This window comes from Opisthocomus hoazin, chromosome 8 (assembly GCF_030867145.1).
Source record: "Opisthocomus hoazin isolate bOpiHoa1 chromosome 8, bOpiHoa1.hap1, whole genome shotgun sequence".
Classification (NCBI taxonomy): domain Eukaryota; kingdom Metazoa; phylum Chordata; class Aves; order Opisthocomiformes; family Opisthocomidae; genus Opisthocomus; species Opisthocomus hoazin.
Window position 1 is genome coordinate 34,355,940 of NC_134421.1, and position 144,179 is coordinate 34,500,118.

The 144,179-nt window shown below is 44.4% G+C and overlaps 1 protein-coding gene and 1 long non-coding RNA gene across 4 annotated transcripts; both read right to left on the reverse strand.

Annotated features, from left to right (window-relative positions):
* Positions 1-36,934: 36,934 nt before the first annotated feature.
* Positions 36,935-72,128, reverse strand: LOC142362147 (uncharacterized). 2 transcript variants are annotated; one of them, XR_012764713.1, is made up of 4 exons: positions 71,930-72,128; positions 46,939-47,042; positions 40,529-40,765; positions 36,935-40,166 (listed from the first exon to the last, which is right to left on the reverse strand). It is a non-coding gene; the product is annotated as an uncharacterized LOC142362147 (long non-coding RNA). The 2 variants fall into 2 exon arrangements; XR_012764714.1 differs by lacking the exons at positions 46,939-47,042; positions 71,930-72,128 and adding an exon at positions 43,317-43,419.
* Positions 72,129-103,052: 30,924 nt separating this feature from the next.
* On the reverse strand, positions 103,053-116,776 carry DYRK2 (dual specificity tyrosine phosphorylation regulated kinase 2). 2 transcript variants are annotated; one of them, XM_075427857.1, is made up of 3 exons: positions 116,499-116,776; positions 115,635-115,771; positions 103,053-107,311 (listed from the first exon to the last, which is right to left on the reverse strand). In XM_075427857.1, the coding sequence occupies exons 1-3, from the start codon at positions 116,551-116,553 to the stop codon at positions 105,710-105,712; spliced, it is 1,794 nt and encodes a 597-aa protein (XP_075283972.1). In that variant the 5' UTR covers positions 116,554-116,776; the 3' UTR covers positions 103,053-105,709. The 2 variants fall into 2 exon arrangements, with proteins under 2 accessions (XP_075283972.1, XP_075283973.1); XM_075427858.1 differs by lacking the exon at positions 115,635-115,771.
* Positions 116,777-144,179: the final 27,403 nt, after the last annotated feature.

A 144,179-nucleotide genomic window follows, 5' to 3' on the forward strand; every position in this document is an offset into this window, starting at 1 on the left:
AAGAGAGGACTATAATAGAAGGTTTGATCCTGCCAAACCTTCAAGTGAGCCTGCTCCTTTTCAAAGGTGCAACATTCCCGCTGGCTTAACATTTTTTGGTGCTGGTTCTTTGGAGACAGACAACCCTACTGCCTCTGAATACCTGCCATTGACATGCAAAGCCATTCAGCATGAAATTAAACCTCCCTCCTTGCCTTTTTTTACACAGCAGGGAAGCACAATGAGAGAAACTTGGAGAAAATACAAAATTGTAGTTGAGGCATTTGTTTCTTATAACATTCGCTCTTCCCAGAAATGCAAGTGGCAGCTTGCCATGAATTAGGCCTGCTCAATAATTCAGCCCCTTCGTAATCAGAAGACAGCAGTCGGAACCGTGATGGATAACGACCTCATGTCAGATGTCAATGAGAGGTCTCCCCAGCCTATCACCAGGCGTTGTGATCATCGATCATGACATTCTGCTTACCTGCCTAACACCACTGACAAGCCATGAGGGGTTTACGTTAAAGTGACTGTTAATTTCCTGGACGTAGGTCCTTCATCAGCAGAGTCCTGCAGAGATACGCATTTTGCTTGTCTTATGCAAGAGTTGACCAAAGGCAACATAGCAGTGCTGGGTCAAACTTTGTCACCTCCACTGCAGAAAATGCAACTCCCTTCCAAACGCAGAGAAATTCAGCTAAAGCTTAACAAAGCTCTGTAGTTTTGATAATGGACAAAGCCACTGCATTTCCTGAAAATATCACTGTGTGTGTAAGGGTCAGACTTGTTCTCCAGTGCTCTTCAAGAGTCAAAATCACCACAGTCACAGCATTTATTCAGTCAGGATTCCCAGCCTGGGAAAAGAGATTTGTCAGGTCATGAAACTACAAGTAACTGGCATAAATATTATAGAGGTCTATGCTATCTTAAACCTCCCATTTTTGTTTGTGCTTTTTTGTTTTATTTCTTTAGGAAGACAGAATACAGGCAGCACATCCTACAAAGCTCACCAGGGAACATGCAGAGACAAGTTGTTTTGATTTGGCCTGGATAAATGCCAGGTGCCCACCAAAAACACTCTATCACTCCCCCTCCTCAACTGGACAGGGGAGAGGAAACTTGATGAAAGGCTCGAGGGTCGAGACAAGGACAGGGAGAGATCACTCACCAATTACTGTCACGGACAAAACAGACTGAACTTGGGGAGAAAAGGGAGTTTAATTCATCACCAATCAAATGAGAGTAGGATAGTGAGAAATAAATCCAGATCTTAAAAATCTTCCCCCACCCCTCCCTTCTTCCCGGGCTCAGCTTCACTCCCTTTTCTCCACCTCCACCCTCGAGCAGCACAGGGGGATGAGGAATGGGGGCTGTGGTCAGTTCATCACACATTTTCTCTGCCACTCCTTCCTCCTCAGGGGCAGGACTCCTCACACTCTGCCCCTGCTCCAGCGTGAGGTCCCTCTCACGGGAGACGGTTCTCCACAAACTTCTCCAATGTGAGTCCTTCCCACGGGCTGCAGCTCTTCACAAACTGCCCCAATGTGGGTCCCTTCCCACAGGGTGCAGTCCTTCAGGAACAGGCTGCTCCAGCGTGGGTCCCCCACAGGATCACAAGCCCTGCCAGCAAACCTGCTCTGGCGTGGGCTCCTCTCTCCATGGGTCCACAGATCCTGGCAGGAGCCTGCTCCAGTGTGGGCTCCCCACAGGGTCACAGCTTCCTTCAGGCATCCACCTGCTCCTGTGTGGGGTCCTTTCCATGGGCTGCAGGTGGATATCTGCTCCACCGTGGACCTCATGGACTGCAGGGGAACAACCTGCATCACCATGGACCTTCATCACGAGCTGCAAGGGAAGAGTCTCTGCTCTGACATTTTGAGCACCTCCTCCCCCTCCTTCTTCACTGACCTTGGTGTCTGCAGAGTTGTTTCTCTCACATCGTCTTACTCCTCTCTCCTCACTGCCACTTGCCCCAGAGTTTTTTTCTTCCCTTTCTTAAATATGTTATCACAGAGGTGCTACAAGAGTTGCTGATGGGCTGGGCCTTGGGCAACAGCAGGTCCATCTTAGAGCCAGCTAGCACTGTGTTTATCAGTCGTGAGGGAAGCTTCTTGCAGCTTCTCACAGAAGCCACCCCTATAGCTCCCCCCCTGCCGCTACCAAAGCCTTGCCACGCAAACCCATAACACAAGTGCAACCCCGAACACTTTTAAAATGAATGCAGTGGTGGTGGGATGGCTGTCACTACTGAGGGCCCTAGGCTCTGGTGACTGGGTGTGGAATACTCAGCTGCCGTTAATGATGCTGCTTTCTTGGGCTCAGGAATATGCCCCTGAATTTGCTTGCTAACAACTAGTGTGCTACAGTGGCTTCTTTCTGGCTCCCAAGTCTGGTATACTTCACCCTTGAATGCCCTGAAGAGATTGCCTTGGATTGCATGCCCAAAACCAGACATTAGGTATCTACTTGACAAAGGTCCATTCTGGGCATTTCTGAAAATGAAGGACAACAGTGTTTAAGCCACTCTTTGAGTCACACAGACCTGTTCCAAGAACTTATATCTGATGTTCCCTGTGGAAATTTCACTGGTTTATGCTTTTATTTTGATCTTTCATAGGCTTAAAGCTTTCTGGAACTGGAGTTGAACAGGTGTCCCAAGAAGACTCATGCATTTGGCTGTTAGTTGGGCTAGCTAGAAATGAGAACTCTTGCTTGCAAAACTTTTAGAGGTTTGAACAGTTATTTTAGTTACACCAACCATCAAAAGGCTGTTGAAATTTGTCAGAAAAATGAATGAGGGAAAAGAGAGAAAGTGTTTGGTGAGGCAGTGATTCATTCACTCATCTGGCAAGAGGATTCAAACTCAGGCGATGCTTAATGGTCTTGTGCATTAAGATTATCTGTTTGATTGTCTCTTTTTCCTTTTAATCAGAAATATCATGCTGAACCCCAAAACCTTTTTAACAAAAGTTTCAACTACAGAAATAGATTTCCTTGAAAAGTTTTGGTTTCAATGAGACAGCATTTACTGGTGAAAAACATTTAATTGAGAAGTTCCCATGCAGATCTTGTTTTGACATCTTCTTCAAGCACTGCAGGTTTGAGGCAGTGAATCAGAAAGAAAAAATTAAACAGGCATTTTATTTTGTCTTTCATTTTATTCAGGTTACAAAAAACAGTTACATATGACAGTAATTATATATTTTATATGTTTGGCATCATTTTGAATGACAAGCCACAGCTTGGTTATTTAATTTTTTTTTTTTTAACTTGCTTCATCTGGACTGTTGCTGAGCAAAAATCTACTTTGCTTTTCTTTCTCTGCATCTTAAATCAATGAAAATAAAACCAAACAAATTATTCTGAGGAGCTCTTTGAGGAAATAAAAGGGAAGAAGGTGCTGTTAATGCAAGGTAATTTTGTGCATCAGTGGAGGAGGTATTTCTGCCTGTGTTGCTTCATGCAGAGGGTGTAAGTGCCAGTGTGAGGTGACTCACACAGGTGCAACACCTGCCTGGGCATTTTTGTGTGCCACCAGGCATTTGCCTGCCTTGGCAGAGTGGAGAGAGGAGTGACACTGCCCCACAACTTCACTCTTCCCAGTGTGGGCAGTGAGAAGTGCTCACCTCCTGTACCAGCACCGTGGATTACTTCAGCCCAGCACAGATTGTGGGTGCTGAGACATCCTCACTTCAGACACTGACAGGGACTGAGCCTGCTGGCATCACTGGCTTTCGAGTCGTGGTCCACCCACTGCCTGTGAAACTACAGCAGGTGGGTGGCAGCATGTCCTCGGAAGTCAGTTTAAACATACCTTTCAACAAGGTTTTCAGAAAAAGAAAAAAAGGTGTCTTGGTGAGTCTACATGGTCGTTGGAAAAAAAATGGGGATTTGATGGTTGTCCAGCAATCCCTCATTTTAATAAATATATTAAAAAGATTGTAACTTGAATCAAACTCATCAATCCCATTCATGTCTATACCTTGTCTCTGGTGCTAACAGTTAGCTGACAATTAGCTGCAATCTTTCAGAAATGTTGTTATTCAACAGCTTCCTTATTCAGAATGGGTCATATCTTTATATCCTTGGACAGTTTTTGCTTTTTTTTCTTAGAAAAATTTTGATTGGGACATATTTTTCCTGAAATTTCATTGAATGACACTGTGCCCAATGATGTGAATCAGTAAAATTAGGGAAGAGGTGATCCCAAGAATTATACCTACTATCTTCTGACCAGCCCTGGGCAGATCCTCCTACTGTGGTTTCCCCTTTGTCTCAGGAAATGCCCCTTTTGGAGGGATGCCGGGTGCAGATGTTTTCAGAAAATACTGTCAGCACAACTCCTGCATAGCTGCAGGAGGAAGGGAGGGGGCTGGAGGAACATGGTAGGGGCCCAGAGAACTTGTGGTTAAACCATCACAGCATAGAGTTGCAATATCAGCAGTGAGACCGTTGTCAGCTATGGTAAAAATGGTTCCATTTCCTACTGAAGATCACAACTCTGAATAGCATCACTGACACGAACACTGCTAAAGACCAAATCAGCCCAATATGCAAGGCTAGTTTGGGACAATCTACAACAAACTTCACTCATCAAAAGCAACAGAAAGGCCCAGAAGCCCGTAGACAAGGTTCTTGCATGGACCAAAGAAGCAAGAAATTCCCTATTAAGCAGAAGGGATGCAGGGACAAAAACGCCAAGCTGCAGGCTGAGCATGATGCTGCGGGACCTGGCTTTCGCACCACACACAAGTATGGGGAAGTGTAGCAAAACCTTGTTGTACAGGCTGGCTGTGTTAGCTGCCACACAGTTGCGTTAGACAAGATTTAGCTCAAGGCAGGAGTCTCTACACCAAAGTGTTTGCATAGAGATGTTGACACATGAGCTCAGAGGATGATACTATTGCCTCCGCAGAGACTTCTCGTGTTGCCTGAGATGCTACACGGAATCTGAAACATCAACAAGCAGGTGGCAGACACCACATATTACCTCCCAGTGCAGCACATGGAAGGCTGGAAGCATGCCCTGAAGCACCTAGTCTGGCACTCAGCACCTTTCAGCAGCCTGGCCATGTCCAAGGGATTTTTAACTTCCCAATACAGTCATAAGATTCTAGAAAATAATTTGGTTTCCTGACAACTTGAGTTTTAATGGCATGGACAGGCACTGACTGCATCGACAAGCTCTCCATCTTGGGGTCCTTAGACACCCAGCTCACATGAAGATGACTAAATGTAGATATTTTAGTCTTCCAGTCCTCACACAATCAAGAAAAGTGAAAAACCAAAATCGTTGCACTTCAGAAGTACTCTTCCACCTTGAGCCAAGCTGGTGCCAGAAGCCTTTTCTACAGCAGCAAGACCAAAAACATCCTGAAGTTAACTAGAATTGCTATTGACTCCATTGTTCCTCATAGGCAGATTCTTACCAGAGAATTTTAAATTCAATCCAAGGGAATAAATCCAGCAAAATTAACTCCCCACATACATTAGGTCTAGGATGGTCTTCTTGACCTAGTGCCATCAGTGTATCCTGAACCAACCTTTTCTCAGTATGCACCAACCACTGCAACAAGGAATTTGAAAAAACAGATTCATTTGGAGTGGCCGTAGTCCTCCTCTGGCAGGACCCAGTCCCAGTGAGCCATCTCAAGTGTGTTACAGAAGGGCTCGGCACTGCTGCTAATCCGCTTCTTCTGCTTATGTTAAGAAAGCACCTGATAGTCTGCACAACTGGTCTGGGACTGTCTCGGCACCTTGTTGACAGAAGCATGTCTCCTTCCAGGTGCCTTTTGTGCACACCAACACAAACACCACTGCCAGGATTTCTCTGGGACCAGCAACTTTTTTTCCAAAATGGGCAATTATTGGCAAACACTAAAGTATGGAGATATATAGCTCGATGGTGTCCCTCTTCTACCCCCATTTTTGCTTAGCTGTTTCACATCTTTTCTCCTCTGTCAGCTGCTTGCCCTTGCTAGTGGTGCAGTCTGAACTAGCACAGTGTTTATTAAAACAAGTCTCTGTTTTGGAAGTAGAAGAGTGGATGGAGTCCAAACAGTTCCAGGAAGCATAGGCTTGTTATGAGTCTCCAATGGCAAAAAACTAATACCCTGTGAAGTAATAAAAGGGTATTTTAAAGAGGTTCATCTCGGCTGGACTGTAAGCTGATTTATGAAGGCAGACGCCAAGTGACTGTGTAGTTGTTGGGGCCATGGCAAAGCAAATTTTCAATATTTATTGTTGGTTTTGTGTTTTGTTTTGTTTTGTTTTTTTTTAAAACTAGTCTAAGCAGAAGTGCTATGCTAATAGGGGGTTTAAATGGATTTGAGAGGGAGTTCAGAATTCCTGTACAATTCAAAGGCGTGCCAAGCCAGAAGACTTGCCAGTGCTCTGAGAGCCAGTGTAAAGTTCAGCAAATAGTGAATACACTCAGAAAAGGAGAAGAAAAATCCATTGTGAAGCAGATGTTGCACCTGCTGCAGTGGCAACTTTTTGTTATAATGTTCTTCTGCAGGTGATGAGGGGTCATGGTGCCTGTTTCTGAACATTTGCACGGGGTGAGGGTTTCTGTGATTCAGGCAGTGAAAAACGACTGTGTTACCTTTCCAAATGATAGCTGAGCTCCCCTATGCCAAGGTGGAAACAGCTCTGAAACAAACCAGGCAACGCAGCAACCAGCCTTAATTTCAGCAATGCCACCTTGTTTATTTATTGTACGCGGAAGTTGTTTACTACATTTAGTGTTACTGTAACAAACAGCAATCCCAGGCTCGGACCATTTCTTTCCTGTAGGTGCCTTGCGTATATTGGACAAAAATATGATGCTCTTGCCATAAAGCTTGCAGTCATGGATGTGTTGGTTACGGACACATCTGGGCCCTTCTCCAGGCAGGCCAGATGTGGGAGCCAGTTGCAGGCAAGAAGCTGTAAAGCTGCTTTAGCACACATCAGGGCTGTGTTTGCTGTGGGGCACTGTGTCATGCCAATGGGGAGTCCAGTCCTGCTCCGGCAGGCAGAGATGCTCTGGTTGGGTTTGCACCCACCCGTAGAACATAACCCTGGGTGAAAAGCAATCTGGACACACGTGCTATCCTTTCTTTACAAACTGCTGCCATTGTTTCAAAGTGTTCCCAAACCAGTACAAAAATGCCAAATCTAAGGCACATTTTGAGAATGGAGGTGAGCTGACAAGCACCCTGCCTTTGCTCTACACATGTGGAGTGGAAAGAGGGGTCTGCAAGGAGACGCTGTGCATCTGAGCACATCTGCCTAGGCAGATCAGCCTGCCAGCTAGCAGGAGCAGAGCTCCCCAAGCAATGCCTTACCCACTGCTTGCTGTTATTTTTCCACTTACATTTAGGGGGAAAGAGGTAAGCTGAGCTGGCTTGCTGAAAGAAGACATTTCTCCAGCCTTGGAGCAGCCTCCATGATCAGAAGAGGCCACCCCAGCCACCCTTGTAGTCCTTACCTAAAACACCCCAGCACAGAGCTGAACAGAGGTCGTAGCTTCTCGTCTCTCCGCCCTACACAGTTGCTTCTAGGCCCCGAAGAGTGATATCTCATCTCCCTTTTGCTTCCATCAGCCTTCCTCACCTCACGCGGGGCTCACACTCCCTGTGGCAGGGCTGTGCGGGTGCTGGGGCCATCGCTGGCGTCACTGCCCAGCCTGCCTGCCATCCTGCAGCACGGTTACGGCTTCTACCCATGGCTGCTTTCGAAGGTAAAACTGGTGACTCGCGGCTTTGCAGCGGTATTTCTTACAGAGGATAGTTGCTTCTCCTTCAGCAAAATGCATCCCACCATTCCCACTGGTCTTTCCAAAAGACGATCAGGAAGACAAGGCTATCAACGACATAAACTGCTGGACTGCTTGCAAAAAAAACCCACCCACTTTATCCTCAGTGCAAGCATAATCTTCTCCTGCATTCTCACCCTGCCCTGCAAACTGTCAGACAGCTCTGCCTTTTTTCATCAGGTCTGCAGCCTGGTTTTAGATCTGTGCAAGATTAGCATCATTGGCATAAACATCCAAAAGTGAATCAGGCAGGTACTCAGTTTATGACAATCTCAGCTGCAGAATTTCTGGCCCTGCGGCAGTGGAACGACCTCCATCTTCACTATGTTCTGTTTGTGATATTAAACATACTCTTTTTTTGCAATGAGGTCTTTTCCAAAGGAATGATTCCATAATAAATAATAAATATATCAATTAAAATATTGCATGCATGCCTGAAAACCATACCACAGAGCATGGAGAGGAAATATTCTGGGTTAGAAAATCTTTTGCAGCACGAGTCAGCTATCCAGATAATGGATCCTTATAAGTATGTAGGACAAATAGCTATATGAACCATCTGGGACTCGCTCAGCAGTAGGAAAAAGACTATTAAACTTGCAAGATCAGCACGCAAGAGTGACTGCTGATCAGTCACTGCTGCTTTGCAGAGAAAACAAAGGCTTTAGCATTTAAGCTATTAATAGTTTTCACCTAGTCCAAGTGTTGCAAAATGTACTTATTGTCCCAAACCATAAATTCAAAATTTGTTAGATATTTTTCCAGATTGCAGTTTCTTGACAGATTTAAGCTGATCCGTGTTCACTTGCTTCCATGTCTTTCATGTGCCAGCATTAGAATCTGTGAAGTCCTTGGCTGAGCCACCTCTGGCTGAGAGCTAACCAGGTATAAATGCCAGCAAAACTTTTCAGCTGATAATTCCCTGACTTGGTTCATCCTGCAGCTGCAGGGACACTGCTGCTGGAACAAGAGGGCACAAGCAGATGCAATCAGGTCGTTTGGAGTCAGCCTCCACTTAGGCAAATTTATGCTGATTATGAGAGCTTAATCTAACTGTGCTGGATGTTTTATTCACCTTAGTATTAAAACTGGATGAAGCAATCATTAAAAGCAGCAACTATTTTAATCAATTACCAAATGTGCTATTTCAGTATAAATCTAATTTGTGATATATTCTAACTGGAAGCATGCCTGACTGTTACTTCCTGAAAAAGAAAGATGGCAAAGAACAATAAAATAGTTAACGATTCTATAGTCAGGCAGGTGAGATTTTGTACATTGTCCCCATAAGGCTGCAATTTTCAGTTACGTACGGATACATTAAAAAATGGATAAATAAAAGCCTGGCTATCTAAAGTCACAGCTCCTTAGCAGAACCTCTGTGTCCCATGCTAAAATGTCTCAATGTGAGAAGCAGACCAAAGGTATTACTGTTTGGAAACACTTAGTATATCCTGCCTCTGGAAAACCAGGATGGAGATTCGACTCCAGACAGAGAAATCTGCATGTGGGTGTCAGTACATAGGAGCCTGCCTGAGCACTGTGTGTCCAGGCTGGCTTTTCAGCTAGGGGAGAAGGATGGTTTGGTTTAGTTGCCTGCAGGAAGGAGTTGCCTTCTAGGACACCCAGGGTGCAGTGACCTCCTGATGAGTCCAACGGCTGTGACAGAGGACCTTCAGGGTCCGTGCCACCCTCCCCATGTGGGGATCGGGGCTTGTACAGCAGAACTGGAAACCTGTGCTCACGTAGTTGGATCCTTCCACTAGCCCACAGCCAGCCTCGTTCAGCTGGCTGCCCACCAGAAGCAGGTTCAGCTGCCCACACATCAGTACCTAGTGCCATTCAAGAGGATTTCAAGCACTGAGGATGCCTGCATGGGTTTAGCAGATGTGACACAGGACTTCTAGGAAATCTCTCTCTACTGCTGGAGCAGCAATGCGAGGGTAGGTGAGATTTCAGGCTGCGCTGGATGCCTGTGCTGAGGCAGTGGCAGGGACTCCCAGAGCTGGCTTTCCCTCCATTCACAAATTGCCATGAGAATATCATTCATTAGCACTGGGTTTTGGCATTGCAGCTTATATTCAGAGACCCCTCGCATTGCATTTGTGGTATAACGTGCTTCTTGGTGGCAGCCAGGGCATCACAACCTGTTTGCTAGGAAATGGCAATCAGCAGGTGTTTTTAATCACACAATAATGATCAGCACATAAATCTATTGTTGCTTTGCCACGGTTGAAATTATCAGGCCTTGCTAGGCTGCGATTCTGCTGTCCTGCACTCCAGGGTAATACCTGGACTTGAGCGAGGCCATTAGATAGAATAATGAGGTCCAATTAGGGATGTCACAGAACTGGCCTCCTAGCAGACTTTTGGCCGGAAAGGCCGGTCTGTGAGCCAAACCACCTTCTTCCTGCAAAGGTCAGTGCGTATCCCCAGTGATCTGTAATTTTATCTTGACTGATGGGCCTTCCAAAAATGTTTCAACAACTGGAAAAACTGAACATCTGGCCATGAAAACATCCCTGAGAGCGTTGCCTTCTGGAAGCAATAAAGATCGACCAAAAGCAATGCAAGTGCTCTGCTCTGTTTAACAAATTGCTCTTTCCAAATGATTGAGCCTGTAACTTGCTGTCTTCGGTTTGGAATGAGGTGGTTCCCACTAAGGCCTATTTACATAAGGCACTGAAACGTTCAGAAAATGTTACTGGTTTCTAATTCATGAATATGAAGGAACGGAACTAATCCAGTGATGAAAATGACGAGCAGTGTTATCCACTGTGCTCTGAGCTGCTCTCTCCGAGGCAGGCCAGTGCGACACACAAATTCAGGTCACTTATGGCAGGAGATGTAATTAGAAGTATAAAGCGTTGAAAAATAGGAGGGCAGAGTAGTTACCAGAAGTACATCTTTACCAGTGAAGGCTAATGATTAGCCCACAAATTAATCAAAACAGGTGTAAGTAAACCAATAAACTGAGATGAAAGCACCAAGGAGAGAAATTGGCTGAGCAGAATTGACTGGTTTGTAGGATTCACATGTGCTTACAAGCCTAGGAAATCTCTAATAAAGCAAAGCCCAAAGCTACCAAAACTTAGTTAGCAGAGTCTTTTGATGCTTTCTGCCCTTTGCAAAGTGCCATAAAGGACAGTCGTGGAACATTCACTTCACCTTAAACTAAGAGAGAAATGCTGATTATATTTCTGACAGTTTATTGATCACTTTCTTCAGACTCTCTTTTCACAGTGATGAAGCAGAGCGAGGGGGAAGGCATTTTACCTGTGCACAAAACACGAGCAGGGAGAGGAACTGGGAGGTCCTGTGCAATGATGCTCCGCGTAGGAGCGTTCCACCTGAGCATCACTCACCTACTTGGCACTAATGCAAGGGAGCATTTAAGCAGCCTTGTATGGCAGCAGAGGAACTTGAAAATCAGTATTTACCCCAGCCACAGCTCTAAAGGACCAGAACTACTCATTTTGAAAGCACCCTCAATTATTACATGAACCTTTAAAGCTCCAGTCACAAAAGCCATTTGAGTATATCATTATTTACATGGCATGGGAAGTTCCAGCCAAGGGCAGGGGACTGGACTGCCCAATGTCAACTGCAGCATGAGCTATGCCTTGCCTTCCTTCATTCTCAGTTGCTTGGGATGGTAATTGATGGCAATGAATTGGGTTCACTTTTAATTACAGGTTTCCTTTTTGAGTAGCAGAACTAACAATAATTCCAACACTGCAATTAAATCCTGAATCATTCATTCCTGCTGTTGTTTATTTCTCATTCAACAAATGAATATACTTTTTCTCCAAACTTCGGGACTTTGAAATTCAGGGCTTTTTTTTTTTTCCTTATGAACCTTTTTTTACACCTCTCTTTGGCCCTTTTTGGCTATACTAGCCTGAGTCTATACTAGACACACATGCACTCTTTGCTCAGCAGAATCCAGGAAGATTATTTTATGCTGTGGGGAAAAAAAGGTAAGTTCAGTGTATCAGATAAACAAAATGTCCTTCATACCAAATGTTCTAGGACTTGGAGGTCAGCAGCAGCAACGATTATCAGCAGGCACTGCTTCAGTGTTGTTAATAGTGGGATCCCCGCTAGATAAAAGAGGACATGATTAGGACTGAAAATGAAGGCTGAAAGATATGGAGAAAATCTGTTAGGACAACGAGTGAAAATGTTAAGAAAGGTGTAGAGGAAATCACAACTGATCTGAAGATTTTCTGTAGGAATTGATTGTCTTACGCTGATGACACTTACGCTTATGAGTTTAGCTGAGCAAGTTCATGTTATAAACACAGATTTCCCAACTGCTCCAATTTGACAGCTGCAGACTGACCTCTACTTTGCACTTGTTCTCGTAGTGATGTAGTTGGTCGGTAATGTGATATGTTACACAGGACACTGCGAATCCAGATTTCTGAATCCTCTAATGATAAAGGGACACTGTCAGTGTCAGATGCGCTGAATTGAAAAGCACAGGGAGATAGGTACCACCTCAAGTACTTTTTGATGGAAAATAGTGCTGGAGCGCTGTTGGGGAACACAAAGACCTGATTGCGGTGCTCTGTTTTAGTCCATCCTAGCACACACTTGATCTTGATCATGCCCATCTGGATCCTTGTTAAAGTGCCTGATTCAGTTTTCATTTCTGATTTTGAAATTCCTGCTGTTTGTGTGGTGCTGGGTGGAAGACATAAGCCATCACCAACGGCACCGAACAAGCCAAGGGAAGAACAGGCATGGGGAAATGCAGGCAGAAGAGCCTGAAGTCCATGTCCCAAGCCCTGCTCCAGCCTGGTCAGAGAGATGCTGCATGATGTTTAATCCTGCCACCAGCTCCGATAATCTCAGTGGCGGAGCTGAGGTACTGTCTCAGAAGAGCTGAGCTGTGCTGAGTTGGGGATGATATTGTTTCTCTGGTGGAGTGCAAAAGGAATGAAGAGGACTTAATGTCTAGTATTACCTTGGACTGATATAGTTCATGTCCAAAACTGGCTGAATACTTCTTGCTACTACTCACTATATGTGCTGTGTGGGGAGCTGTGTAGACACTCTGTGCTTTCCCTCTTGTGGCTGGGTAACAAACATTTATGAAAAGAGAATAATAAATGGTGAAGCATTTCAATTCAGGCATGAATTCTTAGATCAATGATCATTCATGCTAAAATTAGCAGTGCTCACAAGGACAAAACAAATGTTTGGGGATTGTCGAAATAGCTTCCAAGAAGAAATGTCATGAACTGGAATCAGCCAAACTCTGCACTTTTATTTGTTAAAAATTTATATAAAATAATTTTTTTTCTGCTGCACAACCTTGCTACCCTAAAATGATATATGTACTAAGTGATCAATACTTGTCTCTTTCTTACAAAAATGGTTTACGGTTTGTGTAGCAACAGCAGTACTATTCCAGGTATTAAAATATGGGGCTCAGCCTACATGTGCTTTTGATTTAGAATTCATAAACAGAATTTATTCCATCTAGGATAGCAGAATTACATTGCTTTGGAAACATTAGAGCATTGTATCAGACAGAGGACAGTCTGGTAGTTCCTGGAGGCAGACTTGCCCTCCAGGCTGCCTCTGTTATGCATGCTCATTATTTTCAGTGGAGTGGCAGCAAAAGGAGACCATGCAGCGTGTCCCAAGGCCACGTGAGGGTCATCACTTCACAGCACTAAAGCAGTTAAGTATTCATCTATAGCCCACTTAAACCTTAAGTATTCCCAGATCAGACATATAACATTTTTAGCAGGATACTGTATTCCTCTCCATAGATTATGCTCTTTGCTTTTAAATACCTTAGACTGCATTTCCAGACAGCGCCAAGTTGTCCTGTAGAACTGTAAGGAGTGGAGTACATTTACGTACACCTCATTGCACACTCACAGAAACACATTTTTCCTTGTGTAAATAGCATGGTTTTGCAAATGGGATCCAAATCAGCCTCTGGTGGGTCTGCTCTCAGCACTTGCTGCAGCGGAAGCCCAAGGTGGATGTTGCTGCTGCCTCAGGTGCCTCAACTGACTGCCTGAAGTTACACACCAAGAGTTTAGGCTTTAAAGCACATCAAAGTAACCTACACATGCAGTGCAGTGAGTCTGAAACCTTGTAGAACGAGTGCTCAGGAACACATTTGCAGGCTGCTGCACAGAGCAGATAGAAGGGCAAGCTGCAGATTTTTATTATTTGGAATTTTGCTCCTTAATGTTTGTGCCCCATGGAAACTATGCCAGGTTCATCCAGAGGGTCTACGATTGATAGGGGAGAGTGCCTTGGCACCCACTGCTGTTTAAAGATAAAAACGCTGTCCTGGATTTGGAAATGTATATGTGTGCTGATCATGCTGCAGTAGCACCAAGGAACCGAAGCCACAGCAGCATCTGCAACCCAGCTCCTCTTGGCAAGGGGCCTGACAGATTTTTGTAGTTTGAGAAGAACATATATTCAGCAGTGATATTTTAAGTGTCAGTCTTTCCTAAGGACGGCTCTGACATTAACCTCTTGCCTGCAGACGACTCACCCAATCCTGTAGCTCAATTTAGCCCTGATGAGTGGTGGTCTGCTCACTCTGACATTATTGTCTCAATATTAACATTAGGAACCAGCCTGTGTTAAAATATACCTGCTTCTGTATGACAGCCCTTTTAATTAAGGTGGCCCACAAAAGACACCTTACGGAGGAAGATCTGGTCAAAGCATGTGTGAGAGAGGCAGCACTCTCTGCTTCAGCTGAACTTTTCTACCTCTTTGCCGTGATGTGATACAGCTAGCTCAACCTTACAGCACAGCTGCATTCTTATCTCTTTAAATCCCTAATTTCACAGATTAAATCCAGCACAAATTATTTGGCCTCAGGTTCTAGGCACAGGGCTTGAAGACTTCTTTGCAAACTCTTGCGCAATGTAACCAAATCCCTTCACTTGTGTGGTAGTGCCTGCAGCTACAGAGCTCTCGAATCCCTTGGGCAAAGCGTGGGTAGAGCTGCTAGGTTCTGCAGGGTTTGAAGCGATGTCCCAGTGCCCCAGAGGTTCAGGTCTCTGCTAAGCTCCCCTGCAGAGGACACATTGCTGCCCTGGGCCCAGTGGAAGTGGGGCACTGAAGTTGGTGGACAAATGGGAGAAAATGATGGCAAAAGTAAACGCAGTAATGCAAAAAACTGTGGTTCATTTGGCTAAAAGCATGTTTTGTCTGACACTGATGGTGACTTTTCTCTGGATTAGACAGTGTTTAAGGGATGGGATTACAGCCTAGACAAAACTGAAACATCCCAACTTGAATTTCGAGCCTACAGAACAGATATTAACACTTTGGGTGCCTGCTCCACCATGATGCCTCACCTCAGGGAAAACATCAAGGGCATATGCTTGTGGCCAGTCTTCTTCTGGTCTTCTTGGTACAAGATGGTCCCTTTAAATCATCATTTAGCTTAATGTATTCTTCAGTATGTTTTATGTTTGTTTAGCTGGATTCTAGTGAAGAGCAGAGACAGGCAGAAAATAAACTGTAAGAGACTGGACAGGGCGCCTCTTCTGGTGGCCATTTTCCTCAGATAACCCTGCTGAATCATTTGCTCAGGATTTTTTCGAAGCGGCAGAGACTACTTAAAATAAATTAGACCTCATAAGCCCTTTTGCCCTTCATATCTTTGCAAAGCTTTAACGTTACTTGTTTTGATTTTTCTGCTTTCGGTTTCAGTGTAATTTGTGATCACAAGGAATATACAAAAAGGTTCACAGTGGTCAGCAGGTTAATGGGTGTTACGGTACTGTGCTACTGTGTGTTAAGAACCTCAGATGAAGAGGCAGAGCATACAAAATCTCATGTTTCATCTAAGGTAGAATAGTGAGTTTAAACTCAGAAAAATCCATCAGGTTACAGTAGAGCGAGCAGTCACAACGATATTGCTGTAGTAGGTATGGCTTCAACCTTTTATGAAAGCTTTTACCTGCAGATAGTCTCTCTCTGGAAAAGCTGTTTGGAAGATAGATGTCCTACAGTTCGAGATTTTGTTCATTTATTTTTGAAGTTGGGAAATATTCTCCTCCTTGTTCTCCCAAGAATAAATGTGAATAAAATGTCTCCTTGATGAGTTTAATTTTGAACATAAAGCAACAGTCGTGGGATATTTCGGATGTTAAAAGTGAGTAGATGAAGTCGAAGAAGGAAGTTCATCAGGGCCACAGGAAGCTCAACAAGACTAGCTGGAGCTGCTGGTGATGGAGAGGTGACAGCAGACCACGCGGAGCAGAGGCTGTACCCCTCTCCTCTCCCATCGCTGGTACGCTTCCTTACACAGCCCTTACTGGCCACTACGGGACTCAGTGTTGGAGCTTTTGGCCTGCGCTGATACGCCATTCCCATGGGCTTTAGTTGGGGTACAGGCAGAGCAAAAAGGAGGTATGAAGCAAAACTGGAGTGACGAGAAGACGATTTTCCCCAGAAGAGCTCCATGTTTCTGCACGGGCAGAACTGGTGCTTGTTACTTGGAGACATGAGACAAGACGAAGTTGTCATCCCAGGAATACATACAAGTGAACCTATAGCTCTTATTCCCTTGCAGATTTTCCAGGTTTTTCACAATATACCTTTCTGTAAGACTGCTAATAACTACCAAGGAATAGAGAGAATTATACAACAGTGGAAGTGACAGCCAGATCCCTGTCTGATGAGGAAAACACACCTGAATTAGTGGCCTTTTGATTAAATCTTGGGTGCGCACAATAAATTTAATTTGAATCGTACGGTCAAAAATATGTAAAAAATCAGCCTGTTTCCAGCTATCCTCCTAATTCTATATTTAAACCATGAATTCTTCATCAGCACACAAAATCACTGGTTGATTAGCTAATTCATAGAAACTTGAAACATATTTTGTTAAAATACGTCTTCATCTTTGACTTTCCTGAAGTTTGCAGCTGTCCTTAAAACATTTGATGCCTCGCAAACAATACAACCTTGCTGATATTTTCTCCTTTCTCTTTCATATAACAAGAAATTTTGCTACATAATTTATCTTCCCTTTTCTTGCCTGTTTCCTAGAGTGTGATTCCTTGATGAGCTGAAAGGCGTGATTCCTGACCTAGCATTGCTTCAAGCCTTCCTTAAAGTGACCTGCGCTGTGGAGTGTTCTGAACTCAGCTTCATGACCAACTTGGTTTTCCCCTTTCTCATTTGTTATGTTACTTAGGTCTGACCCAGATTGTTTAGGTTTATATATTCACGGGGTTTTGTGCACAAAACATAATAAACCTGGTGAGTCATGTGTTCACTTCTTCTACCTTTATGCTGAAGCCATATAAACAAGCACACGCTTGTACATGCACATGTAAGTCCAGTGTTGAGCCAAAATAATATCATCCTTTATTATGGCTGTAAGTGAAGTTCGCAAATATGGCCACTGTATTTTTCCCAAGTTAATTATTAAACAGTTCAATTTTGAAGAAAAGGGATCACATTTGAATATTACCTTTCTGAACTGACTCAATAAATTTTTCATCAGATATAGATTTGATAAGAAAGTAGACTTCCAAAGATGAGTGTGAATTGCATTCATGTTTTATGTTGGGTCTGTTTTTCCTGCCCAGAGCAGGTGTCCACCATTCACTTTCTATTTCATCTTCATCTGCATTTTGTTGTTATTGTCAAAATACATCTGAGAGCTTTGCCAAACTCTTTTAAATCCCCATCCCTTGGATGTATCTGCCGAGCTCTCCCTGATCTCCAAGTTAGCTTTTTATAGTGGCCTTCAGCTTGAAATGCAAGTAAATAAAGTCTGGGAACTGATCCTATTTGGCATGAGGACAGATCCAGAGGCTAAACGCACCCTGGAAATCTCACAGCCACGGCAAGCTGGGGCTTGCTGAGGAGGCGAGGAGCAGCTCCAGCAAGCTGGGGGTGCCTGGGGAACAGGGGCCAGCAGCCACCTTGGTGGCAGGAACACCTCCGCCCTGCTGCCCGTTGGCCACCCACGGACTGCGAGGACAGCGCAGCAAAGGCTTTACAACAGCAACTTGCACCTTCTGGTACTCAGCTCAAAATGGCTCATCCGTGGCCTGTGGAGGTGCTGAGGCCCCTGGAGCCAAGCTGCACAAGTACAAAGCTACCAGCAAGGATCCCCTTCATCCCATGGACACACTCACTGCCAGGGGGTTTGTGCCGTTCGTAGTTCTCCATCAATGCTTTCTGCCCACAAGGTCGCGCGTGGGCACGTTCAGAACCCCAAAGCTTGGCATCACAGGGAGCCCTGGATTCTTACCTCTGGGTATATTCTGCATTGGAGTAACTGGATAATTTGCAAAGTACCCCTGAAACTGAAAGCCTTAAAAATAGCCCGCTCAGTGTAAGGTGAGTCTCAGTAAAACTTGAAATTATTTCAAGCTGAAATTTTACTTTTGTAAAACACCTAAATAGACATATACACTTGTTACCTTCTAACGAAATTTTCAATGTTCTATAACATGGAGATGGTCTACTAACGTGCAAGACGTTTTCTTTTTTTTTTTTTTGTTGAAGTCATTATGGACATCTTCTGTTTTGTTCTAAGTGGAACATTTTATTTTATTTTATATATTAAATGTTTCATGCTTGTTGTAGCCAAACTACCTTTTAAAGAAAGAATGAAAAGAAGACGTTCTTATTTTGTTAGTCACATTGTCATAGATTTTCCAAGTTGTCTTTATGTGTTAGAAAATGCTACGTTATGGAAAATAAATTGTTTTAATACACATAAAGCAGCAGCTGATTATAATGATTTTTAAATAACTGAAGTCAGCAGTAAATTACCCAGGTATTTCTACTTAGTTATTATGTCATAACAGAAAGTTGAATTATACACTAGTAATTCTGATATCACAAAATAATACAGAAATAGCAAAAAAATAATATACCAAGCCTTATGTTTGAATGGAATGTGAGATGCCACAACAGCATACAAATGGCTTAATTTTTTTCTTTAAATACATTCTTATTCATTTAAAAAAAAAATGTGTTTGTGGGAAATATTTTCAAGATTGCTATGATATTGTGAATAAAACAATAAACAATGCTTTCGTCAAAGTGGCCTTTGCCCAGCAGGCAGCAATGCTGGCAGAACCAGTCAGCCTGGTTTCCCTTGCAGGTGCCCAGGAGAGCTCAAGCACCACCCGGCTCAGGCAAAGGTCCCGGCTGGTGGGAGCTGCAGGCAGAGCAGCCCCGTTACCCACTACACTCCATCAGAGCCCATACCTGCCCTGCAAGGAATGGAAGTGCTCCCTGAGGCGGGACTTTGTTTTTGTGAAGATGGTTACAGGCAATGGGTGGAAAGCCCAGAAGATATAAGAATGTCATAAATTTAGGAAGAGGAGTGGAAGGTGAAAAGAGATTTGTGGGTTTCAGACACAATAAAAGCAAGACATTACATCAGTGATATTGAAAGCTGACGTAGGAAAATAGTCCCTCTCTGCCAGAGATTGGCAAAATTGAGTCATTTGTCGGTGCATGGATTAAAGGCAAGGAACATATTTCAGGTGGGCACGCTTCCACCTGTCCTGAGCACCTGGTACTGAGATCGTACAAATGCACACCACTGTGCCCAGTGATACTTGATGGGCTGGTACTGGCCAGGCAGATGCACTCTGCGACAATGCAGCTGATGCACCATAGACCCTACTTAAAATCTGTCCTTCAATGCACACCTTCAGAAAACATGCAAGGAGCAGAGCAGCCGAAAACTGACAGGTCAGGTTTATATGAGCCATGTTTAGTTTTACTGATCTCACTGTGATGGCCGTGTTTGTATTACTAACTGTTGAAAACCCTAACATTTTCCAGACTTCAGACTGCTGTCATGGCCAACATTGAGAGTGTGCCATGGGGAAGAAGGGTTTTGTCTCCAGCCCCGCTGACGCACTCGAAGCCCTCCTTCCAAAACAGGCCCTTGAGATGGCAGGCACAAGCTGGAGATGGCCACACGTTATTTTTAAGACAAGGATCAGATCAGCCTGAGTTCTGGGAACGTGAAGGAAGCTGAGAGCCTCCTTCTCCTATCTGTGGCCTTGCATGAACTGCAGCTCAGCAAAACCCATACCCCAGGAGCATAACTGACAGGGTGCACCGGTGACTGATACCTACAGATGCACATTCCTTCTCAGTACAAACAGCTTTTAAAGTGTTTTTGCTAGCTATGTAAATACAGGCACTTAGCACACTGGGATATTAAAGTCTGCTGAAGAGCATGATAGCAGCACAGGGTTTGTTCCATGTTTCTGTCTCCAACACACCCACATTGTAAAGCCACATAAAGCTCCTTTCCACAGAGATTCATCTCTGTCGCTAGCTAAGAGCTCTTCACAAGTTATGCCAACTTTCATTTTAATCAGTAATCCAGTTCACTGAAAAAAAAGTATGTTTCACCCATATTGTTCCTTATCTTTTACTTCTTCAAATTACAAGATTGTAGAGCTAATATCCTGGTCTCATTACATTTCTAACTTGGTAAACACTGGGAAAGTGAAGGCCATAGATCCCATCCCTGTCACGGAATTGTTTCGAATTCAGAAGAACTGTGGAATAACAGCCCGGTAATGCCATTTCTCTTGTAAAGGCACATATGTGCAGCAAGCTCCACATTTAATCTTAGGGTGTCATTTGTTTCCTCCACAGCAAGCCATGGTATAAAAGTAGCTGCAGAGAAGATGAGGTATATACTCCTCACCTTGAAGGTAGAGGAGCTGTGTAATGGTTGTCCATCAGAAGTGGAAAGTCCATTCTCAGGGCTGTGTGAGATATAGTTTGATCCGTGCTCCACCTGGACATCTTCCCAGCCAGCTCTCCTGGTGGTGCTGACCCAGTGGCAAGGAGAAGGACAGCAGCACCAGCAGCTGTCCTGGCTCCTGCCTCCAAACATCACCAGGAGAAGGAAGCAGCACAGACAGCTACTATAACTGGGCCCTGAGAAATAAATCCATTTTGAAAGCACTGATAGCCACCAGTAATCAGGAGAGGAGCAGATATCTAGCAGGCAGAACAGTCCACTGAAGGCAGCCAGCAATTCCAGCCCCATGAGCATTTGTAGCCAGGCTGTATTTTTCTTTTATATTGCAATCAGCAGTGAAGGAAAATACAAAACACTTATATTCCTCTACAAGTCATGTGTGCGATTCCTTTCTCAGTTCAATGAGAAGAGTAATGCAGCACCTGTGTGCATTCGTGGCTGCAGGGGACTAATTAACCCCAGTGATTAACCGGTCTACTTTGACACCTAGGCTGCTTCTCTTCTTTGCCCCAGTCAATCAACATAACATATAAAATCTGTAAGGTCTGCTTCGAAATACTCTTTTTGCTGTACTCTAGAGGGGAAGGATGCTTTCTGACACATCACCAAGCAAAAGAGTTTTCAGAGGCTTTCCTCTACGGCACTGGAAGTGCCAGACGTCTCCATTTTCCTCCCAGCTGCATTCGCTGGCCATTTCTTCTCAATTAGGGCGAAGAAATCAGCTGGCATAGTCTGTTCCGTGTGCAACAGACTGAGAAATATCACGTTATTTATTCTGGATTAACTGAATGAGGCTGGAAAGATTCATTTCTTCTCAGTTTGCTTTGACAATGTAATTTGTTACATGGTGCTTAATTCTACAAGCTAGAATTAAGCTAGGAAAACACAGGATGTCAGAAACCATCTGCAAGCGAGTTCAGCGTCCGTGGAGGACTCAGCACCCTGGAGGCCTGTGGGCCCTGTGGTGGCCCTGTGCATAACACCAGTAAGCCTGGGACAATGGTATGTGAGCCATATCCCCATATTTTGTGAGTGGATGAGAATTATTCCCATATGATAGTTTTTATGGGTCTTTCCGTGATTATTGCCACCCATAGCAGCAGTTAGCAGAGATCTCGGTGATGCAGAGACCTATCTACCAGGTATGTACCAAACTAAACGCCAATCTAAACCTCCATTAGTCCAAAGGGATTCATCAACGGGTGAAGTAGTAGACAAAAGTTCAGGATACCTGGCTGATGTTTCGAACCTTGCCCTCTGTCGGGCTCATTTTCATACCTGTCAGATTGTCTCTATCTTCTGCATTAACTATTAACACGTTGGGAACAGGACCATCCCTGGGAAGGGTTTGTACGGCACCCAGCACACCCTCCTCCTCCTTCCAAGCTCAGTTGTGCACATCTGTGTGCTTCCATCATGCATAATCATTAGAATTGTCCTTTATGTATCGTAGGTGCAGCAGAAGAGAAAGCTTGGTCAATTTTTTTCTCTGACTTTACTTACCAAATCTATTTTAAGGTGTAACATTGGTGCAGGAGTCATGCTTATGACTGAGAACTGCACTTTACATAACCTTACTTTGGTCATTTCCTAATTCCTTCATGTTTCTCTATAAAATATTGAGCAAAAATATTGAGCTCAAAAATACTGTATCTTTTGGTCATTCTCTATACTTGGATTTCCTGCTGGCTATTGCAGTTGAAGCTAATCCATGCTAACTGCTTTGGGCCAAATTTTGCATGGATCTACATGACAAAAAACAAGTGACTTTCAAATGGTGCAGGATTTATTTCACTGTGTCTTTTAAAATTCACTCTAGGTAATATTACTAGGTATACTACAAGAGATTGATTGCAGTTACTAGGATCAGATGCAGCTCAGGCAAGCACCAGACTTTGCACACTGCTTTTCCATTTCCTTATCTCTTCCCCATCTTAAAATCTCTTTTTACTGGAAAGAAAAAGCTCTGTGGGGCCCTGGTAGGTCACCTGGCCATCCTTGCAGGCCCAAGTCAACTCACCTCTGCATAAAACATTGCTGACATGTGCTCATCTGACTTTGCACTTCTCATAGAACTGCCTCCTACTTTTTCAGACTGTTTCTCCCATTTGTCACACACATATTGAAGCACAAGGCTTGCCTTCAAAGTGCTTGCAGCTCCTCCTAGCTCTGCACCAGTTACAGATTGGTACACCTTCTCCTTTTTACAGCATCTCAAGCAGTGTACAAAATACTGATGTGCCCTGGACCTTGGACAGACCTCTGGACTCTCATTTGCTATGCTTTTTTCGGCTTGACACTAAACCTCTGATAATTGTTTCTTGAGAGTGGGTTTTCAACAATTTGGGCACCAACCTTGCAGTTGCTCCAAGAACATGTTACTATAGCCTGCTTTTAAAAATGTCGGGGAAATATGGGGTCAAAACCTCTACTACGCTCATGTTATTTGACATCTTTTGCTTTTCTCTTTTCATCTGGGCTTTTGGTTCTGTCTGGGAAGAAGATAAGGTCACTCTGGCATGTTTAGTTCTTGAGAAATGCATATGGGTTGTGGCTTCTTGGTGCTTACAGATAGTTTGTTTCTGTGTTTGCTCCAGAAATTAGCTTTAGCCTGGTAGATCTATAGCTTACTCCACTTTCCCCTTTCTCAGTGTATAGAATATGTTTGCGGCTTTCCTGTTTCAGCAATCTATTCTGTCCACTGTAACTTTTCAATGATAAATGTTAATTCTTCTGAAAGCATCTTGCACGTTACTGTGCTGGGTTTGGTAGAAAGTGGTGTGAGAAATTCCTGCCTCCCACCCCCACCACATCTCATGTCTCCCCATCTCTTTCCATCCTGTTTCTTCATCACTTTTTCTTGCTCTGAAACTACCGCTGAGCCCTGGTACAATTGTTATTGTATTGCAATTTTGCCAGTTAGAAAATAACAGTCTTTCTCTTCATCTCTGAAGGTTTGTTTCAACCTAAGTTATATCAGCAGTCCAGTTTGCAGATCATACCCAAGGGAAGGCTGAACTGCAGCACAGGGGGCAGAGGTGAGTACCCAAGAGATTTTGCCACTGGGCAGCTTCAAAGCTGGACTAACGTGTGGTGGAAACGCCATCTCCTCCAGCACTCTCAGTACTCGGAGGTGAACATCGTCAGAACGAGACAATCTCAAAGCAGCTAATTTAGCTAAGCCCACTCTTTTCTTTTTAGACCAAAGTGCTTCCTCTTTCTCTGATGTTGGTTTTGTTCATCCTCAGATCACAATTAGTGAAGACTGCTGGGTATTATAACTGTTTGCTTCATTCTTCGTGCTCTCTGCTGCAAACTACGTGTTGGGTAATGAACTAAAACTTGTCCTAACCGCCTCCTAGCCACCACACAGTTTACAGATTGTTTTGTTCTTAGCTTGTATTTCTCTTGCAAGCTGAATTTTTGGACTTGACCTTTCTTATTATTCCTTGTATTCATCCTTTGTAACTTGACAGAGTTCCTCCTTTCCGTGCAACTTCCCTGCCAATTATCCCCAGGAAAGCTCTCAGGGGAACTCAGGACAGTCCAGTGCATGAAAACTAATGGACCACATTCTCTATATAATAATTTAACAGATTAGGACAGATGTTGCCTTGGCTTCCCTGGGTAAATATACTTGGTGTATCCCCCTCCTGATTTGCTGAAGTACTGCAAAGGGGTTCAAACCTACTGGTGAACCTGCCTCCAAGCTTTCAACCCTACCTGCAACTATAGTTAAAAGCATTTTTAGGAGGAAGGAGTGGGCTGCCTTTTAGACAAAAAACAGCATTTGATGTTGGGAGGGCAGCATCTCCAGAAGAGAAAGGAGCCGTCTATTTCCCCAGTCCTGGTCCCCTGCCAAGAAGAGCAACCGAATATGTAGCGAAGGCTGCGGGGGTGAGCGCCGGGCCAGTATAGCCTGCCTGTGAGGCCACTGAAAAACAACTGGGTGTGAAAAGATAAACCTGTAATGCTGCCAAGTTCAGCAAGACCTGTGGCATGATGAACTTCCCAGTCAGTAATCTATAAATTATTTTTGAGCTGCCTGTGGCGACTTTGCCCTCTTTTCCAGCACGGTGAGACATTACAGATGGGAAAATGAATAACCAGCTTGTCTCTTTCTTACCCTTTCTTTCTTTCTAGGACTAGCAAATATTTCCTGAAGGTCTTGTGAGGTCTAGGCACTGTGCTAGTCCCTGTCTGGTGCAAACTGTTGCAGTTTGCACTGGCATCAAAGGCACTACCTCAGTTTACAGCAGCTAAGAATTTGATCCTCTGCCATTTAGGACAATGGTGTCATCTCTCTGCTAGTCAGTGTCTGGGGGTGGTAGGTCCTGGCTGTACAACGCAGGGGGAAACACTCAATGAGCACAGCCCCGAAGCAGCACCAGCCCAGCACAGGCGGCACGGAGCCGGGAGCAGTAACCCTGGCAGATACAGGCTGTTTCCAGCAGCAATACTGGAGTGTGTCTGTGTTACATCCCTGGCAGAACAAGCTCTGGGCTGGCTTGTTACTTAGGTGCAAAACTACTTTCAATACTCCCACTGCACTGCGCTGTACCTGGGCTGATAAGCCTCCCCATGCCTGATGCATGGGAGAGAGTAGTAACTAGCTTGGAGCACACAAAGCCAAGGCCGGGTGATGATGAATAAGTCCTTCCAGACTTAAGCTGACTCCACACAAAATCACTTTGCAGAGCATAGTGGGATTATTGTGCAGAGACACCCCGACTGGCCCTGCAAAGAGCTGGTTTCAGTCAGCTGAATATATTAATCTGGGCTAACATGCCTCCAGATAAGTCAAATACCAAATTGACTGGGAAATTATCCACTCTAGCGGATATACATCCAGTGTTGCTAGCTCATCTGGAGTTGCTTGTAGACCGATTTCTGAGAAATCTGAATTAACTGGACCTTAAATAAAACGAAAATCTGGCAAAATCGGAAAAGAATAAATTCCCTCTGGTTTTTTGGTCTTGTGAAAAACATAAATATTTGTTTGTTCATTTTAGCTGCATTTTTCTTGTGAGATAATCTTCTGCTCCTTAAGTCAGAACTCAATTTTAAAAAGGGGATGACTAATGCATATTTTACATTGATGGAACACATTCCATCAGGAATCTCAAAATGTTTTGCAACCGCTAAAGGATAAAGCCTTCCAATAGACCTCTGAAGGAGTTGAAATAATAACATCATAGGCATTTTATAGATGGCGAGCCAGAGGGACCAGTCTTGTTCTCGGACCCGCAGGAAAACCTGTACAAAGCTGGAAACAGTATGTAAGGCTTCTCAGATTCATAGCATTTTCTGCCTTGCTTCATGTTGACACACTACTTCTCTGACATATTTAGACTGCCATAAAATACTTTGTTTTTCCAGATGATAAAGAGCTAATTCTCATTTAAACAAATGACTTTACAATCTTTATAAATTAGGAAGCAGGCAGCATTTCCTCCGGCTGCTGTTCAGCAATTATGCCGTTTGGAAATGCTACCCAGTGATTTGTGATAGCATAATCGCTTTGGAGTATGGAAGTAGTTCCAGAGTCAGGCTTGATTAGAAATGTCCAGTTGACTACCAGGCTTATGCTGGGTTGCTGATATAGCTGTATGCATGAATCAAACAGTCAAACATACAAATGATCTGATCTGCATTTGCACAGCTGAACTGCGCAGCTCTAAACCCATTTTCTGGCCTAAAGAGTGCCACATGCCAAGTACATAACCAGAAAAACATGTGCCTTCAGAACAGCGAGTGATACTAATTCACAGAGCTCATCTATATTTGCAGATTGTCAGCTCTAAGCTTGGGGCATCTTTGTACCAGGAGCACATTTTAAACATTATGAAACTTATAACCATGAATTCTTTTGCACATCCATAACATAAACCCATTCCAAGGACAAAGCCAGTCTTTTGAAACCTGTGCCAGAGCACCTCAAAGTCTCTCCACTGACGTGAAATCAGGCTTTAAACTTCATGTTGTTTTTCTACCCTGGTTTAACATGAGATAAAGCAAAACCAGACAGAGGAAATGACAACAGGAGCATTTCCTTGCATTACCCCTCAAAACCTTATACATTATATAGCAATTTTCTTCTTAGAGGAAGAAACCTGGAAGGTACTTTTAAGACTGAAAATAAAATTGCTGAGGATATGAACAGCTGAAAAATGAAGCAAATTCCTAGTTAGACAATTGGCCTGGGGATGCTGAAGCTGATGCGTGTGATTTGTCTCCTGAGCTGAACTCTGCTTTCCCAGGTGCTCTCCAGCACAAATCCCACCAGATGCTTTCCAAAAGTCTGTATGCAGCTGGTGTAAAACCCTCCGGCCAGCCACTGAAGTATGCAGCTTGCAGAAAAGCGAACCTGTTATCAGCTGCTGCTCTATCCTGGCACGCAGATATACTGGATATCCCTCTGCAGAGATATAAAACTGATTGGATGTGATTGGAAAGCTGGTGTGAGTGGACAGTAAACTACACCAAAACCATACCAAACAGAGCATGAGGGAGAGATGGAGGCAGAAATATGAATACAACAGAATGTAATTTTGGGATATATGTTTATCCATTTCATCTGTGCAGACATTTCCTTTCCTCTGCGTCCATCAGAGGAATCAGTGCAGCTTGGGAGGCAGGAAAGCTGGGTGCCTGGATCCCGCATGAAGCGTGGTCCTGTGCCATCCAGCAGCAACGCCGAGCCGAGGAGCCTGATCAGCCTGGGCCAGCACCTAAGCTCATCTTGTTACCTAGCACGAGCCTTTCTGCACAGTAAGCCAGCTGATTTCAAATAACTTCAGGCCAGCGTACAGATGTCCACGGGCCCTTGAGCTGTGGCACAGCTGTCACTGCCTGCGCTTCTGGATGACCAGGAACAGCTGCAAACCCAAGGTCTCACTAGCTATCTTTTGGGGACAAGAAATGGCTTTTTACACGCAGCACTGCTCTGTAGGTCTTATAGCAACCTTAATGGGGAAAAATAGGGAAGGATTTTGTTCCTTGATGGCTCCTACAGACCACCCAATGCCATACAATAGGAAGCACAGTGCAGTACTACTAATAATATCTGGATCACAGTGAATTACTAACTTGTTACTAGCTTATGTCTGGCTCTAGTTTCCATTTCAAGTTTGCAATTGTATTTCTTAAGTATACTTTTGCAAGTATATTTCACTTAAATCTACAATATTAACATGGCATCCGAGAGATCCATTGGAAAAAAATTTCTGACTCTGAGGGAATGGCGGAACTTATGCGGGGGGTGGGTTGAGTCTCCTTAACCTTGGTTTACAGGTATGTCAGTGCCCTGCCAACTTTACTTTCAACAATATTATGTTGCTGATGAGCACCATTCATGGAAATCACTCCATCTATCACACTGCCCAGTCACTCTTACTCATTTATAGTAATTTGTCTGGAGAGCTGACATCTGAGTTGACAGATATTTCAAAAACTGTTTTGATTTAGTCCTCCCTCTTAAAAAACTGCATTATTTTTTCTTTAATCGTTCTTGGAGGTACAAGGCAGGGTCTGACAGAGCAATGCAAGCACCCTGGGCTGAGTTATTCCAGGGCAAGTCACGTTGATCCAATAAAAAATTTCCATTGTGGAGGTGAAAGAGATATTTTTAATCCATTAGGATGCTAGTTATGATTACTATATGAAACAACTAATCTCTTCTGACAGGGCTTCAAACAACTTCTCGTGCAGCCCAGACCTTAGTCTCGGTAAAGCTGAATGTATTTCTTCTCATGCTAATAAACTTTGTTTCTCATTTGACGAACCTTTTCAGAGGTGGAATCATTCAGAGCCTTGTCTACCAAGTTCCTTAACTGAAACAAGCAACGGCTTTGCCAAGAGCATTCTCCCCCTTGCCTCCACATCAGGAGGATTTTAACACACTGACAACGTCCAATATGGTCTTCCCCTGCTGAGCCGCAGCAAGTTTTCCAGGGGCTTTTCATGGAAAGTGGCAGTGGTCCAACCCCAAGGGCATTTTTTCAAAAATGTGTGTTACGTAACACATGAAAGTCACTCACCTTTGAGGAATCCAGCCCAGCCCAGCTTCCTCTCAAGCTGCTATTTAGTGACGAACACAGGTGAAGCCCAGGCTTCTCTGCCCCACAGTGAGCATATCAGGGCCACACACCGCTTCCACTCCTGCTCAGGCTTGAAACTTGGAGTCGAACGTCTCATTTGCACATGTCCCAAAAGCAGAACAGATAAATATCTTCCTGATACTGCATAGCAGAGACACTACATCAGGGGGGGCCTTGAGATCTCCCAGAATGAAAAAAGGAGAGTATATTTACTCATATTTCATGCATGGAAAAAGTGTCAGCCCTTTTGCCTACTCCAGCTACTGACACATCTCAGTTTGGACTGGCCACTGGATGGAGAGGTATCCCGGCTGCAGGACTGATCCTTCACACCTCCCCCTGCAAAGAGGAGAGGCTAATATTGCTATTTTCTACTGTTGAAATTTACAGTCCACTTAAATGCAAGAGCTCACCTTCTGAGACCTCCTACACTTGGACTGGAGTGAGCACAGATGAAATAAAGATAGGAATTTTCCTTGTACTGTGACTAATTTTTTGTTCTGTTTTGCTTTTCTTTTTTATTCATCTACCTATTTCTTCTTTACATTTCCATTCCCTTTCTTTCCTCTGTTATGTATTTCTCCTCACTCTTCCTTCCCACTTTGGTAGCCATCCCTCTCTGGTAGATTTCCAGGCTGAAGTTTCTTTCATTAAACACAAACACAGGTGACCATGGAGTCCTGATCTAGATACGTACCTTAGGGGTAGGCAGGAGCTGCTGCTGGTGCCTCACAGGAGCTCAGGATTTCAGCATCCCTCTGCTTCGCTTCAGCAGGCTGTAGGTGAGGAAGAGGAGAACCAGCAGCAGCTGAAGGGCAAGTGGTGGTGCTGCTGTGCTCATGGCACACAGCTGGAGCTACACTGCATTAGGGTCGACATGGGAAGACTTCTTGTCATGATGTGCTGCCTTAGGTGCTTAAGGTGTTTCTAGTTGACATGTTCAATTCATCTAGCTTTATCTATTCTTATTGCTCATTTTGCCTTCAATATATTCTGATTAACAAGTGAAAAGACAGTGGCAGACAAAGTTGTGCACCTAAATTAAACACAGCTGATCTTCCCGCATACACTCACACAAAGTAACTTTCCCACCTTGCCCAGGAAGCCTTAGAAACACAAGTAAGTCTTGCTGAATCTGAGCAGTAGCAATCCAAAGGGAAAGAGAACAGCAAATGCTCACAAATAAAACCTCCTTCTCCTATGCCCTGGGGAGGGAACCGTAGTGCCACAGATGATAACTTGTCACTGCAGAGCACACTGGTTTAAAGAGACTTAGTGGTGGCAGCAAGCAAAAAGTGCAGGCACCCAGCACTTCACTGGTATTCAGAGAAAAAAAACACCTCTCGTCCCTGTGACTGTTTCCAGTGCAACACAGGGCAAGGAGAGGTTATTATACAGTATAGATGCATATATATGTTTTGTGTGCTATGTTTTTTTTATGTCACATTTTGTTGTTACATTATATTATGCTACATTGTCTTACATTATGTTATGTTATCTTACAAAAGGGGAAAACAGCAGTTCAGAATACATCCCCAGCTACTGTCTAAATACAGTCAGTATTTTTTTCTGACTATACATACATGTGCTAAAGCACCAACTAAACAGTGCAGTCAGGGCCAGGCCAGTTGTGTCATGCACTGTGAGCAATCTGATAGCTTTCTACGATGGCATGACTGGCTGAGTAGATGAGGGGAGAGCAGTGGATGTTGTCTAGCTTGACTTCAGCAAGGCTTTTGACACAGTCTCCCATAACATCCTCCTAGGGAAGCTCAGGAAGTGTGGGCTGGATGAGTGGTCGGTGAGGTGGATTGAGAACTGGCCGAATGGCAGAACTCAGAGGGTTGTCATCAGCGGCGCTGAGTCTAGTTGGAGGCTGGTAACTAGTGGTATCCCTCAGGGGTCAGTACTTAGCCTAGTCTTGTTCAACTTCTTCATCAACGACCTGGATGAAGAGTTAGAATGTACCCTCAGCAAGTTTGTTGATGACACAAAACTGGGAGGAGTGGTGGATACACCGGCAGGCTGTGCTGCCATTCAGCGAGACCTGGATAGGCTGGAGAGTTGGGCAGAGAGGAACCTGATGAGGTTCAACAAGGGCAAGTGCAGGGTCCTGCACCTGGGGAAGAACAACCCCATGCACCAGTACAGGCTTGGGGCGGACCTGCTGGAGAGCAGCTCTGTGGAGAGGGACCTGGGTGTCCTGGTGGACGACAGGTTGACCATGAGCCAGCAGTGTGCCCTGGCTGTCAAGAAGGCCAATGGGGATCCTGGGATGCATGAAGAGGAGTGTGGCCAGCAGGTCGAGGGAGGTTCTCCTTCCCCTCTACTCTGCCCTAGTGAGGCCTCATCTGGAGTACTGTGTCCAGTTCTGGGCTCCCCAGTTCAAGAAAGATGAAGAGCTACTGGAGAGAGTCCAGCGGAGGGCTACGAGGATGATGAGGGCACTGGAGCATCTCTGCTATGAGGAAAGGCTGAGGAAGCTGGGCTTGTTCAGCCTGAAGAAGAGAAGGCTGAGAGGGGACCTTATAAATGCTTATAAATATCTGAAGGGTGGGTGTCAGGAGGATGGGGCCAAACTCTTTTGAGTGGTGCCCAGTGACAGGACAAGGGGCAATGGGCACAAACTGAAGCATTAGGAAGTTCCGTCTGAACATGAGGAAGAACTTCTTCCCTCTGAGGGTGATGGAGCACTGGAACAGGCTACCCAGGGAGGTAGTGGAGTCTCCTTCTCTGGAGATATTCAAGATCCGCCTGGACAAGGTCCTGTGCAGCCTGCTGTAGGTGACCCTGCTTCGGCAGGGGGTTGGACTAGATGACCCTCAGAGGTCCCTTCCAACCCCCACCATTCTGTGATTCTGTGATTCTGTGATTCTGTGATTCTTTGATTCTGTGATTCTGTGATTCTGTGATTCTGTGATTCTGTGAAGTATGGGACAACCCTGCAGCTTTCTGCAAGATGTTAGGGCTCATCATCCAGGATAATGAAGACAACAAGGAAAGGAAAGCACAGGCAGCCCAGATCTTCCAGGCATTCAATCCTGTTTTTTACCTTACAGCAAGATATGGTAGTGCCGTTGCTCATCCTGAAGGGTGCCACAGCTTCTCCTTCCACCTGAGGCCTTCCTGAGCAACGTGGTGCACAAGTGCACAGGCATGACAGGAGCCAGGCCAAGCCCCCACCTACAGCTAACTTTCAAAGCTGAAGTGCTGAGCATCTCAGCCACAACTTGGCTGCACACAGAGCAGGGGTCTGTGTTGCATAGTGCATGGGGAGCCCATGGAAAGCCCAACAGGGATGGGGCAGCACTGCCCCCGGGCCATGGAGCCCTGTCCTCCTCCCACAGCCCCCCATCATCAGTGAGGTGCTGCAGGTACGCTAGGATGTCTGTCAGCACAGGGAAAAGGAGATGCAGAGCAATACTAGCTCTGGAACACTTTGTTTCAGCACGCATGCAGCCAGATGGGAGCACTGGAGGGGACTGCAAACCCCAGCCTGTCCTAGGGCTTCACCACTGTTTGCTCACCCTCGGTGTTCCCACACAACTCCAAAATGAGCTCCAAGACCAAGATGTTGAGGGTGCCCAGGGAGTTTGGCCCCTAGGATGCCACATGCGATGTTAGAGAAGCAGATCACTGGTGTAGCCCATGGGTGTGAAGTTTTCTGGCAGCTGCTCACCTGCCAGCACACCACTGCTTTGCCAGACCAGACCGGAGGCATCGGCCTGCTCTCCTGCCCCTTGGCTGGCAGCAGTGAGGCCAGGCAGCCAGCAAAGCACTGCAGCCTGCCATCAGCTCGCAGGTGCAGCAGAGACTTTTCTTGTTTCAGTTTGCACAATTCACACCTCCAGACATCCACTTGGTAGTTAGTATAGACTGTTTTACAGCTCCAAAACCTCAAACTGAAACTGCTCTGAACCTATTGGCTTTAAAGTTTTGCCTGATCGCATGTCAAACCCATATGAAAGTGCTGAGCTTTGTCAGGTCCCTCGAAATAAAAAAAAATCAAACCATAATCCAAACTTTGAAATCATAACTGAACAGTTTCACCCCAAGTTAATAAATTTTATAGTGAAACTTGAAACCAGGTGACCCTTGCATGGATTCATTCAAAAATATCTGTGCAGCATCAATTACTTATAGTTGTTCAGTAAAGCGTGTCCTTATACTTTGGATTTAATCACTGCTGAGTGAAGGGTATGTGAAATGAAAGCATGCTATTAAGACTAGCTTTTCAATTATCTTTTTAGAAATTTAGCTAGTCGTTATGGATTTTTGGACAAGTAGGGTCCAACAACAGCAAAAGAGGCAACTGCCTGGAGGGGAGCTGAAAAGCTGGGAAGAGCATTAACGAAAGTTGGGGTGAAGAGTGAAGGGCCAGACTACCTGGAGAAGACAGAGGAAGATGGAAATCTGGGCTGGTGCTCCACAGCAGCCTTTGACAAGAGAAAAGCCAAAACTCTTCCGCATCTAGCACAAAAGACAGACTGGAAGATTTTCTTTCTGCATTTCCAATGAAATCAGCAACTCTTTCATTCAGTTGAAGGAAACAGGCATCAGGATAAAGACCGTAAATGAAATGTTATCCTGGGGAACCTGAGCAGCTCCATTACTCATGGCTTCACACCCTGGTTTCCTTGGAAAACACTGCCAGCAGATCAGTTTTTATTGAAAGGCCTCAGGAGCTGGAGGGCAGCACGGAGAGACAAATCTTCTGATGGAACAAGAAGCATTTTAGGTGACAGCAGCTTCCCTCATTTTGAGTGAGAGGCATCATAAGGTAGTGTGGGCTTTCTTCTTGCTCAAGAAATACCTGTTGGTCCTGCAGTGGAAGGTATCTTGTGCAGCAGAGCGTCATCCTATTCAGGGACATGACTGAAGTATTTTGGGCAAACAGCAGGGAGGGGTATATCATGCCCACTCATTTGCTGGGGCTGATGATGTGTGGCAGACATTGTGCTGTGCCCGCTGTTTTGCCTTGCTTTACCAGTCCTAAAACTCTCATTTGCATGAGAAACTGCTGCAGCAGGAGGGAACAGAGATGTGGAAAGGACATGAGTACACCCTTGTCCAGCTGGTGAGAGATGACGGTGCGTGTTGTCACACAAACACCTACAGCACAGGAAAGCTGCTGGCGTGGCCCAGGGCCATGCTCAAGCTGCCCCTTGGAGAGGCTGCTGTGCAGCAAGGAGCGCGGCAGGAGAGGGCGGGAAGACCAGGGCATGGTGCTGATATGGAGGCTTTGCTCTCGGAGTGGCAGAGCCGGAGCCTGGAGGCAGGGATTGGGACCCCTTCCCCACGGCAGATTACACAGATGTCACCCGGTTGTGTTGACATGAAAAGAGCGATGCTGCTCCACGCAGTTCCTCCCATGGAGGCAGCCCATGAGCTGCTTCACAGATTTCACTCCTGTGAGGATGAGGAGCAGTTTCATCTCAGCAGGCACATCCCTGTATGTGTTTCTGAGGCCTGAAGGCAATGGCGGGCCATCGGCTGCTCGTTCCACGCCTTCACAGCCGGCTCTGGCTAGCAGCTCTGTTTGCCTGGGTGGCATCTGTTGCCCCACAGCCCTGCTAGCCAGAAGCCGGCTTTTAGGTGGTGTCCTGGAAAGCAGTCACATCCTGGCTCGTACACAGCTGGGGGATCAACATGTCTTTCTACAGGCGTGCACAGGGAGCCCAATTTCTCAGGAGACCCATGCTGTGCCAGCTTGCTCTCCACCAGCAGCACTGTGCCAAGGCCCCCCTCCGCTCGGACTCCAGGGAAAGGCAGGAGCCACGAGAGGCTCTTGGAGGGTGGGCACAGAGATGTGGACTGTTTTTTAAGGCTTGACGATGGTACTGGCTGTCAGGGGCCATAAGCAAGACACAGTGATGCGCTGTGCAGAGGCCTGCAGGTGGGTTAAAGGGAAAACCCAAATGCCTGGCAGCAATGCAGCCAGATTTTGGAAATGTTTTCCCGTATAAACTTGCATTTCGTCTCAGACAGAGCCAACAAGTAGGACAGCACAAAGGTGAGCATGGCTTCCTCTGAGAAGCAGGGTGTGCTGCTCGTTTGAGACCTCACACAGACGGACGCTGACCTCTGGCCCCAGCCCCCCTGCCGACTTGGCTCATGCCACCTTGGGTACAGCCTCTGCCAGGCCACTGCTGAGGAGCATGAGAAATGTTCTTGCATATGTCCATACCACAGGTGTAGAAACCCTCCTCTGCCCCGCTCCCAGCTACTGCAGAGCAAAAGCATCATGCGATGCTCAGCATGGCTCAGTACACGCCAAGCAAAGCAAGGCTGCTCTGTCAGCCCTGTGCCCACAGCAGAAGCCACCACCAAAGGCTGGATTGGCTCTGAGATGCTCTGTCAGTGCTCTCGAGCACATACAGGCTTGCTGGATGTGGGGCTTGGGACACCAATACCAGTGCAGTGACAGGCACCCATGTGGTTTCCCTTTGGAGGCAGACAATCTCCTTGTCTTGCGTGCAGCTTGTGTCCTGAACTTTTGGTTCTTCAGCAGTTAAACCAGGCTCTTCACCCAGCTACAAAAATGTGCATTCTGCTCCTGTCCCCCTGCTTCTTCTCTTAACTCCTACCTTGCAACTTTAAGGTACTTCTAGTTCTCCTGAGCCCAGATTTCTCAACCTTTTATATTTCCTGTCTTTGCAGAGGGCGTGAGGAAGGTGCGCTCTGCCTGGCTTGCTGTGTCCGGGTCTCATTTGGAAGGACAGCCAGCACAGTTTAACCGCACTCCATCAGCCCTGCTCAGAAGAATGTACATGCTATCCCAACAACCTATGGCCAATTCAGACTACACCGAGGCATGGCATGGCAAAGCAGCTCCACCACCTCCATGCAGGAGTTACGCAGACAGAGAGATTTCCCAAATCACCATGGTTGCCTTTGTTACGGTCTTCTCACTGTCCTCCTGCACAAGCACTGTCCATGGGCATTTGGGAATTGCAGTAATGAGACTCATGTTGGACATAAGCTGTTAAGTTTTTATATGGTTCATCTGTTCCAAAAATAGCAGCTTTCTTGAATAGGCTGCTGCCTGAGCATGACTGGCCATACCTGAGCCCTTCTAACTTATTAGCACTGAGCTGATTATGTGCTGAAGGATGCGCATTAGCCACGCAAGCCAGCATTGAAACTCACTGATTTCCACATCGAAACGACAAAGCTTTATGGTCTTTAATTGATGAGTGGCTGTCACTCATCAATGATCAACAAAGGATGTCAAGTGTTACCTTTGTTTTACTATGAGTCACTATCAATGTTGGCAAGCATAATAAAACCAGAGGAATGCATTAGGCACCAAATACTGTACTTCTTGCAGTAAAAGACACTAATCACAGGGATTGAGATGTTGTACTGCATGCTGATGCCCTAGCAATTTCATCACTTTAAGGCTAAGTGCTGTATCTCACAACTTGGCATGGCTATGTATGTCTCGCTTGGTCACGCATTTTGGGGGGAAATATTTAGTATTACAAGTAATAGGATCACACTTTGTGTTCCACTTACCTCTGGATGAGGATAGTAAAGCTGTATACATATATTCTGAAGTATCTGTATGCTCAGGGGTACCTACTACCCCCAGGTCTACAGCAAGCAAACTGTGGTAGTTTCCCTACAACAAGAGAAAGTCATTTGAGGGATCAGCTTCTCAAAAGTATATTACACAGCTGAATATGAGCTCTTTTCTACAGCGGTTTTTTAACCTGTGTTGTAACTGGATTGGCGGTTTAAGCATCGACAAACTGGAGGGATACACAGGGATTATGCCAATCCCTCACCTGCGCCCAGTGCAATTCCTGCCATACGTGACTGAAGTGGCAAAGCTCCTGCAGTTGCAAGACCTGGGCTCATTCACTGTCCTGATGACTGGGGAGGCTAAATCCACATAACCACAAACAGCATTTTCTCTAAATATCTTTTTTTTTTTCTTTTCCCTGTGAGCTGAAATTTTCAGACCCCCACTGACTCGCGTAAGAGACTTAGATGATAGACTCCTTTATATTCCTTTGCAAATCCTGCTTACAATGAATGTTCTTCTGCCGCAAAACCTGACCCAACTGTCTCCATCTGAATAGTCAATGCCCATGCAAAAGGAGTAATCGGTGATTCTGTGGGTGTCTTGCACCGAGTGTCAGAAGTCCCAAGAAGCTGACTGAGTGAGTTCAGTCTGTAATAAATGCTTTGTTCACCGATGGAGAGTCTAATAAGTAACAAAGCACCAAACATAAATCCTCTTCAGCCAGAGCATCAATATTTAAGAATATCAATGTTTAATGCTGTCATTTTAATTTCATTGTGTGTATTGATTTATTTCAGCATGCAGGAACAAAATCAGAAACTAATTTAGCTAATGAGTTCAGTTAAGCTTTTCTTTTAAAAAGGCAAGGAAAATAAGTTAGAGGAGGTCAGATGCTTTAAAACAGTTCATTTTAAAAAGGAGGAGGAAGTTGCACTCAGAAGAGAAGGTGTTTTGATCAAATCACAGTCAGCTGTCAGGGGCATACAGGGACACATGGAAGGGCTTAATTTTTTTTGACATAAGCTACAAAGATTTGACATGAATGAATGAGTTGATTAAAGTACCCATGCTCTCTTCGCAAACACTGGTGCTGAGATGCCAGTACAGTAATAGTAGTTAATCCCCAGCTACCTCTATTTTAAAAGTCAATTTTAAGCATATGTTCAGTGCTGCTATATTTCTCTGTAGGTGGCTTTCTTTTAGCACAGTCTGTAGTTTATTGCATTTTGGCCATTTTCCCTCTGGGATATCAGTTTTCAAGCTTCTTGTCGTGGTTGGGGAATTAAACTCCTCAGGATGACATTCAGAAATCATGTCTGGATAATTTTTAGTATAACACAAGCCCACATGAAAGCAGGAGCTAGACAAGGAAAGACCAGGTGCAACTACACCCTTACTTGTTATAAATACCAGGAAAAAATATCACTTCTGTCCCAAAAAAGTGCAAAGAAGTCTGTCCTTTAACTACATACCTGAAGCCACATTGTTGCAGATCTGGCTCCCTTTGGAGTAGCTAGGTGGCTGCTAGCTCTGGCAGGTGCTACCTGCCTCTAGAAATAGATGTACTACTCCAGAGGGAGCCTGTTCACTTGGGCTTGTGTTGTGCTACAGGTGCGCAAAGATTTCCTGACTCTGGAGAAGCCTAGGGGGCTGGAAGTGGGACATATGTGCCCATGAAAAGGGCCCTCATGGAATTTGCTGCAGAACGAGAGTTGCAGTCATCCCAGAGCAGCTAAATATTTTGAGCTTCTTTTTTCTGGCAATTAACCCAGACAGTGATAAGAAGAGCATTAAGCAAGTTCTTGAGTATAAGTTCTGGATATCTGTAAAGATAATGATATTAAGATTATGCTTTTATCTGAGCATCACTTAAGCAACCTCTTGCCAAGGCAGCTCAGCACCCAGCCCAGCTGAGCCATGAACAACCGTTACCCAAAACAAATCTACCACCCATTTACTATGGGTGTTACAGTTTCTACCACTCTTCTTCATTTTTACACTTTGACTGTGTGCATTTTACCCAGTACAATAGTTTTAGGCTGCTATCATCTTTCTGCTTAGGTTTTTATATGCAATATGTTTTGCCTTAGCAGGAAAAGTGTGATCTAACTCCTATGCAAACAAGTAAATGAAATTAAAAGGAGAGAATAAATAAGATCTCAATCGCAGATGAAGTATCATGAATGATACATGTTCTCAACTGCGCTCTTCAACATAGCCATCATAGAAGCTGCCCCAATGTATTTTTTGAGAGAATGTACCCCAAAGCAGTGAACAGCTTTCCCATTAAAACATATTCATTATAAATAGAATTCCTGTGCATGCATGCTTTTCTTCACTACCATTATTCTCCCTTGAAGAAACAGGAATTATAATTTTTATAACACACACCAAGACAGGGAGACAAAGCTGGATAACTTTTAGCTCTCACTCAGATACCGCTGAGTAATGCTCCATGCCTGAAATGCTGTGTTATGGTCCAAAACCAGTGGTGGCTCCAGCCCCTGGTGTCTAGGACTACTTTAAAAGAAATTTTTTTTTAAATACTCAAATTCCTCATCTTTTATTTTTTATTTTTATTTTAATTAAAGTCAGATGGAGATAAGGTAGAAATGAAGAAGAAATGCTGGTGAGCTTATTTTCGTCATAAAGCTGCAGAGACAGGGAAGTACATTTTACTGCGTATGGCCCCAGAGTTGGAGTCAGCACGTTTGCCCTGCAAAGGACCTGCCATGTTTGTGATCTTAAGCAGATCTTTCCCTGCCTGCTATGATTTCCCTGCCGGCATTGCTCTGTCTTGTCTATTTATTCTGTAAGTCCCCTGGAGCTGGGGCTCTCTCCTGTCATTTTCTTGTACGCGGTGGGATACAGTTAAGTGCCAGTAAGCACCTATACTTTTGCTTGAGTTCAGCATTTGACCTCTGTCTGTGAAAACCTCATGTGAAGGTATAAATGTGGTGCCAAAATTAAAATACAGGCTTTATTCATCTTAAAGTTATTTCTGCTCCCTGCCCATCCCTCTATCTGCAGCAGGAAAAAAGAGCCGTGTTACAAAGCTCCTCCAAACTGCTTTTGTTCTTAGTTCTGCCAACAATTTCATATGTCAGCCTGGGGCTCTTTTCTGGTGTCAAGGGAGGGACATGGACCCTGGTGAAGGAGTTTTTCAGGACACAGTGAAGGACCCTGTCCCTCTTGGGGATCAAGTCACAGGAGACAGATCCCAAGAAATGGTTATAGAATAAATTTTACTAGTGGAATTGCTACCATTGCTGGAATCCAAACTACTACTGTTCATGTCAGGCACTTATTCAGGCAGCACACTCACTTTTTACCTCTCTCACATATGACACCCCCAAGTGCAGCTATGTGTTGGGGCACGGGTGAGGAAGCCCCAGCCCCAGCGCATTATTTGGGAGAAGGGGATCATCTTGATGTGCCACGGCTTCTGGGTGGGTGTTCAAACAACCCCTCCCGGGCTGCCTACTTGCATCAAATGTATATATGGTCCTGTGGTATTTGCCTGCCTGTAGCAGCCGCTGCATTTGTGGAGGTGGCCTGAATGGCAGCTGGTGTGCGCGGGTGGCCTTGGACATTGTCAAGCATCCCTGGGTGTCCCGAGTTTCTCAGCTCTCATAGATTCAGCAGCACCACCAGTGTCTAGGACTTTCACCCCCTCCTCTGCCCACATGTTTCCTCTCTTGGACCTGCTGTTTGCTGTTTCCCTATCTATACCCACAGGTACCCACAGGTTCCCCTCACACAAGCCCACACTGAAGAGGTGTTTAGGGTGTTTTATGCCTCAGAACTTCCCCGGTTCATACAGCTGCTCAAAACTCTGAGGACCTCTAAAATGAAGTGACATACACTTTTGTTTGAAGAAACACTTCACATTATAACTCCTTTTCTAGAAGCAGAACGTGTCCTGAGGTGGAATTTATAACCTATTCATGATGGTATCTTTGCTTTCACATCCTCTAGGGAGCGAGACTCTGCCTGCAATGGAAAAAAGGAGAGAAAAGAGGAACTCTTTTGCCATAGGAAACAAACAAAAGAAATATTATGATTTTTCCAGTCCCTTTGCAAAAAATATGGAATGAAATTTTATATGTAATAGAGAATGTGTTGAGTATTTGCAAAGAAGGTTGTATATACTTTGCTTAGTCACTTGTAATAAATGTTACCAAATACATTCATGAGAGCGTAAATCTTTTTAAAAATAATTTTTTCATTTAGAGTTTTCTTTTACTTTCAATGCATCCAGTTTCTGAGAACCCTGGCAACCAGAGCGCTGGAAAAGTGTTCTCTGTGTAAATCAAGGGTATATGATTATAGTGACAAATGTAATGGTTTATTACCTGCTTGTGATTTTTTATCTTCCTTGGATTGTATCTGTGGTTTATCTGCCCTTGCCTGCTCCTTCCCCGGCTTGCACTCCTGGGCTGCTCATGGAGGGCAGGGCTGTAATCTGCACAGAGCCTGCGAGCCCTGGCTGCTCTGGGAAGGGAATTTCTTCTGAACACATTCGGTTTGTTTAGGAAACTACCAAGGCAACCAACACACATCTTTGCTGAGGGACAGGTGGACCTGTAAAGCTGTAGAAATATGAAAGCTTCACACATGGAGATAGCGCCAACAAAATCCACACTCACCACCCAACCGTTCATGCTAGGATGAGAAGAAGCCTGTGCTGTCCTAATTCTGCAGTGAGGGACCTCCCAGCACTGGTTAGTCACCAAGCCTTCTGCTTTCCTCTCTGCTTTTTTATTCCCCTGCACTGGCCCTTCTCAGAGCAGCCTGCGTCCACGGCCACGCAGGGAAGCAAAAGCAGGATGGCAAATAAGTATTTCTGTCAGCCATCCTGACTTTTGCATTTCACTGGAGGCTTGTTCTTCCAAAATGAGGCATGACTAGGGGTACTGTATCACACAGGAGTGATTATAAGAAGAACAGATAGAAATGGTGATTCTTATAGATGGACATTTTTTGTGGTGGTGACTTCAAAATGGACATTTTTTTCCCTATCCAAATCCAGTCATGTGGAAAAGAGATACTCATGGCTAACAATAATGGGGAATTTATTTATATCATATTAATTTAGGAAATCATTAGTGACTTGAAAGTGTGACTCATACTGATGTCTGGGAACCATTGTCAAAGCAGAATCGAGCATCTTCAAAAGCTATGGGTTCAAAAATACGTGTATTTTCTCTGGGCAGTTTCCCTCGGGCTTTCACATCTGAAATTTTGAAGTATAAAAAACGTTTCTTCTAAATAAATGGAGAAAATAATTTATGAAACTGTATATGTTTATATAGGAAGAGAGAGTGTGTTACAATGAAAGGAAGAACAAGGCTACCCAGACTCTCCTAAAAGCTAGAACAGGACTATAAATTCAAGTGCATGTTGAGTGACAACAAAAGAATTCACTAGGCTGACAAATTAGCAATAATTAGTGCATAGGACATCCAGCCGCAGAGGTCTTGGTTTCGCAAAGCTCTTGCTTACTTGCTTGAATTTAAGAGATAAAGACTATGCAAAGAAAGTATGTATAAAGAAAATCTAGAAAATGTAAAGAAAATCTGCCAAGATGATTGGGAATACTCAGATGTTTATGGGCCTTTCTAATAACATCATGGGTTGGGCTGAAGTATGCTGCTCTTTTGCTTGAAGTTAAGCACATGCTAAAGTTCCTTGCCAAATAGAGACCTAAATCGTACTGACTCAATATTGTCTGGAGTTTAAAAACTGCCATCTGTGTGGCACACATTCCTGCACACCTCTTTCTCCCTTTTGCCCCCTTCTAACCACAGTGTTGGCCACAGTGAGCCCTGTGCTGAAAACCCACCAGCTGACCACAGTGAATAGGCTGTTGTGGATCATCGGGTCTCCACAGGTTTTTATTCATCCCCAGAAAGAACTTTGCAGCTCAATTGCTGTTGATAAATAATTACCAGGCTCACAGATAGATGGGAAGTGGATAGGTTTATAGCCACTGCAGAACATTACAGTAGATAAGATTACTATAAGCCATTATTTCCTTTTTAATAGCTTGCTCAATATTTTATCATAATGAAAAGGTTCACCGCTTCACAATAATAAGATGTAATTAAATCTTGTTACCAATATGGCACAGACTGTAAATATTATGTGACATCCATACGTTTCTAGATGACAAGCAGACTTAGAGATTTGAGTTGGATGAAATACTGTTTCTATCTCTGATTGCATTAGCTTAAAGTCCTAGAAGATGTATTCCAGATGTGCCATACTAATAGGATTACTTTATAAAAGAGCAGACAGATTTTAGGAGTAACACCCTGATTAAGGAGTTTGCAGTCTCCACAAAGATTTTTTTTACTATTTCCATCTGAATTAATGTTTTTTTGGTCTTACATTAGTTTCATTCAGTTGTCATAGATCACAAGAGAGTCGTCATTTACTGGCAAGGGATCATTTACTCATTTAGATTTCCATACCTCTTTATGCATTCATGCTGAATCAAAGGAAAGACAATGAATGCTTTAGGTGGAATCTTGGTAGACTCAGTGAGGATTATTTATAAGTTAACATGTCAAAAGTGATCAATGCAGTTTATAGAGACTCCTAATTTTCACACACATGTAAACATACATACATGCATTTGTTATTTCTGCGTTTGTGCCTGTATAGACACAACTGTGATGCACATGCAGATATTAAAGATGCAGAATAAAGTTGAAGAGTGTAAAGGCTGACATTTCTTGTTTATATTTGGTTTTGAAGCTGATGGCTGGATGAGCATGAATTTTCCTTTTAGTTTGTATTTATCCCCAAAGCATATTAAAAAGACAGTTTCCCTTCATTTCTACTTTAAATGTGTCTGGTGCCCTCAAGTGAAACCAGTGACTCATGCTCCTTCAAAAGCCTCTGGTGATCGTTAAGTCAGGAAACTAGATGTAAGAGAAAATACTTGGCTTTGCTGTCTTGGAGCAAGTTAAAATAAAAATCCTCAGCCATAGGACTGTCTTCTCATAACACATTCCAAGGGCTAACTTTCTTTTTACTGGTTGGCCTGCAATATGTTGTAGCCAAGTATTTTTCCCTACATCTACTTTGTAGAATTGGAGCAAAGCTGCTGTATCTCAGATACCATGTCAAACACACCTCAGAGGTAGCTGCTGCAAAGCACTTCTGCAGGGAGACCAGACAGACTGTGTCTTCCAAGTCGTCCTTGACCTCTTTGCTTTTCATAATTTGTTTCCCAGGTCTTTGCCAGATTGGAAAACTGAAATATACCTTTCATATTCCAAGATTACTCTAAGAAAAAAGTAATTGACAAGAGCTGAAAAAATACATCACTATTTTTAATACAATGAAAAGAATTTATTAACTTCATATTTTTTATGCTAGTTGCAATAGCATGGTGGTTTAAGTGTTGCAGTGGCTCTCACATTGACCTGTGATTTTCAGTTTGTCCTGTTCTCCTGTACATGAGCAAAAGAGAGATTAACAAGGAACAACCAAGATCTATCCTTCATTCAAAGTTTTTGCCCATCATTTTCATGGAAGACTTGTCTCAGTGCTAAAACCAGGATTAGAAGAAGCTTTCATATGTAAATCCTACTCCTCCTCCTATTTATTGGTGGCAGCAGCATCTTTCCCACTTCTACTTAGGCCAGTAATACACAGGTGGTAATTGAGAATTCCCGTCCTAAAACTGAAATACCCTGAATATCCCATCCCACGTACTACCTCATAAAACTTTGTTTAAAAAAAAAAAAAAGTATTAAAAATAAGTTTTAAATTCTTCTTTTTCTTTTTTTTTTCTTTTCCTTTTTTTTTTTTCCCCCATAGGTTTTCTTTATATGCATTTCTTGAACTTCGGCACCTAGACAGATATGCATATGTGGATTGATGCTTCAGGGAGAGCTGGTAGAAAACACAATATTTTAGCTCATTATTTTTAATTCAATTAATAGAAACCAGACACCAGGCTTGAATTATCCTTCCTGCTTTTCACTGTGAAGACAAGTGTCTTAAACAGAGATAGGCCATTATATATCCTCTATGCGTAGACCAGAACGCCTAAAAACAGCTTCAGCAGAAAAACATCATTGGAAAACCCTATTTCTTCCTGGCCATATTTGTTTATTGGATAACAACCCTCTCTGTAGTGTAGCTTGCTGGAATAATATATACACATTCCATAAGCCCTAAAAGACGACCTATAAAAGATGAACCTCTATTGGCTCTGTCAGTGCCTAAACACAGCACTATGCACCCTATGCTTCCAAACCCTACGCCTTAAATACTTAAGAAAGGCACAAGATTGCAGAGACTGTAAGTAGAATAATCAGCAGTCATAGCAAAGATGCCAATTCCATTTTTTTCATGCATTTACTGTTTTTACTCAACTAGTAGTCTGGTTTTCCTTTATTTCCTCCCTCACGATGGAGCCCTGAGAAAACCTAAGGTTTTGTCTTAAAACATTGCGTGAATGGGAATTATGTTTCATGACTTCAGACACTGATAATGGAGTTGTGGACAGCTGACCTACTCACCCCAGCTGCCTTCATGCTCCACTGAGAGAAACAGGCACATTTGAAGGAGCAATTCATTAGCTCTATTTTAAGCATTTGCTTTAGGGTAAGTGACTCAAACATTTACATCACATGGATGAAATTTTTTCTCTGGAGGAAACCTAAATGACTAACTCAGACACCTATACTGAATCTGGTTATTTCTCTCTGTTGGCATCTGCTGCCATGAAAATCCCCAGTCTGGGCTAGGGGCCCTTTGGTCTGATGCAGAATGGTCATTCGTACCTTCTGGGTGGCTCCTGGGCAGAGACCTCAAGCGTGGGCTAATCACAGAGACACAGAACATGCTGCTCAACCATTTTCTGCTAGGTAATGATTTGGGCTGAGAGAGAATTAGCTAAAATGAGAGACAGGAGAAGCAGTGAGGGGAACAGTGAAGGAGAAACAAGGTGCTAGTGTCTATGTTGTGTTTTTCCCTAGAAATATAGACTTCTTGTGTTTGTCTCCCTAGGGCGCCTTGACTGTTGGGGAAGAGATTACCAAATAAATAATCGAACAACTGGAACCATCCACGAAACAGCTGCACTGACAACAGTGGGCTATTTCCCAAGGGCTGCTTGGGAAATGCAAAGGAAGACCTTGCATTGCACTGCCAAATCTAGAAGAACATTTTTGCGAGACTTCAGTCTGAGCCATGATAGCTCACCCCAGTCACATAATCACATCCTTCCCTTCACTTACTCTTATTACACAGTGGTATGGATTTGATTATTCTGTCAGCAAATACCCTACATCCTTGAAATGGATGAGTATGACATGTTTGGAAATATGGAGAATGCCAACAGGTTAAACATAATTCACATAAAGCTAATAAAAAGAACAAAAATAATTTACATATTAATCACAGAGATCTAATCTGCCAGAATGCAGCAGGGAAATCGATCTCTCACAAGTACGGACTGAGAAAGTAGGCTGAAGAGGGAATTGAGCTCAGTGACAGGACGTGGCATGACTTTCATCACATGCAGCCTGAATTTAAAAGCTACCAATTTGGTAGGGAGAAATCCATTAGCCACAGTGTATCAGTCCTTGCTGGGTACATGGGGATTCCATGGCTGCTCTGAAGAAATTCACATTGACCAGGACAAAGAGCTGCTTATACACTAGTATCCATGAGAAATCCCATGTAACTTTCGCAAGACAGACACATGCTACAGTCATTTTAAAAATGACGAGATAAATTACAGGGTGAGAAGTTAAAGAGCAGCTCAGAAGTACTAGTTGATGTTGTTCCTGAACTTAATGGTTATTTTATCCTTTATTAGAAATGCTCTCAAAACAGTTTTCAAGTGTTGTGTGTATGAACTCAGACACGCGGTTCTGGCAGCTGAAGATTGTGTTTGTGTATGCATGTGCACGTGTGTACATACACTGGAAAAACGATGAGCTGAAATTAATGACTTTGCTCCTGGAATTAAGATTCCCGGGGAGGCTAATTACAGCATGCTATTGCTAGTAAGCAGGTATAACACATGGAAGTATACACTAAAGTGTTTTTAATACACAACACAAACTGCTATGTGCAGTGCACGCCTCTGCAGATTATTTAGGCTTGATTGCAGAGGGATTCCGTCTATCAGCAGAATATTAACTATGCCATCATTTCAGAGAAAAGGAGGAGTCCTTGATTCACAAAAGGCAAAATGATGGACATTTTCCACGATATCTGCCCTCCACTGATTCCTGTAACGCCAACAGTGTCCAGCCACTTATATGTTGAAATCTTAACTATTTCAATAGTCCTTGCCCTTGAAAATTCATTACTGTAGCATTAGACTATGCGCTCTTAGTAGTTTATGAAGCTCATCTAAGTTTGTAGCTGAAGTTTTCCATATGGGTTCAGTGTCTCAAACTATACAGCCCCTTGTTTTGTAAGCTCTGCTGAGAAGAGTCTGGCTGTTTCTGAGAGGGGTGGTTAAAAAAGGGACCTTTGCTTGTTTTGGAGGGGAGGAAAAAAAGGCTATGATGAGTTTTTTAAAGTGGTCCCATGACTTGTAGGAGACAGTGAAATTTAGCAAGGTGACACTTCCTCCCTAGTTTTAAGAATATCCATGTAATTTTACGGCTTAGTTTTTCTATATGGCTACCGTAACCTTTTTTGACAGAAGTATGATTGCAGCCCATCTTTGAAATGAGAATATCTAAACAAAAGAAAACAACAGTCAGCCAAGGAAAAATGAGCCTACCTTTGTTTTCCTTTGCCTAAGCGTGCACTGCATGGACCAGTGCTCTTGAGGTAGGGGCAGTCAGTAAACAGGAAAGCAAAGGAGATGTTGAGAAGAGGCAAACCCTACAACAAATCCAATACCCTTAGCATTAATACATACATCTTCTGGTATAAACAATGCAGAAAGATAGAAAGTAGAGCTTTTACTTTATACTGCCTAATACAACCAGCCATTTTTTATCCATCTCAGAGGCTTGAGAGCCCAGAGAGTTGGCCTTTTCGTGTGAACGCCAACCTTTCGCGGTCATGACCTATAAAGCATGCAATAGCATTAGAATTTCAAGCGGACCTTTGAGGTACATCTAGCATTGCCCCAGGTCCAGTCGTAGCAACGAAGAGACACTTGAACACTGTTCTGAAAGACAATCTTGATGACTCCTTCTTTCCTGATACTGCTTCACCTGATCAGAGAAGCAGGAAGGGGAGAAGGCAGTCTGGAATGCCAACTTTCTAAATCTCACATGCCAGGGTAGGCTGGGACCCCACACAGATTGGAAGTGGGTTTTACAAGGTGTACAGACATTGGCAAGCACAGATGTAGGTTAGAAAGTAGTATGTATTATTTCTTTTGTTGCTTGCAGAATGCGTAAGTAAGTACATGTATTGGCAGAGGTCAAAGGAGGCAACGTCAGATCCAGTTACTCTGTGATGTGATGTAGTTTGCAGGAAGAGACTAAATTAAAGACCTCCAGGTTTATTAAGGACCTCTCATGCTGAAGAACATCACACTCCCAGCTTTTCTCCTGCCTCCTTCTGTGGCCTGTAATTTGGACCTATATTACAAGATAGGCTGGGATACTTCAGTAGTTACCATATTGAGAATAGCTGTTGTTTCAGGCACTGCTGATATAGATAACTATGGGCCAGCATGTGCTTTATTTATTCAAAGTAGGTCTGCCTGATGCTGGATAAAATCCCATTGAGACAGTTTATTCAGCATAAGCCACGTCAGTGACTTTGGCTAAACATGTGTAAGAATATAACAGCAGAAAAGAACAAAGTTCATCAAGCCCAGAGGTTATGTTCTGGACTGGTTGTGGATGCTTAGAAAGAATTTAAAGACAAGCTTGTCCAGGGTGATCCTTTTCCTAAAATCTCCTCCAGCCTAAGCAGTCAGAATCTTCTTGAGCCAGTATGAGATTTAAACTTGGAGGACCAAAGTTTGCAACATTGCGCTGCATTTGAGATGTCTAAAAGAAACCAGTGTTATTCTGAAAAGCTGGACACAATTCTGCAGGTATGGAAACATGTACTTTTCACTGCAGTTTACCCATTTCTCTCACTTCAGGCTCGGGGCTCAAATAAGATTTTACACTACTCCCAGTGTAAGTCCCTGAAGTAGATTCTTTTAGAACCTGGAGCAATTAAACAGGCATTTTCAAATACTTCCTAAATAGGTGACCCCAGTGTCTCAAAGACCTGTGGGTGGCAACAGGGAAGAATTATGGCTGAACCCAGGAATTATTTTATCTCCCCCCATGCAGACAAAGAGTATGCACAAATGCTTACGCAGCCTAAAAGGCATGAGGACTCTCTTTTCATGCCCTGGAGCCCTTATCAGAGTGAAGTGTGAGGCTGCTTAGCATCAAGGGGGCAGATGGCCCGGCTCTCTAGAAGATAACTTGATTTTCACCCACTTCCAAGCCTAAGCACTGCAAATGGACCCCTCCATCAGTGTAGCTGGCCAGTGAAAGCCCACCATACCTCTCATGGGGTCTCTGAGCATCCCTGGGGAATGGGGAGGTTGTCTCAAAGGCAGCAAGTTCCATGGTGTTTGTGTCACTCAGGGTGACTATATGGGATCTAGTTGCTCAGCACTAGCGACATCGACTGGTGTTGAGTCTAGAAGAGCTGGTGGTCAGAAGACAGGAAGATGAATGGACACGCTCAACATGTCTCTTGGAAGAGCTGAAGTAGAAAGAAGCAACTTGGATCCACAGCTTATCATAGCTAATCCCATATCTTTTTATGCCCTCTCTGAGACCAAACAAGTATTTTGGATGGAGCATTTGGCACGTAAATCAGTGCAGCCCTCAGTCAGGCTCAGCCAAGGCAGGTTCTGTTTCTGGAAATAGGAAAGGCACGCTCTGCCTCTCCAAAGATTTCTCTACAGCTGCCACTCATAGCGGAGGGAAGAAGCCAAGCTGCACCAGGCAGTACATGTTTTTTGAATAGTTTTTGTTCTGTCAACAGCTGGTGGTTTCTGTTCACAGTCAATAGACTGCCAGAGCTGGTCTATTTTTGGGTCTATATTTGCCTCCAGTGTGGCTCTGGTGGACTCTCCGGCAGGGGTTCAGTTCTGCCCACAGGCCTCTGGAGTCAGGAGTTTTATTATTAAAATAAGTTTTAATTCCAAACCATCCAGGTAATGGAGCAAGTAGTCAAACAGAATAATCTTCCTTGTGTGCACCTCTCCTCCCTGGAAAGCAACTACCTTGTGCATCTCCAGGGTCTGCCACCTCTGAGCCCCGTCGTGCCCTGTTTTCAGGACCTGTGCTTGGAGCTTGTTAATTCTTACTTGCAAAGCTTGGCTGAATTTAAGTCTTCTAAATTTCACCTCACTGACTAAAACAGCAACAAAAGCTTTGACTGAAATTTGTCCTTCTGTTCCACCCTGGTCTGCAGGTGAAGGCTGCTCCCTCCCTATGCTTGTAAGTGGGCTTTAGCTGGCAGTAACCACACTGAGCAGACTCAGAGAAGAGGTGTGGATGGAGTCGCACTGCAGCACACCCTGCATTATAAAACAACGAGATTTTCTATTAAGGTCCCTTTGCCTGTGGGAGAAGTTTGGAAATCCTTCCTCCAGCCTCCCACAGTCACACAACAGTGTTACCTTCCCAAGAAAAAGACTTTCCTATTCTGGGCACCTGGAGACACACACTAGACAGAATAGGCATGCCCCACTGCTGTGCCATATGCTGTCACGCTATGGGAAAGCTGGACTGGTGCTCAGTCTTGCAAAAGCCAGAACTATTCAGGCATTTCTGAAGAAAACAAAGCACCTTTCTGAAGTAACTCATTTACTTGGACACCTGTCTATTTGAAGTCTGGTCTCCTTTCAGCTCCTCGTCTCCCAAACTCTTGCATCTCTAATAAGTCCTTGCACGGGCAGAACTGAAGCCCAAGCCCATGGTTTGCACGGAATTACACAGCGGACAACTACAGCTTGCTTTTGCTGTATGGGTGCTTTAAAATCTGAGAGGGAAACATGAAGTAAATCTCAGGCAGCATACACAACTGTTCCAGTACAAACCAGGATGATTCAGGTCCCTGCTCGGGGGGGCAAGCGAATTTCCCCCCAGCCTCCCTCACCTGCTCAGTTGCCCTTAAGCAACAGGTATGGGGCTCTGGAATGTGAGGGACTGGCCACAGAGGATGTGGGTGAAGGTGAGGCTCCATCCAGGGGGTTGCCTAGAACGAGTCAGACAGCCCCACGTATTACAACTGCCTCAACTAAGAAAAAAAGGAGGGTCATTGTCATAGGTGATTCCCTTCTGAGGGGAACAGAGGGCCCGATCTGCCGACCGGACCCATCCCACAGGGAAGTCTGCTGCCTCCCTGGGGCCCGGGTTAGGGATGTTGCGAAGAAACTCCCTGGTCTGGTGCGGCCTTCTGATTACTACCCCCTCTTGGTAATGCAGGTTGGCGGGGACGAGGTAGCAGAAAGAAGTCCCAAGGCCATCAAAAGGGACTTCAGGGCACTGGGGCGACTGGTTGAGGGATCAGGGGCGCAGGTGGTGTTTTCCTCCATCCCATCAGTGGCAGGGGACAGCACTGAAAGGGGCAGGAAAACTCACCTGGTTAACAGGTGGCTCAGGGACTGGTGCCATCGGTCAAATTTTGGCTTTTTTGATCATGGGGAGGTATACACAGCACCGGGCCTGCTGGCAACAAGTGGAGTTCAGCTATCACAAAGGGGGAAAAGAATTCTTGGCCACGAGCTGGCGGGGCTCATTGAGAGGGCTTTAAACTAGGTTCGAAGGGGGAAGGGGATATTGCCCAGCTCACTAGGGATGAGCCTAGGCTTGGAGTGCCAAGGCCAGGGGTGAGATTGACAGCCCAGCTCAAGTGTGTTTACACCAATGCACGTAGTATGGCCAATAAACAGGAGGAGCTGGAAGCCATTATACAGCAGGACGGCTATGACTTGGTCGCCATCACAGAAACGTGGTGGGACAACTCGCATGACTGGCATGCTGTCTTAGATGGCTACAGACTCTTTAGGAAAGACAGACCAACAAGGAGAGGTGGGGGAGTTGCTCTATATGTGAGGCAGCAACTGGAATGCATTGAGCTTGGCCTGGGGGCAAGTGAAGAAGGAGTTGAAAGCTTGTGGGTTAGAATTAAGGGACAGGCTCACACGGGTGACATTACGGTGGGTGTATACTACAGGCCACCCGACCAGGAGGAGGAGGTTGATGAAGCCTTCTGCAGGCAGCTGCAAGCAGCCTCACAGTCACAGGCTCTGGTTCTCATGGGGGACTTCAACCACCCTGACATCAGCTGGGAAGACCATACAGCTAGGCAGGCGCAATCCAGGAGGTTCCTCCAGAGCATCGATGATAACTTTCTGATGCAAGTGGTGGAGGAACCAACAAGGAAAGGCGCGTTGCTGGACCTCGTGTTAACAAACAAGGAGGGACTGGTGGAGGACGTGAAGGTTGGAGGTAGACTCGGCTGCAGTGACCATGAAATGGTCGAGTTCAGGATCCTGCGTGGAGGAAGCAGGGCGATAAGCAGGATCAAAACCCTGGACCTCAGGAGGGCTGACTTTGGCCTCTTCAAGGAGCTACTGGGAGGAATCCCGTGGGCCAGGGCTCTCGAAGGCAGGGGGGTCCATGAGTGCTGGTCGCTTTTTAAACAACACTTCTTCCATCCACAGGAGCAATGCATTCCCCTGAGAAAGAAATTTAGCAAAGGAGGAAGGAGACCTGCATGGTTAAACAAGGAGCTTCTAGCGGAGATCAGGCAGAAGAGAAAGGTGCATGGCATGTGGAAAGAGGGACAGGCCACTTGGGAAGAGTACAGAAACGTAGTGAGAGCATGCAGGGATGCAACGAGGAAGGCCAAGGCTCACCTGGAATTGAAGCTGGCAAGGGATGTCAAAAACAACAAGAAGGGCTTCTTCAACTACATCAGCAGCAAAAGGAAGGCTAGGGACAATGTGGGGCCGCTGCTGAATGAGGCGGGTGTCCTGGTGACGGAGGATGCGGAGAAGGCAGAGCTAATGAATGCCTTCTTTGCTTCAGTCTTCAGTGCTAAGACTGGCCCTCAGGAATCCCAGGCCCCGGAGGTAAGAGAGGAAGCCTACAAAGAGGACGACTTTCCCTTGGTCGAGGAGGACTGTGTGAGGGATCGCTTCAGCGATCTGGATGTCCACAAATCCATGGGCCCCGATGGAATGCACCCACGAGTGCTGAGGGAGCTGGCGGATGTCATTGCTGAGCCACTCTCCATCATCTTTGAGAGGTCCTGGAAGACAGGAGAGGTGCCCGAGGACTGGAGAAAGGCCAATGTCACTCCAATCTTCAAAAAGGGCAAGAAGGAGGACCCAGGGAACTACAGGCCGGTCAGCCTCACCTCCATCCCGGGAAAGGTGATGGAGCAGCTTATCCTGGAGGCCATCATGAAGCAAGTGGAAGAAAAGAAGGTTATCAGGAGTAGTCAGCATGGATTCACCAAGGGGAAATCATGCCTGACCAATCTGATAGCTTTCTACGATGACATGACTGGCTGGGTAGACGAAGGGAGAGCTGTGGATGTTATCTACCTTGACTTCAGCAAGGCTTTCGACACAGTCTCCCATGATATCCTCCTGGGGAAGCTGAGGAAGTGTGGGCTGGATGAGTGGTCGGTGAAGTGGATAGAGAACTGGCTGAATGGCAGAACTCAGAGGGTTGTCATCAGCGGCGCTGAGTCTAGTTGGAGGCTGGTGACAAGTGGTGTCCCTCAGGGGTCAGTACTGGGCCCAGTCTTGTTTAACTTCTTCATCAACGACCTGGATGAAGAGTTAGAATGTACCCTCAGCAAGTTTGTTGATAACACAAAACTGGGAGGTGTGGTAGATACACCAGAAGGCTGTGCTGCCATTCAGCGTGACCTGGATAGGCTGGAGAGCTGGGCAGAGAGGAACCTGATGAGGTTCAACAAGGGCAAGTGCAGGGTCCTGCACCTGGGGAGGAACAACCTCATGCACCAGTACAGGCTTGGGGCGGACCTGCTGGAGAGCAGCTCTGCGGAGAGGGACCTGGGTGTCCTGGTGGACGACAGGTTAACTATGAGCCAGCAGTGTGCCCTGGCTGCCAAGAAGGCCAATGGGATCCTGGGGTGCATCAAGAAGAGTGTGGCCAGCAGGACAAGGGAGGTTCTCCTTCCCCTCTACACTGCCCTGGTGAGGCCTCATCTGGAGTACTGTGTCCAGTTCTGGGCTCCCCAGTTCAAGAAGGATGAAGAGCTACTGGAGAGAGTCCAGCGGAGGGCTACAAGGATGGTGAGGGGACTGGAGCATCTCCCCTACGAGGAGAGGTTGAGGGAACTGGGCTTGTTCAGCCTGAAGAAGAGAAGGCTGCGAGGGGACCTTATAAATGCCTAGAAATATCTGAAGGGTGGGTGTCAGGAGGATGGGGCCAAGCTCTTTTCAGTGGTGCCCAGTGACAGGACAAGGGGTAATAGGCACAAACTGAGGCACAGGAAGTTCCGTCTGAACATGAGGAGGAACTTCTTCTCTCTGAGGGTGACGGAGCACTGGAACAGGCTGCCCAGGGAGGTTGTGGAGTCTCCTTCTCTGGAGATATTCAAGACCCGCCTGGACAAGGTCCTGTGCAGCCTGCTGTAGGTGACCCTGCTTCGGCGGGGGGGTTGGACTAGATGACCCACAGAGGTCCCTTCCAACCCCTACTATTCTGTGATTCTGTGATTCTGTGATTCTGTGATTTCCATACAGGACTGTTTAAAGTAAAATAACTTTGATTTGATTTGACAAGGCTCTTTCTGATGTGAGTGGCTTTATCTTGCTAAACTCAACTGAGTGAGATGACAAAGCATTTCCCTTGAACTAGGGTTTTCTGAGAACATTTGGGCCTTTATTTCAGTCGTGCTTCCTCGCCAAGCAAGAAGCTTTGTTCTGCAACCAGAGATATAGTAAATAAAGGAGCTCTAGCCAAGGGGATACTGGTTGGAGCGTGGTCAAGCATCAGTCCAGTCTGGTGGAGGTGCAGAGAAGCCAGATTTTGGCTCTAGGCAGCCAGCTGGGAATTACCTGACACCCCATGTGCCAGGAGTATCCAGGGTGGTAGGGGATGATGGGACCTGCAGGTCACAGATCCTGTTCCTCTCCCCCAGCTGTCACGGAGGGCTGTAGGCAACACAGACCATGGCCATACTGGCGGCACAGACCAGCCCAATGGAGCTGTGTGTGAGTCTGAGCCGGCCCTTCCTCTCCTGAACTGAGCAGGAGTGAGCCACGGGTGGATGTCACCTACGGACTGCGCAGGGTGTAAGGCATCATGTTTTACATCTGCTTTCTACTGCTGAGCCTAACAGCTTTCTCCTTGACCCACACATCTCAGAGTGGATTTGGCTATGACAGAGCAGGTGACCAAACTCCTAGCCCAAAAATGACAACAGATAGAGAGGGACACGCAGATGAGGTGACTGGGAATATAATAAAATGGCTGGTCTCTGACTGCTCTGCTAGCATTTTCTTGTCTCTCTTTTGTCTGTACAGCTTAGATGGCATTGAATCAGCTTGTTTGCAACTTCGTGATTTTTCTGGCTACCAGTACCAAAGAGCATAAAACACCGATCCAGGTCATGCTCTGCCAGGACTTCTGGGGAAGCACGCTACAGATGTGAATTTTAGAAATGCAAGTGGACGCTGCCATTGAGGTTTCTAATCCACTCCTCAATGACAAGATGTAGAAAACAATATCTGATTATACTACAAAGGCAGTGAGGCAACTCCGTCTTTGTGATCCCTGAGAGCCAGATTTGCTGCCGGGTCCAGGCAGCCATCTGCCAGGAGCCTTGCCAGGCAGGGATGCTGCAGAAGGAAGCAGCTCCAGACCCAGACCAGTGTCTCCCAGGGACGAGGTGTCTAAGGAGCTGGAAATGGGCTCACCTTATTTTGGTAGCCAAGGAGGCCCAACAAGTGAGTTTGGCTGCTACCTGCTGTTGAGAGGAGGTGCAGGAAACTGCTGGCCCTTCTCCAGCTGAACTAAGCCAGGCTCTTGTGCTAGTGGTGGTAGATTCTAAAAAGAAATAGTTCTGATCAGGAGCATAGTTATACAATAAAGTGTGCATGACCTGGCAACATTTCCTGCATGTTTCTTCTAAAACTCAAATAAAATCACCAAGAGAATTTCAGTGCATCATCTGAAAACCTGCCTGAGTCCTGTCCGGTACTTGAAAACAGCATCTCCGAGTCCTCGCAGCTGTGGGTCTTCCCGCGGGAGCTCCCCTCCCGGCAGCATCCCGCCACGGGGCAGGAGTCAGAGCGGCATTGCTCGCCACGTCCTCCGAGCAAGGCAGCAGCGCAGACAGGCAGCCAGCCACCTCCTCATCTGTTGCTAAGGAAACATGGGGAGACGAGCTATAATTATACCAATAAAGTGTGAGAGACAGCCAGAGAGAGAGAGCGATGTGGAATGGGCATTCGTGATGGTTCCTTCTTTATTTTTGTTTCATTTATTGCTTAGTAAATCACCAATGGAAAGCATCCAAAATATTTCACATGTCGGCAGATGACTGGAATATAAGTGGGGCTTTTTGTGCAGAACCGTCAGCATCTTCCCAAACACAATGGGATGAGAAAAAGTGGTAAACTGCAAAATTTATCACAGACTTTAACAGTTCACCAGATGAAACACACAGAATGAGAGCATTTAAGAAAAAGAGGGGGAAGGGAGGGAAAGTTCATGGAATATGACATACTTCAGGATTAGGTTACACCCTGAGGAAGGGAGGTCTCCTACTCTGAACATCAGCTTGCGTAGCTTTGCAGAGGGAATCGCGCGGTTTCAGCCAGGACTTTCCTACAGAGGAAACCTTTCGGGAAAGCAAAGCAGCCTGGAGATGCTATTGCACTTCCTACCCTGCCATGAGAGTCCCTCGTTCGGTGCAGGCAACCCAGCCTGCCCCTGGCTATGGGAGCCTGGGACAGTTTCACGCCATGGCCTCGCTTGGTGCTTCAGCTTTAGGGGAAGGAGAGCAAACGGATCACACCATTGTGCCCCAACCTGTGCTGTCTTGCCAAGGAATCCAGTACAGCCTTTCCCTTCATTGAATAAACAACTAATTTCCCAATGTTTTAAATCACTGTTCAACAGTCTTTACTAAACATGCTTATCCTTTGACCTAAAACACACCCTTTCTGGAAGAATACCGTCTGTTACTGTAAACCTTACCCTTCTGAACTACTTAATGCAAGTTACAGGGAGACTCCTCGTCCTGGAAAAAACTGAGTCACTCCCATGCGGGTAGGTGCCTGCATTAGTAGGACAGTAGCAAAGAATGTGCTAAAAGGAAGGGAAAAAAAGAGGGAGAGAGAGGTTAGAAGGTAATTACAGATATTTAACAATTAGCGAGTTCAGTAGGAGCTGCTGACTCAGAAGGCATTGCACCTCACAAAAGTGGTGTTGTGCTCTGCACCTTGATAGGGACAAAGAAGCACTTCCAGTGTGTTAAAGCCAAGCACAATCCCCTGCCGTGTTTGTGACTGCAAGGGAAGAAACCGCCACAGAGATTATTGCTTGGGCCCAGAAGTGGGGTAAGAGCCAGGTAATGCCATTCACAGAGCCTGAGCTCTGCTTCAGGCCTGGCTCTGTTCAGGGTCAGCCTCAGTCAGTCAGTCTTCTCTGTGCAGCAAAGGGCAATGCCCATGGGGTCCACCAAACTGGTCGGCTGGCACACACACAGTTGTTTTGATAACTTCTTTGTTTCCTCTACATTGGTAAAACGGATACACTTTATCAGTACCATTCTGGTACTGCTGAGGAGGGGGCAATGTCAGGGTAGTCTGGAAAAATAAAAAGTAAACACACACCCTCTCCCTTGAATGACAATAGGCAACATCTATTGAGTGTTTGGTCAGATCCCGAGTCTGGGAACAATAGATACAGCCCTGCTGATTTTGCCTAAATTGTAGATAGCCCTCCAATGTTGTACATTCTATTTTCAGTATGGCTATGTGCTCAGTACAGGCATATACATCTGTCACCACTACAGGGAACAAAAAAGGGCAAATTCAGCTTTGCTCTAACTCTGCCAAACCAGGCAGCACTGCAGCAAGGAATCTGGCCCTACATGGCTACACTCCACTGGGAGCCAGTGTGCTTGCAACTGTCCGTTTCTCTTACTGTCAAACACATGCATTTGTGCGCACACATTACTTAATTACTGACCTTAATGAAACATGTCAGTACAATGCAGTTCTCTCAAATTCCTTTTAACCTACCCATGCTGAATGCTTGGGGTGAAGCCCTGCTAAAGAGTTTGCATGATTTCATATGTGCCATTCCCAAGAAACGCTAGAGTTTTAAACAATATGAACTGGGCCAGAGAGCTAATGAAGTTAAAAAAGGCTGGCAAAGGATAGTGAACTGGACGTGATTTAGCAAAAATGCCCTGAAAGGACAATATTTATACAGGCAGAAATCTAGCTGCGTGTACTGTGGGGAAGCTTTCTGCAAACAGATGACTGTGGTTCCCAGGATTTCAGCTATCAGTCATGCCTCTGGAAAAAACACCTTTCCCCCAAAATGATCCCTCTACAGTTTCAACCCTAAACTTTCTCTTCTCAACATCAAGGGAATTAAAAACGCACAGTGAAAACCAATGCAGCCTCCACGGGAAACAACAGATTTCTTTAGCCTTGTTTGCCATCTCTGAGACCGAACAGTTCACAGTCACTCAAGTACCCATGAAATCATCTCTTTTCTCTGGCAAACCCTGCTTCTTTCCTCCTTGTCCCCAACCTCCATGTTTTTTTACAGATCACCAGTTTCTCAAAGCCCTTAGTTCTGGTAGGGAGCCCAGATTCCACCCGAGTATTCGCTGGTTTGACTTTTTCACACCGATTTGACTTCTCCACATGGGGCTGCGCAGAGCAAGACAAGCAGCCCATGTCTGAAGCATAGGAAAACTCAGCCTGGAGCCAGACCAAGTCCAGGTGAGGCAGTTTTTGCTGGCAGTTGGAGGAAACCTTCACCCTGGTGGTTTTGTAAGCGTGTGCCTACGCCACTCTACACACCCGGTGTTCTGCAAGCACGGCGGTGGGAATCGTTGGTCTTTATCCCTTGTCTCAAGGAAAGCCCATGTGATGCTGCCGAGGAGGTTATTTAACTTGACAGAAGACAAATACAGAAGATCTATTGAATATTTATCATCTTTTTACATGCAAGACCCTTGAAGAGGCTTAGTTTAAATGCAGAAGGGAAAACAACTGAGGCACAGGCTGCCCTATGAGAAGGCTGTGGACTTCAGGCTCCAGCAGTGCCCTAGCTGCCCTAGAACAACTGGAAGAGGACTGTAAGCAAAGAGGTCTTTGTCAGGGCACCAAGGCATGGGCCGATGCCTGGAGCAATGTCTGAGTAAGTACAGCGTTGGTCCAGGCATGAAGAAGACCGATGTAGAGGGGAGCTACAGTGAGGACATCCCTCCCTGCCACCCTAAATAAGACTGATTGCTCAGGAATGGAGAACTTTACACAGGAAAATACGTACAGATGTTTTTAGTGTTTTATCTAGACCTAAAGACTTCTTGTGCCTGCTAGAGTAAAGAGCAGCTGGGTTTGCTTTACTCTTCAGAGTCTTTGGGACCGACTGTCTGAAGCACCATTCGTGACTCAAACCAGGGGTGATAAACCTAGACTGTCCTCTTCACTGGTGATGGGAGATGTGTTTAAGGAGGTTATTGTATCTTCCTTCTCAGATCTGTTCTGGATATGGAGGGGAAAAACCCACACATTTTGCAATGTGATGCTTACGGCTGTATCTGAAGGCCACTGCAAATAATTAAAGTCTTTCTCTTCACAGAATCACAGAATCACAGAATAGTAGGGGTTGGAAGGGACCTCTGTGGGTCATCTAGTCCAACCCTCCTGCCGAAGCAGGGTCACCTACAGCAGGCTGCACAGGACCTTGTCCAGGCGGGTCTTGAACATCTCTAGAGAAGGAGACTCCACAACCTTCCTGGGCAGCCTGTTCCAGTGCTCCGTCACCCTCAGAGGGAAGAAGTTCTTCCTCATGTTCAGATGGAACTCTTGATCTCATAGATTTCTTAAAATAAAAGGCCAACAACTATATCTCAAAGGCTCACATTTTCTCAGCAAGTATTTCTATTATCTGTCTTCCCAGCTGCAGCTACAATTCAATGTACTAAATGGAGACTGGCTTTAGGCACCTTGAGCCATTTTGAGCAAAGCAAGGCTAACATTGATTGAGAAGAGTCACGGCGGAGAACAGATCAGCAATGTAGTCAGAGTTAAAACGCATCTCTGCCCAATGGCTCTTTCCAACAGTTCTTCCAGTTGCAGTTATCAGACAAAGGGAGAAATTTTAGATTTTATTTCCTTGGGAGAGAAATGGAAGTTGCAACTGCATTTATTCATTTATCTGCAGCGATAATAACAATAACAATGAAAGTGATACAGGAACCTAGACAGATACAGACAGAGATCATAGGAGCAGCTGGATACCTGACACAAGCAAACACTTCTGAACAGGGCAACTTTTTATCTTCTGAGTCAATACTCCAAGGAAAAGGACAGCAGAACAGTGACAAGTCAAGGAAACATTTCTAACCTCTCTGAAACATCCCTCCCTAACCTCTCTTTCATAACCCAGCAATCAAGGCCTCTGGACCAGTAAATCACCGTGTGCAAAATTACGGTTTTTCCTGCTCAGGAAAAGTTTATGCCTCTGATCAGTCTAGCAGAGCAAAACAGTTTTTTTGAAAGTCAGCTTAATGTGTTGTTTAGGCTTTCTAGACTGCTAGAAAGTGTTCATCATTCAATCAATTTGTGTTTCCAGGTACAGGAACTCAGTAGAAGCAGGGCACTACTTGGCTATGAGCTAAGCTGAGTAACCATGTCACAGTAGAACGGAAAGATGCTTATCACTAGTGATCCCCTACACAAAGTGATTTGCTTCTTGCTACAGGCAATTTTAAGAGTTTGTTCTTATATAGCATAACTGCTGCACTGAGATTTCAAAATCCCCTGCAGTATGAAAGAGGTGAAGAGAAGGGGCTGCACCTATAAATCTGCACTTCACTGCTCTGAATAGAGCTGCACTAATCCTCTATGTGGCACTGTGTTCTGGCAGAGAGGTCTTACTCAGGACCCATTGCTCTCCCCGGACACAGTGACACCGAAAGGTGAGCCCCACTGGGCTGAGTTGGCCTTTGAGCAGAAGTGACCCTGTCACACAGTGTGCATCTCTGTGATACACACCCAGTATAATAATACTCACTATTTCTAGACCTCAAAGACGCAGCCTGTAAGCTTTTGGCATGACTAACCACCCTTGTCCACCCACTTCCTACCCCTGTAGTGTACATTCATTCTAGAAGTCCAGCTGTTAACAGCTGTGTCTGATACTTGCTAATTTACTGTAAACCAAAGCTTAAACACCTACTGATCCACTGTGATGCACGTGTTGGCAATCCGCAGATGGAGAAGGCAGTGTTTACTGCATGCCTGAGTGCATCACAGCTCCCATGTTGAGGCAGGGCAGTCCAGCCCCCACAGCTTTCCCACACTGGATAACGCTGCTCTTGTTCCAGACAGAGGCACGTTCAGTTGACAGTGGTAAGAAAAATTTCACGACAAACTCTAGGTATATATTGCCTATTTACAGACAGTACTGATGATTGTTTGTCTACATGCGCAATACGTATCTCGTTATTCACAGAGCACTGTGTCTGTCTGGCAAAAAAACCCTAATTTTTGGAAAAATGCATGATTTTCTTTGCTTTTTTCCTCAGCAGCAGCTCAGACAGAAAGAAAGTGAACGACTGTTCTTGTAAGGAAAATGAAAGAACCCTTCTGACATCCTTCTTTCTAAAACTGCTTAGACTGACTTAAGCCAAGTCAAAGGCTGGCAGTTGGGACCACTCCTTTTGAAGGTGTGGTGTCACCTCATTGTTTTGCTGTATTTACCTCCAGGTTTTCAGAAAAACTCCATGTTGACACATCAGTATACACATGAAATGCCAGGCAAATAGTGGAGGAAGCCAGAGAAAGGAATTTACACTAGAAAATCAGCTTTCCTTCATAATGCTGGAGCATCTGCCATAACTAGACAGAGAGAGAGAGAATCCAATAAAAAAAGCAGGAACTTCTCCTATAGCAGTTCTGGACCCAGTGGTTTACTGTTGCGCTTCCAAGCGTGGATGGGAATTACCATCATTTCCAGCCATTTCCAAATGACTGTAATTTTGTATGTCTGAGGAGGAGGCAGGTTTTCATGCATTACCTAACCTGGGCTGTACATGTCTATCCACAGCAGGCTGAGCAGGAGTGCTTCTCGGCATCCCAGGCTCAGGTCACAACATCGTCATGGAAATATTGTTATCAACTTGTAAGCTCATTAAGAGGTATTTTTTGAAGAGTGAACAAAACACAAAAAATAGGCAAATCTCACCAAAGAGCACTAGTGGCTCTAAAGCCAGCAAATACATGGATGTGTGTGTATACCTTCAAGACATACTTATATATATAACTATGTATGCACTAGGTATATCTTGTGTACCTGGAGGAGTTAGATGGGAATGTCACTAAAAAAATGCTAAATAAAGGCACTCTTTTCTGGAGAAAAAACTCCAGTCATATTCACATGTAGAGAGAAGTTGACCAGTCCCAGAACAAAATCAAGGAATAATATTTGCCTTGAGCTGCATCAGGCTTTCCAGCCTCTACCATGCATGTTGCCTACAGGGCTGGAGAGCAAAGCTATGGTAGAACAAGTACAACACTGCAGTGCTGCCAAGGGGCAGGGCAGTGGGTTCAGGCATTGAAGATCCAGAACAGGACGACAGGATTCTCTAGACCCTTCTTTTTACCTAGTTCAGCACAAAAATAAACATCAATCCCTCCATGGATCATTGGTGCCAAACTCCTGCCTCTCCCTGGCTGCTTGGGGGAAATCAATCTCCACACGGGGATTTCACCTGAATTTCCCCTTTCAGCCTTCCTAATGGTGATTTGGCCCCACATGCTTTTCCTAGAGTTTATGCAGTCAAGCGACTCACAGATGAGTGGGAACTAGGGGAATCCTGGTTCCATATTTAGCTCTTGACTCACTACCAGACCTTGGAGGAGTCACTTGACGTTCATGGAGAGCACTCAGCCTGGGTGGAAAATGCGAAGAGAAAACAACAGAACACTGCTCTTACTGAAAACTAGAAAATCTGCTTTTCTGGATGGAGGAGAGCTGTATATTTCTGTGAAAACAAAACATGGTTCATCACAGGCATCTGACTGCTACCACATAAATCTTTTATTAATTTAACTGTTTAGGAGGCTCTCTCTTGGTTTATGGTCACTCAATGCAAGGGGGCTTGACATTTTATAGAGAGGAATATGTCTTCTAATAGCAAATGCAAGTCCTCCTGCTCCTAACAGTACTTTCTCACATTCCTAGTTAGGCATTTAAAACACAAGGTGTCTCTTTCTCTCGTCTTCAAGTAACACTCCATGAAAATGAGAAAAATGAAAAAAACCACCACAACTAAGTTGTTGTTCACATTATAATGGCTGCCATAGCTGCATTTAAATGTAATATACTGTTACTGATTATTTTTCATGTGACCAGAACAAGTGGGTAAATAAACACTTAACGAGAGCTTTATTTTGCCACGCAGTAATTGCTGTTCATCAGAACTATTGTGGTGGAGGTATATGTCAGCTGAATTGCTTTTCTTTTTATTGTAAAAACAGGAAAATGTAATTTATTTCTGTACAAGATCCTCTAAAGATAGCACAATCTGAGAGTTTCCATCAAGAGTCAGATAGATTCAAACACATTTCAGCATTCCAGCAGCCCCCTCCCACATTTAAGCTGCTATTCCCATGTGTCTGTTACTAAATATAGCAGCAGCTCTTCAGATTGACAGGAGAGTTCCTGGTCCTGGCTCCTGGGCTTTGCTCCATACGCTCCTAATATGGTAGAGCACTGCAGCCAAGCGAGTACCCAGAAAGGACTGGAGAGGGTAAACTGGGTCAGCGGGATCATCCCTCTCCACGCCATGGGAAACCGAGCAGCAGCAGCCACAGAGAAGCTGCGCCTTAACCTTTTGGTGTCTTGGCTCCAGATCAGCTGTCAGCGAAGCCGACTGTCTTCTCACGAAAGTGCACAACTGTGCAATACCAAATGACGCCAACCTCCAGTTGACACCAGCACTGAGTATTCCCACTATTTCCCTATCTCTCACAGCCACAAATCAGGATAGAGAAACATTTGCTTAGGGCAAGATGGGACAAAATCCTGACAGTGTTTGCTGTGAATATGTTTTAGGCTCATAAATGGGCATGCAAAGCAAGACGGGGGTCATTTTAGTCACACCCCCCCCCCCCCCATCCTAGTTTTATGAGCAAGACAAAGCTTCTATGCAGTGCTGGCTTGCACGTCTCTGCAGGGCATTGAGCTGTGGAGGCCATGGAGATAGAGCCTGAGAGATTATTTCAGAGAGCAATAGTTGATTTCATCTACAACTATTTGCCAATGTTTTCTTTACTAATTTTAAAAACTTCCCTGCATGACTGTATGAGTTTAGCAGAAGTCCCTGAAGCCACAAATCCTGGAACTCAATCAACAGAGCTACAAGGAAGAAAATTACCTCTTTGCAGAAGGTCAGCAGGTTTGCTTGAAAAAAGCTACAAATGTGGCACGGGCCTTTTGCTGCCCCTCATCCTCACAACAAGCACTTTCGCTCCAAAGCCCACCCTCCAAATTGCCAAGCATCTCTAGCTCATTAAACCTCTCTGCTCCCTTTGCCATCAATCTGCAGACACCAGGGAGCTCTGAGAATACACTGTTTGGTACATTCAGCCCCAGGCGGTGGTTTCCCAAACCATACAAGTACCTTCTGGGCATGCAACAGAAGCACTCATTTACACACTCCTAGCTCCTTGGAGGTTTATAGGGAATTCTGCTTTATAAGACTGTACCGCACAAAGGCCAGCTGAAACAGAATTCATGATGGAAAAGGTATGGAGAAGGAAACTTTAAAGCAGCAGCAAGGTGTAACCTGTTACCAGTACAGAAGTGGTGAAGGGAAGAATGAAGACTTCTTTGGCACAAAATTTACTGTTTAGAAATGCATCATTTATAGCGCATTGCATCCATTCTTAATCAGTCAGGAACAGCACTCATTCCTTTTTCTTAATAGGAGGGAGAGGAAACAACACATAGAAAATGGAAACAATTAATTCAGATTGCAAGGTAGGAGACCATATGTCCCAAATTCTAAAATCTCTGGATAAAGGACATCTCTAGCAGGGTCTAATGCTCAGGGAAGCATTTACATCTTTGTGGCTGCTATGGGTGGATAAGCTCCTGTAACTCTGGTAGGTAAAGGCAGATGGGAAATCCCTGTAGGAACATCTTGCAGTATGTTAAAGCTCCACTGAAGCTTATGGCAGAGTTTTCATCTTTTTTTTCTGTGTTTCATTTCCAGTACCAGTGATGCATGAAGGAAGTTAAAACTGCAGATAAATAGAGGTTCCTGTTGCTCAGGTTCCCTCAGTATTGAAAGTGACAAATACACATTATTTACAGTCAGAGTAAGCCAGTAGCTATGGTGTGTGTTTCTCCCACTACAAATTGAATAAATAGATTGCCCTACACCACCTTGTTAAGCCCCACTGCAGCAAACTTCTCTTTATACATTGATCCAGCCTACCAGCTAGCGTTCATCACCAATATATACAAAGTGTGATCTAAAATACCCATCTTCAGAAGGTAAAGAGAAGCGGGCCACCATGAAAAAGGTACAGATTGGAGGTACCACTCTGAAATTAAATGCTCTACCAGTGGCTCTTGGAAATACTTACTGCAGGAAGATAACCACCTCATCTGCTTCAGGACAGTTTAGGTGTACATATAGGCAGTTCAGAGGATCTAAGCTAGGCAGTATGAATATCCTTTTACATGGGAGGTTTTTGCTGATCATCATCTCAGTAGACTTCGTTCATTGTGCTGTCCATTGTTCATCTCCTTTTCATTGAAATGCTCATTTACTCAAGATTTCCAGCAGGTCAGAAAAGCCTCATTATATATATCTATATAAACGGCATATATCTATATAAACTGCATATATAGATACATAATCTAATCTTAAAGGCAACTTTTTGTTGGGTTTTGAATGTTTATCTTCTTTAGATAAGATCTTCACAAATATGAAAATCAGTTCAATCTACTTCTGGAATGTTTAAGCAGAAATTCTGAGTTTCCAAGCATCACTTTTCTTTCTTGCTTCCCCAAAACAAAAGTTAGGCAATTTCAAAAAATGATGAAACAAGCTGGTGTTGCCAAATCCAGGCTTCCTACAGAAAAGTCTGATTTAAAAATCAGCCTGCAATATTTGTTTCCAGGTCCAAGGCTTAAGTTGGTGAGTGCTTCAAGTTGTTACTTGGAACTGCCCAAATGCCATGGTGGAATTGATGAGGTAGTTTAGGTAGAACAGATCCCAGAAGGAGCTAGACATACATGAGATATTGCTGATCCCCTCTGCATGGCCAGGCAGCCCCCAGATTCTCTCCTAGAGGAAGCCTCACCAGGCTTGTCACAGGCAGCTGCCAGCACCTTGCAATACTCTAACCTGAAAGTGAGACCATGAGAAATCACGGTTCATCCTGTTGTGTGAGGTGTTGTGCTGGTAGATGCTGTCTGTAAAGTTCATTAGGTGGGAAAATGAGAGCCAGCGGATTCTGGAAATACTCAAAAATGGCCAAACTTCTTGGCAAAGGTGGGCACTGTCAGGCTGTGACAGTGCAGTCACGACTTGCAACCACATTTTGGGTTGCTCCTCTTGCCCATCTCCTCACACCTTGCACCTTGCACTCCGTCTTGGCAGGTTGACTGCCAGCTGATTCTCATCCAGCCTCCTGTATTGGCCAGGTTCAAGGAAAAAAGGGAAACTAGACCATCTGGATCTGCTGAAAAAAAGTCACAGAGCAGAATGTCACCAGCATACTGATGACACAGCAGCCAAAACACAGCTGCCACGTGAACGCTCAGCAGGAGCTGTGACAGAGCGGGTCTGGTGGGACGCACCTCTCAGTTTACTCACAAGGGAAAAACCGAGCTAATGATCACATCTTGCCAGATCCTGTCAGTAGAGGCACTAGGAATCTCCAATCAGCTTCATTCAAAGTTGTTGGCAGAGGAAGCAAAGTTAGTAATGCCATTTTGACATAATCTATCATTTGCAGCAAGAAGTCCTGCTCAGAGAGCAGTAACACCTCTAAGTCCTAAATGTGAATGCAGGAGCACAGAAGCAGCAGCTGAGCCCTGAGCAGTGCTTCTGTGGCTCCACAGCCTCTCTCACTTGCACCGAAGAAGTAATTAGAGGCTGATCAAGACATATTAAGCAAAGGCTGAGATGGTGATTGCTTAACCATACTTCTGTAGATGCCTACAGTTCTCACCCACAGCAGACCAAGTGGTTTGCAGTTACCTCATTCCTCTTAATGCACTCACCTTGCAGTCTCCAGCTTTCCTCACATCTCCATATCCAACATAAAGCAGATCCTGGTACCAGCACGGCCAGGGAAACACACAGCTTTTCACAAGCTAAATACCTGATGCTCTACCCACCTTCCCAAGCTCTTGAGCCTGCTAGATGAAGGCTGATTTGGGTAGCTCTCCACAAGGTCACTGCAAGAAAGATGAGCACTGGGCTGTTGTTCATTAAACTGCTGAATATTTTACCTTTTAATTCCATTTCACCCTACAGCTGAGACATAAAAGGCATCCTATGCAGAGCAGTCCCTGGTGGAGTGAAGACTTGAATACACAAACTCCCACATTCATGCATTTGGATGTACTGGCTGGCTTTTTCCATGCCAGAGACAGGCTGTCCTTGAAAATTAAGGTGATTCATCTCAATTCAATCTATACTAAGACATTTTAAAGCCACTCATTTACCCTGCATCATACAGACACTTAACGCAGACACTTTATTATTCTTCGTAACATTCAGTGCTCGTTCTTTCTTACTGGTCTCCTGGCTTAACTCCTAGAAGCTTTATGTTCTTTAATATTAGATGAATAATGCATTTGGTCAATTTTTCTTTTAAATCCTGAACCTTCAGTTACAACATCATCTAAATCAGGAAAGGGACTTGTATGGACTTTCTTACACTGACACAGAAAGCATTCCTTGGCTGGTCTTGGATGTAAGAAACGGTCCTGCCAGACAGATGTGGAACCTGTCAGGTAACTTTTATGCATTACGGACTTCCAGAGGGTGTTAGGGCAAATGAGCCACATTAGATATAATGCCATCTGTCTGGTTCCAGACAGGAAGGATTTAACCATAATCAATCTGTCTAATCTCCCAGGGATATGTGTTTCGGATGTGTTAGTCCCTCAGTTATTCCGAGGCTGGAAGATTTCCAATTGCTAAATGCTCTTTCTACACCTTCATACGAGCTGAGACTTCTTACAACCATGGAAAAGCATATAAATACTAGGATAAAAATCCTCAGACCATCTATGAGGCTGGATACCATGACCCTCATCAGCTCATGTCTGTCCAGAATGGAGGACCATGGAGCATGAGGAAGGCCCAAGGTGGTGGCCAAGCTCTTTCTGCAGCAGTTCTTGCAGGATGCCCCTTCTCAGGGCATGAAGCACATCTGGCCTGGCATGACAAGACCCCACACCAGTGCTGATAATGCCATGGAGAAGGATGGGTGCGTGAAGGCCACAGGGATGCTGGCACCAAGGCCAGGCTTTGCTGCTCTCACAAAAAAAGCGTCATTTTCATTTGGTGCAGATGACTTCTCGTTCTCTCTAGAGCTGCCTCCCAAGATTTGCTTTCTTGAAATATCAGGGTTGGGCATATTTTTTAACAAACTGAGCAATTACACTGACTACAGGAAATGCAGATGCTGCCAGCCAGCTCAAACATATTGCAAACAACAGAGTGAAGCTTCTCAATGCGTTATTTATAACCTGCAGGCTGTAATGTGAGGCTGCTCGGTCTGGGGAGTGAAAGACATGGAGAAATCCAGTAAAAGACCTGGACAGATGAGTTCAGGTAGAGATTCACGAGGCAGATATTCAAGATAGGGGAAAGGAAAAGGAATGGTGGCTAAGGAATCTTTAAGGCTGCAGGTTTAGTTGTGTGATGGCTGAAAGAGGAAAGGAGGTGCCTTAGCGAGTTGCCAGCACTATCCCAACAGAGATCTTACTTCCTCCCCCCAAATGAACTGGATCATAATCAACTTTCTATTAGCTACAGCATCCCTTGCTCCTTCCATTCGCATATCCCTGACATTTATTGACAGCCACTACTTCTACCTTTACACCTCCATTTCTGAGCAATGCCTACTCTTGAATATGTGTGTTCTAGTGACTTTAGCTGCCCCGCCATGTCTCTGCCCTCTCTGTAGTAGCTGGTTTCACATCCTGCACAAGCAGGTCAGGTTCCTCTATTTTGTTGCCTAGGTGCCTGGTGTTTATGTGTGCAAACATTTCCATTGTTTCTTTACGATCACAGCTGAGCTTGGGCAACAAAAACTCAGTTGACATGGAAAACTGTTAATTTAGTTCGCAAGTATGAGCTGTGATTGATGAGGGCAGATAACTCTGCTAGAAGAAAAAGGTGCCAGTTTGCCTTGCTACCATCTTAGGGATAAGTAGTTTCCTACACTTAGAGCTGGCGGCTGGCAGTCTCATTTCTGGAATTCACAAATGTAGAGAAATCCAGTGTATTTACTGACAAGGCTCAGCTGAGGGAGGCCAGACTGACAGGCACATAACCTTATATCCGATCACTCCAATTTCAGGCTCCAGGGCCACGAACAGAGTAGCTCGGAGAGTTATATTTAACGTACACGGTACAGGGAACTGATGCATGAGCTCTTCTGTGTGTTCAGTGCTGTATCACTGCATAGTTATGACCACTCAAAACTCTTTCAGAGGGTGAAGTCTGTCAGTTTACAGTTAGCTCAATAGAAATGGCAGATTCATCCTGGTCTGATGAAGCTGTTCTCTCTTTCGTGTCCTATCACTAGTAAAAAAACCTGTGGTCATCTGGCTATTTTTTTCTGTTTGTGTTCATTTCACAGCTGTGTGATGTCTGTGGCAGAAGCCTTGGGGACGTCTCAGGGACACCTACACCTTGATACAGGGTAGGGAAAGCATGGTGCCAAGCAGTGCACATTTTCCTTCCCATGCTTGCCAACAGGCTTCATTTTCATAACGGAAAAAACAGCTGTGGAGAGCAGGAAGCAACAACCTGACTTGCTTGGACTTTCACCGTATGGGCTCCAGCCCATACTGTAAGACGTGAATCACTCAGCTGTGGCAGGTCCCCTTCCCCCAGACCCACAGTACCGTCAGTTCAAAGCCTGCTGGGTAATGAAGCCCATCACAGTGGATGGCTGGACAAGGCGACTTCCCCACCAGAGTGACTCCATCATGCTATTTTGGGGCAAAAAGCAGCTGATAAGGTTTGTATCTCTCTCACGGACTTTGAAGCAGAGTGTTTACAAACGGACCCTGCTTTTTATTAAAACAACTGCAGAAGTATATGCTTTTTCTATGAGAACTCATTTTTCATTCTTGTGTTCAGAAGGAACCCACGTAGAAGCTGTATGTACGGTTGATATGGTGCACTGTTATTTGTATAAGGAGCCGGAGCTCAGGGAAATATACTTACTGTTTGTAGATAGGAAAGATTATTTAAAATTGCTCTGCTGTTGGAATCGGGCCAGTTACCTTTGACATCAAAAATGACAACAGGAACTTACTGCAATGGTCTGGATTTGCATACATACGTGACTTAAACATAATCCCAGTGAAAATCTATCACCTTGCTGCCTTAACAAGTTTACTTCAGCCTCACGAGCAAAAAATGTCTCCCTCCCAACAGGCTTAATATGCTCTCTATAACCAAGATATCAAAGGACAGTCCTCCAGTGGAGCTCAAGGCTGTCTGCTGAGCCTGACTGGGATGGCCCTGACATGAGAGCAGGAATGTTCTTCCCAGCTGAGATGCTGGGCACTGGGCAGAGCCTAAGCTCTCGGCAGCCCGGCACTGGGAACTGTGCAAATGGCTCCGCAGTTTCCTTTGAAAAACTAAGTGCTGTTCCTCAAAGCCAATATCAAACGTATGCAAAGTCTTATGCAAACAGCACTTAAAGGGAGTTACATGCATAGCTCAGGGCTCCGAGAGAGCATGCGGACAGGCTGGCCTGGTCCCAGCAGCCACCTGGGGCTGTCAGCCAGGGTGGCCCCACTCCCTCTTTGGCACAGGCGAACGCGCTGGGAAGGTGGCATGCTGCTGCTGCTGCTATGGCTGTTGGGAAAGCCAGGAAACCACTGTCCTCGGGAGAGCTGGGAAAACCTGGAAATGTGGACCCTGGGGACTCATACCAGAGAACAACCCTGCTTTAAAAAAAAAAGGCCTCCTGTCATCTGTAGAGTATTGCTGCATTGCACTGGCAATAATGCAACAGAGAAAAAAGAACTAGGGCTGGCTGGAAGGATCTTTCCAACAAAGAAACTCCCAAGGGCAAATGTTTGTTTCTCCCTTGTCGCAAACTTTTTTGTGTGAAATTTAATTCTCAGTTTTGTTTTGCTTTAAGCCTCATTCAAGAGTAAACCTTTTTATGACTTTCAAAAAATCCATCCCACTTTTTGCTTATGCTCAGAAACTAATCAATTTTCATGACTATCACAACTAACTTTTGCTTCAGAAGGAGAATAAACAAAACAACTGACGTTTATTAGGGTGACCTCAAAAGTGGCTTTCATAAAAGTGACTTTGAGATAAGCTTAAGGCATTGGTATAAATATCAGTGGTGCAACTGAATGAAAAATAAAGCAAACTGGGATTTTTGCTTATTTTATTCCTCTCCTTGAAGAGACCTGGTATGAATACAGCACTCTTCCATACCAAGTTACAGATATGACATTTATCAGATGTAGTAATCATTTCCTCCTACCATACACAAAAATTCCAACACAACTGATGTGCTAAGGACCAGAACACTATTTTTAATCTGTGTTTCAGTAGACGAATGAGTGTAACTGCATAGCAGCAAAGGTAAATGATTACTTTAACCAGAAGTTTTAGCTTTTTTTGGTTAAGTTTTAAAATTACATTCTCATGTGTTTTTCACAGTGTCACACAAACCTATTAAAAATGTTTTCCACAGACTATGCAAGCTGTCTATTTCACACAAGAAATGGTCAAAAGCAACTTAAATCGGCACTGTATCCACTAGCTACAGGAACAAATAAATAATTTGTTGAAGATTGACTCAGGAAGTGACAGGCAGATCAGACAAAATGTATTGCGGACAAGGAGGCATTTTCTAGATGGTACCAGCATAAAATTTAAATTAAAAACTAGCTAAGCATAAGCTGGAGTCCAGGATCAAAAGGGAGCAGATAAAGGAGACTATTGATCTAGCAGGTTCCTATTATATTTTTGTCAGGCCAAGATGCTCTGAAGATGAAAATGCAATGACTGATTGAGTAGATGGAGAACTGTAAATGACATCAGTACAAAACCAGATATAGACAATGAATGATAACAATATTTAAATACATTTTAAAGAGTGTCACAGAGCTCAGCTGCCACCCACTTGTGAGTCCTTAGGCCAGGACCTCTGATGAGTCCCCACCAACCACTTGGTCACAGACCTCCTATACCCGAGGCTCCTCGAGTCACCGAGTCACACAGGTCCTCGTGCTAGGAGGATACAGACTCACCCATATAGAAGCGATTCCTCCATGAGTAAAATCCTTTTCCAAATTTCCTGGATAGCATTTCAGCTGCTGGTAAAAGTTGCTGAGGCCCCAGGAAAGTAAGCACATCAATACTGTACTTTGAAATCACCGCTTCTTTGTTTGTATTATGTATGTAATCGAGTGTTGGATTGGGCCAGTCCTCAAGTTCTTGGAAACTTGGTTTCCCTGACACAATGCAAATTCCTTTCCTCTCACCTTTTGCAATGTTGTTCTTTCAATTAAGAGTTTTGGGGGCACAAGATTTCAGGTACAGCAGCATGTAGTGAAGACACACACACACACAGACACCTCAGCACTTAAATCACAGGTCGGGGTTTCCTTCTGATAGTAACAGCCCAGAAGAAAATAACGTTTCGTCTGGTGAGTGGCAAAAAGTAGCACAAGGGTAGAAAGCTCTGGGGAAAAAAAAAAACAACCCACAACAATCCTGTTTTTCAGTATTGTGATAGGACAATTTGAACTCCCAGCAATTTTGAAGTGGGATTTTTCACTTTGTGAGAATGAACTCTTAACATGTAGAGTCTTGTGCAGAGAGTCCTTGAAATTTTTTGGCTCTCTGGATGCTTACGCATTAGGCTAAAGGGAAAACCTTGAGGAAAAACTTCTGAACACTTGCAGAAAGCTTAAGGATGTATAGTTGCTCGGATACAGGTTCCTCCTACCTGGCTGCCTCCACGCACCATGCCTTGCTAGCAGTGCTAACCTATTTTACCTGCACGGTTGTATACGGCAATTAAAATGAGTTCTTCTTTTGCATGGCCTGGAAACCTGCTTGCTTTGCAGAGTAGTTATGCCCATGGCAGTCGTCTCCCAGCATCTTCCCACAAGCCCCTCCCACAGAAGGGCAGACAAATTGGGTGCAGAGAGGGAGGCCCACTGAGCTGGGACGCGAAGGGATGCTCCCGGGCACGGTGCTACCACGGTGCGCCTGAGGCACAACCTGCACTGCAGAGAGCCCGTACAGCAAATGTTGGGGCACGCACAGAGCCCAAGGCTTGGTTTCTCCCTCCCATTTTTTTTTTTTTAAATCTCAAGGGCAAGCCAGTGACTCCTGCCCCTCACTAATAGACATATTATACTGGAATACAATATTCTGTTTTCTCCTTCTTCATATTGTGCTGCCATTCCTTGGGTGGGAACAGAAGAAATGGTCCTCTTTACCACAAACAAAGCAGCTTTTAAAACAAATTTAAAAGAGATCACAATTAAAAAACAATTAAGAAAGAACTCATCTGTTCTCACTTAAAGCCTGTGCTAGTAGATCTGGACACAGCTCTGGAAATATTTTTAGGAGAAATACTTTCCAGGGTGTTAAAAAAGAATAACCCGAAATGCCAAATGTTTGTTGTTTGGGTTTGGTTTTTTTTCCAAATGTCTTCACTTACGATGCAAACACTTTGAAAGAAAATCTGCAATTACCCTACTCAGCTTTTGAATTCTAGTCAGCCTTGTCCCACAGAACACAATTACTTCTTGCTGTTCATGTCACAGTAATTTCAGCTAACAGATGTAGGTTCTAAACTGAAGCCAGCTCAGATGAAGATACCTGCAGACAGCAAAATCATGTCTTCAGTGACATGGAATTTCAGACTTAAGTAGTCACTTCAACATTTATTTAATTCAGCCTGTATAACGAGGTGCAGTTTTTAGCTGGATGTAGTGCTTACTTTCCAAAGCACGCAGCTGTAAAACCCTGAGCACAGTCAAGCTGGTAGTTTGTGCTTCCTCCCTAGAAACTGAACATCTCCTTTTGTGGCAGCCCCAAACCAGCCAGGCACATAAGATGCTTCAGTAGTATTCAAAGCAGCAAAAAATTGTCAGGAAATTCCTGCTTGTGTTTCATCACTGACCCTTAGGATCCAAAACCGTCCCTGCTCATTTTTGTTGTACTGCTATTTCTACTCTGGTGTGGGCTAGTGCATTCGAGGACTGCTCATCATGCCCCGCATCTGTCCTTGTTGAGCTGCTGCGTGTCCCTCTCACAGCTGGTCTCAGAGGTTTTCCAGGTCTGTTGGGACAGCTGGTGTTGGCCAAGGCGCTGCCGTGAGCAGCATCTCCGCTGATGGCATCTCCGCCGATGGCATCCCCGCCAATGATGGCATCCCCGCCAATGATGGCATCCCTGCCGATGATGGCATCCCTGCTGATGATGGCATCCCCACCAATGGCATCCTCACCGATGGCATCCCCACTGATGATGGCACCCCCACTGATGGCATCCCTGTGGCACTCAGCGCAGGCCAGGCCTCGAGGGAGCGGGAGGGAGTCCACACACTCGGATCAATTAGCAGTTCAAATACAGCAGTAATACATGCCCTGCCAAAGAGCTGTAAACACACTCACAGAAAGTACCCCTTCCACCCAGCAAATTACGTTGCCTACCCACAGCCCTGGCTTGCAGCAGGGAAGAGGCTGGTGCTCGGCACTCCCATGGGGAATATGTGCTGCCCAGGTCTCCCCAAACGGGTCTTGCAGGGTGGGTGCCGGCACTGTGCCCTGAGCTGCACTGCAGTGGAAATGATCACCTAGACCCAGAGCCACACACTGAGCAAATGTGATAGACTGACATTTTGATCCCCTTTCTCTGAAGAGGCTGTTGTAAATATAAAACGCATGACAGCCTGACAAAAACAAGACATATGTATCAGGACTGTGGACTAGCTGCATGATCACACCAAACAGTGTCCCCTTGCTCCTTCTTCCCTCCTCTCCTTCTCCCGTCTCTGCTGTGCACTGAGCATCCCAGTGCTCTGTACCAGAAATGGCAATGCCCCTTTCATGGGCCAGTTTTCCCCATCCCCTTTGCATTCCCTGGTGCCCCTCGGAAGAGTGTTGTACTGCCAACTGACAGGACTGGGAAAGGGCTGGAAACAGGATTTTACTGCTCCCACACCCATGTACTCGACTGCCAAATATGCATTCTGCCTCTTGCTTTAGCAGAGCTCAAACCAGCAGCACAAGGAAAGAATAGAGACTTTCCTTCTGCAACATCACCAAACGAAGGGCAGTAGAAACAAGAATCACACCCATTTCCTCCTCTCACACTTTCCTGAACAGAAAAACCACGAAAGAGTAGGGAACAAGCCACCAGCACTTCTATGCATGCAGTGGCATAAGCTGGCAGCTGGCTTATAGGCTAGCACCTGCACTTCGCTGCGTTCGTGTGGCTTTGCTGATTGTGGTGAACTTCAAGTTAAAAGCATAAACACAAGATGAGCCACCAGTCACAAACACAAGATGAGCCACCAGTGACTAACAAATCACATATTGTTCCTTTTTCATCCCTTTGCCCTTAACCCAAGATTCGTAGTAAAATGACACTCAGAAAGGCATTTCATTGTGTGGCTTTCTCTTAAAGATCACAGGAGATGGACAACCGCTAAATAAACAGTTTGTGTCACTGCTCAGTGATGGCTTTCAGAAAGTAGGGGAAACCCTCTTGAGACTGACTCTCCCCTTGAAAGTTGCTATTTGTAGCTCGCCCTCCATGTGGTCTTGCGAGCCTGTGATTAAATGTTGTAAAAGACAGGCAGTACTAAGCAACGGAGAGGACAACACACAGGGAGCCAGCCCCCAGGTTGGAACAGACTTCGAGCTGTGAACTCCACCTTTCCAGCTTTTGAGGAGCCCTGAATTTCCTCATACAAACATTAGTAACCAAGCATTCTTCTTAAAATGGCTTAAAGCTAGCAAAGCTCAACTGTGCAGGTCTTTGATGCCAAAACAGAGCTTTCCTTCCCATCCACAGCTGTGCATGCAAAAGATGATAAATAAGATTAGCTCTTTTTTCTCCAACTGTTTGCTGGGACTAAGAGTGTGTTTTTGAAAAAAACTCTGGAATTGAACAATGAAACAAATCCACCCTAATTTTAATATTTGTATACATAAACTGAAAACAAGAATGCAGTTCCATTTTTGCATTGTTCCCTCCCTATTCCCATACCAATTAATGAATATACATTGACTAGCTGAATGATCTATTGTCCAAGGCTCTGGATTTTTGGCTTAGTGCTGATATGCTTGGCACCAATCGCACTAATTTAGAAGTTATTTGGATGTTCTAGCTTGCCATTATTCCATTATTTTTTTAAAGTGAAATCCCAAATAATTATTAATGCCTCAAGGAGAGGCTCATTTGCTTTAAAAATCTGATTGAATAATACAAAAACAGTGATCCTGTTGCACTCTGAAGAGAAGAGCTCACAATGCCCTTGCCCAGGCTTGTCTTCCCAGAAAGAAAGTGCAGATTGAAGCTGTTGAAGTGGATGGTTCATTCCTCCTTGCCAGATTTCTGGGCTCTCCGCTACTGGTGGGAGAGAGGATGTGGAAAGCACAAAGAAGGAAGCATCAGATTTGCTATTTCAACTCAGAGACACTGGAGACCCCACAACTTACTACTACAAGCCAAAGGGCTGTCCCGGAGGACAGAAGCAGGCAAGAAAACCTCAGTGAAAAGGTTCCTTAATGAGGACAAACAACAAGGTAGCCAAAAGCTGCAGAAGACTGGTCCAGTGTTCACTGCTCCACAGCAACAATTCCCTGCAGAAGAAGGGCTGAAAAGCAGATGAAGGCTTCTCTGAACTTGTGGGAGGGTGAATGACAGCCCTTTCCCCAGGGGGCTGGCTATGGAGCCATATTCCCCCATCCCATCTCCAGGAGGATCCCACACCTCGCACAAACCTTAGATATATGTCTCAGTCCAGTTTTCTCTCACAGCCGGGATACAAGCAGTCCTTCACTTATATTCTTGGCAAGCAGACTTGCTTCGTAAACAAGTGTTGAAAAAGAAGCAGCAGATGCTTTCCTCCTTCAGCACGTAACAACAGCAAATAGCATAATCAGGGGCTGATTACGAGACTGATTTCCGCTCTGTAATTTAAGAGCAGGTAATGGCGTGTACTGCACACCATGTGCCATAGCTTGCGTGCTGATCATTCCACGCCATAACCCCACCTCCTGCAAGGCAAGGCTTTTTCAACAGCATTTCTCATTTCTGAACAAGTCCTTTTCAGGCTGTGAGAGATGGAATAATGTCCTTATTCTGCATGCAACAAAATGCATGTTCTGAACATGTAATACATAGTCTACAGGTTGAGAAGATCAGAAACCCAGGAAGACTAGGCAATTTTGCAAGATCCATTGTGAAAATGTCAGCCACCACACAGTTTGTTCCAATGGTAATAAGCTCAAACTGGATGTGTAAACAGCGATTTAATCACCCAAATGATAACCCTCATTATATTGCATATACTGTGTCACAAGTTACACTATGGCAGGAACAGAAAGGGTATCAAAAAAGGAAGATAACCAAAGCTGTACTTTAAACACTGTTCTGAGCAAAGAAATGCAAAAGACATGAAGCAGTTTCAATAGCAAATGTCTGAAGTTGCTGAATAGAAATGGACAATGAAATTACAGACAAAGTATAACCTGAGCACAACACAGCCCTGGCACTATAAATCAAGCAGGGCCAAAGAGACACAAGATTTTTGAAGCTTGTCAAGCCACACTAAACAGCCAGCTCATCCCTGGAGTGCCACCAGTGTGCCTGACACAGCCTGGCAGAGGAACCTGCATGACATGCACGGGAGCTGCTGTAAGAAGCAGAAATTCATTGCTTGCAACCAGGCAGAGAGGCTGGGTGGCTGTAACCTCACTGTGCAAGCTGAGAGGTATGCAAAGATAAATAAATGTTACTTAGAAAGAAAAGCTTTGGGATTTTGTTATATTTTTAAACATACAGCGTTTCGGTAGTTTAGGACCCATTCCACCGAGCTTTAGCTTCATTCTTGATTTTCCAGATGCTGAGGATTTTAGCAAGGTGGTACGTCCTTTAGCATCTCTGTTTTTCTCCTATCATGGCAGGAGCAGCATGTGATCTATGTCTCTGGCCTGTGTTCTGGTCTAATCTTCTGCTTGTCCCTTTCAGCAAAACCTGATATTCAGGCCATCTCTTACAGTTATTGCTTCTCTCTGCGTAACTCCAAAAATGTCTCCCCTCATCCCACCAGATTTTCACCTCTTTCACATTCTTGACTGCTGCTGCCTCCTCCTCTCTGACAACTATTCTGGAAACATTGTCATCCTTTCCTTTGACATCACAACCAGCACAAAGCATAAAAAATAATAAAGATAAGAAATATTACTGCTAAGACCATGTTTACTGTACTTCCTTCCTGACCCCTTCAAGTCACCCCATTGATTTCACCTTCCACCACACCAAACAATCGCTTTCTGCCCTCTCTCTCAGAACCCCTTGGGATACAATTTCTGTCACATCATCTCATTTAGAGAAGGTAACTGTCACTCCATCACCAGGAGCATCCTCAGTCACCTGAATCTCTGTTTCTCCCACAAGCCCGTTTTTGCCCTCTCCCACTTCTCCCCTTACCATCAGCAAAACTCCTTTCAGCATTCACAGAAGCAGCTTTCACCTACCCACCCCAAAGCTCACTTTCCCCACGAAATATCCAGAAGAAACAATCTGAGGAAGCATGGTCATGCAGCAAGCTGGTGCTTCCACTCCCACAAGAGGAAAAGAGGGTTCAGTTCACGCTGCCCCTCTTCCTGCTTCCTTTAGTTTTGCGCATCGCATGTACTTGAAGATTGAGACTACGATTTTCTATGCCTAACACTGCACAACGAGACCTCTGCCATCACTGGCTTCAGGTAAGTACCATTAAGTGAAAATATTACTAGTAGTACATTCCTAAAAGAAATTCATCTCACCTTCTACATCATCGTGCTACCTTGATCTAATTCATATTAAGAATTTATATTTCTTTCAACCAGTATTCATGAAAGATTTCAGAATTTGGAATCACAACCACCGCTGCCATGTGCAAATGGCATATGTGTGTACACTTTTGTATGTATACTTAAAGACCCTCAATGTTTAGTCTCACAGATTCTCTTATTAAAAAATAAGACCAGCTTTTAATAAAGATTTCTCATCAGAATTCACCAAGATCATGCATCGATTTTAATATTTATTTAAAACAACTGTGACCTTTTAGAGCCTCACTCAAGGGCTTACTACATTTTTCTATCCAAAATGAAATTGCTTTAATTTTAAGGGTTTATTGTTGTTATAAAGATGAGGAATGGCAGGGTACAGTGAATTGTAATATGGCAGAATGCAATAAATATAGTTTAGTGCAGAGGCCGACTGAAGTGACCCGCCAATACACAGCACCGAATGAAAGCAAGCATTTTCAAATAGAAAAAATAACAACTTGCAGAAGTCTTCCGGTAAGTGAAAGAACTGGGGAGGGTGCCCTCTGAATGTTGAACTTCCCTCTTTATCGGCCTCCAGGAAGCTAATAAGGGAGAGGAAGGGCAAAGGCTGTCATCGCAGGGTCTTCCGTGGAAGCAGTGTGACAGGGAGGGATGCACGTGACACCAGCTGGAGCAAGCTTTGTGGACATCCCAGTATCAGCACGCCCCAGGTGTGTTTGTGTCGGCATTAGACAATTAATATACGCACTGAGGTGTTTCATTAGATTTACAAAAATGGTTTGTTAAGTATATTTTTTTAAATTCAATTTGATTTCCTCTTTCTTTCAAAACACAGGATCCTAGGAGATCTGAGGCAGCCTGGAAGAAAGGCAGACAGGTTCCGGCAGTGTTTTAGCAGAGGTTTGCTGACATATTTCTGCAAAACCTTTCAGTTTTCCTGCAGCATTGCTGGGTGACTCTGACAAACAGCCAGCTGCTTGCTTTTCTCTCGCTACTGGCCATGGATACCCAAATGCCTATGGAAATACAGAAGGAACCTATACTCATTTGAGAGCAGGGACCGTGACTCTTTCTGGCTACTGAAAAAGAGCGTTTTGGGGGAAAAAGACTCTCCTGTGCCTTGAGAATTCTTCGTTGTTGCAGAGAGCAGGCTGGTCCTAAGTGATACCTTATAAGGTCATAGAACGAATTGGGCTGGAAGGGACCTTTGAAGATCATATAGTCCAACTCCAACCTTGATCTCACCTTTGACTTTTGCTGTCAGCACAGCAGCTGGAGCCTCCTTTGGCCAGAGGGAACAGTTTCACTGCGTAGATTTCCAGGGCTGGAGAGCTGCAAGCATATCTGTTTACTGAATACTAATAATCTCCATGTGTTATGCAGCTTGACTGTCTAATGTCAGTGCTCATTCAGTACAGAAGATAATAACTTGAAGACAAGAAAGCCACCCCCACCAAATATAACAACCAGAAATTCACTTCCTTTTCCATATTACAAGCATAATCCCATATTTAAAAAAATCTCATCTGTCTATCAGGGTATTTAGCACTCAGTTATCAAAGCATTTGTCTGTAAAGTGGTAAAGAGATATCCATTTAATTCTGACCTTTAAAGAAACTAGGAAAATGCTTAAGTGGCAGACTGGATTGCAGACAGGACAGAGGGCCTTTGCCCTTTGGACCGCCATCTAAAATGAGCAGCTTGCAGAGGTCTTTGGTGAACTCCATCAAGCCTGCAGCAGACAGCTGTCTGGACGGCATCGGGCAGGTCACGGTAGCTGTGAAAGGGCTGGGATTCATCTCTCACTGGCTCCTTCCCAGGGAGGGACTGCTCCAAGCTGAGCTGAGGCTCTTTGGTTTAGTGGGGCTGCACCTCCATTGCGAGGAGGCCGAGGGGGTCCCGTGAGTAGCTGGAAGGTACCAACCTCTGAAAAAATCCAGAGTTGGGGCTTTTGCACTTCTTTTCCAGAGCTCAGCCTAGGGGTCAAACAACATCACAAAGAAAACCCGTGTGAAGGGACATAGCAACAAAAAAGTTATTGCCAGAATGGTTAATGCCTTCTTCCATTTCAAAGCATGAAGCTTAATTTCCTCCTTACACCTATGATAAAATTTTGCAGTGTTCAGCACTCCACGGGGACTGTTGATATATAAATAACTAAGTAGATAAGGCTCCATTTATCTGAGACAGCCACAGTATTCTGAAGGCAGGCTCGCAGCAGAGCAGAGACTGCATGAGTTGTATAATGCACTCCTGGCTTTTGAAGGAAAGCCAGGCCAAGTCCTGTATCACTTTGTTGACTGAAGGCAATACTTTTCCAAAAAAATCAAAGCTTAAGTTGGATTCCCAAGCCTATGTTTAAGCTTCAGAAGTGCAGCTGGATCTTTCAAACTACCAACACCCTTGAAGTCAGCATATGTTCCAAGTATGCCGGAAGTCAGACCAGTTATGTAGGAGCCAAGGGCTGGCAGCATGACCAAGCTGTCCAGAATGCTCTTCAGTGTTTCAGAGGCATGCAGGAGGCCTTAACTAAAAACCCCAGCCAAGACATGGGCAACCATCGTGTTTTTCTTCCCTTCCCTAATACAAGAAGCATTTCAGTGAAAACAGTGCTCTGACTTTCTCGTGCCCTTGTTGCCCTCAGGACTGTCCATCTCTGCTGATGATCAGCATATACTGTTTGCTCTCCGCTTTAGACTTGGTTAAGTTTTAAACTTGACCCTGGGGCTTTAAGTACAGAGGGTGGGAAAGGGAAGAGATAGAAAAGCATTAGCTAAAGTAAAGAACTAGAAGACAACTCTGGCAAGATTAGCCATATATTTATCTGTCAGAGAAGGGTTTTTTCCCTACAAAAAAAAACAAAATCAGACTTGAGAAAGCCCAATTCCAATTATATGTCCTCCCTGTTCTCAGAAAACATTACATGGAATAAAGGGAGAAAATTCCCCTACCTTCAAGAAGGTATTTCTTACTGAGAAAAAAATATTGCTGATCCTTTTTGTGGATTGAAGGACATTTTCTGTCTCTGTCTCAGCCCTCAGTGATGGATGTAAATTAAATGGTATTAGACCCCAAGGATGTCTACCCAGAGAGGTTTTTAAAACCATTTAGAGGTGGAAAAGTGTCTCAAGGCAACTTACAAAGCCTGCTGGAATCAGCAGGTTTGGGAAAGATGGGACATCCTTCTGCAAAGGGCAAGCAGCAGAGAGAAATCCTGCACCTTCAGGACAAAAGCCTGTGCTGTCAGAGCTTGCCCTAAGCAACTGTCCAAGATCAGGGCCTTATGGGTGAGAGCTTTATCGATGAACAGATGAAATTCTCTCTGGTCAGTCTCAGTTCATTCTGGATAAGAAGGCTGCCTTTGCTGGATTTACTTTTTTCTGTATAGGCACCAAACATTTACTCAGCAACGATGTCCCCATGTGTCTGGTGTACCACAGTGGCTGTTGGCATGCTATTCTTGAATACTTCCTACAGATTTTTTTATTTTATGACACTATGCTACCCTGATGAGGTTGTCCCACCCCTTGCGCTTCCTGTGTTGCATCACCACAGGATCTCTTGTCGTCATAAAGAACAAGGAAGGTAAAGGCCAAAGAAATGAGTACCAATTCTGTCCTGGCAAAATAAAAATAAAGCATGGCTAGAGTTGGACACGGTTGGACTGCAGACTCTGCACTGATAGCCGGTGCAGGGGAGTCTGTAAGCAGCCTATGTGTCCAGATGGTTAAGGTGAAAATATTGGGATAAATTTTGGGCCAAGAAGGCAGGTCCACCCCCCAATAATCTGCAAGATGAAGTGTGTGCAATAGTTACAATGGGCCAGGATCTGATGGTGTGTTTTTCCTGGCACTCCTCAGAAGAGCAAATGAGAATACCTGTACTTTGCAGAAGGCGGGCTGGTGGGTAGACAGATTTCACACCGGGACTGCAACTGTTCTGTTCCCTTTGCTGCACAGAGGTGTGTGTGATGGGGTGGGGAGCGTATTGCCAACGTTGTGCTAGCTTAGGGCTAGTGTTGGGCCTGATGGATGAGACAGATGGGCTGGGAGAACGGGCCATGTCGCAGAGCACTCTTTTGGCAGCAGTCACAGGAGCTTGGTGACTGCAGAGAGCCAGCCTCTGGTATTCACAGAAGGTGCTGGGATGACCGCACTGGCAAAAGGCACCCCTCTCCTTAGAAAGCAATGAAACTCAGGGCAGACACCAGCAAAGGACTGGTGGCTGCTGGCAAGTATCCTGTAAGTCTGTCTGGAAAGAGCTTTACTGGGCATGAAGGGGATGTTTTTGTCCATCCTTTCAGCCTTAATCTTCTTTGTTCAGACTGCTAGAAAGGTTGACAAGCTGTTCAAATGACCTTGGCAGCTCTGTGACACAGGTGCCATTGCTGGACTGAGACCAACAACTGCTTTCAGATAGCGTAAGTAGCCCTACAGTTAAAGAACTTCTAATTTCACTGGTACAGACACAGCAAATGGAGCCTGATGTCACATCGCATGAAAGTCTTTCATCCAGCATATTTATCCACACAGTGGACATGAGTTGCAGCAAAAGCAATTACAATTAGACATCAGGAAAAAAATCACTGCTAGGATGAACAAGCACTGGACCAGATGTCCAGAGAGGCTGTGGAGTCTCCATCCTTGAAGATATTCAAAAGCCAATCAAACACAGCCCTGAGCAATGTGATCTAAGTTAGCCCAGCTCTGAGCAAGGGACTGGCTCAGATGATCTCCTGCAGTCCCATCCAACATAAATTATTCTGTGATTCTGTAATTATTCTATAATTTCTTAAAGACTCATGATAAAATTATCCAGGCTTAAAGCAGACAGCTTGGGGATGTTGGGGCTTTCCTGTACTCCTTTTAATAGGCTCTGTATTAAAGAACACTTATCCAGCCCAAAGGCACATGACAAGAAGAAAGTCCTAGAAAGCTATTTTCCTGACAGGTTGAAAGATGATATCAGATAGAGTGATTTTTGGCTTTTTTATACAGACCTCTTAAACAGATGTGGCTGTTGTCAGAATCCATTCAGGCAGGTCTCCCCCGTGCTCAGCTGTACAGCCCCGGCATCATCCAGAGAACGAGAAGGGCAAATCAGACACTGGGAGATGCACCATGAATGACGCCAAATCAGCATGGTGATGGAGCAGCTCAACCAGCACCCCATGGAGAATGGGCTGTAGAGCCGCTGAATGCGGGGCTGGGGACAGTGGGTTGAGGAGGGGTAGGTGGGACCATGGCAGCCTCCTTCCTCTCTTCCCATCAGAGGCCAGGGCAGATGGAGCACTCCACTGCACTGCAGGTTTCTGCAGGGACAGGGGAAGGATACTATGCCATGAATAAGTAGATGCAGGATGCTATAACACCAGCAGAAATGTAGAGTTCACAGCTGCGTTGAAGCTTTTGTATTGTTGTTTCCAAACCAAGTTCATTTTTGTATTGCTTCAAGTATCTCAGAGACAAATCTGAGTACCCTGGGAATGCCTGGAAAAAATCCATCAGCTCCATACAACTGCAGTAAAACACATAAAAATTGTATCATGTAGGGTGGGAGAACCAAGAATTAACATTCTTTAAAGCGTTATAGAGTGTGGATCCTGATGGGACAGTGCCTTCAATGTCATATTCATCGTATAAGTCACTGCCTCTCATTAACAGGGAACAGGAAGGAGAGGGTCACAAAAGGAGGAAATTCCTTCAGCTATCATATTTGGGATGCTAAGATGAGACTCCACATGAGAGTAGTATACCAAACCAGGGAGTAGACCTCCCACTCCCACTCAGAAGTGCCTGTTTCTCACGAAATTTGACCAAGAACAAACCCTGCCAAAATGTGGTTACCCAGCACCTCTGAAAAACCAGCATTGTGAACTATTTAGTTTGGAGAAGAGCTAAGGGCGTATGAAACAGGCAGTGATTTTTGCCATTTTCCACAATACAAGGGGTTGGGAGAGGTAGGAATGCTCCAAAAGAGAGGGAAACATAGTAGGAGTTTTTAAAAGCCCATGTAGATTTTGACATGATTTCACTTGTTGTTTGGAAAGAGCAAGCAGCAGAGAGACATCCTGCACCTTCAGTACAAAGCCTGTGTTGTATGTAGTTAATGAGATTGAAAGGACAGTTAGGATTTATTTCTAAATATGTCATTTTAATCAAAAAAAAAGGTATAATTGGCTCAAACCTCTGCACATGAATATGACAACTTACAGTCATGAAGGAACATCCATGCAGAAAGCACTGCAAAATGCTACATGGTTTTGACCAAAGGGATTTTTTTATGCCCGCTGCTGATTTTTCTCCCCGCCTCACGACCAACACCTCCCCATCTCCAAAGTTAAGGATCAGCAACGCAAGTGTTATAACAACGCATGTCAAATTATATACAGAACTCACAGAGTTAGTTAGTAAATGCCTTGATTACAAAACACAGCGTGAACAGCCCCTAGATAATGAAATCCATTCCAGCAGATCTGTGCCAGAATGCTAACTGGGACCTTGATCTGAGCAGTTCAAGCAAACCACAACATTGTTTTACTGCACTCACCACCCTCAAAAGATTCAGTTTAGTTGCTAAAATGATCACAGTGCTCAAAGGGTGAGAGAAATTTTTTCTTCTGCAATTAAGGAGTCTTAAAAGCAAAAGTTGCTCTGTGCCACTGTCTCATATACTGCTCCAATTCCACTCATTATTCAGTAATAATACATTCATTAAACTATATCAACCTTAAATTATATCAATCCATAAAGCAGATTTGCAGCTCACTTATTCAAAATTGGTTTGATAAGTGAGAACACATAAAAAAATTAACTTCATTTTGTGTCATTCCTAGAAGCTTGTTTCCATTTAATATCTTCCGAAAACAAGATATCCTGAGCTTAAGTAGGAATCCACAGCAACAAAAGGTCATCAAATTTTGGTTTTCTTAGGCTGTTGTTATCGACACTGGATTCATGTTGTACAGGTGAACAGCATATCTTCCCAGAAGAAGGCCTGAGCTTGGTGAAAAACAACTTTGTCAGATATATTCTGGCATGACGTCTATAGTTGTGTACATTTCAGTAATGCAGAGAGGGCTATTGTTTTATTGGTGTTGATTGTCTAATATTTTAAAACACTTATGATGAAAAAATATCAAGGCAGATTGAAATACTGTAGTTACATAAACTGTACAATGTTCATTGGAATAATTGTCCCACATTTTACATATGATAGTAACAAACAGCTAGATATCAGAACGATTGAAAGGTGTCCAAAATTGCTGCTTGCCAGCAGAGAATTATATTCCATAAGAATTTTTTTGTGCTAGCCTTATCATCAAAACTTCTATAGAAAGTGGTTAACACCTTCCACGTTTTTGCTTTCCCTTATCCTCTCCTGAGAGAAGACTATATTCAGTTCCTATTGTTATATCCTAATGATGATTATATTCATGACTGCTGTTTTTTTACATCTTCCTCCCTTTTTGGTGCAGGCTGGTGTGTACTTACATCAGAGAAGCCAAAGTCACTTGGGGTGACCTGCAATCAGGTCACCCAGTTGGGTTTGGCAGGACTCAGGAAAGCTGAAGGTAAATGCTTGGCTTGGACAGTTGCAAGTGGAGCAAACGGAGCTTATCCAAGCGCGCGTGCTGTCTCTCTCCCTGAACACCATGGACTCCAAAGCTGGTGGCAGTACTACAGAGATGAAGAAGGAGGTACAAGAAGTTGGATGTTACATAGTTCTAGCTTCGCATGAAGTACTTCCTTTCCACACTGAAAATAAACACATGCTGAGCATGATATCTGTAGAGGACTCTGACTGAACAGGTAAATACTTACAAAAGGTTCACTATGAGACATTACAGTAATGCTTGTATTACTCTGAAAGTCAATCCGAATGCTAAACCCTAGGCATTGACTATTCTGCAGAATGACTTGCAAAGCCACTGAAGTACATATCAAACTGGCCCTGGGGGGAAAGAAAAGCAGTAATGAAATGATGCTATTTGATGGGTGCATGCGTGTGTGTGTGTATTCAGGTCACCCAAGCCAGTGTGCTAGCGCTCTGCACGGCACTCCAAGAACCTCACCCAGTTTCAGATAAAATGTTGCACCACATTGCAATGCGGATTTTATTGTCTCATCTTTCAGAAGCAGCAGGAGGCGCTGAGAGAATCTGCAGTACAGTTAAAACTACTTGATACCAAATAGAGTACTTTATTAGATCCTTCCTTATGGAAATTTTCTGTTAAACATTTGAAATATAATGTATTTCCTTAGATAAATATGTAATAGGAATTGGGAGTTATTAATGCATCATAAAAAGTCTATTCCAGCAAGAGCAGTTACCTTATTAATTAGGAATAGCAATCCTGAAGATTCAGTTATTTATATGATTTTAATTTAGTTCCAATTCTAAATGAAAGTTTAATTATAATTGCACCTAATTCACCCAGAGGATGAAAGGGCCCATTTAACAAAGGACATTCTGGCTTCATTAAAAGATTACAAAGGGAACTAGGAATTGATGGTATTTTACAATATTGTTCCAAATCCCAGGAGATTTGCATCAGACATGCTCCATAACATTTAAGGAAATCAATTCTGGAACCCCAGTAAATGAATCCATAAATTACACTTTAATATCTCAAAGTGCTGCCTTCCTCAGATGGAATTTGTCACTCCCAGGATCGATACGGAGAGTACAGCGTTAGACTGGTTTTATGGAGAGCAATTCATGCAACTGCATCATTATACTATGTTTCACCGTGTCACATTGCCAATGCCTTCCTATCTAAATAAGCAGACACCTCTGTCTAGGAGTGAAGTCTAGATATAAAAATTTGCTACAGGTTAACTCCCTGTTTCAGAGGAAATAATGGAAATTGATGTTAACCAAATTTGACAAATGCATGGGGAAAAGCAACACCCATACAAATTATTAGAGCACTTAACACTTCGTAGAGTAGCAGTCATGGTCTCAGTGCACAAAAATAAAACCCAGCACTCCTTTTCAGCACCAACTTATTGAACAAATACCTCTCTTCAGAGAATTAGATGACCAAAATTGCCCTCCACTAATGTCCAGATATCATCAGCAAGCAGACAGCATGTTTCAACCCCAAACAGCGAAAGGGTTTGTGGCATCCCTTTGTTTAACCACCCTGGCACCGAGAGCAGAGCGCTGTGAGGGATTTATTGGGCAGGAGTGCCCGGGTTTTCACAGGTGCTCTCATGCTGGGACTGCGGACTGAAGTGCCTCACTCCAAAGGCATTTTGCATGGGTAATGCTACAGTAGCTCTGGTGAGGACAGTGGGACCTGCAGCCATCCCTGTGCCGACACCAAAAGTTGGACAGCTGACAGCAAGGGAGACCTACATAAAAACATAATGTGAATTATATGCTGAACTAGGGAGTGCCAGTGCATATCCATGTGTCTCTCCCTGAAAAGGAAGAGCAGCACTATATTTTCCCACTACAAGGGCAGGAAAGGAGAGTGTCCAGGGATGGAGAGGTAAAACAAGAAAAAATCCTCATTTTCTCTCTCCCATAATTATGTGGGTGAAATTGCCCATGTTAGCAAGAGCTGTGGTCCAGCAGTAACCCATCACTGCTGGGAATCCTATGTCTGTGTTATAAGCCTTTGGTGCTTTTTACTGTGGACTGGACACTGCCCATGTCCTCCAGAACCCCCTGTGCACATGGGGGGGGGTCCTGGTTGGAGGACACCTGCCTCACACTGACTGTGGGAGCATCTCTCCACCTGCCATTGCTCACTGAAGACCTCGTGCAGGTGAAACCCCTTCTCCTCCTCTGACTCATGCTCCTGGGTTATTTCTTCTTGTTTTGGTTCAGGGCATTTACAAGCAACAGTTCGGTGCCTGCCAGCCTGAGGGCTCGTGTGTGAGAGCAGCACAGGCTGTGCTTAACCTTACAGCAACGGGAGCAGCTGGGGGGGACCTTAGCCCTTGCCCCCCACCCCATACACTGTGGAGTCCTGCCACCGCCCTGTGCCCCATCAGAGCTGCACCGTGATTTCTAACCTCATCTCTTGTTCTTCAAAGGGAGAGTGAAGTAACAGGGGCAGATGGCAACAGACAGCGCTGGGCATCACAGGAGATGGGCAAAAGCTGGCACTGTGCTGCCTCGCGGTATAAGAGCTGAAAGTTTCCATTCTTGATCCTCATGTACATCTGCAAAACTGTCAATCAATGCCGGGTTTGTTGCACAAGAAAACGTGAGAAGAGCTCTTTGGTACATTCCCAGCAAGGGGCCTTGTGTAAGCGCTCTGCTGCTCACACTCTTCTGCTTCCTCAGTCAAGAAAACGCGCTCCTCTGTGGCAGTAGCCAAGATCCCTTGCACAGGGCTCGGCCTCTGCTTTCTTTCTCAAAAGTGGTGCAGCAGCTTTTTCTGCTGCCTTATTTTCTCAGCTATACCGCTGTGGAAGCGGTGTCCACTATTACAGGCATGTGCTTTACCCAGTGGATTAAAAGGAGTGGCTTTCAAGCATACAGAGTAGAAGGTGTTGCTTGGATGTTCCCTCTGTAGAAATGGCCTGCACGGACGCCAGCATCCAGCCACGGGCTGGTCCTGTCATGTGCTGCAGGGCATTTATTTATCACTTCGTTGCTTATCATCTGGCTCTGGCAATTGCAGTATAACTGACAAGAGAGGCAGGCTTTTTTGTCTTTAAGAAACAAAAACCTACAGAGTCCCTTGCGGTTTTTCAGCCTCCTTTAATGCTACCTGCGCCCGGCATGAATTCAGCAATAAAAGCGAGAATTGAGCCTGTGATCAACACAATTCACCAGGGTATCCTATTTATTTTTGGAAACTGGTACATTACCACATGTGCATCCTTTTTCCCTAAATCACCGCAGAACCTCTGCACATAAGAAAGAGCATTGCATTTTGACTTGTTATCAGATCAGAAAACAAGAAATGCCTCCCTGTGAAAAGGTGCAAGCAGGCAAGGGTAAAACACAGTGAGAAAGCAGCAAACTCTCTGCCTTTTACAAGGTTAGCACAAAAAAAAATATTTTAACATTTTAAATGTTTTATTTTCTGATTCCCCTCACCCCGTTATGTTCAATGGAGATTTTCTCTGGGTTGCTCAGCTAAACAGGAGTAAGACACACCGAACTGAACTTTTTTCAGATGTCATCACATACAGTGAGGTACCAGTCACCCTCATGGATTTTTGTAGCAAGGGATGATCCTTCTCCCACAGCTTTCCACTTTAAAATAAGTGAGGTGGTTAAAGTGTCTCTCCTTTTATTCTCGTAGTTGCAGTCTGCAAGTGATTATACAGGAAAATACAGTTTTCTGTTTTTTTTCTGAGTCCAGGTAGGAAGGAGACCTTTGCATCTACGGCAATACCAAAGTCCCTGGAAAAGAAAGTTTCCCAGATTTAGGGAGCACAAAACTTAAAGCTGTGGAAAATGTTTTCCATGGGAGAGCCAGCAGTTCTCAGACAATGACAAAATGCGAATCCAGAATAGCACAAAACAAGGGCTGCTCTGGGCAATGAAGCAGAGCGGACTGGAGCAGCTATTCTGGGGACCGTAAAGGATACATGCTCAGACTCGGGGGCAGGCAATATCTCTGAAAGTCAGCCTCCAGGAGTCTAAATATGGATACCCAAAATTAGAGGCCGTTTTTGAAAATATGAGCCTGGGTGGAAAATTTTGCATTGCACATATGCAACGTGCCATTTTCACAGGCTTATAACCACTTACTCCTAAGTCAGTATTTCTTCCACCATGACAAAAACACCTCTCTTCAGTCAGGATGAAGTTATTTGACTAGTCAGAGTTCACAAACTAAGGCAAACATCAAACCCAAACACAAACAGTTGCAGAATTATAGCCTGGTATGTGGAAAAATAGACACCTTGTGCTAGGCAAGCTCAAAAAGAGCTTCACCAAGAAATGTTTTTAAAAGCAGTCCCAGAGAAACAGACCTTAAATTTGCTTAGTTGAAGCATTGTTGGTTTTCCTCAGGGAACTCTAAGCTGAATGGGGCATGACAGCTTTGCTTGTCCTTCAAAACCAGACTCGGAGGGCATTTTTGGAGGTAGAAGCCACACTGTGGGAAGCCCAAAGCCTCTCGCATTGGGACGCAGCCCTCAAACAGCACCGGGCGATGCAGGAGGACTTAGCCCATGGCACAGTCAGGGGGAATGGCTTCGGCCACCCTGTGGGTTAGTCATTTGCAGAGGTCACCTATGGGAGCCACAACCATGTCCCACCCTGGCACTTCTGTCCTTCCCACATAGACAGACAGCATCTCCTTACTCAGACACATGAAATATTTGGGGGAGATTAATCAGCTCCTAACTATAGGTAAGTCACCGAGCTGATTACTTAAGAAGACACTCTTCTATATGACTGTATGACATGTATAATGTGCACCAGTATGGACCTATGTCAACTCACTCTGCTGTTGCCATCACCCAGCATCTCTCTGGGCAGGGCTTGATGGCGCACCTCAGCTCAGATCAACACCGTTATCCAGCAGCAGTTTCAGTTACTGACATTTCCTTAATCATCCTTCCTTTTTTTTTATTTCTCGTGTCTGTCTTACTTTGGTTCCGGGTAATACGAACAATGTAATATTCTTCATTTACATTTAATTTGCCTATATTTCCCCCCTGCATAGTTTGTACAAAAACAGTCTGTCAGTTCCTCCCTCAGACAGTTAACACTCCGGCTTTCTTCAATTTCTTTTGACCCCTACTACAAAATTCATTTTGATAAATTATTTATGTTTGAAGCTCTCCAAGGAATTATCATTTGTACCTTCTATAGTTTCTGCCTGTCACCAGCTATTACTGAATTTCATCAGCTGGACAGCAGCTGCCAGTAATGAAGCCAGGTTGTTCCTCTGCCTTGGCTTTTTGCATCACCCAACGGCTACAAACCAACCAGCTCCTATTTTACAAGCCTGCTCCCTTGCCCATTTTGGAGGCTAAAGTTGGGTTGATTTTATTTCCTAGTAAACTTGGCATGAAAAGCAGCAATAAAGAAAAAAATAGACGCTGTTACTTCTGTGCATTTAGGTGGATAAATAATGTCAAAACCAAAATCTATCTCAGCCTCAGACCAGAATATAGTTGTATCTGGCTATGGTCATTGTCAAGCAGAAACAACTGTAATGTCCTAAACCGACTTAATTAAGCCATCACCTTCAGGAAGCAAACGTACCCGCCATCTCCCAAAGCCCTCCTTGAAAAATAAAGCAAACTCTTGGGTGTGAAAATTTATTTATGCAGCAATGGGCCTTGGTTGTCATCTCCTCATTCATTCATCCAAAGCCAGACCGTAATATTGTCATGTTTTCCAGTCACCACAAGAAGTGGGTTCTTCTGGGCTTAAGGTCCTTGTTGTTAGATCTTCTAGCAATTAAAAGCTTCACAGAAGCCCTTTGAACATGACTTCTAATCCACCCTGGCAATAATAAATGTTTATGTGTACTAAGCTAAACAGGCAATAAAATCTTCATAGGATGGGAGTTTTAGTCAGATAAAACTAAACAAAACTCTGTGTAAAAGAAAATCCACATGTAGACCTGTTTCCTTTGTTTGACTGATTTTTTTTAGTAAACTTTCTGCATGTCTGAAAATGAAAGCTCTATGCAAAATTTTTGCAGTGTTTTCAGTTTCATATACAAATTGACTTCCTTTGGCTTCTTTCATGTTTAATCTGTTTTCTCCCTCTCTCCAGGTTCCTGTGGCAAAACAAGTGAGTGCCGAAAAGGAAAGAAACAAAAAATTGTGAAGCATGGAAGAAAAACAAAAGCAAAACCTAACACTCAAAAATTCATGCTTTTGACAATATTTCAAAATAGATATTCAAAACGTATCTGAAAAATGTTTCTTCCAGCTTTAAAGTAGCCATCCATAATACTTTCTTGCCCTTCCATTCCCTGTATTCTTTGAGCTTGTCCAGGAACCTTTGTATTGAAGGACAGTGCAGAAACAATCCCAAGCAGCAGTCTTTCTTTGCAAGTAAACTCTGTTCTACTGAAGGGAGTTTCATGTTAAACAGAATAAAAAGAATGGGCAGTGAAGACTTACATTGCGGCTTCCTCCCTCGTCATCAATGATATCCGTAAATTTTCATGGCATCATCAATGTGGACTTTGATTTTTTTAGGAAAATCCCTACATTCGGGATGTGCATCGCACAGAACAGCTAGCACTAGGGGTCAATTCAGTCTAAACATACCACCGTTGAAGACATGCCTTCAAACCTTGACTTAAACTCATTAGGGAATCCTACTGAAGCCCGCAAGTTGGCATATCCAGCCCCTCTCACCAGCTGCAACCCTTCTGAGTGACACAGCAGTGCGAATTGGCAAAGGCAGGGGCCAGCCTGTATTTCACTTTCTCATGACACATGACAAGAGCACGCCCCACGAAGTTCACTCTCATTATTAGTTTTTTCTAGGGACTAAATTCACCCCAGCAATTTTAAGTATTCCCTGTTTTCCGCAGCTGCTTTACTATTATCATCTTCCTTCTTTGTGCCTTTTTGAGAGTAAGAACAGTGTACGTGAGCATTCAGTGGAAGACTTTTTGATATAAGATGGCCAAGTATGGCACACTGGTACCACCACATCTGCCTTGATGTCTTTCCATGAAGTAACTCTCAATTAAATGTGTGGCAACCCAGGATTTTTGCTTCAAATCATACTATTTCACACAGTTTTAGTAACATTGAGGACCCTGAACACTCAGAAAACCTTAGCAATATTGATACATGCCCTGAAAATTCATTAGTCTAGAATTTAAATCTGTTCTCTTTTTCTAATCTATTCCTTGTAAACTCATAGGAATTGTTCTCTGGATTTGGGGTTTACAGCAAACTTCTTTCCAGATATAGCTCTGAGAGTAGAAATTTTTATTTCAGTAAAAGGTCAGAAACTGTAACGGTATAATAATTGTAGGAGCGAGAATTTGAGGAAAAACATCAGTTGAAGTCGTGAGAACTGGTAGCATAATAGTCAAAACATCTCTGCTATTTTTTTTGGTGTAACAGCAACACCTTCATACATCAATGTTGATTAGAGCCAACTGCATCACATCCTGAAATACATCTTTGAAAAATGAATGCTGAGTATGATTATTTTTTCTTACAGTCACATAATTTCTAATGTTTTCCTAAAAGCTCCAGCTTCTCAAATTACATATACTCATGAGAATCACAGGGTTTCATTTCTCACGATAAGGCGATGGAAATCTAACAGAACAAAGTCAAGCAGTTAGATTCCAGCCAAGAGAAATTTTGCTGTAACTTGCATCTCATCAGCTGCACGCAGCAGAAGGGAGGAGAGGCAAGGGAGCAGCCAAAGGACTGAGGAATGGCCCTGAGCTGTTGGCATGACACAGAGGAGAAAAATCCCGGGATGTACTGGGTGAAGTACCGCAGTGGGCAGGGAGAGGTATTTTTCATGCTGTACATACCCCCAGCGGCATCGCAACCAGAATGCCATCCACAGCTCTAACAAAGCTGAACTCAAGCTAGAACAGGTGCAGAGACCTAGCAGGATGGGAATGGGGAGTCAGTTTTACTGATGAGACAAATATAGCTTGATAGGGTTAGCCTAGCAAAAGAAAGGCTGAAGGGGATACAATTACACTTTATAAATACATGCCCAGACAGCAGCAGGGCTGAAAAACCATTCAAGCTATGAGACAATGCCAGCACAAGAATAAATAGCATGAAAAAAGTCGTCAACTATTTTAAGCTAAAAGTACATTTCTAATCATCAGAGAAGCGATGGCTTATAACAGTCTTCCAGCAGCAGCCGTAGGTGCTAGTAAGCTAACTACTTTTAGAGCAGAAAAATAGTAAATTTATCTAAGAGATTTGATGACATGGTATCTGCTGTAATAATGGGTGTCCCCTAGGCTCTATGCTCCTAGTAAGGTTCTGGCTGTCATGGCTGGAAGGTAGAAAAGAAATAGATAAATGTAAACTCTGAAAGCTGAGACCCATGAAGGCAGGTAGTTGTTTACTGATATCCAAGTCCAGCGCAACAGAGAGGTGGATGAAACCAGTGAGAGGAAAAAAGTGATCCCTTGTTTATTGCCTGTTGCCCTCCCTTTGCAACCACCACTGTCCTGTCTCTCTGACCTGCCCATCTACAGAGAGGCCAGCTCACGAGGATTTCCTCAGCTTTGGCCAAAAGGGGAGTTTGTCTGCCCAGCACTGCCAGACTCACCTCAACCAAGGGAAAATCAAAAAAAGTGGGAACAAAGAGTCTTAGCTCGAACCTTTGCTATAGCTGAGGATGGATCACGTGCCCAGCTCCTTCCTGGTCAGAACATCCCAGGTGCCTGTTATGCCATAGTTTCGTCAGAGGAGAAAAACTCTTTTTGTATCTCCTCAAAGCCCCATAGCAGCCATCTCTCCTGTTTCTATTCTTGCCCAAGTGAGCTCACTCCAGACCCACCTTTTTGGCAAGCAGGCCAAATGGCTTCTACCAGGCAGGGAAAGGTTTCTGCTTCATATCCTTCAAAGGCAGAGGGACGCTTGCTTTCAGCTTGATTTCATGCACATTTCATTCACCGGCTCTGAAAAGCCTACCAGCGTTGCTACTCCCACACAATATATCATAAATAACTGAACGGGTAAGTATTTCACTGAAGGCCCTTGGAGTGCAGCCCTGTAACTCCTGTAGAGTCATTGGCCATAAAGCTAATTTCACAGAATCACAGAATGTTCGGGGTTGGAAGGGACCTCTGAGGGTCATCTAGTCCAACCCCCCTGCCGAAGCAGGGTCACCTACAGCAGGCTGCACAGGACCTTGTCCAGGCGGATCTTGAATATCTCCAGAGAAGGAGACTCCACAACCTCCCTGGGCAGCCTGTTCCAGTGCTCCGTCACCCTCAGAGGGAAGAAGTTCTTCCTCATGTTCAGACGGAACTTCCTGTGCTTCAGTTTGTGCCCATTGCCCCTTGTCCTGTCACTGGACACCACTGAAAAGAGTCTGGCCCCATCCTCCTGACACCCACCCTTCAGATATTTATAGGCATTTATAAGGTCCCCTCTCAGCCTTCTCTTCTTCAGGCTGAACAAACCCAGCTCCCTCAGCCTTTCCTCACAGGAGAGATGTTCCAGTCCCCTCACCATCCTTGTAGCCCTCCGCTGGACTCTCTCCAGTAGCTCCTCATCTTTCTTGAAGTGGGGAGCCGAGAACTGGACGCAGTACTCCAGATAGGGCCTCACTAGGGCAGAATAGAGGGGAAGCAGAACCTCCCTCGTCCTGCTGGCCACACTCTTCTTGATGCACCCCAGGATGCCATTGGCCTTTTTGGCAGCCAGGGCACACTGCTGGCTCACGGTTAACCTGTCATCCACCAGCACTCCCAGGTCCCTCCCTACAGAGCTGCTCCCCAGTAGGTCCGCCCCAAGCCTGTACTGGTGCATGGGGTTGTTTCTCCCCAGGTGCAGGACCCTGCACTTGCCCTTGTTGAACTTCATCAGGTTCCTCTCTGCCCAACTCTCCAGCCTGTCCAGGTCACGCTGAATGGCAGCACAGCCTGCCGGTGTATCTACCACTTCTCCCAGTTTTGTGTCAGATGCAAACTTGCTGAGCGTACACGCTGTCCCTTCATCCAGGTCGTTGATGAAGAAGTTGAACAAGGCTGGGCCGAGTACTGGCCCCTGGGGAACACCACTAGTTACAGGCCACCAATTAGACTCTGTGCCCCTGATCACAACCCTTGTGTAATTTATCTGAGTTGGTACCAGAGGAAGGAGGAAATTTGGAGTTGAAAGGTATCTGCTGTGAGAAGACACCAGGGTGTCTTTCTGGCAGCTCTGCCTGCATTGATTTGCTGTAGGCAACTCTCCATCAATATAGGAGGAGCACTGGCAGGAGCTACCTCCTAATCATAAATCATTTAGTCAATCAAAATACAGCTCCTCAGCTACGCAAAGATCCCGTTTCTTCTCACAAGCCTTACATGGAAACAGAAATGGAAATGCTGTACTAGGAGGGGGGGGAAAGCTTTATTTCAAAGCAACAAAAAATGAAAGCTGCAGGATCCCATTTGTGGTGTAACTTTCAGCAACTTAGGTACTTGTCAAAGCTAATTAAGACAGGCCATCTGCAGATGCTTATGACTGGAAACATTCCCCCTCGTGCCAGCAGAACAGTGTGTTGCAGCCTCCTCGCCTCCCACCCTGACAAGCACCAAGCTGCTTCGCCTGGCGCTATCAGCCCTGGCATGGGGAGCACCGTCCCCCCCCCAGCGCCGTGCCAGTGTTACCCACCATCACCCTCTGGCTCTTCCACACACGATGGGACGGGGGAGCATCCCTGCCCCACGTGTTCCCGGGGGGACAGGAGCACCCCGTGGGGACCCAGGCCAGTGCCACCGGCGCACAGCTCCTGGGCACAGCCAGCCCGCAGGCTGGCTCCCGCCCCTGGGCTGCGATGCCTTGCTGGGTACTGATGGCAGCAGCTCCATCTTCGAAGCACTGTGCTGGCAGTTCACTGCCTTTGGCAAGCGATTTGCTGGCGGAGCTGTGGGCAGTGACAGGCTAGCTCGGGAGGAACGAGGTCTGCCGGCCCTCCCCAGCATGGCGGACGGCCGGGTGCTGGCAGGCCTGGGAGGCGGCTGTGGAGGAGCAGGTCCGACGGAGCAAACCAGCTCGCAGGACTGACACCCAGGCTAAGAGCAGCGCAACGTCCCGCTGCCAGCGTGCAGTGCCCTTGACACACAAATGTTTAGTTTCTCCTTAGCAACGCTTCTGTTTTTTTCATCCATGAAGCATTCTTTGTACCCTGAGGAAGCCAGAAGAGCTGGAAGCTGGAGAGGAGCGCCAGCCTCGCTGGGCAGCCAGAGGCAATGCCCTTGGGCAAAGCTGTCTCTGCACAGACCTTTGGGAAGGACTTTCAAATCTTAGAGGACATTTTGGAAGTGTCACAGTTGGACGTGACGAGTACTGGGACCTTTAGAAATATGTTTTTATTCTAGCTGTGGGTGAGGGAGCTGGGGCTGTTTAGTCTGGAGGAGGCTGAGGGGAGACCTTATAGCTCTCTACAACTACCTGAAAGGAGGCTGTAGTGAGGTGGGTGTCACTCTCTTCTCCCAAGTCACAAGTGATAGAATGAGAGGAAATGGCCTCAAGTGGTGCCAGGGGAGGTTTAGACTGGATATAAGGAAAAATTTCTTTCCTGAAAGAGTGGTCAGGCATTGGAACAGGCTGCCCAGGGAAGCTGTGGAGTCACCATCCCTGGAGGTGTTCAAAAGACATGTAGATGAGGCACTTCAGGACATGGTTTAGAAGGCGTGGTGGTGTTGGGTTGATGGCTGGACCTGACAATCATAGAGGTCTTTTCCAACCTTAATGATTCTATGATTCTTTAACAAGCTCTGCCTTGGCCTTGGGACTTCTTTCTTTGATGAAGTTTATCAACCCAGTGTAAGTGCATGTACTCGGGCTTTAATCCCAAAGGAGAAATTTCAGTTGCCAAGCAGGGTGAGCTACAAAAGGGCTCTCCCACTGGTGAAGGTCCGCTTCAGAAGAAGTGATGAGGACCACCTGTCCTCAGGGCGACAGCTGCCTCCTGCTCACTGCACAGCCACTGCCTCCAGCAGGAAATCGCCATGCATCCCACTGGCAAAACAGGGACTCCGGCTGTGAAAGCTGACTGCAACGTGTGCATAACACAGTGATGCTGGGCTTATACCGAACCTTCAAAGAGGCAAAGGGAAGAGGAAGCCATGTCTCTTTTTCTTTGTGAAGCGCTACAAAGAATGTCTGCAGAGTTTTTTGTTTTGTTTTTCAAAGAGTGATATACACACATATATATGTACATACATACATATGTATATTGTACACACATATGCACATTTTTTCATTTTAGGTCCTGCTCATCTGTGAGGAGATGATATTAGAGTAGATCTCTATACTTAGATGGCTTGAGTGAAGTATATCTGTAGTGTCTGCAAGCACCCCACACGCTGGGGGGGAAAAAAATCAGTGCAGAATTTTTACTGCCACACTGAAGCTGAAGTAAAAAATCTTAACACTATCTCTTTATTCAGATAATCTTTATTAAATTAAAGAGGCTTTATTAAATCAATCAATACTATACTTGGAAAATGAGTTTGGCTGAAAGTCTTTATAACACATCTGTCAATTGCTTTTCTGCTTCGTGGACACTTGTCTCACACATTATGTTTAATCAAGGTTTAATATTTCTTTGCACCTCTATTTTGAAATGCTTTCCATTTACACAGTCTTCTGTGGACTCTGTGGGTTCTTCGCAAAGGGCACTGTCAGGTCAGACAGTCTCTGAATGAGAACCTCGCCAATGTTAGTAATGAAGTAATACTTCACTGTTTGCAGCTACTCCAGACAGTGTCTTTCGGTACGTGAGTTATGCATAGTCATGTCCAGCTTGCAGATAACCAAACCAAAGCAAAGCAATGAAAACATGGTCTACAAAAAAGGGAAAACAGTTCCCACTGTTAGCAGGAACACTGCATTTGCCACCTCCCAGGGTAGCATGCAGAGCTCCCAGCCCAAGAACTTCTCAGCAGAATCTCTCTAACTCCAGTTATATCTTCAACTTTCTCCAAAAAGATGTCATGACCTTGCTTTTGTAGTCTTTTTTCCCCCCTCAAAGTGATGGACACAAGCCATTTTATTCTGCAGCATTTGGCATTTCTGCAGAACTTCATACAGAAGTTAAAGAACAAGGTTAACAGCTGGTGTGGAGACTGGAACACGGCAGCTGGAGGAGAATGTGCATTCCCTGTCTTTGGAGTTTGGTACAAAGCTAGACTTTCTGTTTATTGTTGGGGAAAAGCTAAAGAAACATTATTTTCACAGTACTCCCCATCCCAAAGTGCTCGATAGTCGGCAGAGATCCAAGACTCACCACAGCCAGAGGCTGGAAAGCACTTCTTAAAAACAAACAAATAGACAAACAAACAAGCAACAGACAAAACCAAATAGGGAAAGCAACACAGAGAAACCCCAGTTCCAGGCATCGCAGAGGATTTTTGTGAAGGAACAGAAACCAGTTCTATCAATGCCACGTTTACTCTGCTACAGTGTACGTGACAGCTGGGAGATGCCTAGTATCATGTACTCAAGACAAAGACAAGGAATGTTCTTCCTCTCAGGAACATTAAAATATAAACCACAAGACTATGCTAGCAGTATAACAGCACTATAAATCACTTTCTTTAAAGAATTGTACAATAATATTTTAAAAGTTCTAGCTACAGAAAAGACCCTTTAATGTTATCCTTTAATTCTTAGCACAGAGTCTAAAATAAGCTATCAAAGAAAGATATTTTTCCACTGAATAGGTTATCAATGGTTTTCAGACATTGAGATGCATTTAAGACTTCCCCAATCTCAACCTAATCTCACCGTAATTATTGAACCTGCACTGAACCCAGGAAAGATCATGCTTACCTCTAATTTGTCTCTATTCGTTTTACATGTATCTTTTTTCTCTCTAAATGCCAGCTCCTGACCATAGACAGTCCTATACAGATACTTCCCTTAATACTTTTCTGCTTTTTAATTTCTCACATTCTGATAAAGACTAAAATTCATGCTGGATCTTTCACTAAGGAGATCTTAAAAAAATGGGACTTTTAAGAAAAGCAGCAGCACCTAGAAGAACAGGGCGCCTTATCATAATTACACTTCTCACATTCTTTACTTGGTTTGCTGTAAAAAAACCCCAAGAGATGCACAGCTGACACCCAAAGGAAGCCACAATTTCTTCGCCAAAGAGAGTACCGTGGAGATAACAGCAACTACGGACCATCACTCGGGGTGGGAGCCCCAGGGCCCCATCTTAGAGCTCTCTGTCCCACAGCAGGGAGGGAGCATGGCTGGCAGAGGGGAAGGCGGCTTCCCCGCCAGCTGCTGGGAGTCCCAGCAAACCACACGGGCCAAAACCCAACTTCCAGACAACCGAAATCAGGCAAACTGGCCCCTGTCCTTCTTAAAATGAAAAAAACAACAATCGGCAAGAGGGATAGGTGGCTGGAGGAGAGTGTGAGAGACAGATTAGAAGGAATAGAAATCCACAAAAAAACCCTAAAATATCTAAAAAAATAGGCCTTTGTCCTCAGAAGAGCACAGTAATTAACAAATAGATTTTAATCCACAAAGATGTAATTTTTGGCTTGCTGCTCTTTGGGGCTGTGAACTGTGTTTATCTATATTTAATCATGGTGGGTTTTGTGCTCTGGTATCTCCCAGTTATGCTGAAAAGGAGACACTAAAGTGCGGTTAAAATCCCTTGATTTCAGCCTGGGCTCACCTGAATCAGGTGGCTTTTCAGTCAAACTGCTCTGGGTGTACATTGGCATTACCAAGCAGAGAATGTGGCCAATTACTCACAAGACAGCTCTGCGCTAAACAGTGAAACTACTCCGGGTATATATGCGAACAGAATTTAGCTCAGTCTAGCTTATCAGCTTTGTGTGGTATGTTCTCATTCAAACACCCACGCAAGCAAAATTCCTGACAGAGTCATTTTCTCTCGAGTATGGGGCAAATAAAAATATAAAATATATTACTTTCTAAGTCCCAAGAAGAACTTTAGACACCTCAGGGCAAGAGCAGCCTTTGGGCAATATTCAAGGCTGTCAAGACACACAATGCGGCAGAAAAGTCATCCTCCATCTCCATATCTATATACAGATATTGGTATGCATGCTGGGGGACGAAGGCACTGCTGCACTGCTGGCACTGACTTCAGCAGGCTAGGAGAGGGCCTTTCCATGTTCAAGAAATGCCAGCACTCCTAGGGCTCTCTTTATGACCAGAAAAAAACCCAAACTACAGTGGAGAGAAGTAAAGTAGGACATAAAATTTTATTCTGAAATGATCTCTGGCCACAACAATAAAATGTAACAAATATTCACTAGAACAGTCTTAACTCCTGTCATCAGCTGTACAATACATACAGTATCATAAAACTGGCCACTAGGATTAAAACCCACTACAACATCTTCAATGTTAAGTGGCAACAGCAGCATCTCACAGAAAATTATACATACATATATACACAGTCCACATTCAGTCGTTTTTCACGTTTTCAGTACACACAGTTGCAGCATATTACAGTCACGTGTCTAAGTCGTTGCCCAATAAAAACCCAAGCTACTGCTTAGACGTAATTGTAGCAGTTGAACTGAGTAATTACAATTTGTAGCAGAGATGTACAAGCCCCTAGAAACAATAATTCACAAATCTTAATTTATTTAAATGCTACCATAGCATTAAATTGGGCAATATTCTAATCTTTGCTGAATGGAAAAAGAGTTTGTTTTGTACTTATCACAAATATTACTGATGGAAAAAACTACTAAAAAATGGAGAGCATTAAATAACGCAAACCCTTTCTTAAAGATTCTAATATTGCCCTATGCTACTTATGCCTAAAGTGTTTTCAACATTCCCATGAAGTCTTTTATAACTCCAAACCACCCACCAAGTTAAAAGTGGCTTAAGTGCCTTGCACCCAAATTGTAAAAATCCCTGGCCACCTTTATAAGAGCCAGGCACATATAAAAGGAATGCACTTTGGTTCATACCAAATGCCCTGGGATTAAATCACACTATAAAACTAAAGAGTTTGAGGTAAATTTTTACAAATACAGTTGATTTCTGTCTAGTGTCATCATAACAAAAATTTATTTAAAAAAAAAATCAAATTGATGTTAAAGTACAACCAATGAGGAAGGGCCATCTTTAACCCCTTAACAAGACGTACTACGAGAACAGTGTCCTCCCCAAGCAGTGTGATTGCCTTATTGTTTCTATTAAGGCCTCGATCATCTACAGGATGTTTTAAGACAGGTATAGCATTTAAAAATAGGTTTCCTCCCTACTATCCAGTATTCAAAGGGTTAAAGAGGCCAAGATGCATGCCCTACAACATGGCATTTGTAACAAAAGGCACATTGTTAACACCAAGGGCACAATCCATCCTCTATTGTTAATCTACACATCTTGCATCACTCTGTTGTTCCAATACACTTAAGTGGTAACGAACACTCCAGTGGTGCAAGAAACCGAGCCAAGTGAGACTGCAACCAAAGACAAGACAACACCGTGCTATTACCAAATCTCAGACATCCCCAGACAACGGTAACATGTGAGACTAAGCACTGCTTCCAAGCCAACTTCTATCAGCTTAATTATCGGAGCCCTTAGAATAAAATCACACCAAAGCAAGAGGCAATGCCCCCCCCCCCTTTTTGTTTTCACAGGTATAAATAAGCTACAATTAAAAGCAGCTAAATCACTTAAAAACCTTGATGTAGCTGCTCCTTTAGCAAAGAAGAAGTTCCACTGTATCTGGGTTAAAAAAATAGCTCTGCACACTATAATTTGGCCTTAAAGTTTCCGGTAGCATTTATGCAGAAGGTGGATCATAAATGCACTATTGGCATTACGAACTGGTTACATGAAAAAGAAAATTTAGTGGTTTTAGCCCATCAGTGACCCATGAACATCATGAATGTTTTCACCTTAAATTGCCACGAAAGGTAGGAACATGTGTCAATGTTCCCTTTAAAACATATTAAGGGAGGTGATTCTTCTTCCGCCCCTAACATAAGCATCTCTATTTCTGAACTTTTGCAGGAAGAGTTAAGGTAGAAAGGAGTGGTAAAGACAAGTAGGTGGTGGAGGAAGTAAGGATTCCCAGTTACTGTAGAAAAATACACAGTATTGTATTCCCACAGTCGTGAGAGTCAGTTAATTTTATGTGAAAATTAATACATCTCTTTTCCAGACTTAGAATTTACTGACCATAACTTACTGGCTATTCATATTCCAAAAGCCATGTTCTTACCTGTATTACTATATTTCATTTTTAACATGATTTCATACATGTTTACGTATTGCACTTACACACATTGTATAAAGTTGTGAACATTTAACACCAAATAATTTAATTTGACTAGAGGCAGGAAACGATCTTTTTTAAAAAAAAAAAAAGAAAAATGGTTGATTGATGGATTTAATTTTTACAGTTATCAATCAACAAATACCATCCTCTACTCAGAAATTTCTTTTGGACCTTCTTTAGGTGTTGACTTTTTGGCAAGAAGTTAAGCGATATGTTTCCTGAGAATTCTGTAATTTCGTATTTATATCCCTCCCCCAGTCTTACATTAAATTTAAAATAAATCAACCAATCAATCAAACAAACAAAAAAAGCTATAACTGGTAAATTAATGAATATGAAGGAGAACTTAACCGGAAACTTTCTTGGCCTCTCAGGGGACCATGCTTTAAGTATTATTCATAATTTGTACAAGTAAGTCAGTAAAACCTGTGCATATAAATGTTGCTTATAGCAAAGTTATTGAGGTTTAATGTGATCCATTCTGGTATGTCTTCTTCTAACATCCATAAACACTTCTCGATTACGTTCTACTTTGTTTAAAATTCCCTTTTCATATGTTTTATACATCCAATGCAGACCACAGCCGTTGTACGTGATGAAATACTGATCTAAGATTTCAAACTGTTGCTGTTGAAAACATGCTACAATGGGTGAATATTTCTCTCATAGGTCTAGATATTATTCCTCAGTAAAGACGACCTTTCTTCCACGAATGCAGTTCAAAGTAAAAAAGAAAAAAACAAGCATTAGCACACACACACGTGAACAGATCTACACAGATGCCTAACTGCTCCTTCAAAGTAATTTTCAGCTACAAATGCCAAAGATCAAATCAAATTCCAACCACTTAACTCTCCTTTGGCAATTGTCCCTTACTGGAAAGTATCTAGGATGGTGTCTGCCACCTGCAAAGCCTTCCACCGAGGATCTTTCCGTCTACAGTTGTGCTGTCTAAGGTGAAGTACTTTTCTACAGAAAGCAATGTAATAACACAGTGTTTGCCCCTAAATGCAGATTTGATCTGAAGTGTAAATGTACCAGAGAGGTCACAGTTGCTCAAACATTGTCAGAGGAAATAAAAGCAATCTGTGAAATCCATGTAGCATAACAGTGTAGAAGTTACAGTGCAACACTGACAGAACAAGCACTTCTGTCTAAGTGATTTAGGGAGACCAAGCTGCACATGAGGAGAGAAACAGGAGAACGTGGGGGGGGAAAAAAAAAAAAAAAAAAAAAAGAGAGAAGCCCAGTGTGAATGCTCCACGTTATATACCTGAAGTGAAGTCCAGAATGTTTTGTTCTACCAACTCATGGATCACATTCAGATTTCGAGGAACAGACATACTTCCACCTTCATTCTTTCTGAGACTGCCCTTTCCTCTCACCCTACCACACGGAGTGCAAGGTAAGTGAGTCATTTTAGCCCTGGAAGATTTTTTTTTTTTTGGTATTATATTTAAATGCTCATTTTAATCAGAAACATTACTTTTGAATAGCGAAAGCATTCCATAGCAGGTGACTGTATTGCTAGTGATACCACTACTTTCCCTGGGCTACCATACTAAAAATGACAATGTAACGTGCTATGTCTCCACTTCAAATCACAAGTTCTCATGTGCTTAACTGTGTTTCTTTGAGTGTTCTCCCTGGAGTCCAGTCAGGCATAGATGTGAATGTTTGCAGAATCAAGACCCCCACCCATAAAATCGAAAAGGTAGAGTCTTAGAAATTTACCCCAGGTGAAACCTAATATGAATCATGGAAGAGAACGGTTAATACCTTTGACACCACGCTCCAATGCATGACAGTCATGTTGTAACCAGTGGCCTGCCACTGATGTTTATTACTGTGTCACACTAGTTACAGTAAGGCTAATTGTACTGTAGAAGACAAACATTTTAAAAAATAAGTATAAAAACTTAAAGCATTGTCCCCGTGTTTTTATAAAAACAAAATCAACATTTCTTACACTTAAAATGAGTGCTGAAAGATACAAATGAATAAAGTTATTGAGCAAATAAAAATGTATATCTGAGCTACTTTTTCATACAAATAAGGCTCAGCCACATTGTATCTCTCATATTAACAGCATTGGGTTTTTCAAACTCAGCTAACCAGTTTTGGCAACACTGTTCTTTGCTGAATATTCCCATTGGCATCTGTCATCTGTGCCAAATTAGTCCTCAGTTTTGAAGCTGAGCTTGAAGTCGGAGGTAACTTGGAAATCGACGTCATAGCACCAGTGCTCTCTGTAATTCTCTTCACTGAGGCCTTTTCCCCAGTCGGAGGCTTTGGCAACCGTCTCCTTAGCCAGGGATGCCGCAAAGCCTGGCTGGGTGTCATACGGATAGCAGGATCCCATTCTAAACACTGCTTTAAGAAGTCAAGGAACAGGGGATCATCACATCCCTTTAATGCATTGCCCCATTCTCTGCTCTCTGGTGGGCCACGCAGTTTTCCTCTTCGAGAGCGTCCACCATTAAGTATTACAGAGCCATCAGACAAGGTTGTGATGCTGCAATAGCGAGGATAACCCTTAGAGCTCACAAAGTTTTTGGCTCGCTTGGATGAATCTAAGAGTTTTGGAGAAGGCATGCCCAATAGCTCAATCATACAAGCCAGCTGGTCTCCTTCATCTTCTCCAGGTAAAAGCGGATAACCAGTGAGAAGCTCTGCTAGAATACAGCCCAAGCTCCACATATCTATGGGCATCCCATAACGAGCACCAAGGATGACTTCAGGCGCACGGTAAAAACGTGACTGAATGTAAGTGTAGACACGTTGATGCTCATAACAACTTGAGCCAAAATCAATCACTTTAATACCACTTCTACCCTGCTGCTTCAACAGAATGTTCTCAGGTTTAAGGTCACAGTGAATGATTCTGTTTTTGTGCAAAGCATCCAAGCACTGTAAAATTGAGTGGGCAAACTTGCGGACCAATGGCAGGCTAAAGCCCTGAAACTTGTTTTTCTTTATTAATTCATACAGGTTCATGCTCAGCAATTCAAATGTCATGCAGATATGGCTGCGGAATGTGAAGTTTTCCAACATGTGAATAACATTCATGTTGTTATCCTTATCTTGTTTCCGGAGATGCTCCAGGATCTTAATTTCTTCCGCAGCCTGGCGGTGGAAACGTTTTTCATTTCTCACCATTTTTAGTGCCACATGCTGATGCATTTTGTGATCGTAGGCCTTCACCACCTGCCCAAAGCTTCCTTTCCCTATAACTTTCAGGACTTCATACCTGTATGCAATATGATCGTGGGGTACTTGTATATAAGACCCTTGGTCATCATCATACCCGCAATTGTTTGAACCACCAATCACACCTTGCCGCTTCTTTGCATTTGGACCCAAAAAGTATATTTCAGGGTAGCTAAAAATTTCATGATGCTCAAAAGCTGTTAATTTTTGCATGTATTGCTTCATTGCCTGCTCTGGTGTCATAATGGAGGCTTTCACCTTCCCTGTTCCATCTGTAGATTTTAAAGAGCTGGAGCTCCCTTGTCGTCTGTGAGCACTCTCTGACTGTCTGTCCTGAACCACTGGCAATCCAGATTTGCCTAGCGTTGTAAGTCCATTTGGCTGCGTCGTCAGAACCGTCCTCTTGTTACTATTATCTTCAAACAGCTGCTGAACCTGGATTTGTCCATGGCTACCAACATGGAGGTGCTCATTCATTGTGTGCTTACTGCCTCCAACCTAAAATTGAAAATAAATACATACCCAGTTAACCAGAAAGGCATGAACTCTATGTTTCATAACTCATTCTGCAACCCGCCATCCTGCCTAAATCACCTCAAAACTAAGTATTTTCTTAGAAGTCTGTTGACTACAGACAATCTAAAAAATACAGCACATATAATGTGATACTGCTAGATGCTATTAAACTTTCCAGTTCCTTGTTTCTCAAACGCCACTTTCATGACTCTCTAAAATGTCTGCAACAAGGCAATCGCAGATGTCCTAGCATGATAAGCTAACAATTCCTCCAAGGAATCTTCAAGGCAACATTCCTGCAACATCAAGAATTATGCTTGATGGACATTAAATGAGACTTCACAGAACACAGCAGCAGTTTTATTGATGCTGGAGATCAATGTATAACACCTGCTAGAACTTACATGGCTAAGGCTTTCCTAGTCACCTGTTCTCAGAAATCAAGATTTTAACTTGTTCCTCAATTTGCTGTGTATCAAAAGCTCCAGATACAATTTCAAGCAATAAGGAACATGCTGTGACATGTACAAAGAGGGAAAGAACTTGCACATTTCTGAAGTTCAAGACATATCACTCACTGCTTACAACTGAGACAGTGACTATTCAGCAAAGCATTCAGATCAATGAAACACGAGCATATCCATCAGCACTTTCCCAAACCAGTCTTATTACAACTTTTAACCAAGACGAGATTTGGAGCCTGATAAGGACTTGCGCAGAAAGCAAATCTTTGCCTTGAAGAACATACAAGTAAATTTATTTTACAGGAATGGAAAAAAGGATTTGTTGATTTTAGAGATTACAGTTGTTCTTGACAATTTTCACAAGGGAATAAGCAGCAGCATTCAGCACTTTCAAGCAAAGAAACACTGGAAGTACTGATGTCTGAAAAGAACTATTGCTCAAAACCTGTTCTTTTTAAGGAGAAACGAGAAATTTGCAAGCATATACTTGACACTAAAATAGCTGTCCTTAGAATTCCTCATTTGTTCTAAAGTAGAGGGTAATTAGTTTGTCTTCTGCCTGGTCTTATACAAACGTGGGAAGAACTCCCCTGCTGTCTCTCCAGCTGATGCACCAGTCTTAATATTTATGCCAAATTACTAACCAAAAGTTCACCCATACTGTCAGACAGCTGATCAAGCTAAGGTTGAGAGCACTTTTAATCTGAACCTTAATTTTTATAGGCAGCTAAGGAAAACACATTCCCTGGTCACTTAAGGTTGCTGAAATTAAATCAGAAAATGACAGTTGTGTGCTGTGACATGAGGCAATGAAATCTGTTCTGCAACGACAGAAGCGGTTCCTAATGAGAAAACCAGGACACGCAACACAGACTCTCACATACTTTGCGCTTCTGTTAAGGTATCAGTCTGATACGGCAGAAGCATGTTTTCATACATTCAGTAACTTGTTCCTCAGGAGTAGCCAGCTGGACACCAGCTTTACCTTTGCGTAGTATTTTGAAATTTGCAGCTCTGAAACTCACACAATGTAAGAACACGAGCTCTCAGGGATTGCTTCTGCTGAGTTCACTGCTCTTCTCATTGAATAACTTGTCCATTTTATTTCATCGTTGCAGTTTGACTGTGTATGTTTATTTGCAGAGCAATTTGAGTTCACACTATCAAATTTGATCAATCTCATAGAAAGCGTTACCACACAACTGCAATTCAGAGCAAAGACATTTGTAACATTTAAACACAGGGAAGACATACAGGATACTGACATTCATTCCCTCCCCATTTTGATGTCTCAAAAGCACCAGGAATTAAATAATCAGGGGGACTTAATGAGCCTGTTGTGCCTACAGGGAATTCCTCCAGGTCAAGTTTGAAGCGCACTGCAGTAGCAGTTTCCTGAAGATTGCCCCAATCCTATATATAAACAGCAGTTAGTGAAAAAAAAGAAAATTCAGCCCCAAGAGCTGCTACATGATGAGTCTCAGAAGAACCAGATCTAGTTAGTAAGATGTGTCAGAGGTTCAAAACATGCAGTATCGCAAACTGCACAAGCGAGAAATGCACAACGAAGCAGCAGAGTAACTGTACAGACTACAAGTACTCATGCTAGGAATTTCCAGGTATAAACGTTTCTTCTGGAGCACTGGTTGAACAACAAAGCAGAACAATACTAATGTACAGACAATGAGGAAGAAAGAGCAGAGGGGAGAAAACCATCTTTAGGAATTTCTTAACCCAAGTACTCATTGCCACAGTTCACATCTTGAATTATTTTTATTCCCCACCCAAGTCACCTGTTTTCACAGTTAACTATTTTCTGCCCTTCCTAAGCACTGCTTGTTTCAATAGATGTACTGGGGAAGTCTTCAAATTTCAGTTATTTGCTTTGTATCAGGGCTTGGAAAAAACCCAAATATCTATCCACTCTCAACAGGGACTAAAGAGTTCTTTTTCCTAACAGCATGTTTGCAAACACATTCTAGCATGTAAATCACGTAGCTCTGCTTCCTGCACCTCTGGGCAGCCTCCTGGTTTCTCTTACTGCCCACAGTTTGGGTTTTTTTCCAGAGCAGCAGTATGAAATCACCAGCATTATCCCAGCTTCACCCCAAATCCAGAGACCTGTTTTGCCAGTTTCAATCAGCTGCTGCTTGGGAATGCAAATGCAGATACAGACAGTAGCACTGGTTTTCTTTGTGGAAGAAAAGACACCAAGTTAGCACAGGCTCTATTCCAAAAGCTGTGGGGGAGAAGAGAGCTCATTTTTCTTTCAAAAAACCCAAGTTTCAAAGTTATCAGACACATCACAATCACAAAGTCAAAACGATAAATGAACTTTCCCCATCTCCGGGTACTGCCTGCACAAAAATCACCGCCTCTTCTTCCATTTCCAACCCGGATGAGGGTCGGATTCTCACTAGCCCGTTGCTCTGCCTATCTACTTCTGACTACTGGGTGTCTGAGAATGCTGTCAAGTTCAGGCTTGCACTGCTTACAAGCTCCACAGGCTTCACCAGTGATGCTCTACGTTCCCTGAACCACAACTAATGGGCTTGGGAAGCTACAAAGGACTACAGCTTTCTTAGCCCAGTACCAAACTGTTCACGGTACACAGAAGTTCCACCAGCCTTTCGTCCAAAACCATAAGCCTGAGAGGTTTATAGCGCATCTCCCTTCTGCTTCTGCAGATGGGCCTGTAAATTCCAGCAGCAACAACCTACACAGCTGACAATCTGCATGCACTTTTGCAGCTTACTTTTATATTTTATTGCCTGTGCTCAGACCCATCTACACCTTCTAAGATTTACATAATTTTATAGCGCACATCTTCAAAAACTTCTTGATGCACACATTTCTCCATAAAACATACTGAAACAATAGGTAAGCTTGAACTCAAGGAACTGGATCTTCTCGCAACACCAATTACAAAAAGGTAGTTGTTACAACATGGATTTTTTCCTCTCTCAGCAGCTTTTCATAACTTCCAAATCACCACTACAATTTTGCTTTAACTCTGGTTTACTTGGTTTATGGAAGTTCATGGCTACGCCGAAAACACCCACCTAACCTCTGAAGTAAAGACACCATGCAAAATAAAAAATACCTACTTTTTTGTGAGGGGTGGGAGTGTTTGGGGATTGTTTTTTTGTTCTGTTTTCACAAATAGGTTTAGGGACAGAAATAGAACAGTAATTTACTATACTTAGACTACATGAAAGCAGCACAAAACTGAGTCCACCCTGCTAACAAGAAGGCAAACCGATTGATAATTCCTTTGCAGTAACCCTCAGCCAATGCAACGGTCTGCTTCGAGACCTTCTGCAAGACAATGGCTACAGGACTGAACACCACAGGAGCATATAACTCTTCTCAACTTTATCTTCCAAAAGCATCAAGACATTATATAGTTGTATCATATTCCATCTTTGTAAAAGTCACCTGGCGTGGCATTAGCACCCTATGAAACTTTCCAAGACAGACACACGCTTCAGCTATATATTACCATTTTATTTTGAGCAAAACCCCAGAAAAAAAGATATAGCTGTCAATCAGAACCTAAAAAGGTTTATAAAATTAATCTTAATAATAAAGCAATCACAATGGCCTGCTGAAATACTGCATAGGAATAAATGTCTTTATCTGCTATTACTTGGCATAGGTGAAGACAAGGCAGAAATAGTGTTCCAATGTAGTGACTTAACTAAATAAATGTTACACTATATACCCCTTTCTTTACAGCATTTCTGGGCACCTCAGTTTCAGCCCTGCTATGTCTAACATGCTAGAGTCAGATGGCACCAGGTGTAGCATGCTTCACTGCCTCCTTTGCAGACTACAGCCTGAGCAAATGTACAAAAGGCCTTTTTTTCTTGATAAATGAATGCAATGTCATTCCTCTGTACAAAACTAAAAATAGGTGCTAATTAGTATGATAACAATAATGCAGGATTATCAGAATGGTTTTATTATGAGTATGGGTTTCATACACCAAAAAAGACTAAGTCTTTGTCCTAAGGAGCTTGTGGCTCAACAAGAGCCGTACAAAAACCACACCATTTGGATTTTTTGCTGCTGTCGTATCTGGTCCATACAAGCTTATTTTTCTAAAAGTTAACTTTTACTTTATATAGCAATCTTTTCACAGATTGAACTATGCCTCAAGAGTGATACTGATTCATAAATTTTTTTCCTCCGGTCAGGACTACACAGGTGCAGTAAGTCTGAACACTTTTGGGACACCCTGCTGCACTACATGTGTTGAAACCAAAAAGGACAGTCAATGCACATGCAGCTGAACACTTCAGGTAAGCTGCAGTGCACACACACCAGAGAGGTGCCCAGATGTACTGCAGTCCCCACAGCACAGTCACCAACTGTTGGAGCCCAAAGTTCAGAGCCTCCCCATTAAAAGTTAAGATAGATTCTTATTTCTCCTAGGCACAAGTTTTATGCAGAAGAAGAAACATCCAAAGAAACTAGGTATAGCAAAGTCCAGGTCATGACTGTATAGTTACTTCCACTCAAATGTGACAGCATTTCTGTGGCAATTTATTACATGAAAACAGCACCATAGGAAGGTATTTTGTTTGTCTTTACAAACATCTGCTTTAAAGCAGATGCCCACAATAAAAAACTGCAGCATGTGACCCACCAGATCTTCATGTTAACAGAGCCCAGCAATCTCTGTTCCACTATAATGTAAATTAATTTTTTTTTAATTTTTAAATTTAAAATTTTTAAGATTAAGACTGAATGAGTGGTGCAAAAGTATATGGATAGACGTTCATCACTGGTGGCAAAAGAAAACAGGCTTGCTGTAGGGAAATCCTAGAAAGGGCTTGAAGAGGCAGGGCACTGAATCATGCACTGTAAGTGGGTTGTTGTTACAGTACTAGACAGGAGGAGAAAAAGATTAAGACTGCTTTACCGCAAAAGAAACAGGAAGAGTGCAGAATGCAGGGATACATGCCAAGTAAGAAAGAACAGAGATGCAGTAGGCAGAAGACAGAGACAAGAGTCTGCGAGAGGGACTCACAGACGGGTGGGGGTTTACCCGAGCAGAGCAGCAGGCAAGCAAGATAATCTCCACTGCAGCGTGTCAAGTGGATGTGAGAACACCATAACGAAACAGGAGAGAGTGAACAGAAAAAGGTTCCAATCATCTAGACAAGAACCTAAGGCTTCAAAAGAGAAAGCAATGACTTTGGAGAGGAAAAAGAAGCGGACAAGGGGTTGGAAATGAGTTCATGTTTTCCACCATGAGCCAAAAAGATAGTCAAGGATGGAAGCAGGCACAAATAAGGATGAAGCCACATTTTTTTAAAATAATAAACAAAATCTTTCCCCGGTACAATACACAACAGCCTGCTTAGCAACAAAGGTTGCTGTGATTGCAAAGACTGCAGCCAGAACCTCTGACCTGTTATATGAACTCCACGTAAAACAGCATCTCCCCCCCTTCTACCAATGCTCTCCCATTCTATTATCTTCTACCAAACAACGAAACTTGCACTTGACAGTAGGAGACGACAGTTTCACTAGAGGTTACATCACACAACTCAACTGCTGCAAGAAATATGACGGGTAGTAGATTTCATCGCTGTCTGAACTAAAAGAAAAACTTTTTAGCTTAAACAAAAACCTATCTTCAATCTCAGCCTCTCTTCATAACTAGTGTATGTGCAATGTACACGCTTACATCCAGCCACCAGCAAGTTCAACCACTTAAGAAAATTATACCTACTCTAAGTTTGAAACACAAAGTGAAATACTCTCAACTTTTAGCTATTACAGAAGTCACATAAATACAACAGGAATGAAAACAGAATGAGCAAATGAACACAAAGAAGGGAAATGGTTTAAGAAAACTGAAGTGTTCCATTTTAAATAGTTCTGATTGGAGGAAGTAGTGGGATGCAAAACCAGTGGTTTCAATCAGTCAGTGTCAGCTGAGGTCACTAGGCCTGAAGTTTATAGAAACATCACATAACAGATATAGCCCTTTTTTTTAGGTTAAAATCCAGCATTCTGATGTCACATTTGACCCACACCGCAAAAAATTATGTTAGCCAACCACAAAATAACCACCTACAAAATTCAGAAGGGCAGTCCGAGGTGTTTCTGTAATAGTACTCAAGGCTAAATAAATACTGTAGAGTAGGCTCTGCATCACAAAGGAGAGGCAGAGTTTGCAGCAGCCAGAATTCAGAGGGACAGGAAACATGACAACGTAATGCTTCATCATCCCTATGTGTGTATATATATATACACACATGCATATATGCTATATATAAACACATGCATAGATATACAACGATGTATGTATAAAAATACTCTAAACACTGAAATGTAACACTTGAACACTCCTGTCATGCTTTCATAAAGACTTTATGTATGTACATATATATACACAGGCACTATATATAATACACACAGATATAAATCTACAAATAAAAATATCAAAGTTCTGTACTTCAAAAATTAGTAAGTAGTTCTAGATATATAGCTGGATCACCACGCTTTCACAAATCCTAAATTAAGTCTGAGCTCTGTTACATGTCGGCCCCAGTTATTTGTATGCCCATCTGTATGTACAATTTCATGATCACTGTCCAGGCTATTTCCACTACGTTGCTTCTTTTCCGTTTTTATAAAAAACCTAAGCTGCTGCCACAACTCTAAAATCAACCAGCACTCAACTTCATATATGAACTTAAAAAAATTGGCCTTTGATACCAATGCACAATTCAGATATACACCCTAGCTACACAAATATACAATGATGTTGATCTCCAGCATGCAGCTCCACTTTGAATCTGCAGAATATTCACTGTTCCTTTTGAGAACATCCTACATATACTGATTTTTCTAATTTAAGCCAATTCTTTCTATAAATGGATTTGAATAAGATGTTTTTAGCCCTAAAGCTACATAGAAAGTCACTGAAACACTAATATCTAAATGCATAGTTTCACCTTCCACTAGCCCATAATCACATTACCATTTAAAGCTCTGCCATATGTTTACGAAGATAATGTGTTAGCATCCACGAAGAACTCATTAATTCTAAGAAAAGTACGCCATCAATGCCTTTCAGGGTCAGTATAAAATCTTTCATCGTTTAAAAGGAAATGTATGCAATAAAAATTTCAGCTATTTAGTGTTAACGTGACAGCCTATAGACCCGTCTCTACTCTGTCATGCCTTCAGGACAGAGACGCCCTTTCTCAACCATATATAGTGGCATACTTGGGAAGTTTCATTCCTGCTAGATTAACCAGGAGCGGGAGATAATGTGAGATATCACAGAACCGGAAAATAACATCCTTTTCATGCCATCGGTGCTTATTTCTTTAAGTAAACTACTGCAGCAATAAAGCCGGATTCATCCAACCGTTGTCCCCGACTACCATGACAGCTATTCCAAGGGAAGACAGCTATCGGCCCGAGCTCGTCTGTCAGGGGAGAGCAGCCTTCATTTTTCACCACACTCCACGCGACCCTTTAACCACAGCGACCAACCTCGCTGCCAAAACAACGTCGTCTTCAAACCCCGCATTTACCAGAACACCTCCTCTGTGCGAGAGTGGAAGACGAATCTGCCGCCGAGACCGAGACACAAACCGGGCTGCGGGGGGCTGGGGGGGGAGGGAGGGAGACCGCCCGAGCCTCGCCGCACACACGCGCGTTTGGTCGGAGCCCGCAGCAATGAAACGCGCTTTGCCCCAACGCCAGGCGCCCGACGGGGCCGGACGGGGCGCCCGCGGCAACCCCCCCGGTCCGGCGCCCTCCCCCGCCCCGCCCCGCCCCGCCCCGGCCCCCCGCCCCGGCCCCGGGCTCACCGTGTGCGAGGCGTTGCTGGCCCTGAGCGGCGGCAATGCGAGGGGCGACGGCGGGCCGGTCCCAGCTCCTGCCCGGGAGACCCCGGCTCCGGTGCCCGGGGAAGGCTGCAGCGGGCGGCCGCTGTCCCCCGCCCTGCCTGCGGAGAGCGGAGGGGTGAGCGCGGAAGGCGGCGGCGGCGGCCCCTCAGGCAGCGCGGCCGTCGGGCCGGCACCGCCGCCCCGCTCGCTTCAGGCAGAAGCCATTAAAAGCTAATCGCCGCCGCGGCGCGCACACGCACCGATCCGGCTAAACCCTTCATCCGAGATTAACCCGCCACCGGCAGGCGCCCGGCCGGCAGAGCGAGCCTGCTCGGCCCCGCACACGCCCCGCGGCTGGACGGCCGCCAGACACCCCCTGCCCCGCTCCGAGCCGCCCGGCCTGGCGAAACCCCGGCGCCGGCGGGGACCCGCCGGGAGTTCACAAGTCTGCGGCGGGGAGGGGAGCGGAGGCGAGCGCCGCTGCCCGCTGTCAAACGCGGCCGCTCCGGGAAACCGATTTTTCCCGGGTCGCTTTTCCAAGGGATTTCTCCCCCCCCCCGCCCCCCCGCCCCCGCCTTGCCTGAGGCGAACTCGCCGCCCCGCACAACAGCAGCGCGCCGGGGTCGAACGCGCAGAGCCCCCCGCCGGCCCCCGGGCTCGGTTGCCAGGGACAGGGCGGATCATTGTTCCGACCCGCACGGCCCCGCCGCTGCGGCGGCTGAGGGAGCGGCCGAGCCTCCCGCCCCCTCCTCCGGCCCTGCACGGCCCGGCCCGGCCCAGCGCGGCAGGGGCGGCGGGGGCAGCCCGCAGCCCGGCGCGGCGGCGATCGCGGGGCCCTCTGCTTACCGGCTGGGTAGGCAGCGCCGGCGGCGGCGCTAGCTGAGGGCTTTCTGGTTAACATGGCCGCTGGAGAGGAGGGAGAGGAAAAGGCATGTCAGGGTGGCTCTCCGCCGCCGCTCCTCCGCCTCTCCGGTCCGCGGCCGCCTCTCTTCTCCGATCAGCTACACCCAGACCCAGACGCGTCCTCCGCTGCATCCCCCTGGCCCCGGGCCGGCCGGACAGACCCTCCAACGGCCCGCCGTCGCCTCCCGCCGCCGCCGCAGCAGCAGCCGCGCCGCCGCCGCAGCCCCCGGCCCAAGCTCATCCCCTCCCCCGCCCCCGCCCCGGTCGCCCCGGTCCCCTCACACGGAGGAGGGGGCGGCGGAAGGCGGCCGGACAGGGCCCTCCTCCCGGCGCGGCGGAGCAGGGACGAGCGGCGCACCGCAAGGACAGTCCCCGCCCCGCCGGCCGCCTCCCCTCCGTCCCTCCCTCCGTCCCTCCCTGCCGTGCGGCTCCGCTCCGCTCCGCTCCGCGGCGGGGCCGCCGCTCCCCCCGGGCGCCCGCACCTTCCCTTAGCGCCGGGCGGGGAGCGCGGCCCGCGCCCAACGGCCGCCTCCCGCCCGTCCGCCGGGCCGTTGGTCACCCCGCGGGGTCACAGCCATCTTGGCCGCCGGCAGGCAGCCTGCGCCTCGCCCCGCCGCCCTGTGCGGGGCAGGGCAGGGGCAGGGGCCTCGCCCCCGGGCCCGCTCCCCAACAGCGGCCGGGAGAGGGGCGGTGGCGGCGGGGAGATCGGAGTGTGTGGGACTCGGGTCTGCTTGTGTCAGTGCGGAAGGACAAAGGTGGCATCGGGGGAGGAAGGATAAAGAACTTCAAACGGGCAATGGAATGAAAACTTAAAAAACATGGCAGCGAGGGGAAAGAGCTGCTGGGACGGCCCTGGAGCCGTTAGGTGCCGGAAGGTAGCACGAGGGAAATGGGAGCGCGGGAGGCGTTGTGTGCCGTGTGTTCCAAACGGTACAGCGTGCTTCGTGGAGTGCAATGCTTTGAACTCCTGGTTTGTCAGTTTGAACGTCATTAGAGCCAAAAATACATAATCTGAACATTTGCTCAGCTTGGGACAGCGCTGAAATGAACTCTCCTACCTACGCTCAGCCCTCTTTGAAGTCTGTACGCACCACGTGCATGTTCCGTTTGGAAACAGCTGGTAGATATGTAGACAGACGTCCCTTCATCCCCTTCCACAGAAAACGGCAGAAAAATAAATCTCCCCTATTCCTATGCCTGAAAAAAAAAATCCATCCCTGCTGCCAGAGAGAAAGACTTTGCCTCTTCCAGTGCCACAGATACATGTGTAAACAAAGACATTTCCTGCACTGGCACAAAGACATAAACAATTTCCCTAACCCCTCCTGTTGTGTGGAGAAAACAATCCTACCTTCTCCCGCCCACACCCACCTAGCTTTTCCCTTCGCTGTAGCTGAAATGAAGCTTTGTCTTCCTCAGTATCCCCGCAGATGTTCAGGGGCACTCCCAGAGGCCCTGGCCGTTGGCTGCCGGGTGTATAAACACTGTTTCCTGATTGCTCTCAGTGTTTTCCCATCATTTTCACGGCAGCGCATGCACATCAAAAGCATCGGAATAACAAACACTGTGATAATGTTAGTGTTCTTTGTGAGATGCCTTAAACATTTAAGGAATGGTCAAGGAAAAGATACTTTTTTGTTTAGTCTGAGGAGGGGAAGGGGGAAGAACCTTGTTCGCAGTCAGGCTAGATAAAAAAACCTGAGATTGATAGCAATCTTTTCGCAGGGTTTACAGGAGTTCTTAGTTCACCTTAGATGATATGTCTTCTCTGACAGTCAGCATGTTCTGGGGTTAGTTACACCTAAACATCGGAATAAGAGAAATCCCACTGAGTGCCCTGCTTCAGCCCCTCGCTGGTGAGGTCTACCATTCACGGTGCGCCTTCCACAGTTTGTTTGAACAATCGTGGACCACTATGAATACTATGTGAAAAACTGAGTTGGTCTATCCCATAGTAAACAATCTTTTAATCAAGTCGGTGGGAACACATTACATTGGTACCTGTCCAGCTATGCCCTTTCTAAAACTGTGTGTGTTGTGAGCGTTCAGCGTCAGTCCTTAAGCCTGAGGATGGGCTAGGCCCTGCCTAGATGCCTCTCTCTCTCTCTTTTCCTCTCCGCAATGGTTTCTCCATCTGCAATCCATCCTGGTGGCTGCTGTCAAGGGTAGTGCCTGATGGAGTCTGAAGTGGAACCCAAGATGAGGGCAAGCCCATCTTGATTCCTTCAGAATACCATACAAGAAACTCAATTTAGAAGCTTCTTTCATGCAGAAATTACGTTGACAAGGAGGAGGAAGATGGTAATACGATTGCAAAATACCTTGGCTGCAAATGGCAATGCCTTTAACAGCTTTCTTCAAAATCATAGTCACAGATCTACAAAGAAAAGAAGAAAGTGAAACCTTAAATACTCAAAGACAAAACAGAGATTAATTCTTTCCTACCAAGTGTTATTCTCAGGAATCTGAACTATGTCCCGTTGAGCAGCCAAAAAGCTTTGTTCTTTCTGATACTGGCCAACTGAACGTATCAGCACTTTCCAGACCAGTGCTACACAAGATGAGATCAACAGACTTCAGTTCCCAGGATAGTAATCAGTGTTAGGCACCTGACAGGAGAAAAGTGTGTGGTGCTCGAAAGTAGAGAGCAAAGTGAATCAGGGTTTTTTTGATCCTTTTTCCTGCTCCCTCAGCTTTTATTACCTGAAAGTGTGAACTAACCTGTAATGACAGATTAGTCTTCCCTTGCTTGCAAACAAACCTACTGAGTGTTCAGGAGTGTCAGACTACTTGCAAGGGGCTTGTAAGGTAGTGTCATCAGAGAACATGTATTTAAGAGAAATATCTGAAAACGTTCTTTCCAGATGGGTGCGCAAACAGGCCTGCAGACTGGAAAGTGCCAACTTGGTGGGACACAGGCAGCACCAGTTCTGCACCACAGTGGCCACCTAAGGAAGGAGGTGAAGAAGTTGGCAGGTGGAGGTCCAGGTGGGATCAGAAGGCTGCTTGCTGCAGCTGTCTTGAAGAGGCTTAGGTTGGGCTGTTACAGGTGTCATCCTGCTGTGACAAACTGTGCAAAGTGTTCTAGAACAAAAATTAGCAACTATTTGGTAAAAATAAAATGGTTAAATCACAACCATTGAGTGAGAAAATTAAAATTCATTTAAAAAAAAACCAGAACCCAGATAGTCCAGAATAAAACATGTCATCTGTAAAACCTTGTCTGAAAGTATTCCTGCCCACATAGTGCATTAAAATGCATTAATGAAGATAATATGCTAGTACAGTGAGGAGGGATACAGAGCACGCTGTGTTTCTTGAGCCATTCGGTCAGGGCCCTTGTGACCAAGACAGATTTTAATTCCAAGCAAATGTGAGGGGTTGCTGAGGTCTGTTTTGCCAGGCTGCCTCGGGACCCAGTTCACATTTAGTTGTCCGATTAGAGTGCTGTACCTCCTTAGCATCACTGTGAAATCTCCCATGCCGGTCCTCTTACCTCTCCAAAGTGGATGCTGGTTAGGGTTTAATTATCTGGGGCATTGGTATGTAGTCGTGGGGTGAGAGAGGCTGGCCAGTCAGTCGCACAGCATCTCTGCCACTTGTGGTATTAGCAAACACTTGTGTGGTCGGACACCAGGGAATTCCCGAGAAGCCGTGCATGTCCAAACCTGCGGTGATGACTTTGGGGGTTCCCACAGTGGTGGGTGCAGCGGGTGCTCAGCACCCTGCTATGCTCTGACTGTTCTCACCGGGCACAGCAAACTTATTTGGGCTGTAGGTAAATGATCGCTAGGTAGAGCAAATACGAGGCTCCTCACACATGCGGTGGGGATGGAGGACGTGACGCTTGGGGACATGGTTTAGTGGCAGACTTGTTAGTGTTAGGTTAGTGGCTGGATTTTATGATTTATGATTCAAATGATTCTATGATTCTGTGAAAAGGAGAGGTAAGACAAGCCTGGAACAAAAAATGTAAAAATGTGGTTTTCTGACACTTTTTAATCATCCTCTTATACTATGCAGAATTTGCTTAAGAAGGAGAATCTATACTCACTCTCAACATCTTTTAAAATGTTCTAGGACCTAAGCCATTTGAAAATACATGATTTTTCCCACTGTTTTTGTGAAGTAGGCCTGAGATGCTGAGCTGGAGACATTAAAACACTCAGGATATGTCTCACCATCAATCAAACATAGGCCCAAGCCTGTTGTCTCAGCCAGTAATCTGTATTTGAAAAGTAAAGCCTTAAGCCCAGTAAGTGGTTGCCTCAGGAGGGCCTGAACACGGTCAGCACCAGGTTCTCATTAATATGTTGTGGATAATATAGGCATGAGCAGGACTGCGTACACTACAATATGGTCTGTCAGCAGATGGTGCTGAGAATAGTGTAGGTGCTTCAAAACACGGCAACCTACAAATGTTAGCATTGCAGATGGAGAGCACGCCGGTCAGGGCTCGACTAGCTTTCAAACATGCATTTCACTGTGTGGTACACATGTAAGGTTTGCAATTCCGCCCTCTCTCTACCCTCCCCAGAAAAAAAATTCCCAGCAAAGCATCACCTGTAACTCAGGATAAAACTGTATTTCAATACAGTTATGAAAATGAGGCTATGTATTCAGAGCAAGAGTGCAGAGAATCACTTCCCACAGATCAGTTTGCTAGTACATATTCATACCAACATGAGGGCGTATGAGGCTAGACTGGCTTGCTAGGTTCAGATATTTGTTGGCCTTTATTCCAATGTGTGTTCTGTTGAGGCTAAACTTTATTCTGTATTCAAGGGTTTGCTCAAGTCACCACTTGTGTTACAGTATTAAGACATAACAGAGGGTGTTAGTGAGTACACCCTGAAGAGATACTCTGAGATCCTAGGCGTCTGCAAGCATATGACTAATTTTTTATTCTTATGCTATTACAGCTACTTTGCGGCAGATTATCTCACAATATATCTGTATCTTTGTGCTGGCAAATTGTATATTAAGGAAAATGCTTTCCCTTTCCACTAGACCGTGCCAATGTTTCTAAGATTCTGTATTATGTATTTTCTGTCTCATTTCTGGATTCCTACAATATTAATATTCATTAGAATATTAGACTTGTTCTTTTGTGTAAACTCCCAGTGTGTGGAGTTGGGGTGGATTGAGAACTGGCTGAATGGCAGAACTCAGAGGGCTGTCTTCAGCGGCGCTGAGTCTAGTTGGAGGCTGGTAACTAGTGGTGTCCCCCAGGGGTCAGTACTGGGCCCAGCCTTGTTCAACTTCTTCATCAACGACCTGGATGAAGAGTTAGAATGTACCCTCAGCAAGTTTGCTGATGACACCAAACTGGGAGGAGTGGTAGATACACCACAAGGCTGTGCTGCCATTCAGTGTGACCTGGATAGGCTGGAAAGTTGGGCAGAGAGGAACCTGATGAGGTTCAACAAAGGCAAATACAGGATCCTGCACCTGGGAAGGAACAACCCCATGCATCAGTACAGGCTTGGGGTGGACCTGCTGGAGAGCAGTTCTGCGGAGAGGGACCTGGGTGTGCTGGTGGACAACAGGTTAACCATGAGCCAGCAGTGTGCCCTGGCTGCCAAGAAGGCCAATGGCATTCTGGGATGCATCAAGAGGAGTGTGGCCAGCAGGTCGAGGGAGGTTCTGCTCCCCCTCTACTCTGCCCTAGTGAGGCCTCATCTGGAGTACTGTGTCCAGTTCTGGGCTCCCCAGTTCAAGAAAGATGAGGAGCTACTGGAGAGAGTCCAGCAAAGGGCTGCAAGGATGGTGAGGGGACTGGAGCACCTCTGCTATGAGGAGAGGCTGAGGGAGCTGGGCTTGTTTAGCCTGAAGAAGAGAAGGCTGAGAGGGGACCTTATAAATGCTTACAAATACCTGAAGGGTGGGTGTCAGGAGGATGGGGCCAGACTCTTTTCAGTGGTGTCCAGTGACAGGACAAGGGGCAATGGGCACAAACTGAAGCACAGGAAGTTCCGTCTGAACATGAGGAAGAATTTCTTCCCTCTGAGGGTGACGGAGCCCTGGAGCAGGCTGCCCAGGGAGGTTGTGGAGTCTCCTTCTCTGGAGATATTCAAGACCCGCCTGGACAAGGTCCTCTAAAACCTACTGTAGGTGACCCTGCTGCGGCAGGAGGGTTGGACTAGATGACCCACAGAGGTCCCTTCCAACCCTACCATTCTGTGATTCTGTGATTCTGTGTAACGGGAGGAGAAAGGTTCCTGTTTTCCTGTCTCATACAGCAGAAGCAATCCTGATGGAGTCAGTGGAGTAGCATTAATATAAAACTAATCTCAAGGGAAAAGCCTAATGGTGGATGATTCTTTTCAGCTGCTGGCACACCCTTCTTTATGTACTCAGAAAAAAGGGAACCTCTGGAACAAGAAAAGAAAGAAACGATGTATGTGTCCTTGGCTCTTCTTCTGTGGACCCTTCCCACCTCGTCTGTGAAGCTCCTCCATTTCCCCCAGCTATGCAAACAAGGGAGGTGTGATAATTGCAAAGACATCATTTAAAACTACTGTCTCTCATGTCACTTGAATGTTAGTCTTTCCTAAGGAAGTCCTATAAAATAACTGTTACAGCAAGTTTAGTGGGCAGATGATAGTTAGTTTTGCTACCAAACTGTTTCAGAAAGAAACCACAAACTTGTTAAATTTTGTGTCATTCTCTGAATTCAGTTTCCTTTTCTAACCACCTTGAAAATCAGTACAGAAACTCGGTGTAATCTTTCTTGCACTCATTGTGTGGGCTACTCAGTTTCAAAACCAGCTGTTCACACACAGGTTTAGTCCCAGCTGTTGAAGCCCTGGTAACCTTTGCTCATCCAATTCCACATGTGAAACGAAAGAGACTTAACTTTAAAGGGTTTATGAGAGTCAGTTACTCTCCACGGCAGCGTTTTATAGAAGCTGGGATTTAATCATGTCAGGTGCAGAGAGGTTTTGTCTCCCCTGAGTCAGGGAGCCCAGTATCTCTCAGGGTGCACTGAAATTGAGAAATTACATATTTCACTCACTTGTGATAAAGCTCATTAAAATCATTAAAATCACTGCTCTACAAAAGTACAAAAGTGAGACATAATTAAAAGATAATGGGTCAGAGTAACTCAGCATCCAGAAAGAACTCCAACCAAGTTCTTTTCCTCACCCAGGCTGTCTCTGAGCATAATTTAATGAAAATAAAAGGAAAATGAATCATTAAGTCCCAGGGCCGGAGTGTTATATTATTAACTAGTATAATCTACCGTTGCGATTTACATGATGACTTTTGAGTTAAACCATGAGCCACCTGCTGAAAAACAAATTTAAGGCTGCACGGTGGGAAAGAACTTTCTCATTAAAATATAAACATGGTTTGTTAGGGCAACAAGAAATAAACCAACCTGATGTTCTGAATTAAACTGAGTAGGAACTGAAGGTATCAGACAGCTGTGGAGAGTTCTTCAGCTCCCCGTGTTGCAGGGTGTCAGTCCTACATGGACTCAGCTTGGGAAACACCAACTGCATCTCTTGAATGCACTTCATAAGAGGAGCCCCTGGCCGTGTTTGCTAAGGATGGTATGTGCAACATGCATAGTACTTTTTCTTCAGCAATGAGCCTCCTTACCCTTCTCCATTTATCCTGGGAGTGTAAAAAGTATTTTAAGTGGGCAGGGTCAGACTCATATTTGAGCAACAAGAAGGGACATGCAGACATGTATTTATATTGGGGAGGGAAAGTTAAGGGTGATCTCCCCAGTGCCCTCTTCAGTACCTTACTACTGGTCCTTTGGTGTGGAAGTACCCTAAGCTGTCCAGCCTCTCCTTTAGATTGTTGTGTGAATGCTTGGTGGATGTGTGTATTCAGGTGTGAAGAGGGGAAAAAGAAAAATAGCACATAAGAGGTGAAAATGAAACAGAGGCTTTAATTGACTGTCATCATTTGCAGTCTCCTTCCAAAGGCATAAATGTGCACATTAACACACAAACACTTCACAATCAATTCAGAAAACTGCAACTTAAAATCATTGCATCATTTGGAAAATTAAGCAAACAAAGGAGAATTCCTGCAGATGTTCTACAAATAAAGAAACAGAAAAAGGAGGCCCAAGGGAACACTTCAGTATGTGTGCCACCTTATTAGTAAAATTAATCCCAGTGATTTCAGAAGTACCACTCACACACAGTTCCACCTGTGATTAAGATCCAGGCTTTAAATTATAGAACAAATTATTTGCTTGGCTGTAATTTTAATTTGCAGAAATGTGGAGGTTGCTACCTATAGGTAACTCCCTATAAACAGATTTAGTTGTGTGTGAAATGGGTAACATTTGGGGCTAGGTCTAATAAGTGCCTAGATCATAAAGGAAATCATGTGGCAGAGAAGATAGGTGCCAGTGCTCATTCCAGTGCTTGGAAGAGTGTGCTGCGAAGTGGTGTCAGCACAGACAGAGAGAAACCGCAGGTGACTGGAATACCCCGGAGATTTCACCCTGCTCAAGCTGGCCAGCTCAAGAGCATCTCTTGGAGATGTCCTCTGCATATTCTTTCAGGAAAAAGAGTCACTGTCATCACAGAGTCCCCTTCTGTACAACAAATTAATGGCAAAAGCACTCATTTGGAAATTTCAGTACATTTGACCTTCAGCCTCTGAAGGGGTGCAACAGACTACAAGCTGCTGAATCTGGAAACAGGAATTCATGACTCACCGGGCCAGAGAGACAATGACTTACAGTAGAGAACTTAAAACAAAGAAGAGACAGACTATTGCTGTGAGGTTAGTCTTTAAAAGTGTTTTTTAAATGTTGCACATAGCACAGTAATATTCTATCTATCTCACCAGTCATGTAATGTGCAGAATTTTTGTCAGTATTTGCAATCAGATGAGTTTAACTCCTGTTTGTAAAGGCTAATGATCTATTTCTGTGAACAGAAAACACACTGAAAAACAGGCAGTAAATATCCACAAGGCAGGAAAGGAAGACAATATAGGGTAGGAAAGGTAACATGAAAAAGATTATGGGAAGCCACATAGAAAGAGTAAAGAGGATGAAGCAAAGAAGAAAGACATAATCATCTTTTATTTTCTGGCATTAGCTTCCTGGTAGTGTGACCTGTGTCTTTTTCTGTCTCTCCATTCAGCGCTCTTTCCACTTGTGCTCTCCTGTTTTAAGTCAACTTCTTGTCTCCTACTTCGCGTCTCTGCTCTCCTAGCATTGTCATTCGGTCAATGGGGAGGCTGCAGATGGACCACAACCCTGCACTGCTGAATTGCCACACTTTCCGGCCAGGGCTGTCCATCACTCAACAAGTTGTGCCATCACAGGGCTGGTCCCTTCCAGGAATCAGAGCAGGTGAAGACTGGAGTCCTGCTATCTGCAAGGCATCAGCTAGCAGAAGCGAGAACTAGAAGTGTGAAAGGATGACTGGGCAGGATCAGTGTGCTTAAGAGTGCTGTGCAAGATTTCAGGGGGCTTCCCTGAGTGGAAACAGCTCACTGTTTCCTCAGTTTCTTTCCTGGGGGCTCTGTGCTTGCCCTACGTCTGTAGCTGAAGGATTTGTGTCTGGGGCACTTACCCATGAGAGTAGCTGCAGCACAAGGAAGCACAGAGGAATGGGCACCTAGCTAGTGGCAGCCTATTGGCAAGGGAATTGGGGCTTGGATAGCTAAATTAAAAAAAATTATATTTTCTAAGGAAAAGACTTCTTGAAAGCTCATTAATTTCAGGTCAAAATTTTTTTCTAAATCCATATTTTATTTTATCCCTTTTTCCATTTGTTTCTAGGTTCTTCCTTCCCTCCTCCCCAACTTGATAGTTTTATCCAGTCTGCAATTGCAGGGGCAAGTTTTTCCCATATGCTGAGGTCCTCCTCTTCTGCTGCTATGCTTTTTATTATCATGGAGGACTATAAAATGAATGATACCCTGACTAGCAGGCATTCATTATTGCAATGACATCTTCACAATTAGCTTTCTGGATAAGATTTTCACCTTGTGCTTAAATTGCTCAGTAAGGCACATTAACCTTCTTGTCACTGCAAGATAACCTGTATAGCATGAAGCACTCCACATTCCTGAGAAATGCTTTATTGCAAGTTGACAAAAATTCAGGGCTTCTGAACCTAATGGCACCTCAAAATGGTGTGGTCAAAGGGGTGAATTCCTTAACCACTGGATACATAAAGATTCATTCAGGCAGCAAAAAGATGTCATGAAAAGAAATGTGTGTCTTCTCCTTCTGGAAGTTTTAACAGGGTGCCAGACTGGCAACTGTACCTAAATTGCAGTTTCAAGAATATCTACTAAATGTTCTGCTTCTGAGAGGCAACACAGGTCATGTGTGATGTGAGGTTGCAGCACAGGTCTAACTGAGACATATTCAGAAACTGGGGAGTGCCACTGAACAGAGAAGGAATATATATATTGCAGAAAAAAAGGTTAAAACATTTTTTCAAAGCCAATGATCCTCTCTGGATTCTAAATGAAGTAATTCAGTACAAGTATGTCCCACTAACTTTTTTTTTTCTTTTTTAGAGATGAAAGGGTCTATTGGCAAAATGCCAGAACCACAGGAAGCAAACCAGAGGACCGGAGGCGAAAGAGCTGATAAGAACACTTCTTCCAAGGATAGCTGATATTTTTTTATAGATTTTTTTTTTAAAAATCATTTTCCTCTTTTGGCTTTTAGCCAAAGTTGCATTTGCTGCTTCCAAGACTTAAAGTAGAAATTCCACACTGCTTCACAACTTTTCCCAAGTCCTGTAAGAATGCAAAATCTTTTGTTCCATTTCCTAAGTTTTCCCATGGCATTCAGTTCAAAAGAGCTTTCTCTTTTCAGACTGAAAGTTGGAGTGCAAAGAAGTATGCACAAAGGAAAATTGTTGCTACATAGAAGTAGATATTTATTCTTTTAAATGGAGAGATAAATGATCAAAACATGTTGATCCGTTGAGAAGATAAGGCTTCTGAATAAATGTTCAACAGCCATAGCATTAGGTGTGCTGTAACAACATTAGCTGAGTATAGCAGATCCCGCGTGCTCACTCCTAGGGAGCTAATAGCAGTGGAGAGGAATTTGTTTGACACGAAGGCCTTTTGTAGTGGCCACCAACATCACGCATGACACCTGACTGCTTCATGCTTTTTACAGAGAAAGCCATAAGTGTTTAAAAGTTTGCTATGCAGATTAGCATGGAAAGAAGAAATTTCCTCAATTTATCTTTACCTTTCCTCAAGAAAATTTGAACACGTTCTTTGCCACTGTGGAGCAAAACCCCCCACAATCTATGTGAGAGGCTAGCTGAGGATCAACAGAATATCTCAGCCATGAAACATGACAGTCTTCGAACACACCCCCAGTTGAGAAGAAACATTCACTTGGGAAAAAACCCCAGCAGTTAACCTTGAGCAATCAAATCTCCCACAAGGAGGCCTTTTCATTTCCCATCTTCCACAAGCACTGTAATGTGAAGTTTTTGAAAAGACAGCCACTGCAGAAGACAGGGGCTCAGGCAGAGAACATGCCCTAGGGAGATGCTGTGGTTCCAGCAGCTATGAGGTAGACATCGACTTACAGAATAGCACCCAATGCAGCACCTCCACCATGGGCATCACATGGAGGAAGGCAAAGATACTTCCCAAAAATCCAGCCACCTGCAATCAATGCACTTGCCGATAACTTCTGTGAGAATGTCTATCAGTTGCATAAACGCCATTCTTACAGCTCACTGACTGAAACAAAATTGCTTTGACCATTCATCTATAAGCATAAAGCATCCTGAAATCAGGTGCCTCACTAAACTCTGGATACCACATTTGTTCTATAATGTTGCCCTTTCTTCTGATTATTGTATATTTTAACCAGAAAATAACACCGAGGTCCAGTTTTCTTTAAGAGTGGATTTAGAATATGACAACTTCTACTTTTGAAAGTAGATTGCTTTAGACACCTCTGGGCCTTGCTATAAATATAAATCACCCATGCAGTATGCTTGTCAGCTTAGGCCAGACATGTCATACAAGGGCTGGTTGGGTTTTGGTTTGTTTGTTGTTGTTTGTTTTTTTTTACCTAGATATGAGCAAACCTTAAATGTAGAAACTTGAAAAACAACCAGACTACTGTCATCTTCAGTTGAGAGAAAGAAACAGAAGCATGATGCTTAAGCCCTGCTTTCCCATGTGGCTTATAAAATGTCAAGACTGCCATTTTCTTCTCCTGAAGTGAATGTGAGGGTAATTTCCATTTTGATACAGATCTCAGGGAAATAGATGGAACATCCTGACATTGCTTTTTTTCGTAGCAGAAGAAGGACTCAGTATAAGACTGACTCAGAAGTACCAGACATTATGGCAAACACGGAATTCTTTGTGCCCCGAATGGGAAAGCTCAGTACCAGCACAGTCCTGGTAGATCTTTAAACAAATGTGCTCTTCGTCCAGCTCTAATTAGGAAACGTGACTTTGTTGTGCTGTTGCCGGTGATACTGCACAAGACCAACAGAACTACCTTTCTATAATCCACATCTTTAAAATCTGTTTCAAATCAATTATTTGATATCCACTTCTTAATCACTGGTTCATGGCATGTACAGTCTGCGCTTGAAAAATTTAGCTTTGTATCTTTAAGGGCTGCATGTTTCCTTTGAGACTGACACTAATTTCAGCAGGGCCCTGGGCAAGAATAACATGAGTGCTGCAAGCCTCCGTGGGGCTCCTGCCTCAGCAGTGCTGTGGAGAGAGCATCTTTGCACATCCATGACAAGCCCTAACCTTTCCTCCCGCCCTCAGCTGTCTGTGACTTTGCCCCCTCAGGCTACAATTGCCCCATCTTCTCATTTTTGAGGCTTTGCAGTCTTTGATGCTGTTATAGACAGTTCTGGAAGCCAGGAGCAGGGGAAGGATGCGGTAAGGAGAAGGAAATGTTGAGACTGAGAAGGAAACTAGGGAATTTAGTATTTGCCACAGCCTGCTGTTGTCAAGTCAGTGCACAGCGTGGATGGTGAGGTGTGGACTGAAGGGATGGATGGACATGCTTGTGGAGCAGAGCTCTGGGAAGATGGATCTCTTTGTGGGTAAATAGGCTGCATACTACAGTTAAGGTTTCTTATTCCATTTAGTAATACCAAGGAATCTTTTTCAGTTCCTGCAGACTTTTTCACGACATATGGGGTACCCTTTTCATACGCAATGTGAAAGAATCTGGCAGGCACAAACAACTTTTTCAAAAAGAAATTATGGCCCTGACTGTAGAAGAATGGATGGATGTCCTGAACACTACAAATTGTGAGAATGGACTGGTGAGACTCATTCTCCCTTTTGATGTGAAGGAAATTAACTATGTGGATTTCCAGGAATCTCCAGTCACACATGAGTGACACACAAAGTTGACAGCTCTATTTCATAATTCAGACCTTCCTGTAGGTTTTGTCTTTCTAGCCCATCTGTCAGAAAGATACAAAACCCACACATCTAACAAGATGGCGATGGGGGAGCAGTTATAGCTGTAGACAAGGATTAGTCAAGACTGTGCTACCTGTGACTGATCTCTTCTCTGTTACTGCTTCTTTCACCTTGCAAGCTTTCCTAATCAATGCTCTTTTATCAGAGTCTTGTCCTTTTTCTGTATTTGAACATCAGCCGAGATACCTTTAGTGCAACCAATCTATCAGCCAGATCTAGATCAACCATTCTATTTTCAGCCCACAGGCATTTTTCTTGTTAGACAGCTGAAGAGCTGCTTCTGAATCTAGACTGTCTTTTCAAAGTTCATCTTGCACAACAGCATCTCAACTGCAAGCAAGAGAAAACGATGTGAGAAAATGCAGCTATTGTCAGAAATGGAGAAAAAGTCGGTCAGAAGAGTATTCTGCAGCAGAAGCTCTAAATCTAGGAAACGGGTGAAAATGTAAATTACCACGGAACTCTCAACATCTGCCTGGGACAAGTGCCCATCAGCACACTGATTTCAAAGCTGTTTCAACATGCAGATTCACAGATTTTAAGTTCAGATGGCTCTACAGTGATCATCTGGTCTGAAGTCCTGTGTAATACAGGCCTCAGGACTCACTAAAGAAAAATCTTTCTTTAGACCCCACATCAGTCTTGGAAATAAAGCATATATTTAAAAAAAAAAAAATCAATCGTATTTCCTATGGTGGAGGATTCATCATAAGCCCTGTGTGTTGAACTTCAGTGACTATCCCCATTGTTACAACACTTTCATTTCCTTTCTGGTCTGAATTTGTCTAGCTTCAACTTCCAGCAATTAGTTCTTGTCTGAAGAATTTTGTGTCTGATTGGAGTGTTGTCTGTTACCAAATTTCAGCTCCCTATCTAGATTATCAAAGGCTCAGGCTCCCTCTGCCTTCACGTTGCATACCATTTACAGGTGATTTGTAGATAGAAAGTAAGATTTATGATGTATAGATTCAATAAAATAATAAAATATTTCAAGAATAAGTGATAAAATATTGCAGAATATATGTATTTTTTCAGAATGGGCATGAACAGTCCTCACTCCTGGACCGTACAGGTCATAATTTGCTTGCTGCCTGCAATTTGTGTGGTGATTGCTACTGTGTAGAACAACCTGACATTCTTCCCCTCAATTGCAAAAATCAGGTTGTTTTGATTCTTGAGAAAAATGAGACATGCAAAAAATAAAGCAGAAACCACCAACCCAAAAAAACTCATTAAACTGGCCTGAATGCTAGATTATATTTCACCATCCATAGCAGAAAATAAATATGTAACTCAGAAAGTAACAACAGAGACACAGATCTTGCCTCCCAGAGCTGTTACTCATTTATTTCTGAGCATAACCTCATTTATTTTTGTAACCCTTACTTCCATTTCAGAAGAAATGTAGAATATTGCAGCTAATTTCATCCTTATATCAAAACTAACTTACCTTGCCTTTACACGTAGCATCATGTAGCTGGAAAAGATTCTTTTATTTGGCTAGAGTTATAGCAAAAGTGCTTATTGTATTCTGCATGTGTAAAAAGTGTTTTCCCTGCAGCTTAGAACCAACTGATTCAATTCTGTGCTTTGTATTTTTCAGGTCTGATCCTATTCCATTTCACTGTCAGGGATACTATGCTACTCTTTCTAACGGCAGCAGCATTGGAGGTTTGAAGCACTACATCAAATACTCCCGGGTGAGAGGACAAGCACTTTGCAGCCTTGTTACAGACCAAAACAGCTACAGAAAATACAAGGCAGAGCAACACCAAGCCCTATAGGCTTATTCATGTAACTATGTTAATAGAATTACATCTTCTGAAATGCCTTTGGATTCTTTTGGATGAAGTGAGTTATGCTCAGCTAAACGTGACTAGTATGGATGTTGGTTTTTTTCTTTTCGGGATGATTCCAAACTACTTTGACAGTGCAATGGTAATATAAAAAGTGAGTAAATTCGCTTGTTTGATGCTCCGGGCTGAACAGTGACAAATACATAAATTCTGTATTACCTGGGTTAAGAGTTTAGATGTATTTTTCTTTAAATCAGTTTACCTCACCAGTGAAATAAAATAATTTTTTTTTGTATAAAATCAAGTATCTGTTTAGTATCTGTTCTATGTGATATTAAACATATCACTGCCACACTACAAAGCTGTTGAGAGTAAAGGCATAAAATATGTGTTGTACATGATATACCTTTGTAACTGGATGATGTACGTTAAAAAAATTCCGGCTAATGAGAGGAAAGCAAATCTTCCCAAACAGCACAGGGCCCACCCAAATATAAGTCACAATGCATTTAAGTAGAAACTATTTTTTTGTGGGATTTTCCATTGCTTTTGGAAAAATCTGTATGTAACACTGAGGTAGTTTTAGGTCAATAGAGGTACCAGGATGCATGAAGAACATTTTCTGTAGGTTTATACAAACTAAGAATTATCAAAAGGGGCAGCAGCAACAACAATAGTGAATATCTACCTTCCACACCTCCAGAAATTTTTTTTAATGCAGAATAAAAGAAGGGTGAAATTCAAAACCAAGTGGTTCACAGGTGAAAAATACATTAACGCACCAACATAGCTTGCCAGTGTTTGTGGACATGAATGGGACCAGACAAGGTATACTGAGGCCACTTCACATGACTTCACACAACCATGGCAGTCAGAAAGAACCTCACAGAGGCTGTGCTCATTATTTATGACCTTATTGAGACCTTCCTCACAGCTGGGAGAGAGGTTAAAATCAATGGGAGTTAGGTTTGCAAGTATCCACGGGCATACTAGGGAAACACAAATTGAAATAAGGTATGTGAAGAAGCGAAATAAATTGCGTATTACATAAATTACAAATGCATTTCAGAGCAAGTAGTTACAAACTAATAATGTGGTTTTAGCTATTCAGGCGTTTACTAGGAAATGAAGAAAAACAACACAGTGTGCTGATTGCTCAGGCTTTTTCTCTTCCTGTCAAAGGGCTAGGCGTCAGCAGACCCCCAGATCCAGAAAGGCACCGGCATCTGTTTGGCTTCCAACCAGAGCTTGTCACACCTTGGGGCATAGCTGAGAGCAGGAGTGGAGCACGAGGCACACTACCACACCAAGAGGGGTGCTTGTCACAAGAGAAAAAGATCCAGATGTCTCCTGTTCCTTTTCTATCGTTGGAAAGAGCCTGTTTGAATAACAATTGAAATTAGTTTTATGAAAGAAAAACATTTGGCACTACTTAGTATAAAGAGTTGGGTATAGGCAAAATTCAGCCTTGTGACTTTATGCAGCCACTTTCTAGGAATGTGACAGTTACAGGCTATTGTGGACACCACCTGCTGAGAACCAGGTTCTCTCCGGATTCTTCTGCAAGGAATAATTTTATTTTCATTGCTTCTGAGTTGTTGAATAACAATGCAAAATTTTGCATGGACTATAGCCTGCATCTTCCTGATACAGAGCTGGGGGAGCTGGAGTTTTAGTCATCAGGAGCAGCAGTCCTCTCTGCCAACATTAACCATCTTAAAGTTTGGTTCCCAGTATAAATTAATCTTTTATTTTTCTTCCCTTATCAAGGAAGAGTCATAGACAACTTTAATGTACGTCACCCATGCCTTTTTTTTTTTTTCTCATTTGAGACCGTTTTTTTGTGGTTAGATCTCTAGAGATTCAACAGGCTAAAACCAGGTAACTTCCCTTGTAGTGAACAGACCATACTATGTCCAGTCTGGCTCTGCAGGTATAATGCATCAGGAAATTTCACACATCAGTTTGAAGGAAAAGGTTTATTTTTGTTTAGGACAGGGATATCTTCTGTCTTGTGCTTCATGGGTGACATAAAAAGGAGTCTGCAAATCAAAAACGTTTCCAAATATAGCTCTGCTTTTGGCTTGGAAGTTGTTTGTGACACTAGAAAATGGCACTGCTTCCAGCACTATATGGGTGACATGATGAAATGTCTTCCAGCTGAAAAGGTAGCAGCTCCTCACAAAATTAAATCTCCAAGATTAGAACAAATTTAGCAATCCTTTTTGTAGGATAAAGCAGTTCTTAGCATGCAGATAAAATTGTACATTTTTTAAACTAATGAGAGGTTTTCAGTAGGCTAGCCTGGGAGTTTGATAGCACAGTATATATTTAGCTGGATGTATTTTCTTCAGTAAAGCTGCCAGTTTGTTCATTAACCCTGTGTTCACGAACCAGCAGTCATTTGTTAAAACTTTAACTTTCTATTTTTGCACAGGAAGTTTCTGCCAAAGTTTTTGAAGACTGTTTTATCTCTTGTCTGTGTTTTTCAGGCTAGGCATGTTGCATCTGAAGTTTGAGGTAGGTTTTCTGGGACAAGCTATCTGGGACATTTCATTTCTTTTAAACCTACTCTTCCAGTCTTATTGTCTTTGTACAATACCATGTAAATACTTGATAACAGTTCTATATGCATAAGCAAAACACTATCAGCCATTTTCCTGTTATAATAACAATTTGGTAAAAGACTTACAGTTTTCCTGGCTGTTTAGCCTGCATGCAAAATTTAAATGTGCTCCAACTGCGGACTGCTATACACATTCATCACTTCTATGCACTGCTTCCGCACATGGAGTTGTTACTGCTTCCGAGCAGCTGGTCATGCGTGATTATAAGCAGATATAGCTCTACTTTCATCCTGTCTACAATCTTGATGTATCTGTCCTCTGCTGAAAATGAGTAACGCAGCTCCATGACAATTCAAGTGTCATCACACTGTATTAACAAGGCCTTCGTATCAGCATCAAGGGGAAAAGTGTTGACACCTTGTTTACAACCATCCTCTGTGGAAATCAAGAACTGACTCTTCTTTCGCTCACATCTATTTTACACTGGTGCAATTCCACTGGGTTTACAGGTACTGTTCCTTGATAGCCATCTGAGAAGAGAATAAGATCTGGAATTCACCAGTTCCGCTCATTCTGGGACTGAATGTTAGTTTAAGATCTCAGACTTGCAGCATGTTTTGAATGACTTTGTGCATAGTTGTTTTAAATGTAAAAGTGTAAAGATAATAGTGTAGTTTTAAATGTAAAAAAAACACATTTAAATGTACAAGTGCAAGCATAATAAAGCATAAATTTTACGTTCATGCAAACCAATTTTTTTTAACCCCGGGTGCTTAAGGTTAGCAATTTGGTCTGGCCTTCAAACATGGACTAATGATTTCAATTTTAGGTCCCTGGTATGTCATTTTTATATTGAGACTTAAGAGAAATTCCTTTTTTTCCCCCCAGTGATTAAAATCTGTTCTATGTTTAAAATATTATCATATGGGAGAGGTGCATCTAGAAATAAGCAGCAAAAATATAGATTCCTCTGTATCTCTGGTGTCACTGCTATCACAATCTCTGGCTTCAGAAGCTTCAGCACCCATCAAGACATCCACCCTACCTGATAACCACCTGCTTATGGTCTTTTACTCCTCAGTTGATCCCAGACAGATTGCTGGTACTCACCTAACTGCCTTAAATACCACTCTCACTCCAGCTTTTGGGGCTTCTGTCTGTCCTCTTTCAGACACTGTGTTTGCCAGTCACAGAAATCTGTGACTTCACTGCTGCAAGTGTCCTACTCTCTCTCTTATGTTGACTCTCTACATTCCCTCTGCTCCTCTCTCACCTCCTTCACTCCTTTCATCACGTCTGTTCCCCTGCGCATCTTTTTTCCCCTCCTCCTTTTTTGCCACAGCCATCCATGTCATTGCTGCAGTATGGCTCTAGAGAGAAATTATAACTCTCCCCATTCCCTTGCTCCTTCTGACAGGATTCTCTTGATTCTTTTAATGAGAAGAAATCAGGGAGGAGGGTAAGATGGGCAGCTGAACTGTAATCTCCACTAGCAAGAGTTCATTGCCCTCTTCTTTTCTGGACCGTAATACCTCTGTAATTCTCATCTCACCCATATAAACCGTGCCTGGTAATATCATCTTATTTCCACATCTTGCCAACCCCATCATCCCCTCAGTATGATCCCTGCTGTCGATTTCCCTGTCCTTTCATTTCACCAGAGAAAAGCTCTCTGATTTTGTAGTCATCTCGTTCTTGCCTGTGTTGCAGTTTGCCCCTTCTCTCGTTGCTCTCCTCTAGTGGCCTAGTCAGGAGGAAATGAAGTCCACCAGCTTCTACTTTGGGAAAAAAAGTGCTTTTCCACTTCTCCCTGCCCAGGCAGGAATGCCGAGTGCGGAATTTGCACAGCTCTCACTGCAGCCTCCTGCTCCTGTCCCCAGCAGCTGCCATGCTGTGCTCGCCGCCTTGCCAGCTCCTCCTCCGGCAGCCGTCTTGGCCACACAGGACGGCTCCTCCTGCCTCCAAAACTCCCCGCTGCCCGCGGCGTCACAGCCAGCAAGCCACCCGTGGCTCAGGGCGCTGAAAATGTCTGTTTACATATAAATACGTACACTGACACACGCTCACGTCTATAAACATACATATATTTTTTTCCCCCATGTGTTCATACGCCTATGCATACGCCTACGTATACATTTTCGCATGGAAACAACTGGCGTCCTGGTTCTCTCGTTTCCTTCCATGGGGCATGTTAGCGAGCTTGTTTGAAGTGCAGGCATGGCACACCAGTTTCATCTGCCTGCTTCAAATCATTGTTGGAGGAATATTACACTTTTGCGTATGAGTATGTATGCTTGCATCATACAGACTCGGCTGTAGCTGACTTTTCCAAACCCTTTCCATGACACGTATTTCCCTCAGTCCTTACATTCTTTGAGGCACGGCTTGGCTTTTCGTACCTATAGGCAGCCCAGAGACAGTCCAAATCCTAGTGGTGTTGGCAAAATATGTTTTAAAAATAAAATGTTCCTAAAAACATAACTTCAAGAAAAATTAATGTCAGGGGTCTCAGGCTTTTGGGAGCACTCACTACTAGGTGGAAAAAAAGCCTGGCTGAATATGCTACAAACGTGTTAAATGCAGATTTAAAATTGTCGTGCTGTGGCCAACGCTGTAATTTTTCACAGGCGTTGCTATGCTGTGAGAAAGAAGGAGGAACACAGATGATCATTTCTTTGTGCAGGAGGCTGGGTGTTTCTCAGCAGCTCTGTCCTCTAGGCTGCTCGCTCACAAGCTTGACTCCTTGCCTGAGGCTGGCAAGAGGCAAGTCTCCTTCGCTTGCGTTTCTCGCTTGGTCTCTCCCACATCTCTACAAATCCACTGAGGAGCTCCACCCCTGCATTCTCACGCTTCTTAATGAGACTATAAACAGCACCTCATTCTCTGCCAAATCAAGTTATCTGCATAGGTCATTTCAACCTAACTTTTGTGCCAATTCCATTTTAATTCAGCCAGAATACTGGCAACAACCTTTTCCTTGCCTTGGATTGCAGGAATGCTGCCCAAAAAGTATCTGCTACTTCAGAAACAAGAAATGACTTAATGTTAGAAGCCTGATCTCTAAAGAGATGACTACACCAGGGAAACTGCTTGTGTTTCTCCCTTGGCTGCATGATCTTGAGCCGTGTCTCCACTGGATCTTAATCCACCAGCATCAAGGTTTCCATATAAAATGTCTAGTGTAGAAACAATTGATTACATGATCAGTATCTCTTCTAATTGGCCAAAATCCCAAGACAGGCTAGGACTTGCCCAAGACAACTTATTATAAGCCTATACCAGGATCTCTAGCTAGCAAAGCCGGAAGAAGTAAACATCTATTTTAAAAAGTCCAGTTCATCTTTCCTGTATATAACCTAGAGCTTGCAGATATGACCCCATCATAACTGATGATTTCATGCATCTTCAGAAAAGCCCCGATGAATAGAATGACTCATTTCTGTTACCTCCAAAGCAGCTCTGTCGTCAGAATAGACACTCCCTTTTGGCAATGAGACTCTACATGGTTGCAGTTTAATAACTGGGACATAGTTCTGCCCTCTTAGAACAAGCAGGGGAGTCCAGGGTAACAGGGGACTGTATACTTGACTTCCAAAGCAGCCTGTGCAGGGTGGAGAAACCTGCGTGTTTCAACACCTGCAGTTCAGGCTTATATGGAATAGTGCACCTTGACCACACCATTGAGATGCTCCACAGTTCTTCTCCTCTCTCCCTGTTCATCAGCACATTTTCCGTTATATCTGCCAGCTCTATTTCAAATGGGCTGCCAGCCATGAGCACCCTTTCATCTGACTTTCTCTGCAAAGGTCCCTGTGACTTTGTTACTATCACACCAAGAGCCTGAACCGGGTGGCTGCTAGCCTCTCTTTTTCATTTCCAGTCCTCTGCTGTAAATAATTCAAGGGAATCTGCTGATAGTTCAAGTGAGCCTTCTGCCAGCGCTTTTAAGATTTTCAAACAATTAGGAGCCACACCTTCTGCCTGTAGTTAACTTATACAATCAATTCTCCTTTGTCATTTCTCTACCCGCTCCACCTTTGTCACATGCTCCCCTTCTTCAAGGTCATTTCAAAGCCCTGAGGGAGGGAGAAAATGATAGCTTCTCACAGATGTTTTTAGTACCCAGTTGGGAGGAGGGGATCCTGGTTATGAAGAAGGCTTGTGCTCAAGTCAGTCAGATAAAGCAGAAGAACACTGTGTCAGAGAGAGGCAGTGGTGATATCTGGGAGATATTTTGGATGCTTCTGCTTTCAGGTATGAGCAATCTGAAGGTGCCAAACAATGGCAAGCTAATAACATAAAGTCACAAAGGGAAATTGTGGTGAGAACTCTAATAAAACAATTTTCCAGGAAACTTTATGGCCTGGAGAACTCAAGGGCCAAAGAAAACCCATAGCCAGGAGACACAGGAGACACAGGCATGCCTTGTACTGTGGACAAGAAAACACTGTGTGTCCTCTGCAGGAAACCCTTGCCTTGTGGAATGCAATGCACACAGATAGCCAATAAAAAAGAAAAATAATTAGTTATGGTACATGTACATTTGGACTTTTTCAGGGCTTAGATATGGAAAACCTTAGACGGGCTTAATTGTTGGACCTTGACAGGCTGCTTCAGATAGAAGCTGCCAGTATGACCTCCTCTGAACTTGCTGTCTAGCCATATTGCACACCATGAACTCTTGAGGTGTTTTATAGGTGTGCAGTAAGTCAAGGAACCTCAGGTGTTAAGTTTAGCTTTAAGACAGTTGTCTGAGGCTCATGGTTCAAATGATTGATGCCTGGTTATATTTCAGGTCTCAGCAACAACCAACCAAAAACCTGGCCAATGTTCAGGCCTGGGTGTTAGACTGTTGGATGACACTGCTGATGTTTTGGCAGTATGCTGAAGAAGGTAAAATTTAAGTAAAATTAAAATAGATCACTTTTTCAACTGACTGATACGATTAACACCAGCGGGTGAAAAAAGAACAGCAACTCACATTGTAATAGGAAAATGACAGGTTAGAAAGTAGTTGGATAATCTAGACGTGTTCAGACTGCCTGCGTGTGGTTAAATCCACCTCGGAATAGTGAAGGAGTTGGCTGAGACAGCCTTAGAGCTGCCTTCAGTTGTTCTGAAAGAATTGTGGCGGAGCAGTAAGCATCCACGAGACTGAAAGGGGGAAAGGCTAACACCTACGCAAAGGGACAAGCAAGGCACTGAATCGTCAGGCTGGAAAAAATGAACAATCAGACTCTTTGTGATCATCTCAAAGCACAAAAAGTGGTGAGTAACAGCCGAGATGGATTGGAGCAAATCTGATCTAATCCAGTCCAAACAACTTAATTTCACATGATGAAAAGTGGTCAGATTACTGCTGCTCCTCAAGCTGCTGTCAGCTGAAACAGGAGACATATGCTTGACTCACCCCATTGGCAAAGCAAGTCTATGTCTACAAAGAAATGTATTAATTGATATATTTTTCTTCACAATTTGTGGGAGGTAAAAAGGCACACAGAGAACATCTGTTTGGATTTTATTTTATTTTATTTTATTTTATTTTATTTTATTTTATTTTATTTTGAGAACAGAAGATTTTTCATCAGTTACAGCAAAGAGAAAAGGAATAAACAGATCTCCACTGAAAAGAGAAGAATAGACAAGGAAATACTCTTAATCTGAAAAAAAAATCACATTATACAAAACAAAACTGTCTGACCTTAAGGGTAATTTAGTGTTGGACTAGACTGTGCAATTGCCATCATCTGAACTCTTCAAGAACCTGTGAGACAAACACCTGCTAGGAATCATGTGGTTGTTCCTCATCCAGTTTTATTTTCTGTGGTTTTCTGTGATTTCAGAAGACTTGTGGCCTCTTCTAGTGCTGGCGAAACAAACAAAACTTCCTCCGTCTGAGGAGTAAGGTGCCCTGCAGTTTGGAGGAACTCCAACTACCGAAACAGATACCCCAGGCAATATTTCCTGGCCCTCTTTCCTAGATTCAACTCCCAGTTCCAGCCAGTTCAACTTCTCAGGCTTTATTGCTTTCACTTCTGCAATGTCTAAATCTGTGGCAGCTGGCAGCCCGACGCAGTGCAGAATGCTGTGTTTAGGGCCACTCTCTGGTGTTACGATGAAGAGGTAGAAGGAAGAGGGATCCAACGTGCTGTTACACCCGGGGGACGCCGCGCACTATCAGATAAGCACTGACTTCTCTGGACGCACCGGTATCCTCCACGTTCAGCAAACGTTGCTTTATGAAGCTCTCCATGCCTGCTGTACAAGTGCTGCTGGCAGGACAGGGCAGCTCCCGTCAGGCACTGAGCCCTGGGTGGAAGCTCGATGTTCTCACCACGCACCTTCAGCATCAGCTACTTTAGGTGTTTTCTTGGGCCAAGACAGCGAATGAACAGCCGGTCTTGTAAGGAATATAGCCAAGATAGCTGTAGAGACTGAGTGAGCAGTTTGTTTAGTCTGATACCCATTTTTCTGCCCCATTATGAACTACCTTTACCCCCCACCCCAAGGTTAGTGTATTGTTTTTTATGGAGCAACAGGCTCAGCTGGAGGCAGGAACTCAGAGAGGGGATGATACGAAGTTGTGTCTCCACCCCCCGGGGGACAAAAGTAACCGAGAAATGTGTGTGGCAAAAACTTCATCTTTTACATCTGTCCTCTATTTTGCTGGGCAAATCTTTTTAAAATCAAATCCACTCTACAGCATTAGCTAGAAATAGTCTCTAGAGCTGAAGTGTCCCACAGGAAATTTCAGCTGAAAGCCATGCAACTTCTTTCCTACTAATTTCAGCTGGAAATCAGATTGTAAAACAAGTAATCCATTTAAAATTAGTCTTTGCAGATTGGTCTTCCAGCAGAAAATAATATAAGCAAGAGTAATCCACAGAGACCGGCGAAGATTCCTACAGAGCCTGCTGGAATGTCCATTAAAAAGATGACAACTGTCCTGCATTAGCAGTCCCTGCCTTTGGCAGGGAGAAGCTCATTTTATCGGTACAGCCCTATCAATTACCAAACGGATCGTTCAAAAAGAGGGGTTAGTGACTGGGGTTTAGGTGAGAAGTAGTGCTAAGGAACCTGGATAGAAATGCTTTACAGAAAGGAAATTGAAAATATGAAACAGGCTGTGCCAAGGGGAAAACCTGAAACAGGCAGTTCTGATCAGCAGCGGGCAGAAATAATGACTTGCAGAGAGGTGGGAGATGCCAAGGAGCACATTAATTTTCCATTGCTTGAAGTGTACCTGCTGAAGGACAGCCTCAGTAACCCCTTCTGGCCCTTAATGTGTTCCAAGGTAACAGTAAACTTCCCCCTCTGAACTCGTTCACTGTCTTAGAGATCGTCCTCCTCTTCTCTCCTTCTGTCTTTTAAATTGTTTTCGAAAGGTTTCCCTGAAGGGTGCTCAATCTATCAGTGTCATGTGTATTATCTACAGGGAAAACCGGAGTGCGAACAGCTGCTTCGACTCGTGATACGCTCCTCTCGTTAGGCCTTCTGCTGATGACCTCTACAGTACATGTGTTGAAATCTAAAATATTTATGCATTGGGGTGACACTGCTCTTCTAATTAGTGCAAATGATGTTCCATGTCTTTCATAGCGTCTCCTCCGAGACAGCATATGTGATCAGCTGTAGTAATAAATTTGTTCTCTCTCTCCTCTTCATTCTCTCTCTCCTCCTGCCATGCTTAAAGCCGGTTTTATTCTTGGCTGAAACCCCTTCCATTTAGCACTGTCACATTTACTGAGTATCTCAGAGTAAACCTTGATCATGTTTTCTCCAGGGAACCAAATAAATGTCTTTATAATGAGAGTATGTCTAAAGCATGAGGAAGAATACACTACCCTCAACCCTGTTAAGGTTGAGGCTGCACTGTTCAGCTTCTTTAGGACTCCACATCTCAGATGTTGTTCTTCCAAGTGATCTGTACGACAGTGAGCAGAATGGGTGGGAAGTAAAAACAACGTAAGCCATTGCATTAGGGCTCATGCTCTGGAAGGAGCTCAAAGCGCTGCACCGATTTGGCATTTTGTGAGCTGGAGCTTGATCTTTCTCTCTGGCTGTGACTCAGAAGCTGGCTGAACTCTCTCACTCCTGGCAGCCCGGAGCTCTGCTCTGCCTTGGGCCCCTGAAAACTCTGTGATCGACCCTGAATAAAATGAGAATTGGCTTAACACTGCCAGGTGTCATGGGTAATATTAAATTGTCATATAACTCTCCAGAAGGCCAAGAGACAAAATAAGCAGGCCTGAAATGGATGCCATCCCAGCTGCTCATTGAGAAGTGTTTCGTAACACTTTCCTCAACAGTGTATAAATATGAAATCCTTCTGCCAGTAACCCTTAGAGGGAGCTAGATATTCTCACGCCCAGATGAGTAAATTGAGGAACAGGGGAATGAGATCTCTGGAGGGGGGTGATGCTGGAGGCCACCACAGCAGCCTTCTTCCAGCCAGCTGCTCTGAGCACCCCGTGTAACATGGTCTGCCCCTGGGGCATCTGTTGCAGCTCCATGTGAGGGGTGGGAGCACCAGGCTGGATTAGGAGCAGCTTGATCGTCTGGTCCCCAGGGTGGTCCCAAGCTTAGAGCAGCTCTGTCGCTATTCCTCCGCACAGCAGCGTCTTTCCACTGCTGGGGATGGGCAGTGCTGGTGCCCAGGGTCGGTGGCGATGGGCTTGCGTTGCACGGCTGCGAGAGAGCCGGGCTTTGCTGCTCCAGTTCAGCATTATAACAGCACAGAAGGTGCTGCTTTCTGCTTCTAGACCTTTCGTTCTGCTGCAGCAGAAACATACGGGCGATTTGGATGCTGATTTGTAAGCCAGGCAACTTCAGCAAAGTCCGTTTTAAAGGCTGTAGTTGAACTGACTAGTTTAAGTCAGCCAGAATTTTGCCAGTAGTCTCATTTCTACCCAGTTTGCCCCAGTTGAAGATTTATTAGCGAATTCAGTTAACCTTTGCATGTTTTGTACCTTTTCGATCTTGTGCTGGTATTTACTGGTTGTGCCTTCATAAATTAGGGCACATGCTGCTTTACCAAGGTGACAGAGTAGCAATGTGCTTTTTCAGGGCTAATGCTTTGGCAATAATAATTTGTCCATTAGGCAGTATTAAAGCTTTCTTATGATCCTCCGTCTGCCTCATCTTTCCCACAGAGAGTTCTACTGTTCCTTCATTCCGTTTTTTCCCCACGGCTTCACACGTGTTCCTTTCAGCATCTGAATTGGGCCAGGCTGAGATCCGGGAGGGGAGCACCGGGACCCCCCCACACCCAGCCGTGCCAGGATGCTTCAGAGGGCACCGGCGGGGGCGAGGCGTTGGGGTCGGGCCGGGTTGGCGGTGCCGCGGGGCTGCCCCCGGGCCCATCTGCGCACAGCTAATCCCCCTCGCCTGCACCGGGGACAGCTGTCACCTGGTGCTGGCTTTTTGGTCACTGCCAGCCCAGGCCAGATTTAAAGTGGTGTCCTGTGGACAGCCTTGGATCTCATCATCGCTCCTGCGAGTGACTTTCCCATTGTTTTTTAATTGGAGTTTATTCTGCTGGGTATGGGTTGCTGGTGGTGGTTCCAGTGAGGTCGCCTGAACCGCAAGAGCAGGGGAGGCTGAGCTAAGCAGCCCTACAGGTTTTCTTCTGGGGGTTCAGGGTCTGCACTGGTGCCTGTAAAATGCAAACAAGAGGGTGCTTTCAGCAGTTGCTCTAAACCACATCCCTGCCCACTGAAGTCCTGACTGCAAAGGTCACAAAGCAGGTGGCCATTTCTAATGATTATCCCAGTTACAAAAAGATCCCGCACATGCAGTTGTCCATGCAGAAGTGAAGGAAG

Coding starts and splice junctions, on each gene's coding strand:
- DYRK2 (XM_075427857.1), bottom strand. CDS start 116,553: ATGTTAACCAGAAAGCCCTCAGCTAGCGCCGCCGCCGGCGCTGCCTAC. Junction 115,772..116,498: donor CGGCGCTGCCTACCCAGCCG/GTAAGCAGAGGG, acceptor CGCTCTCCGCAG/GCAGGGCGGGGGACAGCGGC. Junction 107,312..115,634: donor CCAGCAACGCCTCGCACACG/GTGAGCCCGGGG, acceptor TTTCAATTTTAG/GTTGGAGGCAGTAAGCACAC.